The 142,264-nt window shown below is 50.0% G+C and overlaps 2 protein-coding genes across 6 annotated transcripts; one reads left to right on the plus strand and one right to left on the minus strand.

The window, feature by feature from the left end:
- The first annotated feature begins 28,321 nt into the window (after positions 1–28,321).
- Positions 28,322–112,852, plus strand: ABCG1 (ATP binding cassette subfamily G member 1). Of its 5 annotated transcripts, none has more exons than XM_082461118.1 (15): positions 28,322–29,929; positions 52,430–52,673; positions 92,982–93,099; positions 94,972–95,104; positions 97,410–97,460; positions 100,300–100,445; positions 100,606–100,729; positions 101,437–101,551; positions 103,452–103,636; positions 103,773–103,874; positions 104,753–104,921; positions 105,765–105,865; positions 105,979–106,137; positions 107,331–107,449; positions 108,600–112,852. In XM_082461118.1, the coding sequence occupies exons 1-15, from the start codon at positions 29,780–29,782 to the stop codon at positions 108,826–108,828; spliced, it is 2,145 nt and encodes a 714-aa protein (XP_082317244.1). In that variant the 5' UTR covers positions 28,322–29,779; the 3' UTR covers positions 108,829–112,852. The 5 variants fall into 5 exon arrangements, with proteins under 5 accessions (XP_082317244.1, XP_082317245.1, XP_082317246.1 ...); XM_082461119.1 differs by having other exon boundaries at positions 103,452–103,600; XM_082461120.1 differs by lacking the exon at positions 28,322–29,929 and adding an exon at positions 45,342–45,523 and having other exon boundaries at positions 94,903–95,104.
- Positions 112,853–122,976: 10,124 nt separating this feature from the next.
- Positions 122,977–125,892, minus strand: TFF3 (trefoil factor 3). The gene is made up of 3 exons (XM_082458376.1): positions 125,718–125,892; positions 124,200–124,346; positions 122,977–123,133 (listed from the first exon to the last, which is right to left on the minus strand). The coding sequence occupies exons 1-3, from the start codon at positions 125,863–125,865 to the stop codon at positions 123,120–123,122; spliced, it is 309 nt and encodes a 102-aa protein (XP_082314502.1). The 5' UTR covers positions 125,866–125,892; the 3' UTR covers positions 122,977–123,119.
- Between the last annotated feature and the right edge of the window lie 16,372 nt (positions 125,893–142,264).

A 142,264-nucleotide genomic window follows, 5' to 3' on the forward strand; every position in this document is an offset into this window, starting at 1 on the left:
CTGTCCTTAGCCCTCTTTCAGAAGCTAAGTCCCACCCAAGGCCCTGGTGGGTCAGCCCAGACCCCCACCTGTTGCCCCACCAGGCCGTTCACAGAGGTCATGGAACAGGAGCTAGAAATACGGAAGGTTGTGCGCTAGTCTCCTGTGGCTGTAACAAATCAGCACAAACTTAGCAGTTTAAAACTACACAAATCGATCATCTTACATGTCTGGGCATTGAAAGTCTGACACGAGTCTCACTGGGCTCAAATCAAGGTGTCGGCAGGGCTGGTCCCTCCTGCAGGCTCCAGGGGGGGACCCCGTCTCCTGCCTATTCCAGCTGGAGGGGCGCCGTCGGTTCTTGTCTCGGCGTGGCTCTTACTCTGTCTGCGAGGGCAGAAGGGCAGGTCACGTCTTCCTCACATCGCATTGCTCTGAGCCCCTCTGCTACCTTCCTCTGCCACGTTTAAGGATGCTGGTGATTACTCTGGGCCCACCCCGATAATCCAGAATAATCTCCTTATTTTAAGGCCAGCTGATTACCGACTTCATTTCCATCTGCTACCTTTAATCTCTTTTGCCATGTAAGATAATACATTTACGGGTTCCAGGATCAGGACCTGGAGAGGCTTCAGAGGGAGGGTGGCACATTCAGATCTGTGCCCTCCACGGCCACATTCCACTCCGTTGCTTGGACTGGCCGTCCCTCCAAGGTCAGTCTCTACCTGCAGGGGGTGCTGGGCTGGCTTATACTGGCTTTTGAGAACTGAGTGTTAAACAGTTGTTATTAATAATGTAGATAAACGTGCATGAAATACATTAAAACAGAGGTAACAAATGCTCAAAACTCATCACTTCCTAATTCTATTACTGTATGTTACTATCATCTCTGCTTTTTCAGTTATTTGCCTCTATTGCATCTGAGGGGCGGAAATCCTAGCCAACACCTCCACTACACAATTCTTCCCAACTTTGCGTGGCAGCAGCTTGAAATCAGCCGTTTACACCACAGGATTCAGGAAATGCTACAAATCAGAGCTCGAGATATTTTTGTTGATGGTTTAGTCTTTAGAAAGTGGTGGAGAAAATATCAGTAATGCAGACTGACCTAAAAGTGTGTGGTGTTTGTAACTGTTACGTCATGCATAGCACAAAAAATTGTCCCATCAGGATTGAAATGCAACTCTAGGTTGGCTACAAATGCAAGAGTTTGGCAAAAAGATCAACCAAAGCATTCCGTGTGAATCAACTGGCCGTGGGGACTTCACAATAAAAAGTACTGTCTGTTTTATTATTATGCGTAAACTGCAAGCTGTACTTCCTTTATCTCAATAAAATGGAGAATAAACTGATACGCGTATGCCTCTCTTTGCAGGCAGCTGGTTATTCATCACTTGTCAGCACATCACCACCTACCCCTCCCTCCCCGAGCCCCACCTGCCAGCCCCTGTGCTCTGTGCCCTCGCCCTCTGAACCGCTTACATTTTCCAGAATCCTCCCTGCTGTACACATGCTGTTTGCACAGGGTGGCATGACCCCTGCCCACTCCACCCGCCCCATCGCCCGGCTGATCCTGCTGGCCCTTCAGGCACCATGCAGGAGCCACCTTGCCCAGGAGGCTGTCCTGGCCCTGGGCTGGGTGGAGTGCCCATCCTGTGGGCTCATATCACACCCCCCCCATCCCCACACCCAGAACCGGGCTCGCTTCTCTGTCTCTGCCACTGGCCCTGGCTGTGCAGAGCCCAGCACCATCCCTATGTAGTAGGTGCTCCACAGACATCCATGGAAGGAGCTGGGGTTGTTCTTGGCGTGGTAAGGCCTTTGAGTTTCTCCCGGGACACAGGAGGAAGCCCTGATGTAGACACAGTTGTGGAGGGAGCCGGTCCCTAGGGGCTGGGGTCTCCTGGGCACACTGGGGGAATGAGAGAACGGAGCCCCACCCCGTCCGTCCCCTTGTGTCTGGAGGGAGCCTCACCTTCTGCTTCCATGCCTGCCACCCCCGACAAAGGGCTTCCTTATGCGAATCCACAGGGGTTGGGGATCCCGGGGCTTAGGGCAGATGAGTGGCCTCCCCAGGGGATCCTGGGACCTGAGATCCTGGGCCAGGTGTGCTCAGGAGCAAAGGGAGGCAGTTAATGGGGAGACAGCTCCTGGGAGCCCCCAGCGCAGACGGGGAGGCCATCTGTCCGGGTGGGCCCTTTCCCCTCCCCACCTCCCCTCCCCTCCCCTCCCCTCCTTCCCCTCCCCTCCCCTCCCCAACCGGGGCAGCTGGTGGGAAGCGCTGATGAAAGCAGCAGGGCCTCACCTGCTTCACGAGGTTGTGTAGTTCCTGGTGGGCGGGGTGATGGGTGGAGGTGAAGGAGGGACCAGATGGGATCCCAGGAGAGACGCCAAGTCGTCAGGTGGCGGTGACTCGGCTGCAGTGGCTGGCACCCTGCCATGCCAGGCGCTGGGCCGGGCCCTTCCTTGTACACAAGCCCGCGTGGGCGACCCTCAGGATCACTCACGTTACAGATGGGAGCCTGAGGTTTGTCTCTGGTGAATGTCAGCACCAGGACAGCCTCGTAGACCCCGCCTCTGAGACCACCGCAAAATACTTCCTGACCATGGTGCCGTTTGCAAGTTACTGGCCTGGCTTGAGGCTGCAGAGCTCCTAAGGGACGCCTGTAACCTCCTCTGTCCTTGTTGTTCACTGGGGGCTCCTCTACTGTCCCTGCCCGACCCCCAGGCGGAGGCACCCACCTGGAAAGGGCAGGGCGGGGGGCAGGACCACTGGGTCCCTGAGGACCCACTTCCCAGCTGTGGGCCTCCCTGCTGTCTGTGCATCCTCCCATCAGGACGGACCCATGAAATGCCAGCCCAGCAGTGAGGCAGGTGGTAATTTAGGTAACTGATGAGGAGCCGCTCCCTCGGCTTCTTCCTGGACTTGGGAAGTGGCGGGAAAGCTGTTCTCCTTAGGCCAGGAAACTTGCTGAGCCGGGGGAGTCAGGAAGGAGAGATGGGGAGAACACAGATGGGGAGACAGCAGAGGGACAGGCCTGCAGCCTCAGCACCAGCGCTCTGCGTGGCTGCAGGATTCTCCCAGACGCCCTCACGCGGCTCCGGGGTGTGACCAGATTCCTGTGGCCACAAGAGCTACTTTCTCTTACAATCCAAAGAAATTCAGGGCGGTGAGTAGGGGCAAGAAGTATTCTTGGAGCAGCTCTGGCTGGGAACAGCGCCAGATTTTTCCATGACTGCAAATGTAATTCGAATTGCTTCCCATCAGAGACGTGATGGGCTTGAGGTAGCACCAACTCACGGGCAGAGGTTACCCGGGTTGTTCGTTTATTCAGCAGGGTACCTCTCACACACGCAGACACACACAGGCACACACGCCGCCCCCAGTGGCCATGACGGGTGAACTGCCACCCTGCTCACAAGCCTGCTCCGATTTGCATAAACGCTACCAAACATAAGCCCTTTGAGTTTTCAAAATACTCGCGGTTATAATCTCCTCACTCCAACGGTCTCTGGAGGAAGCCTCTATTATTCCCATTTGTTTTTCATATGAAAAAATAAAGACTCAGGACACCCCTGAGAGGAGGGGACAGGGTAGGAAGAAGAGATGGAGGGAGGGGCAGGGAGGGGCTCAGAGAGGAGGGGGAGAGGAGGGGAGGGGGAGAGGAGGGAGGGGAGGGGAGGGAGGGGAGGAGGGGAGAGGAGGGAGGGGAGGGAGGGGAGGGGAGGAGGGGAGAGGAGGGAGGGGAGGGAGGGGAGGAGGGAGAGGAGGGAGGGGAGGGAGGGAGGGGAGGAGGGGAGAGGAGGGAGGGGAGGGAGGGGAGGAGGGGAGAGGAGGGAGGGGAGGGAGGGGAGGGGAGGAGGGGAGAGGAGGGAGGGGAGGAGGGGAGGGAGGAAGGGGAGGGAGAGAGTGGGGAGGCTGCCCTGCCGGTGGGACAGAGGAGCAGCTGGGATTTGCAAGCGGCCTTGAGCTGAGGGGGCGGGTTCAGGTGGCTGGGTTAGATGGAGGGTCAAGGCAGGGGGATTGCTTCTTAGGGAGTCTGGCCTTGAAAGACAAAGGAAAAACCAGCTGCTAGATATGTTCCTAGTTTAAAGGAAGGTTTTGTTTCAGCCTGTGGGGCAAGGAGCAGGTTTGCCGGCCGGAAGGGGGGAGAGGGGAGGGGCGCTGAGGGGGTAACGGGGGCAACTCCTGGGCAGTGGCCAGAACAAGGGGGCACTGCCAGCTGCTGAACTGAGAAGGGGGGCGGGGAGGGGGAAGGGAGGAAGAGGCAGCGGAGAGAGACATGTGGCTTCAGGGAAGTGTGGCCGGAAGCTGGGCTTGCAGCCCGAGCCCCCGGCCCCCTGCCCAGCGCAGTAGAGGTGAGGCCACAGCTCAGAGTGGGGCTGGGCAGCATGCTGGGCAGTTAGTGATGGAGGGCGATGACCTTCTGTCATTTGAAATATTTTTCGTTTGAGATAACTGTAGATGCACTTGCAGTTATGAGAAGTAACTCAGAAAGATCTCACCCATGCCCACCCATTTCCCCTAAGGCTAGCATCTAGTATTCTCTGCCAGCCCCCTTCTCGCCCCACCCTCCTGTCCGTGGCTTCTAAGCCATCTTTAACCCAACAGGAAACCCAGCCACCATCTGCAGACTCGCCCAGGAGGACACCTAATGGCCGGCCCTGGTGTTTGTTGTGGGCCTCTGGGAACAAGAACGGAGCTAGTGATCAGCCAGGCTGGTCAGGTTACAGAGACTCGCAGAACTGGTGGAACAGCCAAAGAATAAAGTTTAGAAAGGGCAGTTTCCAGGCGGCCCCAGGGGTCCAGGCCACTGCCCCTGGGAGGAACTGTGCCCACCCCTCCATCACCCTGGTCAGGGTCCCAGGCTTGAGAGTTCCACTGGCCAGCTTGTGTCCAAGCCCCACCCTGGCCAGGGGCCAGCGCTCTTTGATGGATGGCCCTTTATTCCTGCCCACAGCGGTCAGTGGTCAAGGGCATCCCTCCAAAGTCAAGGAGCTGTGACCAGAGGAAGGGGAAAGAAACTGACTAGTTTGACTCCCCAGACCTTGGTTTAGTGTGGGCAGAACTACAGGTGAAACCAGAGGCCACAGGTCACAACACTGATGAGAACCTTGGGAGAAGAGGTGGTGGACATATGTGTTTTCGAGAATGTCCTGGATGGACACCATCTGGTGTTGGGTAGACAAGCAGGAAACATGTACAAATTGTGAACAAAAAGAACTGTAGCTCTCTGAGGTCGTACTTAAAACTAAATCTACTTTTAGTCTGTGTCTTGATGTCGTAAAACTGAGTCACTATGAGCAAGAAGCTTCCTTGTGAAATGCTATTTAAACTACGATGGTTTATTTTATCTCACTCTTAACTCAGAGACTATGATGTTTGTTTTACTTATTCGTGCTGAGAAATTATATTTACTCATATTTTGTTCATTATCAAAAATTGGATTGACTCACTAACCTTATCATATTTAACCTACAGACCATCCTGTTTTAATAACCCAAGCAGCAATACGAAAAAGTGGTTTTAGATGTTCTCAGAATAAGGAAACACTGTCTTTCTTCTTAGCTAAAAAAAAATTAAAAACGCAGTCAAAATGTAAATGGTGATTAGAGCTCATATACTTTCGAAATGCACCGCCAAACTTCTGGCTTAAAAAAGGTGGCCTGAGGGACTTCCCTGGTGCCGCAGTGGTTAAGAATCCGCCTGCCAATGCAGGGGACACAGGTTCGAGCCCTGGTCCGGGAAGATCCCACATGCCACAGAGCAACTAAGCCCGTGCACCGCAACTACTGAGCCTGTGCTCTAGAGCCTGTGCGCTGCAACTACTGAGCCCACGCGCCACAACTACTGAGTCCGCGCGCTGCAACTACTGAAGCCAGCATGCCTAGACCCTGTGCTCTGGAGCAAGAGAAGCCACCACAATGAGAAGGCCGCGCACGGCAACCAAGAGTAGCCCCACTCGCCGCATCTAGAGAGAGACCGTGCACAGCAACGAAGACCCAAAGCAGCCAAAAATAAATAAATAAATAAATTTACAAAAAAAAAAAAAAAGGTGGCCCAAGTCAGCAACCCCCCACACCCTGCCTTGCTGTCCAGGGAGAGCCACAAAGGACAAGAGAAGAGAGGGCAAAAGTACAAACTCCATCTCTAAGGAGATGAGGCTGCACACGAGGCCTCAGGCCATGACAGGTGGAAGGGATGTTGAAAGCAATGGTGCAGGAGAAACAAGAGAGGCTCCAGTAGCTGCAAGTCTTCGAAAAGGCTGGGGAAGCCCACGTGGCAGAGGCAAGGCCTCTCGCAGGGGCAGGGAAAGGAGGTCCACCTGCTGGCGGGGGAGCTTCCCCAAACCCGCTTGGGTTCCGAGAAGCAGAGCGAGTGGGGCTGAGTGAGGAATTACCTGGCAACCCACACTGTGAGGAATGTCTGTCCCTGTGTGTAGGTTACGTAGAAAGCATAACCTACACAAATACGAGAGAACTAGGAGCGAACGCATGTCGGGTCATTAAATATAAACGGAATAAACTTAACCATTAAGAACCCAATTCTGTGCCTTATCCAGGAGACTCTCCTAAACCCAGAGGATGGGTGTGAAGGGAAAGGTAGGTTACGCCAGGCCAGGCTGAGTTTAGGTAGAAAAGCATTAGGTAAGACCAAGAAGGGCTCTAGAATAATAAAGAATGCAATTCACAACCAACATGTCCCAGGCAAGAAAACATATGACAGGTTTCAACGTGTACAGAGTAAGAATTACAGGAGATACGGTGACATATATACAGGATTTCACTGCTAACACTCTTAAGAAAATACATGTTGTGGTTTAGTTTTTACCTTTTTTTTTGTATTTTCCCCAACATTTTACTATGGAAAAGTTCCAAATATTCAGAAAAGTTGAAAGAATTATACAATGAACACTCATATACCCACCCCTTAGATCAGGGGTCAGCCACCTACCGTCTGGGGGCCCAACCTCACCACTACCTGTTTTTGTGGGACCTGCAAGCTAAGAATAGCTTTATGTTCTTAAAAGCCTGAAAAGCGATCAAAAGAAGAAAAATATCAATTATCCTGTGACACGTGAAAATTATGTGAAATTCAAATTTCAGCATCTCAATAAAATTGTATGGAAACACAAGCTCATGCATTCATTTACGTATAGTCTATGGCGGGTTTCTTGCACCAATGAACGAGTTGAGTGGATGGATCAGATACTGTATGGCCCATAAAGTCTAAAATATTTACTATCTGGCCCTTTACAGAAAAAGTTTACCGACCCTTGCCCTAGATTCTAAAATTAACATTTTTCTATAATTGCTTTATCACACATCTGTCCATCCCTCTATCCATCTATTAATCCAGACTGTTTTGTGATCATTTTAAAGTGGTAGATATCAGTACATTTCATTCGTTAAGTGCTTCAGTGTGCATATCGTTAATTAGAGTTCATTGTTAGTTTATGGGTTTTTTAAGATAAAATTTATAAACAGCAAAATGTATCAAATTTAAGCCTAATCCAAACCTCTATCAAAATAAAGTTCCAGTCTTGTGGTTGCCAATGGGGAGGGGGGTGGGGAAGGGATGGGCTGGGAGTTTGGGGTTAATAGATGTAAACTATTACGTATAGGATGGATAAACGGCCAGGTCCTACTGTACAGCACAGGGAACTCTGTTCAATATCCTGTGATAAACCATAATGGAAAAGAATATGAAAAAGAATGTATATAGAGGTATAACTGAATCACTTTGCTCTACAGTAGAAAATAACACAACATTGTAAATCAACTATACTTGAATAAAATAAAATTTTAAAAAGTCCCTACATCTAAAAAAATAAATAGAGAACATTTCCTCATGGTCTTTCCCAGGCCCATCCCCCCAACTGAGGCAACCCAGTTCTGACTTTTTCCACTATAGATTTGCCAGTTCTAGACCATCATGTAAACAGAACCGCATGGTGTGTGCTCTTGTGTGTAAGGGTTCTTTCCTCCTACATCATATTCTGAGAGCCACTCTGTTGTATGTACTAGTGATGCAGACCTTTTTCCTGAAGAGCATTATTCCATTGTACGAAGGTACCACCATTTGTTTGTGCATGGGCCTGATGATGGGCTCCCAAGATGATTCCAGCATTAGGACAAACCCACTGTTTCTTACATAATCCTTTTGATGCCTTTGCTTCTTATGGGTAAATATCTAAGAGTGGGAGTTTGGCTCATGGGGTGGATGTACATTTAATTTTACAAGACACTGTTGGGCATCTTCCCAAAGTGGTTATACTGATTCACCTCCCAATGTATGAGAGCTCCAGTGGTCCCACATCTTTACCGACAACTGGTGTTGCCATCCTTTTAAATTTTAGCCGTTCTGGTGGGCGTGCAGTGATCTCTTGTGATTTATTTGGATTTTCCCAATGACTCATGCTAATGACTAATGACATTTTTTCATGTGCATTTTAGACCTTCATATATCTTCCTATATCAACTAAAAAAATAAGATGGATTTTTTTGCCAGGTAAATTTTTGTGTATCAACATTTATTTGTTTAGTCCATAAGACTAAGGATTCAGTAGGGTGGATATTTTTTAATTCTGACACAATCAGTTACAAATAAACAGCTCTTTAAACACAACTTTACTGAGGTATAATTTACACAGCCAACAGTACACCTGATAAAGGTGATTCAAGGTAAGGATTGAGGTTCATTTTTTTCCCTCATACGGACATCCTATTGTCCCATCATCACTTGCTGGAAAGACTATCCCATCCCCCATTTAATTTCCTTGGCATCTTTGTTGAAAATTCATCAACTGAATATGTGAGGGTACATTATAGGCTCTGCATTCTGCTCCGTGAGTCTATGCCTGTCCTCATATCAACACAACTACAGTGTCCTGGTCACAGTGGCTTTTTAGTGAGTCTTACAATCAAGTAGTCTAAGTCCTCTGCTTTCATTCATTTAAAAAAAATTTTTTTTGGCTGTTCTAGGTGCTTTGCATTTCCTTATGACATTTTATAATCAGCTTGCCAATTTCTTCAAAAAAGACTGCTAGGAATTTTTGAAAGAGTTTATACAGAATTAATATTATTTCTTCCTAAAATGTTTAGTAGATTTCACTAATGAAGCCATCTGGGATTAGAGTTTTCTTTAAGGAAAGTTTTTTCACTACAAATTCAAGTTCTTTAATAGATATGAGGCCATTCAGGTTATTTATTTACTTTGATAATTTGTATTTTTCAAGAAATCTGTTAAAGTAACTTATCAGTTGTGTTGGCATAAGTTGTTCATAACATTCCTATATTATTGTTTTAGCGTTTGTAGTATTTATACTGATGTTCTCTTTATAATTCCTCATATTGGTGATTTATGTCTTTTCTCCTTTTTTATTTCTGATTTTTCTGGCTAGAGATTTATCAATTATACTGATGTCTTCAAAAAACTTACTTTTGCTCTCATTGAATTTTCTATTCTTTTTCTATTTGTGTTTCATTGATTTCCACCTATTATTTCCTTTCTTCTTAATTTGGGTTTAATTCACTGTTGTCTTTCTAGTGTCTTGACTTGCAAACTTAGATCAATTATTTGAGGACTTTATTCTTTTCTTATAAAAGCCTTGAAAACTATAAACTTCCGTTTAGGCACTAATTAGGCTGCATCCTACAAATTTTGATATGCTATAATTTTATTTTCCTTCTATTTAAAATATTTTCTAATTTTCTATGTGAGGTTTTCTTTGGCCCATGGGCTGTTTAGGAATGCATTATTAATTTCCAGATGTCTAGGAGAGTTTCTTTTTTTATTAGGAGAGTTTCTACATAGTGTTCTGTTATCGATTTCTAGTTTAATTCTTTTATGGTCAAAGAATGGACATTACCTAATTTGAACTACTACATTTATTATGACTTATGGCCTGGCACATGGTCTCTCTGGGTAAATGTTCCATGTGTACTTGAAAAGAATGTATATTGCAGTTGTTGGGTGGAGTGTCTGAAACTGTAAATTAGGGAAGTGCATTGTTACTGTGTTCTGGAGCAAAGGTGATATTGTTGCGAATTTTCTCTCTACTTGTTCTATCAATTATTGAGAGAGAAACATTTAAATGTCCAACTATAATTGTTGGTTTGTCTGTGTTTCCTTTTAGGTCTGTCAGCTTTTCCTTTATGTATTTTTGAAGCTCTGTAATGAGGTATGTACACATCTAGAATTGTTATATCCTCATGATGAACTTATTCCATTATCGTTCTGAAATTTACCCTTCATGTCTGGTGATAGTCTTTGTTCTGAAGTCTAGTTTGTTTATATGAATATGGCTAGTTCAGCTAATCTCATGTATAGCGTATGCATGGTATATCTTTTTCTATTCCTTTACATTTAATCTATCTATGTTGTTATATTTAAAACGGGTTTCTTGTAGAAACGTATATTCAGGTTCTGCTTTTTGGTTCACTTTGACAATATCTGCCTTTTTAAGTGGGAATGTTTTGCCCACTTATAGCTGAGATAATTTAGGATATGGTTGGGTTTAAATCTATCATCTTTTTCCTTTTTCTTTTTTCTTTTTCCTACCTTATTTGATCAGCTGAGCATTGGGTATTTTTTAAAAATTGTGGTAAATTATACATAACATTTTAAACTGAGTACTATTTAGAATTCCATTTGCTCTCCACTACTGGCTTTTTAGTTGTGTCCCCCTGTTTGTTCACGCTACTGTTTTTAGTGTTACAGTCTCTTGTATCTCTAATCTGTCACTGTCTAACCTTCAGATAACATTACACCACTTTGCCCAGAGTGTGAGAACCTACAACTGTGTGTTTTCCTTTCCACGTCCCTTCCTCTGTAATAATACGGTTTTCATACCTTTAACTTGTATACATATTAGGAATCCCACAATAAGTGGTCATCATTTTTTAAAGCAGATCTTTTAAACTCACAATTTAAAGAAGAAAATACATTTCAAATAAAAATATCATTCGTGCAAAACGTCAAAATAACACAAGTGCATTGCTTCTTTTCTTGCTTCCAGAATGTACAGTTTGTGCTGTGATTGCAGTGTTTTTACACTGTTATTATTTATTTGTCCTTCTCCCACCTTAGGCAATAAAGTCCTTGAGAGCCAAAACAGTATCTATTCATCTGGTAACCTTAGCACAGTGCCTGAGGCTCGGAGGACTTCAACAAATGTTCTACCACTCGCTAATTTCCCAGCTGACTTGCTGGATGAAGGAACGACAAGACGGCTGACATACAGATACTGAACAGAGATGGAACACACTTTAGCAAGCAGACAGGTGTGCACACCACCTTCTAACTACTTATACACATACCTTCTCCCCTCTATCCTCACTCTCACCATCAGCCTCCCATTCAAAATTTGACAGGTGGGAAGAGGAAAACATGGATTTCCGAAGCTCGCTTCAAAAAGACATGACCTCCCAAACTCCCAGTCTAGGAGTTTGTGATTGACATGTACACACTGCTATATTTAAAATAGATAACCAGCAAGGACCTACTGTATAGCACAGGGAACACTGCTCAATATTCTGTAATAACCTAAATGGGAAAAGAATTTGAAAAAGAATAGATACATGTATATGTATAACTGGAAAAAAAAATCAAACGACAAAGAAAGTGTTCCCCCCACTTTTACTGTTTGGAAGAGATTATGGAGAGTTAGCATTCTTTCTTCCTTAAATATTTTGTAGAATTCACCAATAAAACCATTTGGGCTTGGTTAAAAAAAAACAAAAAACAAAAACGACAAAAAACAAAGAGACATGACCTTAACAGGTCTCAGGTCAGGGCTCAGGGTGGAATCAGGCTTTGGCTACCTTCCAGGACCCCCTTGGATACGTCATTGTGTCTGGAGGCCTCAGATGTGTTTGTGTTGTGAGCAAAGGTGCCTGTGGGTGGGTATGGGAAGGCAGAGTGGGTCACTTTGTGATGGGCTCTAGTCGGCCTGGGAAGTGGCCGGGAGGCCATGCCTGCTGCTCAAGTCTCTGTGGCCCTGAATGCTCCCAACTTCATTGGGGAAACTGAGGCCCAGAGCAGCTACATCAATGCAGAGAGTTCTCCGCAGCTGAGCTAGAGCAGAGGCTGCTTAACAGTGCGGATCGTCTAGTGGTCTGGGATGTGGAATCATGCCTGCAGATTTGAAGTTGTATCCTGAGCGCTTGCCGAAGCGGCTGGGTGACCCAGGAACGGACAAAGCTGGCTCACAGGGAGTTCTTCCAAAACTGAGGGTGTGGAAGTATTTCTCTGCTCACATTTTGAATTTCGAACAATCAGAGCATTATGGATTTTACCCTGTTTGCTGACCTTTCTGTAATTTTCTAATTCTTAAAATGTTGGGAGAATTATACAAATGTTAACAATGTGCTTAAAAAAATTTCCACGTAAATAAATAAAACCCCTGAAATAATATTTCCCCCTTCCAGCTAGTTTTAACCTTCTAGGAAAAAAACTTATCTCCAAGAGGGATTTTTAATGCATACATGAAATTTTTTATAAAGCTAAAGAATTCTCTTTCAAATGTGAAATTAAGTTCAACAAGCTTCCTAAAACAAAACAAAACAGAAAAAACAGGCTTCCTGTTTCGTATTTTATTTAGCACATATGTACGAAGCACTCATGGATGGGGTGATGACATTACTGTGGAATCAGGCGGTCGTGTTTCAGGCCCAAAGATAGGCAGGGGCCAACGCCCCCCAGCTGATCACCGACTCTCTCTGGATTGATTCTGTCTTCCGGTGCACTGACGGTTAAGCCGTCAGTTTCCCCACTCGCTGCATCACAGCCTGGAAAGGCCTTTGAGAATAATGTACTGTGAGGGATTGCAAACTGCTTTTAGCCCAGGAGCCCACCGTCCAGCGATTCTGGTGGAAGGGGAGCCGCCTGGTTGCGGAGCGGGGAGGAGACTTGCGGCTCTGCCCCCTGCCCTCCAGCCCGGTCACCCGGCCCCAGCCTTGGGCAGTGACTGTTTGAAAAGCGCTGACCTAGTCCAATTCCTTCACTTCTCCATGGGGAAGTTGTGGCCCAGAGAGGCTCAGTGACTTGTCCAAGGCTGCACAGCCCCCTGTGGCACAGCTGGTCTGGATGTGGGGTCTGGTGACTCCTGCGCCACTCTTGCCTTGTTCTCAGAGCTTTCCGCCTGCTCCGAGAAAATGAGCCAGGTGTTGTTCTAGAAGTTCCATCAACTCTTCCAAAGTGAGAAGGTACCATTTAGTAAATTACTACTCGCTAGTACTTAATGACATCCTAGCACCTGGGAAGATTGATTTCATCTCATAACAATCTCTAAGTGTGTGTGAGAGAGAGAGAGAGAGAGAGAGAAGGAGAGAGTGTTTGGGGAAATAATGTAGAGCGCAAAGGTTTATTTGTACATCTAAAATGTAGAACATTCCTCTCTCGATGGCCTGAATTAACAGCCAGTTCTGATTCTATTTTGGGCCATTATTAGCTGTAATTTCCTTAAAATGCCATTTCAAAAGCTATGATCATAAAAGGCTGTATTACTCAGGGCTCTCTCTGAGCTGCGACCACCTCACACTAGCCTAAGCAAAACAGGGTGCTTCCTGGCTCCGTAAGTGGCAAGTCCAGGTGCACGCAGGGCCCGGGAGGGCTCTAATGATGTCCTCTCTCAAGGCCAGGCTGGGGCGAAGGCTGGCAGAGCCCGGGCTCATCATTAGGGCACACACAGCTTTCCCACTGGCTCCAGTGGCAGAGGCCCAGGAGGGGCTCTGATTGGCTGGGCTGAGTCACATGAGCACGTTCCAACCAATCACCGTGGCCGAGAGGTAGGAGCTCTGATTGCTCAGAGGTCCAGCTCTGATTGCTGGACCACACGCTTGCAAGAAGTCAGATGGAGGGACTCCTTTCAGGACAGGGGCTGGTAACCTGAAGGGAGGCAGGAAGGGTGCTGGACGCACAAAGTCTGCCAGAGTTAGAGCCTGGTTTTCAGCCCCTGGTTTGTCTCTGAAATTACCTTAAGAGGCCCACAAATCGCACCGTTCACTTTCTGGAGCAAGTCTGGGTACCCATACACATGTGTGTAAATATACATTGTGTTTCCGGTAGGAACCTTGTTGCCTGCTGTCTTTGCTGCCGGTGCTTTAATCCTATTTCACTTTCAGTCTGGTTGCAGGTAGAGCCCACTTGTTCTGGCCACACACTCTCAACCTTGATTTCGAGAATTCAGGGAGATGTAGCAACACCTCCAAGGAGGGAGCTTTAGCTCTGGAATGTCTTTGCAACTTATACGTTTCCCCCTGCTACCCCTGGCTACCTGAATTCCCTGACACACCAACCTTCATCCTGCCAGGAAGGCCTTCTGCAGGAGAAGCTACCTGGGTATTCCTGCTCTTCGCGGTGTTGATGAAATTTCAATCAGCTAACAAGTTAAGAAGAAAGAAAAGGGAATTTTATTCGAGCCAGCCTGAGGATATAAGTACAATCTCTGAGGACTGTTCTGTCTCTTAGAAGTCAAGGCACAGCCATAAACATTTTCGAGTCAAAGGATCGTCCATCAAAATGACATGTTGATATTTTACATCAAGTTTACCAAGGATACATAGCCCAGGTAAACTCGTACCAAGAAAAAAGCAGGTCACCATGACCCCCTATGGCGTTGAGAAAGAACTCTATTCTTTCAAGAAGGTACATTGCTGGTGTCAGAAGAAAGGAAAAAAACTGGATCTTTACAGTGGAGCAGACCTTCCTTGAGGAGGTCGGTCAATGCGTAATGCAGAGGAATCCTGCACCTTAGGGAGGGAGGGAGGACCCCCAAACAAACACAGAGAGAGAATTGTATGTTTAATTTTTCTCGTCCTGCTTTAAAATATAAATGTTATTTAATCACTGGCAATGTTCTTAAAAAGTCTATGTTTTTCTCAAAGCTGTCAAGCCCTTGCGTGCACCCCTTCATCCTGGGCCGTCTGCATGCTGCAGAGACCTTGTGATCACCTCCCCATCACAACTTCTCAGAGCTTCTTAGCTCCTTGTGCCTTCTCTTAGCTGCCATTTAGATATTTTAATCTGATGTGTTTTTATAAGCAATAACCTCAGTGGCAGTTTTTTTTAACATCTTTATTGGAGTATAATTGCTTTACAATGGTGTGTTAGTTTCTGCTGTATAACAAAGTGAATCAGCTATACATATACATACATCCCCATATCTCTTCCCTCTTGCTCTCCCTCCCTCCCACCCTCCGTATGCCACCCCTCTAGGTGGTCACAAAGCACCGAGCTGATCTCCCTGTGCTGTGCGTAAAATAGATGGCTAGTGGGAAGCAGCCGCATAGCTCAGTGGCAGTCGTGAAGTTGGCTTTGTAAAGCAGGGGTGAGCTACTCTAGATCCTCAAAGCCAGGGACCCTACCCTGTGTTGTTTGGTGACTCCGCCCAGAGCCTGCTTCCCTGCACACAATGGTTGTCTAACTCCTGCGAATTGAACTCCGATACACACCTGACACACTCCCACTTCTTTCTGGAAGCCATCCTGCAGCTCCACCTCACAGCAAGTACTTTCTTCTTTGGGCCTCTACGAAACATTGATGCTTGAGCAAAGGCGGGTTAAAGATTTGTTATGTTTTGGATGCATGGGGGCACGTGTGCATGTGTTTTCATATCTGTCACGTGTTTGGAGACAGTGAGCTTGTAAAACTCCAGGCTGGGGACCAAGCATCCCCCAGCTCAGTATCCTCACGGTGCCTGCCTTGGAAGACAACTTACATCAGAGCCGGTGCTTGAGAAGTGCTTTTAAATGAACTCAAGACCTATTTCAGCATTTACTAATGCGTCTTTTCCTTCCCGTGTTCTGTTTGCCCGCTCTGCACGTCCCCATGACAGATCAGAGCCCACATTCCCCGTCCGTCAGGCTGCTCTCGTGTCCTCTCAGCCCCCAGAGCCGCACAGACACAGAGGGGCAACGATGGAACTGCTTTCGTGATTCTTTCTAGAACCTTGATGTGGCGCTGGCTTTAAGGTCCAACATCTGAACGTACAAAACCCAAGGGCAGTGAGGTATCCATGCTCTGGAAGAGCTCAGGGTTACTGGTGCCTTTCCTCCCAGGGACACTATGCTCCCCCAAAGTAGAGAAAGATGACCAGGTAGCTGGGGAGACTCTCCAAAGTCTCCCCCGGAACTCACGGTGAAGCAGGAGAAATACCTCAGTCATGTTCCTTATCTGTAAGATAAAGAGCCCGGGCCAGAGGCTCCCCACGTTCCTTCCAGCTAAAAAGCCTGACTCTCACAAGCACAGTCTATGGGTGCAGGATCTGGGAAGATAACTCCTAAAAGCCGTCCCTTAGGTGACGCCCTTCACCCAAATCCAATTCGGCTTCTTAGAAACATGGATCTCCTCCAGCAAAACAGCCTTGGTTTCCTTTTAGAAAACAGGCCATTTATTTAAGAGGTTAAAATGTTCTTGGAAACATTTTCACATGATTGCACTGGATGCTTCCTGTCAGCATTAAAGCTAAAACTACACCCACTGTTTTTTTTTTTCTCCAGTTGCAATTTTGACATCCTTTATATTGACACACTATGGCATTTGATGGTTAGATCTTCTATTTGGATTAAACACTTTGGAAGTGGTTTTTTTTGTTTGTTTGTTTTCTTCTTAAGTTATGCGACATGGTTAGAGTGAGCAAAAACCTTACCTTATTAAAATGTCCAAGTGCCATTAGACACTGATCACCACACAGGATGAACCCCTTGATTTGAGAGGCAGATGGTCTGATGGACAGAGCCTGGACCTGCCCTGAGCTGACCATGTACCTGGACCTTTAGCTTTAAAAGAGCCATGTTGTAGAGGACAGGCGTCTTCAAATTCACCAAATGCTGCCAATTCGCCCTGCAAAGTGGTCGTACCATTTTATACCCCCATGAAAATGTGCTAGAAACCCTGTTTCTCCACATGCTTAGGGACACGTGTTATCTAAAGACTTAAAACATTTGTCAATCTGATGAGTGTGAAATGGTATTTCACTGTTTTACTTTCTAGTTCCATGTCGGCTGACAAATTTGAGCATCTTTTCGTATGTTTATCTGATGCTTGAGTTTCTTCTGTGAATTTCTTGTTCGTCTACTTTGCACATTTTAAATATTAGATTGGATTTTTTTTTGCTATTAGTTTGTAGGATTTCTTTATCTAGTCCATGTACTCTTTGTGGTTGAGTTGTATACGTATGTATTTTCCTAGTCTGATTTTATCAAACTTGTATCAGCATCTTAAAATGAACTGTATAGCACTCCCTCTTTTTCTATTGTTTGAAACAATTTGTATAAGGTGAAGATGATCTAGTTCTTGAATATTTGATAAACTTCACCTGAAAATCTGTCTGGGACACCTGGGAAGGTGGGAAAATTTAACTACTGCCTCAATCTATGTAAGGGTTTATAGGTTTATTCAGGCTTTTGTTTTCTTCTTGATTCAATTTTGGTGATTTTTTGCTTTTCTAAAGATTATCCATTTTATTGCTCTTTTCAGATTCATTGGATAAAGTTATTCATAGTATTTCTTAAATGTGTTTTTAATTTGCACTGCAATTAAATCCCACTTTTAATTCTTATGAGTCATAATTGGTTCTCCTCCCCCTTCTCTCCCTCCTCCCCCCTCCCTGGCTCGCCTCCTCTTCTATAGCATTCGGGCTATAGGTTTCTCTGTTTTCTTAGTTTTTACAAAGAACTCACTTTTAAGTTTGTTGATTTGTTGTTGTTGCTTCTAGGGTTATTTGACTGTTATTGTAATAGGGAAGAACAAATCTGACTCCATACTGGATCTGTTTCTTTTACTTTAACCTTTGTATTCTATTGCTTTTGCTACAAGTTAAGAATGTTGCCTAGAGCCTGAAATATACAGGGTAGACCATTCTAAAGGATCTGACCTTTAAGAGTATAACACTTTTCTATTCACATAGGGATAAAAAGTTGCAGAGCAGAGAATAACATTTGTCTCCTTGGAGGTTTATAGAAACATCACAACCAGACCTACCTGAACAACTGCAAGAACAGAGGATTCTGCCGCCAAGAAGTCTGCAACAATTAACCACACTCCCTCCTATTTTAGGATAAAAGAGGCCTGAATTCTAACTCCACTCTGGTAAGGTGGCTCTTTGGGACGCGAGTCCACCGTCTTCTCGGTCTGCTGGCTTTGCAAATAAAGTCACTATTCCTGCCCCAACACCTCGTGTCTAGATTTATTGGTTAGCAGTATGAGCTTGGACTGGATGACACGATGAAATCTTGTGTTCTTGCTAGCCATCCATTCCGGTGGAGCCAGCGTCTTACAATTTCTATTATAATTTCCTTACTCAAGAGTCATTTAGGAGAACACTGAAATTTTCTAAACATTTTTGAAGTGTTTGTATTGTTGATTTGTAATTTAATTGCATTGAGGTCTAAGAATGTGCTCTGGATGATGGCAATTTTAAAAACCTGTTGAAACTTAAAAAAAAAAAAAAACACTTCACTTATTGTTAATTAACCTAGTTCCATGTGCACTTGAAGGAAGGAACATTTTCTGCTGGCCACTGCTATGGGCAACTGGGGCTTGGCCCATCTGGGACCTATTGAGATGGGTGTAGAATTCTCCCAGACTTTCTGAGACAGGCTGGGATCCGGGACTCTTTGCTGCAGTGCTTGTACCTGGATAAACTGTCTCCTCCAGCAACAAAATACAAAGAAACATTATGGGACTAAAAATAACTGTGTAATGTGCAGTTGGGGGCAAATTCTGGATAAAAGATACAAAAAGACCAAAGAACCCCCAAAGATACAAAAAGACCAAAAAACCCCAACTGCCACTTCTGAAGAGTCGGAAGCAAAAACAGGGTACTGGGCATGGCCCCTGCACTCAACACCACCAAAGGGGTGGGCAAATCACCTAAGCCACCCCTCCGGCCGACCCCTGGACACACCCCTACCCTCAACCCAGCTCACCTCCCCTTAGGGATGGAGCGGGCGAGGGAACCTGTTACTTGTTTTCAGTGCCATCATTTTCTGCCCAAGAAATGAAGGACTGGGACTCCTGTTTCCCACAGGGGAAATTACTCCACAGGGCGGTAGCCTCCTGTACTTCCAAGTTGAGTGCTGAGTGGGATCCTGATGGCATCAGAGAAGACACAAGAGGTGTAGGTCTGGGAAGGGATGAGGTGAGGGCCATCAACAGGAAGCTGAGGCCACAGCTGGCATCAGACGGCGTCCAGGCTGAACTGAGCTGTGCATAAGGCATCTGATGCAATTTGTCTAATGATTTATTAATGTCTGCTCTGCATTTATTAGTTCCTTCCTTCTGTGTTCCTTGGGTTTATTTGCTTGTTCTTTTTCTAATCTCTTATGTTGGAAACATTTTATTATTATTTTAGCCTCTCCTTTTTTTTCTAACATAAGCTTTGAGGAGATATCTATATATTGCCATGGAATACTTTCATGTGAGGAAAAATGTAATGTGTCTAGTATAGTTCCATATCTATTTAAAAGCAAACAAATACTTTACATAAATCATATACACAGGTGCACACAGACAATTGCTTATTTTATGACTAAAGAGAAAGTTATGGAAGGATATTGTCTTGGTCTGCTCAGGCTGCTGTAACAAAATACCATAGACTGAGTGGCTTTTAAAGAACAGAAATTTCTTTCTCACAGTTCTAGAGGCTGGAAGCCCAGGACCAGGGTGCTGGCATGGCCGGGTTCTGAGGACAGCCCTCTTCTGGTTTGCAGATGGCATCTTCTCACTGTGTCCGCCCAAGGGAGAGGGAGAGAGACAGAGAGACTGAGAGGCAGAGAGAAAGGAGAAAGCTCTCTGGAGTATTTTCTTAGAAGGGCACTAATGTCACTATGAGCACCCCGCCCCCATGACCTAATTCCCTCCCAAAGCCTCACCTCCAAAACCATCACATGGGGGTTAGGGCTTCAACATATGAATGTTGGGGGGACACAATTCAGCCTATAGCTGATATACACCAACCTTTTTACACTGGTGTGTCGTGTGTGTGATGGAGGTAAAGAGGGGATAAGTATTTGTTCATCTATCTCTATTTTGTTATAATAAGTATGTATACTTTGTCTTAGTTTTAAAAGCGGGTCTTCCTCTTCCTTTCCCCTCCTGAAAAATTCTGCCCTAAAGTCCTCCAGTGGGCTGAGCAGGGCAGGCCCCTTGGAGTGGGGACAGTGCCAGGGTTCAGAAGGAGGGGTTGGGGCCTGAGCAGGACAAGGGCCATCCCCCGGGATGGGAGGCATGGGGTGGGGCGTGGGGGCCAGAGCAAGGTGTGGGAGTGTCCTCGGGGTGGGAGGCTGCACGTGCAGCTTCGGTCCATGCAGGTCCATCCCACTTTCTGCTCCTGTGTCTTCAGGATTAATTTAAGGCTTGGAAACAGACATTCTCAGCCCACTCTGAGTCTGAATCGTTAGGAAAGATGTTTTGATGGTTCTGTGTAAATAAGAACATGCCTGTGGTGGGTGGCCAGGAGCACAGGCCGTGGCCTTGGGACCAACAGGATGAGGATCCCGCTGCCCCACACGCTGTGTGCCCTGGACAAGCCATGGGCTCCTCTGAGCCTCAGTTGCCCCATCCATAAAATGGGGCTAATATAGGGTGATCAATTCATGCTGGTTTTAGCACTGAAAATCCCACATCCCAGGAACTCCTCTCCCGTCCTCCCCCAGTCCTGGAAAAACCTGACAGCTGCTCACCCTGAATAATACCCCACCTCTAGGTTGTCCTAAAGAGTGAAGTGCAGGAAACATGGAACCAGCCCAAGAAGTGCCAGGCATGCGTCAGACACCTGGGAAAAAGAAATTATTATTTTCATAATAATGGGAACTGCAAACATCTTCTACTTGAGAGAAAGTGTGAAATATTAAAATCTAGTGTACCAAACAGATTAGGGATTATAAACAAGCCAGCTGATCAGAAGTGCATGTTTATATGTTTAAGTTTTACTTTACTCTGCGGGCCAGTGTCAAGCCGGCGACCAGGGCACACTCCTCCCCCGCCTCCGGGGTGAGTACCGCCAAGTCCGTTTTACACGCAACAGCTGTAACGGGGATCAATGCAGCAGTGACAGTACTCCAGGAGGGCAACCTGCCCAGTCGTCTGCAGTCTGACACCACCAGGCTGCTGGAGGGCTCGGGGGCCTGACTGCCCACATCCTTCTCCCCCAGGTAGAGAGGCGCTGCAGGAGCCTTAGCAACAAGACCAAAAAGAGAAACCAGGGTATTTACTGTGATCAACCCTCTCAGCTGAGGCCCTAACAACCAGGCAGCGAGGAGGAGCAGGGCAGCCAGTCCTTAATCAGTTGGCTCCAGAATATGCAGAACAGATCTGTGACCACAAGAGCTTTTGTCTTCAGCCCAGAATTCAGACCTCAGAGCAGAAGTCAAATAAAGATTGGCAAAAGGGACTGAGCTGTGTGTTTACTCATTTAAAAATTTGTCTTACCTTCCAACTATCATATTTACCTCTGTGCAACTAAGTATCTATCTGTCTATCATCTATCTATCTATCTATCTATCTATCTATCTATCTATCTATCTATCTATCATCTCTGCCTTTATCATCGATCCATATCTATATCTATCTATCTTTCATTCATTCATTCAGAAAGGTGTCCTGAATGTGATTGCTTCATATGGGTTGAACTCACTTACATTAATAAAAAGGTATCTTTTTAATTTAAAAAGCATGAAAGATTTGCAGAGGATTTCAGTGGAGAGCTGACCTCTGCAAGGGTCAGGGAACTAGCCAGTGCTTCCCACCGGAAGCTCTGGGCCCAGCATGTGCAACTCTGCTGGAGGGCCTGGTCATGGACCATATGATTGCCCATAGGTCAGCAGTCCCTGGGCTGTGCTGGAGCAAACTCTCTCAGGGAGCATCATGAACGTTGAAATCTCCCAAGGAGCCTCTGCTATCCCAGGATTGATGCCATGCTCCCCTTGAGGCCTGTAATCACCTACATAGTGTAAACACTACATCGGCAGAAGGTCCTGAGCCTACACGGAAACCTACCGTATGAGGGGTGATTGCAGGTGAAAAACATTTTAAAGCCACAATAATAGAATTTTAGCATTTTAGAGATAAAGCATCATTTACATTATGTTGCAGAACAATCAATAAAATAGTATTTTGCTTCCCCCAATATATTAATATACACATTTGAAGGAGCATAAAGTATGTGAAATAAAATTACAGTAAAAATTCAGGTACAATACACAGTGGCCACAAATGCACTACGTAACTAAGTTTTTCTGGATACTGAAGAAAGACACATACAATTTTCAACAGTACGGATATCAGTTATCCAGGTTACACTTAATTTTGTGTACCCAAAAGCAACACCTTTCCCCCAGAACGTGACCACTTTCTTTACGTTGCATAGACATCATTTGGTATAGAACATTTTTAGATTTCTGTGCCCAAGTAATGCTTCTATTATGGACTTCTGAAAAAGATCCAAGGGTCTGCTTGTATGTAAGAGCAAATCTTTCCAGGGGGAGTTCTAGAAATATGGCAGGTACTGACTTTCCCAGGGTGAGGGTAGCCTTCGCGGCAGACTGTCCCTGCCCCTTGCCTTGGCAGACATCACTAATCGATCAAGGCACCAGGCTTGCTGAACCTGGACATGGTATGACACGGATTAAGGTAATGACAACTTTACTGATTGATCCAACTCAGCCTGTGACATAAGCCCTAACTGCCCTTCTCCAGGTTAAACCCTTTGTCCTGATGGGGAGGTCTGGCTGGATTCACTTCATCCGCCCTTGCTTGTGTGGGGTATCAGAAAATTTAGCAGGACGTGTAAGGCTCCCCCTGCAGAAATTGCTGGACCAGCTGATATCCTTAACGTAGGAAAGGTTGCCTCAGTCTGGGGCTCAGCTCTTCCCATCTTTTCCTTCCCCAGTTCTCCTCCCTGGCCCTGGGGTTGACGCCATAGCCTTGGACCACCTTCTGGGTAATGCTGGCCACAGTGCCCATGCGCTGACCCCCACCTGGACCAGGTGGGTGCCCCAGGACCTGCATCACCGAACCACACCTCCTGGAGGCCGAGGCTGAATTGGGGACATTTTCTGACGCAGCGTTGTAGAGCTCTCTATACTGAGAGTTCCACATTTCAGTACCGTGAAGAATTGCAGTAATGCAACTGATATACAAATGAAACAAAAACGGGCTTTTATGGACGGGCCTGGGAACCTAACCCCCGCGTCTATGGGAAAATGCATTTGCAATGCTCAACAATAAGCCGGAGGAAGCCCTGGCACGCCCTGCCTGGGGCTGCCAACACTCCGGATGCAGCGTGTCCCCCGTGGACCGCAGCTCAGCGCCGAGGACCTGAGGGAGGGAGCTGGGCTTAGAAAACCTTTCTCCAGGGCCGCAGCAGGACTTTGTGAGGAGAGTCTAAGATTCAAAATCTTTAAGTGGGGATTTCTATGATTCCAAAAGGCAAAAAGCCTTTGGAAGTTGATGTCCTGATAATGAGGGCACATTTTCGTTCTGGGTCCAGGGTGACAGAAAGAGCACGCCCGGGGCACAGGGAGGCTGACATCGAATCACACTGTTACACCGCGACTGCCCTTTCAGCTCTGTTGGAAGAGGACTGCTTACTGCTTGATAGAATTTTCTCATCTGTTCAGTGGTCAAGGCCAGTTCTCACGGGACATTGCACGATGCTTCTATGGCCCTGTCCACAAGTTGTCCTGTGCTCTAGGTCACCTTGCACACCCTGCTTCACCCGGCCCAGCTGTCCATACCCAGACTCCATCGTCATCGCCCAGAGACCTGACTGTGGCAAGCCCCACCCACACTTGATGGTGACCGCGTGGGGATTTGCAGCACATTAGGTGAAGAGCACCTGCGCAGACCCCAGCCACCCGACCTTCCTGCCCTCAAAGTCCTCTGGCCCGGGGGAGGTACTTGCTAGCTTTGTTTTTGTCTTTCCTCTTGGCTCCAGGGTCACAGACAGCCTTCCCCAGGGCCACTGGGATTGTCCCGGCCAAGTGGGCAGGACCCAGGCTGTCCTGGTGAGCGGATTTGAGGTTTGACCAACATGCTTGTGATTTATATCAACTCACAGCCCTCAACCTGTGCATGCATGTGTGTATGTATGTATGTATGTTTGTACCTATCTGGCTATCTATCATCTATCTATTTTTCAATCCCAACTGTGTGAGAGATTCTTATGTGGTTTTCCAGTTTCCACGTTCAGAGCGATTCCATGGATAGAGGCGGCTACAAGAGCCTGCTGCTCGGCCCTGGGAGCACCTTAGGATCCCTCCTTCCAGGTTGGGAGTAAAAGGCCCTGCCCCCAGCTTTCTTTGTCTTCTTGCTGTGGTGCCAGGAGTTCTTAAGCCATTTCACCTTTGACACATAGAGAACATACTCCGGACATTTTTTTTGGAATTGCAAGTGAGGCAGTTGACTGGGGTTCATGCTTTACTTCTCATTTCTTACCCTGTGGTTCATCTGGAAAAAAACCACCCTCATCCTCACGTCCTCATGGGCCTGAGTCCATACGCCACAATCCTGCCCTGGAGTGAGTGACCTCAGACCACACGGCCACGTGGGACAGGCAGCTGGACAGACTTAGGCCAACAGGCCAGGTTAGGGAAGGAGGAGAGCCACCTCCAGCAGGGGTGCAAAGCTACCAGGGGTGTGAGTGGGAAACTGGCGAAGAGCTGTGAGAAAGATGGGGTGTCAGGGGGCCTCCAGGCCTCCGTCTGCCTGGGCTGCTCGCATGGCTCAGGACGGGCCCTGAGGTGTGGCCATCAGAGTTCCCTTTCCTGAATCCCAGCCAGAGGTCCTGATTCATGAGTCTGGGGCGACCTGGAGGCATTACTGTTTTTTAGCAGCCCCTCCTCCAGGAGATTCTTCTGGGCAGCCTGTTTTGGGCACGACTCACTACATTGTGTGTGGTCACCAGGGCAAGGGACAGGAGGCCTGGTCATTCTGGGTATGAGTAGTGGGGAGGCTGGGGGTTTACGTACCAACGACACAACAGGGAAAGGAGTCGGCAAGCTCACCTCCAGGGCAGAATTCACGACGACGCTATATTCGCAGGGAGCGCAATGTGGGCACAGCTTCTTACAAGAGGCCTTGGAACCCAAGCACATCTGGAGCCCATATCGGGTGAGGGACAGATGTTCAGGCTGGAGACGTGAAGGGCAGCGTGAGGATGTTGGGATGCTGGTGCCTGACCAGCAGGGGGCCAGCCTGGTGGGGATGAGGTTGACTGAGTAAGATGGGGCCAGAAAGGCCCCAGGGACAGTGGATATCACAGAGCAAACCGCAGGCAGTCCCCGGGTCCACGGGGCCCTCAGCACAGCGCTCATGGCCTCGGTTCCAGGTCTGAATCCTTGCCTGGCATGGTTTCCCCCTTTACTCCCTACCAAGCACTGCTGGCTGACAGCCCAAATAGCGCTTCTAACCTCTTGTGTGGTTAAGAGTTGAAAACTTGGTACAACTGAAATAATAAAGTATCTGCATTGTGTCAAACTCTAAACTGTGCAGCAACTGAGACATAAAAACAGAAACACCCTCAAGTTTTCCACGTGAGATATTTATCACACAAATCTCAGTGCCCACGTGGGTGCTTGTCTCTAACTAATCACAAACCTTTAGAGAATCCCTCAAAATCCTCCATCAACAGAAGCAGACCAAACCCCAGTGAACCAGTTATGGGAACCATGAGGTAACTTTGTTTTTAAGAGAACAGGGTTTGTAACGTGCACAGCATGCTATTTTAACTAAATTGCCATGAGCGTCAATTTTAGGACTTTTTGAAAAATAAAGAACATTTTACTCAAATAGTGGGTTGTAACTGGGAGCGTTGACAATCCTCAGTGTGGATGGGCCAGTTCAAGGAAAATGGTGAAAATGGTTTTAATCTCTAGACCCTGTGTTGCCCAAGACAGCTTCCCCAATAGTTTCAGGGAGGGAAAAATGCCTCCTGATGTCTGGTGACTCAAAACGATTTGGGTTATTGCATTAGTGTTGTTACTACAACATGCACCTCCTGGCCTGGTTCCTGGGGATGCGGTCATAGACTCTACGGCAAACCAACCCAGACATCCAAACTGGTAGGTGAAAGGTGACGAACGCAACAGCCAGTGCACAGAAGTCAGGAGACGTGTTTCATTTCTTGTCTGTGGAAACGGCTGGTATGTTTAGAGGCCAAACTTCACAGAATGACCAGAGAAGAGAGTTAGCAGTCAAGGACTTCAAAATAACTCTGACAAATATGTTAAAAAATAGAGTAAAACATAGAGAAGTTTGGATGCAAAAAGTGAGCGTTTCATTGGAGAATTAGAATCTACAAAAATCATCAAATGGACTTTTTGGAAGTGCAAATAAATATCAGAAATGAAGGTATTTCAGATGGCTTTGACAGCAGACTGAATACAGCTGGACACAAGATTAGTATGTTTGAACACAGATCAAGAGAAAATATACAAAATGAATCACAGAGAGGAAAAAAACACCCATGAGAATAGCCACATTTTTAAAAAAACCTGAAAATGCAAAGTGATGGCAAGGATGTGGACCAGCTGGAGCTCTCACATTGCTGGTGGGAATAGAAATTGGTATAAATTTGGAAAACTGGTTGGTAATATCTACGCAGGTTAACCGTGTTCTTGTCCCCTAACCTGCTACGTATACTCTCCAGAGAAATGAATATTTATGTCCACCAAGGTACATTTACAAAAATGTTGATAGCATCTTTATTTATAATAGCCCCAAACTGGAAACAACACAAGTGTCCATCAATAGGAATATGGAAAAGTAAACTGTGGCATAAAGGAATGAACTATGTGTACGTACAACATAGGTGAGTTTCAAAAACATAATGTTGAGTGAAAGAAGGAGTACACCTAGTAGTACGTACTATATTCCAATTATAACGAAGATCAAGAATAAACAAAACTAATCTATGGTGATCGAAGCCAGAATACTGTTTACCTCCAAAGACAGGAATTGATTGGGAAAGGGCACAAGAAACATTTTCATAGGTTGGAAATGTTCTATTTCGTGGTTGGTAAGTATACAGGTGTATAGATATGTGAATACAAGTGAATAGATATGTAAAATTCACCAAGGTTTACATTGAAATTTGTGTCCTTTACTTAAAAAAAGAAAAGAAAAAAATCCTTCTCATAGGAAAAAAAAATTTGCAATTTCTGGAACCAGACCTGACTATTTTGGATCTGAGATTGGCACTTTTTTGCTGTGTGACCCCAGGCAAGTTACATAAGCTCTCTGTGCCTTATTTCCCCATTGTGAATAAAAATAGTGTCTGGCTTATGGAGTTGTGATGAGGATTAAGTGAATTAATGGCTCTAAATTTCAAAGCACGGTGCTAGGCACCTAGTACGGCCTCCAAGGCTGGTAGTCCTTGTTACCAGGTGACGGCTAAGCTCTTTTCAAGCTCATAGGTCTCAGATACTTCCCCAGCTCACTTTTTCTCCACTTTGCAGAGATAATCATTGGCTAGAACTACCATGATATGATACTATATAAGTTATTCTAGAACTTCTACTAGGAAATACTTCGTTTACTTTTTTTTTTTAACATCTTTATTGGAGTATAATTGCTTTACAATGGTGTGTTAGTTTCTGCTTTATAACAAAGTGAATCCGCTATACATATACATATATCCCCATATCTCCTCCCTCTTGCGTCTCCCTCCCACCCTTCCTATCCCATCCCTCTAGGTGGTCACAAAGCACCGAGCTGATCTCCCTGTGCTATGCGGCTGCTTCCCACTAGCTATCTATTTCACATTTGGTAGTGTATATATGTCCATGCCACTCTCTCAGTTCATCCCAGCTTACCCTTCCCCTTCCCCGTGTCCTCGTCTGTTCTGTACGTCTGTGTCTTTACTCCTGTCCTGCCGCTAGGTTCATCAGAACCACTTTTTTTTTTTAGATTCCATATATATGTGTTAGCATACGGTATTTGTTTTTCTCTTTCTGACTTACTTCACTCTGTATGACAGACTCTAGGTCCATCCACCTCACTACAAATAACTCAATTTCATTTCTTTTTATGGCTGAGTAATATTCCATTGTATTCATGTGCCACATCTTCTTTATCCATTCATCTGCCGATAGACAGTTTGTATTTTTTACAGATTTTTTTCCCCTGTAATTGATATGTAGTCTCATAGCGTTGTGGTCGGAAAAGATACTTGATATGATTTCAATTTTCTTAAATTTACCAAGGCTTGATTTGTGACCCCAGATATGATCTATCTTGGAGAATGTTCCATGAACACTTGAGAAGAAAGTGTATTCTGTTGTTTTTGAATGGAACATCCTATAAATATCAATTAAGTCCATCTTGTTTAATGTGTCATTTAAAGCTTGTTTTTCCTTACTTATTTTCATTTTGGGCGATCTGTCCATTGGTGAAAGTGGGGTGTTAAAGTCCCCTACTATGATTGTGTTCCTGTCTATTTCCCCTTTTATGGCTGTTAGCATTTGCCTTATGTATTGAGGTGCTCCTATGTTAGGTGCATAAATATTTACAATTGTTATATCTTCTTGGATTGATCCCTTGATCACTATGTAGTGTCCTTCTTTGTCTCTTGTAATAGTCTCTATTTTAAAGTCTATTTTGTCTGGTATGAGAATTGCTACTCCAGGTTTCTTTACTCTGTTTACTTTTATTATTATCCTGTAGACCTTGATGAATTACAGTTTTTGCTGTAATTGTGTTCAATGTGTATTATGAAAAATTCCACCATGTTCACAAATGCAAAATCTATCATCTGACTAAACGTGGGAAATACCTAGATTTTACACTTGGTCAATCTGTAGACAGACAGGTAGTGGGTGCTTTTTTATGCCAGTAACCTGGGAGGGAGCAAAACTGCCCTTTAGTAACCTCACTCGCTTCCTGTTTTCTACAGTAACAATTACACTGGGCAATATTATTACACATATAATTGCATCATGCCTATTGTATAATAATTCTCCTTGTAGTATGAAACAGAAACTGAATCATGGTTTGGGGTTTGGGGTTTTTCACATGTCTACAGTGGTGACAGCTCAAACCTGCCCTACATAAGGCAGGGGCTTCTTCCCTTTATTAGTTGCAAGATAAATATACTTCACCTCAGAGGGGTCTGTTTTGCAGCAGAAGGGCTCCTTGGGAAGTGTTTATATCTAAGCTGTGGGTAAGTCGCTGACAAAATGCATTTTATGAAAAAATGTTTAATATAAATTCATGGAGTAAATGTAACTAACTAGATGTGTATCAGGGAAAATATGTCATGTCTCCTAGTACACGCAGCCAACAGGAATTTGGAATTTAAACTTTGATGTAAAGTGTCTGAGACTTAAGTCAGCCAGTCAACAAATATTGGAGAGCCTCCTAGGAGGCAGGTACCTGCTAGATGTTGGGGACCAGTGAGAAACAGTCAGAGTGACTCCATCCTCTGGATCCAGAGACCAGTGGGGGACAGAACAAATGTGTAAATTCAGATGAGTTAAGAGTCAGCAAAAATATTTTTTTCCAGGTGTATTGAGAAATCATTGATATATAACATTATATTAGTTTAAGGTGAACAAGATAATGCTTTGATATAGGCATAGACTGCAATATGATCACCACAATAAGTTTAGTTAACGTCAGTCACCTCACATAGTTACAGATGCTTTTTCTTGTGATGAGACCTTTTAAGATTTATTCTCTTATCAATTTTCAAATATACAATACAGTATTATTAACTCTAGCCACCATGCTGTACATTAGATCCCCAGGACTTATTTATCTTACAACTGGAAGTTTTTACCTTTGTCCACCATATTGATGTCTTCATATTTAATACTGAAATGTGTCATTCTGAGGTTGGTGACAATGTTCCTTTGTACATTTATCCACATACTTTTTCTTTGCAGGATATCCCACACAGCAGTTCATCATAGGAGGCAAAGAAGAATAAAGCCACTTGGCCAGATGGTGAGCAGTGAAAGCAATGGAGGAGGGAGGAGGGGGGGGGAGATGGAGGGTCAGGGTCTCAAGATGTGGAAAATGTTAGATGCATACGAAACACCCTCTCTTCTTGGCTCCCAGGCACCTTAACTACCCTATCTTATTCAACCACCTCAGTGGTACTCTTTTTATTCCCGTTTTACCGATGAAGATGAAGACTTTGAGAGGTTAGGTACCAGCTCAGCACCACAGATGACCAGTGATGGGGCTGCCATCCCACCCATGGCTGTCTGCCTGCAGATGCCTGGGCGTGGGTGCGCGTGTGTGCGTGCACACACACACACACACACACACACACACTCAGAGTTCTAGGGAGGGGGAAGAGCATCATCCCTGGTCTTCACCTTCTCAAGCTGACAGTTGACAAAGAATGGTCACAAACAGGCCCTTGCCCTGCAGCCCAGTTGTCTGGTTCTGGGTGAGCTGAAGCCCTCTCATTCTGGGTCCTCTCCCTGTTCGTCTCCAAAGCTCCTCTACACACTTTCTTGCTCCTCCACACTCCCCCCACTGCCAGAGTGGCCTCACTCAGGACTGTCCTGCGACTTGAAAAAATTAATGTTTGTACTTTGAGACAGTTGTAGTTGTAAGAAAGAACACAGAGAGATCCCACGTAGCCTTTACCTTGTTTCCCCCAGTGGTAACACTTGTAACACTGTAGCACAGTTTTATCACAACTGGGATGCTGACCTTGATACAGCCCAGACACAGAACATTCCACGCCCACAGAGATGCCTCCTATGGCCCCCTTATAGTCACATCATCTGTGCTTCCACTCCAGCCCCTCCTTAACCTCTGACAGTCAATAACTTCTTCCCCATTTGTATAATTTTGTCATTTCAAGAATCTTACATCAGTGGAACCACACAGTGTATAACCTCTTGGGATTGGCTTTTCCATGAGAATTCTCTGGTGATCCATCCAGGTGGTTGCATGTATCAATAGTTGATTCCTTTTTATGGCTGAGTAATGTTCCATGGTGTGGATGGACCACACTTGGTTTAACCATTCACCTGTTGAAGGACATCTGGGTCGTTGGCAGGTTTTGGTTATTACACATAAAACTGCTGTAAACATCTGTGTACAGATTTTTGTGTGAATGTAAGTTTTTGTGTCTCTGGGATAAATGTCCAGTAGTGCAATGGCTGGGTCGAATGGTAGTTGAATGCTCAGTTTTTGAAGAAACTACCAGACTGCTTTCCAGAGTGGCTGTATATTTTACGTTCCCACCACCATAAGGTACTGGTGATCCAGCTTATCTACATACTCCAATTTGGTGGTGTTGCACCATTTTTTATCCTAGCCATTCCTATAGGCGTGTAGTGTCATTTAATTGTGATTTTAACTTGCATTTCTTTAATGGTTAATGATGCTGAACTTCTGTTCATGTGCGTATTTGCTGTATGTATATCTTTTTGGGTGAAAAGTCTATTCATGTCTTTTGCCCATTTTCTAATTGGATTGTTTGGGTTTTTTCACTGTTGAGTGTTGAGAGTGCTTTATACATTCTAGATACTAGTTCTTTGTTGGATATGAGGTTTAGACCTATTTTCTCCCAGGCTGTAGCTTGTCTTTTCATCTTTCTAACAGCGTCGTTGTCCAAATCAAGGTTTTTCATATTGATGTAGTTCAATTTACTAATATTTTATTCCATGGATCATGCTTTTGATATGTAAAACCTCCTTGCTTTGCCCTAGATCCCAGATTTTCTCCTACTTTTTTCTGAAAAGGTTTATTGTTTTACATTTAAATCTGTGATCCATTTTGAGTTAATTTTTACGTAAGGCATGAGACTTAGACCCAGTTTCTTTTTCTTTCTGCCTATGGATGTCCAGTTGCTTCAGCACTATTTATTGAAAAAGCTGTCCTTCTTCCACTGAAGTGCTTTGAACCTATGTCAAAATCAGCTGGGCATGTCTGTGTGGGCACAGTTCCAGATTTCCTATTCTGCTCCATTGATCTTTGTGTCTCTCCCTTTGCCAATACCAAACAGTCTTGATTCCTGTAGCTATAATTAGTCTTGAAATCAGGTAGAACAATTTCCCCTACTTTATTCTTCTTCCATAAAAAATGTTTTAACTATTCTAATTCTAAGGCAAAGTCTTTTCCAAAAATTTTAGACTACTCATGTTTATGTCTACAAAAAAAATGTTGGGATTTTGATAGGAATTGTATCAAACCTATATATCAATCTGGGAATAATTGACATCTTTACTATGTTAAGTCTTCCAACCCATGAACATGATCTGTCTCTCCATTTTAAAAGATTTTCTTTGATTTCTTCCATTACCATTTTGTAGTTTTTAGTACACAAGCCCTCTACATGTTTTCATTAAGTTTATTCCTAAGTATTTACTTTTGTTTGAACAATTGTAAGTGACACACTATTGTTAATATCAGTGTCCATAAGTTCATTGCTAGGATATAGAAATAAAATTTATTTTTGTACATTTATCTTATATCCTGCAAGCTTGCTGGTCTCACTTATTGTTCTAGGGGTGTTTTTGTTGATTCTTTAGAATTTCCTATGAAGACAAGGATGTCATTTGCAGATGGAGACAGTTTTATATTCTCCTTTCCAATCTGTATGCCTTTTACTTCTTTTTTCCTTACCACAGTGGCTAGAACTTCCAGTGCTATGTTGAATAAGAGTGGTGATTGCATTATTCTTGATCTTAAGGGGAAAGCATTCAGTCTTTCACCATTCATTAGAATGTTAGCTGTAGGTTTCTTATAAATGTCCTTTATCAAGTTAAGGAAGTTGCCCTCTATTCCTCTTTTCCTGATAGACTTTTTTAAAAATATAATAAATGGGTGTTGAATTTTGCCAAGTGGTTTTTCTGCATCAAATGGCAAGATCATGTGATTTTTCTTCTTTACTCTGTTAATACAATGTACTACATTAAGTGACTTTCAAAAATTGAAGCAGCCTGGTGTGCCTAGAATAAACCCCACTTGAGCATATACTTAAGTTTTAAAATATATTGTTGAATTCTACTTTCTAATATTTTGTTAAGAATTTTTGCATCTACATTTATAAGGGATATTGGTCTGTAGTTTTCTTTTTTTCATACTATAATTGTCTGGTGCCAGAGTAATACTAGCCAAATTAAATGAATTGGGAAATATTCCTTCCTAAGCCATCTGGGCCTGGAGAGTTCTTTATTTGGTGTTTTAAAATTATTAATTTAATTTCCTTAATAGTTATAGGGTTATTCAAATAACCTATTTTATGTTCAGTGAACTGTAGTTTTTTGAGGAATTGGTTCATTTCATCTAAGTTGTCAAAACTATGTGTGTAGAGTTATTGGTACTCTTCCCTTATTACCCTTTGGATGTCTGTGGGATATGTAATGATATGCCCTGTTCCATCTTTAATATTGGTAATTTGTGTCCTCTCTCTCTCTTTTTTTTTTGTCAGTCTTGATAAAGTTTTGTCAATTATATTGATCACTTCTAAGAACCAGCTTTGTGTTTCATTGACTTTCTTTAATGTTCTTCTATTTTTAATTTCATTGATTTCTGCTCTTATCTTTATTATTTTCTTTTGGCTTATTTAGCTCTTTTTTTTTCTACATTTCTGAGGTGGGAGTTTAGATTATTGATTTGAAACTTTCAGATTATTGATTTGACACTTTTAGATTATTGATTTGAAAAAGTTTCGTTTGGATCAGAGAACACACTCTGTATAATTTCAGTTCTTTTATGTTTGTTGCGGTTTGTCTTATGGCCCAGGATAGAGTCTGTCTTGCTATATGTTCTAGGAACATTTGAAAAGAATGTGTATTCTCCTGTTGTTGGGTGGAGTGTTCTATATATGTTACTGGATCCTCTTGTCCAGTGGTGTTGTTGAGTACTTCTATATACTTGCTGATTTTCTGTCTAGTTGTTCTAGCAATTATTGAGAGAGAGGTGTTGAAATGTCCAACTGTAATTGTCGGTTTATCTATTTCTCTTTTCAGTTCTATCAGTTTTTGCTTCACATATTTTATAGTTGTTTGGTTCATGCATATTTAGAATTGCTATATTTTCATGGTGGATTGGTCATTTTATAATTATATAATGTCCCTTTCTATCTCTGGTAATTTTCTTTGCCTGAAGTCTACTTTATCTGGTATTAATATAGCCATCCCTGATTTCTTTTGATTAATATTTGCACGATACACCATTTCCATCTTTTTACTTTCAAGCTGCTTATAATATTATATTTGAAGTGAATTTCTTATAGATAGTATGTAGTTGGGACATGTTTTTAACACACTCTGCCAATCATTCTGTTTTTTTTTTTTTTTTTTAAAAGCAAGCAAATTTTTTTTTATTAAGTATAGTTGGTTTACATAAAGGGAACAATTTTTTTTTTTTTGATGGATATAGTGGTTCTTTTTTATTTATTTATTTATTTTTGGCTGTGTTGGGTCTTCGTTTCTGTGTGAGGGCTTTCTCTAGTTGTGGCAAGCGGGGGCCACTCTTCATCGCGGTGCGGGGGCCTTTCACTATCGCGGCCTCTCTTGTTGCGGAGCGCAGGCTCCAGATGCGCAGGCTCAGTAGTTGTGGCTCACGGGCCCAGCTGCTCCGCGGCATGTGGGATCTTCCCAGACCAGGGCTCGAACCCGTGTCCCCTGCATTGGCAGGCAGATTCTCAACCACTGCGCCACCAGGGAAGCCCCATTCTGTTTTTTTGATTGATGTAGTCTATTTACATTTAATGTAAGTACTAACATGGTACGCTTAGGTATGCATTTAAATTTTTGTTTTCCCTGTGTTCTCCCTTTTTCAATGCCCTGCTTTCTTTTTTATGCTCTCATGTTTATTGTTATCTATATAACTCCTTCTTGGGACTTGAACATTTTTAAAAATTCCATTTTGATTTATCTATAGTGTTTTTGAGTGTACCTCTTTGTATAGCTCTTTTACTGGTTTCTTGGTATTTTATTACATATACATGACTTATCAGTCTACTGGTGTTATAGTTTTATAAGTTTGAGTGCTGTGTAGAAATCTTACCTCCCTTTATATGTATTTACTCTCCTTTGTTTATAATATAATTGTCTTAACTATTTACACACATTTAGAAGCACATCGGAGAGTATTACAATTTTTGCTTTAACCAGCAAACAAAATTTGGAAAATTCAATAGCAGAAGGAAAATCCACCTTACTTACTCATTTTCATTTATAGTGTTCTCTCTTCCTCCTTGATGTGCAAAGTTTCCTTATTTTATCATTTTATTTATGTTTAAAGAACTTCCTTTAACTTTTCTTTTATGGTATGTCTACTGGTGACAAATTCTCTTAGTTTTCCTTCATATGAGAATGTCTTGATTTCCCCTTCATTCCTGGATATTTTTCCTGGATATAGGAATCTGAGCTGGCAGGTTTTTTTCTTTCAACAAGTGAAAAGTGTTGCGCTAATTCCTTCTGACCTCTATTATTTTTAATGAGAAATCTGCTGTCATTGGAGTGGCTTTTCCCCTCCGGGTAACATACCATGTCTCTCTCACTGCCTTCAAGACTACTTCTTTGTCTTTAGTTCTCAGAAGTTTGACTATAGTGTGTCTTGTTGTAGATTGCTTTAGGTTATCATGTTTGGAGTTCACCCAACTTCTTGAATCTGTAGGTTTCTGTCTTCTGCCAAATTTAGGAAGTTTTTTGCCATTATTTCTTTGAGTACATTTTCAGCCTCCCAACCCCCTTCTGGGACTGTCAGATCTTCTGTTAGATCTTCTGTTATGGTCCCACAGGTCCCTCAGACTCTGCTCAATTTTTGTACAGCCTATTTTCCCTATGTTGTTCAGACTGGGTAATTTATATTGTTCTACTTTCCAATTCATCGATTCTTTCCTTTCTCCCCTCCATTCTGCTGTTGAGCCCATCCACTGAGTTTTTCATTTTGGTTATTGTATTTTTCAGTTCTAAAATTTCCATTTTATTCTTCTTTACATCTTCTATTTCTCTGCTGAGACTTTCTATTTTTTCATTTGTTTCAAGTGTGTTCCCAATTGCTCACTAAAGCATTTTTATGATGGCTGCTTTTAAATCTTTGTTGGGTAATTGTGACATTTTTTTCATCTTGGTGTTGGTGTCTATTGATTGGCTTTTATTTTTTTTCATTTAAATTGTGATTCTCTCTCTCTCTCTTTTTTTTTTAATGTTTCTGAAAAGATCTTTATTCCAACAGGGCTCTTTATAGCAGTTAATTTTTTTTTAACATCTTTATTGGAGTATAATTGCTTTACAATGGTGTGTTAGTTTCTGCTTTACAACAAAGTGAATCAGCTATACATATACATATATCCCCATATCTCCTCCCTCTTGCATCTCCCTCCCATCCTCCAAATCCCACCCCTCTAGGTGGTCACAAAGCACCGAGCTGATCTCCCTGTGCTATGCGGCTGCTTCCCACTAGCTACCTATTTTACATTTGGTAGTGTATATATGTCCATGCCACTCTCTCACTTCGTCCCAGCTTACCCTTCCCCCTCCCCGTGTCCTCAAGTCCATTTTCTACATCTGTCTTTATACCTGTCCTGCCCCGAGGTTCTACAGAACCATTTTTTTTTTTTTTTTTTTTAGATTCCATATATATGTGTTAGCATACGGTATTTGCATTTCTCTTTCTGACTTACTTCACTCTGTATGACAGACTCTAGGTCCATCCACCTCACTACAACTAACTCAATTTTGTTTCTTTTTATGGCTGAGTAATATTCCATTGTATATATGTTCCACATCTTCTTTATCCATTCATCTGTCGATGGACACTTAGGTTGCTTCCATGTCCTGGCTATTGTAAATAGAGCTGCAATGAACATTTTGGTACATGACTCTTTTTGACCTATGGTTTTCTCAGGGTATATGCCCAGTAGTGGGATTTCTGGGTCATATGGTAGTTCTAGTTTTAGTTTTATAAGGAACCTCCATACTGTTCTCCATAGTGGCTGTATCAATTTACATTCCCACCAACAGTGCAAGAGGGTTCCCTCTTCTCCACACCCTCTCCAGCATTTATTGTTTGTAGATTTTTTGATGATGGCCATTTTGACTGGTGTGAGGTGATACCTCATTGTAGTTTTGATTTGCATTTCTCTAATAATTTGTGATGTTGAGCATCCTTTCATGTGTTTGTTGGCCATCTGTATATCTTCTTTGGAGAAATGTCTATTTAGGTCTTCTGCCCATTTTTGGATTGGGTTGTTTTTTTTTTGATATTGATATAGCAGTTAATTTTAGAATTAAAATGAGCAAAAATTCAAAGAGTCACGCTCCAATTATAAATCTCTGTTATCTAAATTGTGATTCCCTTGGGTTTTAGATGATGAATGATTTTTTATGGAAACCTAGTTATTTTTGGTATTATGTTACAAGACGCTAGATCTTATTTAAGCCTTCTGTTTTAGCTGGCTTCTTCTGACATCACTAGGGCAGGGGAGGGAGAAGGAGCACTGCCTCATTACTGACAGGTGAGGATAGAAGTCCAGGCTCCCTGTTCAGCCTTTTTTGACATCCAAGGGAGGGACTCCTCGTTACTGCTGGGAAGGGCTGGAGTCCTGGCTCTCTACCTGGTCACCACCCACACCTCCCTGGCTGCGAGAGGTGAACCTCATTACTGCTCCCCACATGCTATCCACTGGCATCATGGGCATGGGGGGTAGTATTGTGTTCTTGTTACCACTGAACGGTGGTGAGAGTCCTGAATCTGCTGGGTCTCCTCAGCCACCACCCCCGTGAGAAGGGGAGGGGCTCCTCATTCCTGCCAGTAGGGGTGTGGTCCAGACTCCCTGTTTGGCCTGCTCTGACACCATTTTAACTGGTGATGGGGCAGGTTTTGGTGCCTCATTACAGCTTGAGGAGGGTGGACATCTAGACTCCCCCTTCATCTTTGCTGGTGTGGGTGGTACGGGGAGCTTATTGCATGGTATTTGGCTGGAATAGAGCAGTAATTGGCTACCAATTTTCTATAGTGCTAGGCTGCTCCTTTTCTATTCCCGTGGTGAGAGAGGACAGTCTTTTGTGGGGGCTTTTGTTGTTCGTGTCCATTGGCACTTCCAGGTTATTGCTTTCTTCAGCCGTAAGTCTGAAGACTATGTGGCAAAAAGAAAACCCGGGACCTCACCATCGTGTGCTTCCTTGGGTCCCAGGGTCCTGACCACCCTGCCTTCTCCTCTCCACCTTTCAGAGTCTCCTTGTGTTTGTTTGGCATAATGTCCAGAGTTTTTAGTTGTGTTGGGGGGAAGAAGAGAGAAAAGCATGTCTACTCCATCTCCCTACTAGCTTGCCTGTGACTTTTAAAAGATTGAACTTGGACTTCTTGTAGCTGTCTCCCTATTTGAAATAGGTTTGGGTTATTCTCAACAAACGTTTGGCAGCTGTAAAAAAGTGGAAAAGGTGCTCAGCAGGAGTCGGGAGAGCTGGGTCCTTGCCTGGGCATCATGGCCCTGGGCATCAGGGCCCTGGGCAGGTTTCAAAGCTCATGCTCCATCTCCTTATTTTCTGTGGCAGGAAATAATTTGCTGAAATAATCTCTGACACTGATTTCCCTGCTCCAGCTATTTTCCCTTCCCCTCCCTTAAAAAGTAGCCAAGACTTTTTTTTTTAATTAAATTGATTCTCTCTCACCCTGGGGACTTTTGAGTTGCAGGGCTCTGCCCAGAAGTTTCCAAACATGCAGAAGATAACCTCCCTAACCAGACTTTTGCTTTCAAAAGCCAGGGCTCAGCAAAGTGACAGCCAGGTCTTCCTGGAGGGGAGGGGATGGGATGGAGCTGGGGCTCTGGAGGGGAGAGGCAGGAGGTAGAGGAAGCATTTTCCAGGCCTGGAGAGGGGAGAGGTGGGTGGGCAGACGCCAGGAGAGCTCAGTTGTCTTGTGGAGGCAAGAGGGCTTCTGCCCGTGGCCAGGATGCTGAGCACACTGGACTTGAGCTGTGGTCTTTGGAGGCGTGGAGAGTCTCTTTGTGTCCCGGGCGGCATGGCCTGTCCTGCATCTGCGGCTTGGGAATCAAATTCACACGTGTTCCGGTGATGGCATCTGCCCTCCGATCCCGCAGGGGTAATGCATGTTACAGCGTTTTTCAAACCATTAGATGGCATCATCGAATGGATCTGGGTAGGGGTTGCTTTGTAGGATTGAGCACATGGAGTCTGGGAGGGCAGCTTCCCAGAGAACAAGTGGGTGCCCAGTGGCCTGGGGGTTCCAGCTATGTCCCAGCTGGGACCTTTTGTGGGGGATGGGAGGCCTCTGGTAATTTTCCAGGGTCCACCTCTGAGACTTCTCTCCTAATCTTCAGCTTTGAAGGTCATCTCATTGCCAGATGCTATTCCCTCTTCATTTGTCTCCTGCGTCTTTCCCACCACTCTGTGTTTCATGCTAACAGAAGAAAGCAGAAATAATCTGTTTGCAATGGTAAACTTGCCGCTTGCTAACCTAGTTTATGAAATACTTACTTGCCTTGTCCTCTCCCTCATTCATCTCAACCTTGCTTCTTACCTTCTGGGCTCTTCCCTCTCTCTCCTTCCACTCTGCAATGCACTCTCAGCCGATGGCCCCTCCTCTGCCCCCACCTCCTGGCAGGCTGGGGAGGGAGGGGCCCCTCTCTGGAGCTGGGCTAGCGCCCACACGTGATGGAAGCAACTGGGTGGAGACAGAAGCTGGAGGAGTCAGGAGGGCCAGCAAACTAGGGATCAAGCAAACCACAGAGAGGGAAATAACGTTGCTTTAAAATACGCCAATTTACAGAGTCCCCATTTAGTGTGTGACTTGACCTCAGGCTGTCACCCTCCCTGACGGACTGTCTCTGCGTCTGTCTGCTCAGCTGCTCCCCTTTCTACCCTTTCCCCGTCAAGGGCTAAGGCACCTATTCTTACCACTTAAGGGTCTTTTTTCTCTCCCTCCCCTCTCTTCCTTCTTTCCTGTGTTCCTCCCTCCCTCCCTCCCTCCCACCTCCTCTCTCTGTCTTTCTCATTCTCTCTCTCTCTTCCTTTTTAAAAGTGGAGGCAATGGCTTCTTTGTGAACAGAGCTAGAAAGGGCCTGATGGCCACTAATTCTCTGCTAACACAAGTAGAAGTATCAGAGAAGCCGAGAAGGCAGGGGCCATGACCCGAAGGCAGGTCTCCAGCCCAGACAAGGGCAAGTGTCCCCCAGCAACGCCTCCGGTACCTGCTGTGTTGTCCTGAGCCTGGGGATATAATAGGGCAGGGTTCCTCCCCACCCCCCTGCCTCCCAGGAATCCCCACCATGTCTCCCAGCACCGCCAGCCTGGGGAAGGGACTAGCCCCTCTTTATTACTGGCTGTGGCGGCACCAGATTTTGCTTTCATTTGACTGAAAACATTTACTTTCAGTGTCAGAGCTTTGGGTTGTAAAAAGCAAGCAAGCAAACAAACACTTCCCTACACCATGCCTCCAGAATCAAGTTTGGTGAGGCTTTGGGGAAAGAAATCCCATAAACCCTCATATTGCTGCAGTGCAGGGGTCGACGTGGTGAGAGGAGCTGGGGATGGGGAAGGGGGACCAGGCTTCTGTGGGTTTTTATTTTCCTCTGGGAAATGGTGGGGTACCAGAGAAGTTCCCCTGATGGAACATTGCAGGGCAGGCACTTTCCACACAGGGGGCTTCATGCACACTGGAAACAGCCAGGCTAGGGGGCCCAGAGGGATGGGGGTGGGAGGTATCGACCAAATAGCTGATGAGCCGGGACAAAATCCCTTACCAGGCACCGTTCTTGGGGCTGGAGATCCATCAGTGGATGGACATTCCTGCCGGTGTGGAGCTTACATTCTCAAGGGGTATGGTGGGCAGTAAGCACCATCAATAGTAAATTAATTATGTGATACGTGATGCCCAGATTACAAGGGGGCATAGCATTGGGGATGAGGCAGTTTGGGGGGATGCAACTGCAGATATCAAGTCTCTAGGGTGGGACACCTGAAAGGCTGACTCCAAAAGGGCTGGACTGCGGTAAACCAAGAGGCCCCTGTGGCACCAGTTTACCTCTGGCAGGGTCTCCCTTAAACTACACAGCGAGAGTTCCTCTAATGATTTACAAAATACATTGAGCTCATGGAACAAGTTAAAAACATACCCAATTTAGATAAGAATGTCAGCTTTCCAATCTCTCCCCGTTACTGTCTGACCACACCTGAGGCCTGGTTTCCCCCATCTCATCCACCCTGGGTTCCCAGCATTGAGGCCGGATCCCAGTGAAGCAGGTACTTCTGTCTGCTGAAAGGCATGGCTGAAATCGTAGGTCTTGGAAGGAAAACAAAGCTCACGTTGGTGGAGCTCTGCAGTAGAACAGAAGAAAGTCGGCCGAGCAGGGTCCACTTAGGTTAATCACTTAGGTTAATTCAGAGCTGGCCACCCTGTAATCAAAGAAGGCTCAAGGTCAAATTATCGAAAGCCAGATCACCCAGATGTGAAGAAGACTGTGTTCATTAGATTCCTTCCTAGCCAGCTGGGAGCGGGGAGGCCGGGAAGTCATGGGATGTGCCCAAAGGTTCCTCTGGAGGGATCAGAGACCTTTTGTTCTGGACCTCCAGTGTTGGGGCCATCCAAGATGCCAAGCCATGCTCACCCCCTGTGGCCAGCTCCCTGCAGAAGTACACCTGGGTCAATCCACAGGCCTGCCGCAAGGCCACCTGGACATCTGATTTACCTGAACCTGCGCCCCTTCCCCAGGCACCAAGAGCGGAATCCTTGCACCAGAGACGAAGTCCTAAGGGTGTTCCCTCCATTTCCCAGCCTCGGGGGCTGTATGTCTGGCATAGATAAATTGGACACTCCTTAACATGGAATTTGGGGGATAAAGTGCACACCAGGCAACTGAAACTACACGATTACAAGGAAAGTGAATTGAGTCGGCTGCTGATTGAGTCCACTGACCTGCTTGCTCCCAGGACATCAGGCAGTTGGTTCTGCAGCACGGAAGCAGGTCCTTACCAACAATTTGAGGGAGCAAATGCTCATTAGAGAGCGGAGGAGTTACCTGGAGTAGGTGTTCGGTTGTGGACCCCAAGTTTCACAGGGGACACTGAGAAAACGGAACTCACAGAGAGAAAGATGAGCAGGAAGAAGGGGCATCTTTTACAGAACAATGTCGGAGGGACCAGGCATGTTTTGTCCAGGGAAGCTAAGGCCTGGAGAGGAATATGGCGCCATGACTGAAGAGCTCAAGGCCTGTTGTGTGGAGGCGGGGCTCACTGACACGGTGGAACACAGAGCCTTCGGGGCGACAGGGAGTCCCATTAGGCACAGGGACAGCTCCTGGCAATGACAACTACTTCAAACTGGTACGGGCTGCCCTTTGAGGCAGAAAGTGCTTTCCCACTGGACATTCTCAAGCCCAGCCTGGTCCACCTGCCTGTGATGTCCTGTCGAAATTCCTGTTGGGGTTGGGGTCTGGACTGGGCAGTCCTGTGATGAGGCCCTCTTATGTTTGCCTGCTTGGCACCCACATTGGGCTCTGAGCTCCCCAAAATGGCCTTGAGGAAGCACCCATGTCCCAATCTTTCTGCATGTTTCCATTAGGGCCGGCATTCCCTTTGGCCTGTTTGGTTCCCTGGGATTCAAGCCGGGCCAGTCAGTGTTTAGTTCCCCCCTCACTGGGCATCGTGGCTGGTTGCCAACTGATGAAACCCAGTCCCTTAAAACCAAGTTCCTTTACCAAGTTTAGGATTCATCTCTCTATCCAACACTTTATCTCCTTTCTGTCCCCTCTGACCTCAATCTTGTGCTAACAACACTAATCACCAGAATCAGATGCTTAAGGTTGCTGTTGCCCATAACATCGTTAACGTACTAAACTTGCTATTATAGATTCATCATTAACGTACAAACTCGGGTTGTTTCTCCAGGGCAAGGTAAGCTCACAGACCCCTGAGCTGGGGACCACCTGCGACACCCTGACTCCCGAAACCATGATTCAGAAATGTCACAAGAAGAGGATTCACCTCAGCTTCTTTTTTCTTCCCCTTAAACACATCCCCCAACCCAAATACCAGGTGGGAGTGGCTCTGAGGCTTGTCTCCCCTTCCTTCGCTTGATGCCCTGCAATTAATGCTGTACTTTCCTTCACCACAACCCAGTGTCAGTAGATTGGCTTTGCTGTGTGGCAGGCGAGTGGACTCGAATTTGGTTTGGTAACACTGATGGGATGCAGGCTTGGAGCTGCCAGGAGGGCCATGGTGACAGCCTCGCGGACCAAAAAGCCAGCAGATGGAAGGCAGAACCATGGAGAGAGCTAGGGATCAAGGGACGAAAACCCAGAATGGGTGCTTGGTCCTGGCAGGCCTGAAACCAGTGTACCCTGAGCCTTCCCTTTAGCCATTTGGAGCAGAGTTTTGGTCACTTACAACCAAAAGTCCCAATAGCAATGTCACAGATCCGACCTACTTTATCATTTGCTTATTCTCAGCTTTGGCGCAAGGGGGATAACATTGGTAAGGATTGGAACTGGAGGGCTAGCTATGTGCCATGCACAGCAGAGAGCACTTGACAGGCACTATTTCCCATGTGGCTGAGATGATTATTACCCCAACGTATAGATGTGTAAGTGGGACTCTTTCCATGCCTGTAAGTGGAAAACCAGCAGCTCAAGCCACGGCAATAAGGACCCACTTTATCACTGTCTGCCCTCTCTGGCTTCATCCTAGGCTCTACGTATTGTCCCCCTGGCCATTCCCAGGAGCCCGGCGAGCATCGCCTTACACTTCTGGTTCCTGACCAACCACTGACCAGATCACATGGTGTAGAACTGGGGGCAAGGGGAGTTCCAGAAGGAAATTCTGAACACATTCCTAGCAGCATGGAGAATGGATATTGGGCAGAGAATAGATGCCAGTGCAAAAGGACCACACTGCCACTTGTCCCAGCCACACAGCTGGGCAGTGACCAGCCGGGTTCTCATAGAGAATCTCTCCCCGGCCGCGTTCTGTGTCTTTCTCCCCTGCTTTATGTCCCATCTGCCCCTGGAGCAAGTGGTGGGCTTCAGTGTTGGCCACCAATCCTGGGTCCCAGAGATGAGGCACCTCTGTCTCTGCCTTTTGGCCTAAACTCTCCCAGGGAGGTTTGTGGATTTGAATCCTCTTTCCAGGGCATTCAGAGTTTGTTGGCCTCCCTGTTCAGCACATTTAAGGCACCACACAGCCCCGTGGGCCCGGCATGTAGAGGGTGGCACCTGGAAATGCAGCAGTCAGATTTCCTAACAATAGAATAGAGGTAATGCGTGGACTCTTCAAGTGAACTATGCAGACAAAAGCAGGGTCCTCTCTCTCTTGAAATCATACATTATACTGCCTTAGCCTCCTTTGATTTGAGGGGAGAATTTGCCTGTGGTCATCAGGCTGTGGTGTGAAGCCCTCCTGCCTGGCATGAAAAGCCGTGCTCTCTTCCTAGGTGAGGAGAAGGACAGGGGCTTTGCTCATCTGAGGAGTAGTGGGGAGGGGTGATCCAGGTGTGCTGGAGGGGAGAAGACATGCATTCCTACCTGCGGTTCCCACATGCAAACCACTGAATAAAAGCATTAGCCTCTGAGATTGGGAGTAAGGAATGTCTTATCACCATGGTTACCGGGAAATGGTCCCACTTATATATAATAAAGGCTTTAGCAGAGGCCAGGCCATCTGATGCTCCCATCTGAGGCCACATGACAGGGTGCCTGAAGTGTCACTCCTTATGAAGTTACATGAACACAGCTCTGGGCCAGGTGCTGGGCCACGTACTGGGAACATCGTGTCTGAAATTAAAAAAAAAAGGCTTTTCTCTTTTTGTTGGGGTCGGGGGATGGGAGCCAGGGGAGGACAGAGGCCTGGGCATCTTCACCTAGTCACCCCTTTGCTACCCAGCACTTGGCTCTGCGTCTGGCACACAGCAATGCTGCATTAATGAGTGAGTGTGCTGCCTCAGTATGGGAGTGCCACCCCAGATATGGAGCTGAAGTGGCGGGGGAGGGGGCGTTGGAGCGGCCATCTCTCCTTTAGTTCTCACGCTCCTACGTGGCAGAGAGATGCCCAACAAGGAAAAATGTGCCCCTCCACCCTCCCCCGCCAGACGCCTCCCCTGGCCCCCCCTGGCCCAGCACTGCAGGCTTTGAGGTGGCAGTCCTGGAGGGGGACCCCCGCTGACTGACCGCAGGGGGCCCGGGGTCGCTGGCCCAGGCCCCGCGAGTTTCCGAACTCGGCGCCTCCGGGGCCGGGGCGGACCCTCGGCACCTGCCAGGCCAGGGGCGCGGGCAGCGGGAGGAGCCGGACTGCCTGGAACTGGGGCAGCCGCGCCGCACGGGAGCAAAACAAGAGCACGCGCACCTGCCGGCTCCGCCCCGCCCCTGCGCGCCGGCCAATCGCCGGTCGTGGGCGGGTCCGACGCGGGCGGGTCGTGGGCGGGGCCGGGGCCCCAGCTGCGACCGGTGCCGGAGCCGGAGCCGGAGCCCGCGTCGGGCGCAGCCACCGAGCCTGGGGCGAGTGCAGCCTCTTGCCCGCCGCCCGTCCCCGCCGCCCGCAGCCTCGTCCCCGCAGCCGCCGCCCCCGGGGCATGGCCTGTCTGACGGCCGCTCTCTCGGTCGGCACCGCCATGGTGAGTGAGCGCATCCTTCGGCCCCGGGGCTTGGTTCTGTTCTCTAGAAGAATAAGAAACGCACAAAGACCCGCACCCGCACCCTGACACCTGTCCCCCGAGCCCCGGGAAAGGCGCCCGACTCCCATCGCCCCCCGCCCTGGCTACCTGGCTCCTCGGGATGCCCCTTGCAGCCGAGGATGCGGGGAAGGCGGAGGGGCCAGGAGAGGCAGGGAGGAAGGAGGCCAGCAGCCCCACAAGTGTACTGATGGCCTTGACCTCGTCTGCCTCCGGGTGAGGGGCCTGGGGACCCGGAGTGTACTGGCGCGGGGCGGCAGCCTGGGCCAGAGGGAAAGGGGGCCCCATCCCTGTGCCGGCGCGAGGGGCCAGAGCCTGGGGAGCGGGCGCCTCTCGCGCTACTCTCCGGAGCACCGGCACTGTCTGGGGGAACAAAAGAGAGAGGCGGTGGAGAGCCGGAGCCCGCGCTGCCCCTTCGCCCTCGGGGACAGCCTCTCCCGGACCTGCTCAGGAGGGGGCGGCGGAGTCACGGGGAGGCACATGAGGGGCGAGCCTGGGTACCTCTGGCCACATGTCTGCACCCTGTAGAGAGAATAGGGTGGGGACAGAGGCACGCATCTCACTTCTCCCAAGGGTGCCAGCTCCGTAGGGGGACCACCGGCTGCAGGCGCATTCTTTGCTAGACACTATTACAGTAAGTGCTCTTCCTCTGAGTGGTCAAGAGTCTCCTCTTGCCCCTTTAAAATAGCTCCATAAAGTCACATTAGAAAAAAAAAAAAAAACAAACTAACCATCCTCTCACCCATCCTAGGGCCTTTCATTTCTATGCCTAGCGCGCCGACAGTGCAGTTAGGCACCTCTGGACCGATTTCAGGTCATCTAAAGTACAGATAGAAAGCATTCCGTATTCCAAGCCCTCTCGCCCTCCCTATCCATCCCCCTTCTATCCTTTGTCTATGTATTTACTATCCTGCTAGTCACTTCCCATGAGCTGTAACCCCACCGTGCACATCGGGTTTTCACCTCCACCCCTCGCCTTTATTTCATTTTTAGCATCCTGTATTTGAAGTCAGCAGGGCTCAGCAGGATTTGACCGACAGTTACCTCTTGCCTTGAGCTCAAGAAAAAAAAAAAAGTAGCCGGGTTTCTGCGCATGCTCTGCTCTGACAACTGCATCCTATGATTCCAAACAGGTTACTGTAGAACATACCGAGCCTCGGCAGCTCATTATATAATGATTTTGTGTAAACCGATAGAATGGGGCCTCGGACACATTAAGCAGGTTGGTAGAGCAGGAAAAAGCCAGGGGCAGGGGGACCCACAGGCCGGGTCCCATCTCTGGGCATGTTCTGCCTTTATGACAGCTTCTTCCATATAAGAGGGATCAAAAAATAAAAGAGGCAGTCCCCTCCTCATGACATTTGCTTTTATCTGGTTGCATGTTTGGGTAACACTTGGCCATTCTTCATTTTACCCGTGTTCATTTCTTTGGGATTCCTAAATGATGGTGGTAATGGAAAATGAAGGAGGTTAGTATTGTTAGTTGTGGGTAAAGAAAGTTTCAGGTCTTGGAGGTACTGGGTAACTAACTCTTGAAGCCCTTTCAAAGCTGCAAAAGTAGCTCATAGATGTGGGACAATAATGAAGCAGAATGTTTTAAGGTACAGGTGTTTCTATGTCAAGATATTTTGGATGTTACGTTATGGTTTGAGACAGCCCCAGAACTCAGGTGTTTCGTTTGTATGGAGGTGCTAATGGCTGAGCTCATTTTTTCAGAGAATGTTGTTTTGTGTGAAAACCATTCTCCCTGAAAACCTTGTGCTGTTGTTTTTTTTTTTTTTTTTTGAACAGAAAGCCTTATTTTTTTTAAAAAATTTATTTATTTATTTATTTTTGGCTGTGTTGGGTCTTCGTTTCTGTGCGAGGGCTTTCTCTAGTTGCGGCAAGCGGGGGCCACTCTTCATCGCGGTGCGCGGGCCTCTCACTATCGCGGCCTCTCTTGTTGCGGAGCACAGGCTCCAGACGCGCAGGCTCAGTAGTTGTGGCTCACGGGCCCAGTTGCTCCGCGGCATGTGGGATCTTCCCAGACCAGGGCTCGAACCCATGTTCCCTGCATTGGCAGGCAGACTCTCAACCACTGCGCCACCAGGGAAGCCCTGCTTTTTTGTTTTTAATTTAAAAAATTCTACCTAAGTCATAAACAGAGCCCTTGGGAGATACCCAGGATCCTAAACTTTGCTCTGCGGTCCAGCCCGGGGCTGGCTGCCAGGTGTGAGTCTGGAGAAGGCGCCTTGGAGGATGGAAGAAGCACCCACATGGTGTTTCGGAATCCCTGAGCTGGGCCGGGCAGGGCAGGCAGGGGCTCCCAATGGGACTGGTATTTGGAGCTGTTAGAAGCCAGATTTTGGAGACAATGAGGTTGGCATTCTGAGTGACCATGCCAGTGACACCTATCCTTTGCTTAGTTAAGGGCGTGACGTTTGGGTTCTTTTCCCTTAGGCGGTGGCCTTGAGGATTCTGGAGCAGTACGTTTTCCTCTTGTGTGCCCAGGGTCCCAGGGAGGGATCTGCCCTTCAACTGCAGGGTCCGCTGGTCTAGGTGGGCACCATAGCTGGCAGCAGTGAGAGAAGTGAGAGAGAGTGCATGCCTGGAGCCTGTGAGTTCCCCTTGGCTTTCCTCCCTTCCCCAAGATGCTGTGGGGAAAGTTTCTATCTCCAACTGGACTTCCTGGGTAAAGGAGAGTGAAGCAACCTCACAATGGCTCAGGGGCTCTCTGACCATTAGAGACCCTCCCCAGCTAAACAAGCATCTCAATATATTAGCATTCAAATGGAAGTTAGTGCCCAAGAAAATATTCTTACCAACAGCAGGGAGAAACAGTCCAAATAGGGTCTCCTCTGCATTCAACACCTATGAATGGACTCACTAGTATTTACCACTTATTATGCAGCACAAATTGTGTGTGGAAGGGGAGGTCAAAGAGAATGCTTCAGCAAGATAGGGAAGCAAACAAAGAAAGGGAACGAATGGGGAGGGAGGGTGTATTTGTTTCATCTTTAATGAGCTCAGGAGGCTGAGGACAAGCTAGCTGTAACCTGCATCGCCAGCGGCTCTCATCTGAGGATGTGCTTCCAGAGAGCTGGTCTATTTTGGGGTGGCAGCCACTGCCACCCATCAGACAGGATTTCAGGATTTTATTAATTGGACACCCATGGCGGAAAGGTGGGTGATGGCATGCACCGCTTTGGTGTCGGTTGCTTTGCGGGTATAGGGTTGTGTGGTTTCCCCATTCTCTTGTGGATTTCCCTGTAAGGGCTGGGGGCTGGGGTGACCCAGGGTCCACCACAGCTTGCCTACAGAAAGCCAAGCAACGTCCCGGCGCTGCTGGGGACTGTTTGGGAGGACCAGTGCCGGCAGGGAAGCCGCACAGAGCTGGACCCCAGCTTGGCTGCTCCTTAACGGTGGGGTCTCAGGCAGGCGAGGTGGTCTCCTTGTGAAATGGAGCGGAAGAGGGTCATACCCCACCCGGCCCCCGCCCACGGAGAGCTGTGGAGACAGAGGAGGAGTAACCTGTGCAGTCTGGAGTTTAAGGAGCGCATTGTAATTGTGCGTTGCTGAATGAATAGTCGCTACTGTTCATAATTGCTTACCTACTACGCGGGAGGTATTATAATGCAAAACTGTAAATATAAGTACGGGCCTCTGGCTTCACTCTCTCGCTCGCAAATCAGTTTACTCCCCCAGCTTTGTCCCACTGGCCCGTCCACTTGTCTCCCTCCCCACTGCCCCCCGCCCCCCCCCCCGTGAAGGCCACGCACCCTCCCCACTGCAAGCTGCTGCAGGAGTCGGTTCTCACCGGCCCGCTGGTCTGCTACTTCCGCCTTGAGATGCCTGCGCGGCCCCGCAGAGACCTCGGGATAAAGTGCACATCCCCTAACAAGCTTTGCAAGCCCTCCACCGTGCGGACCCCGTGTGCCTCGCTAGTCCCACCTTGTTCCAAAAGCCCCTCCCCCCCCGCCCCAGATCAGAGCTCCAGCCCCTGAATTTCACATCTCCAGATGTTCCGCTCTCTTGCTGCCGAGCCTTTGCACATGCTGTTCCCTCGCGGGGAATGTCGGTCGTGAACGAGCACCCCTTCCCCACCCCACCTCGCTAAGCTCAGCTTACAGTTTATTTCCGCAGAAACACCGTGTATCCCCACCCAGGGCCCCCACTGCATTGCGTGACCCTCGTGGGTCCCTGCATCGTCTTGTTCTAGCTCTTGCCCCTTGGTATTGAAATTGCTTGCGGCCCAGTCTTGGACTTGAGCTTGCTGAGGCCACAGGCCAGGTCTGTCTGGCTGACTACTGATCCCCAGGGCTTTATCTGGGCTGTGAGTGAGTGAGTGAGAGGATAGATAGGCTTGGAGTCTAGACGGGCAAGTCAGACCCTCTTCATAATCCAGGTCTGGCACCTGCTCCAGCTGGCAGGTGGGTGGAGTCATGGCTGTGCATCCCTGTATTCGTGTAGGTTTCTTTAAAGAGGGAAGACCCGACCTGTCCCTGGGCTTCCTCGGGGTGACGCGAGTGGTGGGTGCTGGGGGAGGGTGTGGATGGTCCAAGGTGGTTGGAGGTGGAGGGGGCCACGCCCTGGGGAGGGGCTGCTGGAAGCTCCCGCCCCCAACTGAACACAGGGCAATTGGCTCTCCCGGCGTTAGAGCCAGTGCCCCGGCAGGACGTGGGTCCGGAAGCAGACGTCTCACCTTTCCAGGTGGGGGTGAGGATGGACTTTGGGGACCAGGCCTAGAGCTAACTGTCTCACCCATTGCTCTGTCCACTACCCACCCCGCCCCCAGCAAAGCCAGGATTTGGTGCTTCCGGGGGCCCTGTGGAGTCAAACGGGGTTATAACCCTGGGACGGCAGCTCGTGTTCCCCAAGAGCAAGACAGGTGGGCCCAGGGATGGCATTTGGTGCTGCTCTGGGTGCTGGAGCTGCAGGTGCACGTTCTTACCCGCAGGTCAAAGCCAAGAGCGTGCTGAGCTGGGGCAGGGTCTCCGGTTGCTCCTTCAAGGGGCCCTGACGCAGAAGGCACCAGACGAGCCCGGATGCAGAGGCCGCGCCCTGCAGCGCCCTCCGGGGAGCAGGAGAGGCTCGTTCTCAGCCCAGGCTCTGAGAAGGCCCGTTGTCAGGCTAAGACAAACCTCCCCAATTATGCGGAGGGTGCACGAACCTACTCCTGCTTGTGTTTGAAGCATTTCTCATGCTCGGTGCCAGCGGCAAACCAAGACTAATTTTGTCAGAGTTTTACTCCGCACTTGAATTTTTAGCCACAGAATGTTAGAGTCAGTGAGCTAAGACTTGATGCGGTGAAGCTTTCCAGAGGTAGGAGATGCCTGGGAGGTGTGTGTCTTTTTCTTAAACAGCAAAAAGCAACATTTTCAAACAGCACAAGAACCGGAAACCCCTGTGCCCACAGCTCCCCATCCCCCTATTTGTGTTTTAAAGATTCAAAACCTCCAAATCGTCCAAGGTTTCCACGATGGAAATAATGTGGAATAATAATAATGGAAATCCTCTTCAAGGATGCAGTCACGTACCCTCAAGAGGCCACTCTAACGCGGGGGAGGGCTTGTTCAGGTCACTAGAGTTGCTGGAGTTTATAAGGATGCTTACGAATGATCCAGTCTCTGGTTTTGTTTTAGCTTTTTGTTGGAAACAATAACGATCAAAAAACCATCAACTTTAAAGAAGTACCTCACAACCTGTGGAAAAATAACAGTATGATGTTATTTAGAACAAATAGCAGTATGGCAGTGTCTCCCCAGTCCTACGGCCATCAGAAGGGCCTGACTTATCAAAGGTGGTTGTCCACGGGCTCTCCGGATCAGGCTGACTGCCTTCAACAGTATGGAGGAGTGTCGCCAGAGGCCCACGCTTTTGGCACTGTGGAATGTTCTGTCTTGATTCAAGAGGCAGCTGGAAAAAGCACAGCACATTATTCATCCACCCCAGGGTTCTTCTGTGTTTTGGAGGTGCCTGAAGCATATTGACTTGTCCAGCGTTGCCAAGCCATTAGAAAGAATATTCCTTTCTTTGCTTAAATACCTTTGGTTCTTGGCTTATCTGTAACAGTTCAGTGGGCTCCCATGGAAGCTTGAAAAGCCAATGTAGCTACGTATTAGATATCCAGGTGATGCAGTGGAAGAGGCACCCGTTTTTTAAGGTGACTCATACCCTGGGATCACTTCTGCCCCTCACTTGATCGTAGAGCTCAGAGCAAGTTCCTTAAAATAGTCTGTGCCTCAGTTTCCTTGTCTGTATCCCAGAGAAAAACAGATCAACCTTTCCAACACTTCAGTGCTATTATGAAGATACAGTGAGAGAGGAGAGCTGTAAGAGATTTGGAAAATTTACAAGGAGAACACAAAGGCCATCTCCTACAAGCCCCATCGGTCCAAGTGGTATCATTGCTCTTGAGAAATGTTTATGAGGTTACGCCAGGAAGGGACTAAAAGAGCTCATTGTAAAGCTTTTTTAGTTGTGCATTTCTTAGCAGCCTCATGCATTTTCATGGGATTTTTTTAATGAGTGGACTGTAGGTAGATCATTTTTAGGGTGGCTGGTGTTTCATTCTTTGAGACAGGTGATGTGTTTATCAGTTTTATGATCAGATGTTATGATTCCTAAATAAGACGGTAGATCATAGTTTATCTTTAGCACGTTTTTAGTAGAAGAATAAGTGAGGGCTGGGGAGGAGGATTTCCTCTAGGTGAGCATTCTTCCTGTGATGCTGAGGGCACCGTGGAGGGTGAGAAGCATTGATCGATGACTCTGACTGATCGATGGCCCTGAGCCTAATGGTGAGTACCTGTGGTCCTTCCCGTGATGTAACTTATACCTGCCCTTGGTGCTTCCTCCCCATCTTTCTAGAATGGCACCAGTTACTCTGCAGCAATGACAGAGCCCAAGTCAGTGTGCGTCTCTGTGGACGAGGTGGTCTCCAGCAACAGGGAGGTCACGGAGACGGAGCTGCTGAACGGACATCTGAAGAAAGAGGACAACAATCTCACAGAGGCCCAGCGCCTCTCCTCCCTGCCGCGGAGGGCGGCTGTGAACATCGAATTCAAGGACCTTTCCTACTCGGTCCCAGAAGGCCCCTGGTGGAGGAAGAAAGGTAGGGCGGGGGCTACTGTGTGCATCCAGAGGCGCAGGGCACCTCGGAGGAAGGAACAGGTTGTTTGGGAAGATCTGGGTCTGGAAGCTGGGGGGCTGATTTCTCTTTCCAGACTCTGGCTCTGCTGTGGCCAATGTATGTAATTGCTTTATGCCCGATTTTTCCTCACTTATGATATGAACAGATCAGATTAGATGACTCAAGATTCACAGCGTTTGTTTTTTTTTGACTGAAGTATAGTTGATTTACAATGTTGTGTTAGTTTCAGGCGTATAGAAAAGTGACCAGTTATACGTATATATATATATGCACTTTTCCAGATTCTTTTCCATTATAGGTTATTACAAGATATTGAATATAGTTCCCTGTGCTATACAGTAGGTCCTTGTTGTTTATCCATTTTATATATAGTAGTGTGTATCTGTTAACCCCAAACTCCTAATTTATCCCCCCACCCCGTTTCCCCTTTGGTAACCATAAGATTGTTTTCTATGTCTGTGAGTCACACACTGGTTCTTAAACTCTGATATGATCACAGACTTTGACCAGGGTCCATGTGTGCTGGTTTCCTGTCTGCACTCGGAGGGTCCTCTTTACTGGATGCTGTTAATGTTAGTCTTTCGAGATAGGACTCTTTTTTTAATGTTTCAGAGCAAAGTGGAAGCCAGGTGTTTCCTCCCAAGCTTGAAGTGTTGAAAAGTAACCAGTGACCTATAGTAACCTCTCTGGAAACCAGTCACGTATGTTTACAGATCTTGAAAGGACTGTCTCATGGGGGGCGTTGGTGGGCTGTCCATAAAAACAGAAGAGATGATGGAGCAGGTGGGACTCGGAGGTCTCGGGAGAGCCGCACACACAGGAGTTTGCTGCCAGCCTGTTGCATGTTAATGGGAATTGATGACTGGTGGTATTTTGAGTTTTCTTAGCAACGTGGATGCTCCTTTGCCAGCTCTAGATTTTCAAAGTGTGTAGAGTTAATGCCTCCCTGGGTTGGTATTTCTTTCTCGAGCCTGACCGACTTCTTCCCGTGGAACTCACCCCTCATCCCCCCCTGCTCCGTGCACCCTCCATCTGTCCATCTTTGGGGGGGGGGTGACTGGGAGAGGACGTGTTACACATCACCCAGAAACAGTGGTCCTCAGTTTCTAATGAATCATTTAAAACAACTTGAAAATCTATGAGGAATTTGGAACAGTGACTCAGGTACCCCCGGAATATCCTGGAATATTGGGGTTTAGAGCTCTCAACTTAAATCTAGATTCAATCCTTCCTTTTTGAAGAAGACCCACCAAGACTCACTTGTTTACTTTTCATCTTTCTGCCCCTTTTTGCCTTCATTTTGCTTCCTACTCTCTTGACGTGAAGCAGTTGAGACGGTTGGCGTGGGCACCCTGGAATTCCTTGGAGCCATGATTTTAGAACCTTGATTGACTGGTCCCTGGGACCTTCGAGCCAAGCTGGTTGTGGGATGATTTTGTGTCTGTTTGCACAAATGGGAACAGATCCCAAACCTTCTCAGCGGCTGATACTACAGCATTGTTATCTGAGACTCAACATTTTCAGAGTGTGCCGGCCTGTTTTGTTAACAAAGAAATTCTGTGAGAGGCTCAGGGTTGGGCCCATTTGTTTGAGCCTCTTGAAATTTCAACATAAGATTCCAGCCTTTTCCTTCTCCACTTGAACAAAGATCTTACCGAAAAAAATGCACTGAGTGACCAGGAGGGTGTTGTGAGGTTTTGGCCTGATGTGTCTCTGTAGATAAACTGAGGCAGACATGTGGGCCACGTGGGCAGGTTTCTGTCCACGTGTTACGTGTGGCCTTAGAAACGTGGTCCTGATGCTGAAAACGCTTGGATGGGTATCCTCTCAGGTGAAGGCTTGAAAGGCAGAAATGCACATGTTTGAAAACCATGGCAAAATCTTGGTCTGAAATCCAACCCAGCAGGTGTTCACCTGGGGCTGGCAGGTGAAGAATATCATTTCCTGGTCAGGTGTGCAGCTTGCCCACCCTATGTTCTCTACATGTTAGAACTGGTCACACTGATTGTCAACGGCGAAGGCCTCTTAATTAATGAGGGAGGGGCCACTACTGTCCATGGCCGGTCGCCTCCTAGGAAGCCCCGCCCAGATGGCTGCCGGATAGACACTTGCCCTGCAGTAACCTCTGTGGGCTCAAGCAGGGAGGAGTAGAAAGTGGGCCCCAGGGACCTGCCTGTGAGTCAGAGATGGCTACGGCTGGAGAGGAAGTCGGGCACCATCAGTCTGGTGTGTCCAGGTTTTTGGTTTCTCAACCAACGGGGCCTGACTTCTCTGTCTGGCTTCCTCCTGGCCTCTTTCTCCGCCCCAGCGCCTGTGTCCACTTCCCTCTCTGTGCCCCTCCTCCCGTGCCGCCCATCGTTTCCTTTGTTCTTGGTACCCTCGCAGTTCATAATTTAGATGGTTTATCACTCCCGCATACCTTGAGGGTGTGGGATACTCATCCACCTTCGCGCTGAATAGAAAGGAGGCCACGTGTGAAGGGCTTGCCCCGAGCCTGCGCTGGGGGGTCGGCCGGGGGCTGGGTGGTGGTTTCCGACTCTGTGATCCAGCTTGGGCCCCTGGGCAGCGCCTGGTGCAGGGCCTCAGGGTGCCAGGGTCCCCACGACCATGGGGAAGCTGTGCTCCTTCTCCAGGCTTGGTGCCCACAAATGCTTGCCGAGCTGGCAAGCATTTCCCTTTTCTCTTGGTGGCAGTTTTATATTTCGTGTCGCCTCTGTGTGATGCCCAGCGTGATGCCAAGTGTGACCAAACTTTGGGGCAGGAGCTTTTGTTCTTACTTCTCTGACCATATTCTGTTTTTCTGTCTGTATCAAGTCATTAGTGTTTTTTTTTTGTTTTTTTTAATTCAACTTTATGTGCTGAGCTCATTGTAATGACCACAGTGAAGTGTGTAGTGAAGGACAAAGGAGCCTGAGGGCTGGAGTGATTCGCTCAAGGTCGGAGCCAGCAAGGTCCGCCACCCAGCCGTCGGATTCCTAGTCCAGGCGTCTTTCCATCACGAAGACACTGGGCCACTCCAGTAAACTCTAGGAAAGCCTTTTTCTCCCAGAACATGGTGCTACAACACAAACTCAACACAGAATGCTGTAGCAAAGCCTGGCACTGGGATTAGAATAATATTAAAAACTCCTACACAATTATTTTAAAGAAAGAAGACGGAAAAAGAGAGCTTCATAATCCTCAGTAGAAAGGTCATAAGTGACTCCATAGCAGTATTTTTAAGAAGGCAGTGTCAGGCACTGATTCTTTATAATTCTTGAGCTTGACAATTGCCAGGCATTGACTTCAGCGTCTAAGAAAACATCTTGTATTTTCAATTGTAGCTCCATTTTCACCATATGATTAATGATGTCTTGAGAGGAAAAACTGGATCGTATAATAGATTCCTAGTAGACAACATAATTGTGAAAGGAACTGTTCTCAGGAGGAAAAAAGTACACCCCAAGGATCATTTCCCTGGCTTCTGATACAGTAATGACTTTCCCTCAAGGAATTCACTCACGTAGCCTAAGTTGATGGGACAGATGATTTGGAACAATGTGGAGTCTGGTGCCGTTACACAAACTATTGTGTCGAGGGACGTAGGGGAACAATCTGGTTTGATTGTCCTCACTCACCACAGTGTGACTTATTTTTGAAAGCAGCTGTTGCTGCCTGGATGGTAGACACTGCGTTGGTGTTGGTAACATTTAGGACCCCTTGTGAAGAAGAGAATCCACGTTGTGAAATGCTGAGGTGGAGCGGAGAAAATTCTACACTCAGACAGCACTCTCTGTCTTTCAGAGCTCGCCCACACAGTGGAGTTAAGGGGGTACTCTGTCCCCCAAGGAGACTGGAGCCATTTCCATTTATACAATTCAAGCAGTCCTTTGGTCCAGTTGGCTCAGGGGCCAATTCTGTCCTTCCAGTGTGTGGAGTACACGAGGCTCAGAGATATATCCCGGGTCACAGGAGCAGGGGAGGTGGGACGTGAAGGCAGGTCTGGGGGGCTTGAGGCTAGGACCTGACAACACACCTAGTAAACATCCGGCCCTGACGTGGGCACACAATGGGACCATGATGGCACGGATGTGCCTCACCCCATTTTACAAAACCACTGGGGGTGGCCTTGACTGTTACCTCTGACTCATTTCCCCTTTAATCGGCCTGCTTGGATGTCAGTCACCTCTGCCTTTCACAAGGACCCATATAGAGGTTTCCTAATCCCATGGAGACGCTTGGCTGTCCTGTCTCCTCCCCAGGGAGGTGAGGCTGGCATGTATGGCATGCTTTGCACAAACAGGTGACATGATTCTTAGAAATGAAATAACACCTCCCAAGATTACCTTGTGGGTTGAGAACAAAAGTAATCATATCTGAGGGTTTGGAGAGTTTTCTTTACTCTTCCCCAGCCCGGCTGGGGCCTCAACACAGTAACACTCCAATGGAATGGGACAGTACCTCCTACTTTGAAACCGGACCCTCCAGCCTCATCCTTGCCAAATGCCAGGGTGGAGTTAAATATTCTGGGCAGCCCCACATCAGATTATCTGTATTGGTTTGCTTTGAGCTATAAAAATGCATTGGAACACCCTTCTCAAATTGAAGTTTGCTTTCCCTTAATTTCCATGGCAATTTCACAAGGCCTGCACTGACAGCCTGGCTAAAATGAGTAGAATGTGCCATTAAAATCCCTTGCAGTGATTCCATTAAGGGAAGACTGGATTCCAACCCAGCGCTGGGTGACTTGATCCAAGCGGCTGGGACAGGGGTGGAGAGGGAAGGCCAGAGAAAGGGGGACTATAGAAATCCCAGAGCAGAGAGGGGGCTCCAGAGGGTAGGCTGCTCAAGTGCAAAGGTGGGTTTATGCTCCCCTAGCATGAATGAATTACTTTTGTACTTCTTGGAAACCATCATGCTAGGGTGGGCTTTCTTTGGGGTGCAAAGGAAATGGCTTTTGATACTGTGCCTTTGTCTCTATTTGAGGCTGTGACTGGTCTTATAGTGCAGTGTGGCAAACCTAAACCTTGCTTGCCAGGGCTCCCTGCTTGAGGCTGGGGCTTTACAGAGCCCAATGACCCCAGGTCACCTTGGTGAACGCAGATGGCTGGCGAGCTCCTCCCATCCCCTCCGGGGCCAGTTCTCAGGCTCTCAGTGGCTTCCTCTTAGGCCCATTTGGTGATGAGGTCTTCTGGAATAGTTCTGTACCTCCATCTTATATGCTCTGAAAGAGGCTTTGAAAAACTGTGGAGGATGGGCTCTCAGGACAGATGTATGTAGTGTGACCATCTACAAAACCACAAGGGTTTGCTAGTTTACAGGCAGAACTTGAACATCCAAGGGATCTAGGCGCCCCTTCTCCAGCCAGCCCCCTCTCTCCCTTGGAGCACGCTGCATGGAAGCCAGGCCGTCACCAGTTGGGACCTGGAATCAGGGGTGCGTGACTCAAGTGTGGCTCGATCAGGCTCAACAGCCCCCGTAGACACGGCACAAGTGGCCCTGCCGACACTCGCTCTCCTCCTTTGCTTCACTGTCAGGCCACCCCCGTCACCTTCTGATTGACAAGGCACAGTAACACGTTGCTATTTTTCCAGAGAGTGTGCCTGGTCTGGGGACATCTGGTCTCTTCAGTGTGACTTTGCAGGACTGTGTTCTGCTCAGTGGGGGGTTGGTGTCACTGTATCACTTTTCAAGGACATTCTCGGACACTCATTTTCACCTGCTGGGGGGGGGTGCCCTCCTGCCTTCCTTTAACACCCCAAATATGCTGACATCTTGAAAACTTCACATGCCGGAACTAACGTCCTCTCTTATAAACCAGAACCGAATCCATCAAGGCCAAGAAATAACACAGGGTGACATTCTGCTGAACACGAAACCATTTCTTTTGTCTATCAATTGGCAGAAGAAAATGTTTAGTAACCATACACCTGCTCTATTTGAGTTTAGTTCTAGAGTCAACAGATTTGCTTATTTAAGGAACACAGGTAACCACGTGGGTCAGATTAAAAAACATTTGGAAAGACTGAACCGTACAAACCAGGGGTTTGTAGAATGGAGGTACATGCTCTATAAAACCCTTGCTGATGGAGTTCCAAAACCTCTATAGGAAAGCTTACGTTCAAGTAAAATATCTCTGATACTGAGTGTTTTTGCCCCTAATTTGAGAAGAGGCATCAAGAGGAGTTTTCAGAGTGAAGGATGGAGGCTGATGAACCTGCAGGGACCCTGCCTGACCCACAGCCCTTAGTTTTACTTCACACTTTGTCAGCTGTGTTGTCGTTAGTCACCTTTGTGCTTGTGGGGTAAATGGCGTTCGGTGTCAAAATTAAGACATGCCAGAGTGATTTCAAGACTGTGATTATGTCCAGCTGAGACATATATTTAGAGCCTGAATCTTGGAGCCCAAAGGGGCCTGGGAGCTCCCTCATCTGACCTCTCACCCGTGGAGCAGTCCCTCTCGCCCCATGACAATGGGCGGCCAGCCTCTGTCTGGGCAGCAGCCAGAGCCTGACATCTCCCTGCGTGGCCAGGTCCATGTTTGCACAACTCTCATTCTTAGAATTCTGTCTGTTGAGCTGAAATCTCAATTCGAGTCATGTTCATTTGTTGATCCAAGTTCTGCTTTTTGGAATTCTGCAGAACGCATACAATCTTGGTCTTGAAATGAGCTCACGAATTGGGAGGAGAAAAGCCTAACCATGTACAAAACAGGTACATCACGATCCAGGGCTACCTGGAAAGGAGGAAATAAGAAGCCTGTGGTTCGTGGAGGAGATGAGGCTGGAGTCCTGCTTTGGGAGTAGGTACCACAGTGGCATCCCTGGGGGCAGGGCAGTGAGCAGGGGCCCCTGCTGGAATGTTCTTGGTCTTGGTTGTGAACTGGTAAGGGTGGAGATCAACGGAAAAACAGAACCTGAGTGACTCTTTCTGTTTCTTTTACTGTCATAAGGTGAGCTGATGGGCCCCGACAAAAAAGTCCCTCGCCTTGATAGCTCCACTGCCTATCTTGAAAGCGAACCTTTTAGCAGGAATTTTATGGGATTTCTCAGTTTTTATTTCTTCCCTCCCACTTTTTTGGCGGGAGAAGTGTCTATTTATTTCTTAATTAAAAATAACTGTTTACTAAGCAAATGCTGTTTGCTTTAGCACATTGTCTCATTAAGTGTTCCCCGGAAAGCCACGGGGCATTATCAGTGTGGACATTACCCAGGAGGAAAGGAGGCTTAGAAGGAGACAGATCTCAGGTTCAGGCTTAGACCGCGAGTCCTAACGACCTGCCTCTCAACAAGCTCTGCTGAGAACCCTTCTCCCTTTTGTCATTTCGCAGGTCCACGTAAGAGGAAATGTTTTTCTCACCTTTTCTTTGCGGATGACAGACACAACCCCAGACCCCGGCGGCAGCTGGGGTGCCACAAAAGCCCTCATCTGCTGGGGAAGGGGACCCCCAGATTTCCTTCATGAGCTGGGCTGGGGGCAGTTTTGGCTTCCATCGTGAATCAGAACTCCGTCCAGCTGGCTGGGGTCTGTGCGGGGCGCCTCTGCTCGCCCTGCCTCTCCAGGACGGGGTTATCGGGCCCCCTGTCGTCCACCCCTACGTTCCTTCCAAGGGCGACCTGACCGGCTTGTCTCGAAGGAGCGAATTCATTCTGGCCAGTCCCCACCCCCCACCCCCCGCCCGCCAAGAGGGCTCTTCCGCCGGCTTTAAAAATGGAGTAAAAACCCATCTCTTTTCTTGGCCGGGGCGGACGCTGACTCTGCAGGCATGGGGCCCAGGGCGACGTTTGCGCTGTCCCAGCCAAGCGGCAGGGACACACCTGCTTTCAGATATAGATCTGGCTGAGGGTCCGGCAGAGGCTCCCTGGAGGTTTTCGTGCTCCTCGGGAATCCTAAATTTTCAATGGTTGAAAGAGAAGAGCACGGCCGGCCTAGCTGCGGGCCGGGCAGGTGCGCCCCGCTGCGCGTGCGCAGTGGCCGCCGGCGCAGCCACCGCCGCCGCCGCCCGCGCCGGGGTTACTACCGGTCAACGCTCGCGGGTAACCTCGGCGGCGCCGCGCAATTGGCTGCGTGCCGGGCGCTGTTGCTAAGCGCGAGCAGAGGATGCCGAGCTCCTAGATCCGGATGCTGTGGCCCCTCCGAGCCGGCCGGGGTCTCCGCCTACCCCCGACTGGGGCTGCCCTGTGCACAGCGGACCCCCGGGCATGCACTCCCCACTGCTCCAGCCCAGATCCGACGAACACCTGGGCCCGGAAAGTGGGAGAACCTTTCCGGTAGCCTAATTTTGCCCTGGAGGCATCACTAAAATGCATCTGAGGAATGGAGATATTTCGTACCCAGTGATTGTTATTTTGATGTCTTTAAGCATAATTGGGAAACTTCACTGGAATAGAAATAGCACATAGATATTTAGAAAGGCTGTCCTCAGGAAAGTGGCTGGCGTCCTGTGCAGTGAGTGTCTCAGTCCTTATCGCTTTCATCAGAATGGGGAGGCTTCAGGAATTTTCCAGACTTCTATTTAAAGTGGCAAGTGGGGCCATTAGGTCAGGTGCATGCCATTTCCTGTGAGACAACCGATACCTGAATCCTCATGAAATATTCTTGTTTTGCTTTGTTTTAGGTTCTCCCCGTGGGTGAAGTAATGAGAGGCAGGGCCTTCTGGTTTGGGCCAAGCAGATGAAGCAGTCAGCGTTTACAAATGACCAGGGTGGATTTTGGAATCCTGGAATTCCCTTAGGAATCTGAGTGGCAGGTCCAGTAAGTGGGCTGGAATCCAGAGTGTCACACTGCAAGGCTGCCGCTTCCCTGATCCCTGCTGACTCACTTCCATCCTGGGCGTGTTAGCGAGGCTTAAAGAAATAGCAGCTGAACTTTAGGTGTGCTTCCCGTAGCATCCAGTACACATCGTGTGTGTGTGTGTGTGTGTGTGTGTGTGTGAGAATCCACACATGCGATCATGAATATAAACGTGATTTCTACAAGTTGGGCTCCGTTCCAGCGCCTCAAAGGCCTGGGATGCCTTGATGGAACTGGAGGTGCCATGCTTTGCCTCTCCCTGGGAACCAGGGTCTTCCCTAGACACCCAGCAGGTCGGGTTCCTATGGGCTGAGTTTAGGTGAGTTATGAAACGTTCAATGCCATCATTCATATGGCTCCTGACCAAACACAAGGAGACCGGGAGCTAATGATTGTTCTTATGAGAATAGTCTTGGGTTTTACTTGGTTGCTTATTTGATTTTGTGATTGTACAGTTGACATTTTTATAAACCTACCTAGAAAGTATGGTTCTCAAATCTCTGAGACTAACTGATCTGAAGGTAGGATACAGGAATCAGAGATGGTGGTGGGTAACTTTTACACATAAATTCCCTCTTGTGTTTTCCTGAGGTGCTGCTGGTGAGTTGGGTGAAAAACCTTTGGAATAAAGAAGGAAGTGCACATTTATGAAGCTGAGACGTTCCATTGCTATAAAGAATAGCAGTGCTTATTGCCAACACAAGAACAGACTATATCCAAAAGCTGGTTGAAAAGTGGGGAGCTCTTAGATTTAATTTCACATTTCATGAGAGTCCCCATTGAGACTTGGAAAGGAAGCTTGTGGGTTTCCTGTTTCTAAGACCTGCATGTCGGCCTGTCCAGAAAATGGCTATGTCCTAAATGGTATGAGAGGGCGCTGTCTAATCATGGGCTTCTGGTCTACCCTGTAAGTTGTCACAAATGTGCTGCATGCCGTGGTTCAAACCCCACACCCTTTCCTCATCTCTGATTTTTGTCTGGCTTAGAGAGGAGGATGACAACTGTCATCTTGTCACTTTGTCTCTTCTTAAGAGTGTTCTTAGTTTCAGGATTGGATGAGTCTCTATAAGTCTCAAAGTGCTTAGCCTGGCCGAAAGTCTCTCTGTGGGCCCTTCGTGCTTGTCTCTTTTCTCCGCAGCCACTCTGCATGTGCCAGCCAGCTGGACCGCCTGCTGCAGAAGGGGCTGCTTACCCAGTATCTGTGTGTTCTCTGCCTGGGCCACACCCTCTGCCAGGAACCCTCCCTGCCTCCCCAAGCTGGCGGAAAGCCTGCCTTTATCCATCCTTACCTCCGGGGCCAGGGTCCTTCCTGGGCACCTCCCTACTCCTCTGCCCTACGATCATAGAACTCAGTGCATGATTTTATGTGTTTCTTCTTCTGAGCTTCCAAGCAGGGGCTGTGTCAGTCACCCCTCATCTCTGCCACCTACCCCAGGCTTCACTCAGAGTCGGCACCCTCTAGGTGTCTGCCAAATGAATGAATGAAATAACAAAAATCTGAATCACAGTAGAAGAGCATATGCTTTTACCCCAGAAGAGGTCTTAGGAGAAGTGGGGAGGAAAAGCGAGAGCCCCGAGGAGATGGAGTGTTTTGATCTTCCCTTGCTGTGTCAAGCCCGTCAGCCATCTCTGACTAGCCATGTAGGAAGTGGTTTCTAGGTGCTGCTTCCTTGGGGCAGCTCAACTGCTGGCCTCAGCTACAGCATCGTGGACGGGCAGGCGGGGTGCCGGGCAGTGCGGAGAGCCTGGATTCTGGGTCAGGCAGCCTGCTGTTGAAGCCTGGCTCCACATGGTTTGGGGGCCTCGGTTTCTCATCTGCAGAATGGGGCTGATAAGAGTGCCGGTCTCAGAGGGTCGGAGTGGGGAGTGACTGTGACCCACGTGCACACAGTGGGGCTCAATGCTTTTTAGTGTGTGGGTCAAAGGTCTCTGAAGGGTTGGGTTCTTGGCTTCATTAAAGATTTGGTATAATAAAAAAAATAAATAAATAATAATAACACAGCTCATGCACAGTAACTTACCCCGTCTTCCCAGCAACCGCGTGGGAAGGTTTGCTTACCCTTGCCCGGTGGTTCAGAGCAGTTAATTCCCTTACGCACTTGCCCAGCAGCACAAAAGTGCCGTCTCTTGCACAGCATCCGGGATCTCTCATCCAAATGCCTGGAGCTTCCTGCCCTCCCAGAGGGAGACAGCTGACAAGCTTCCCCAGAGTTGTTCTCCGAGAGAATTTCTATACTGTTCCTTCTCTACCATGCCCCTGGGTTTCCTGCTCATGGCAACAATTAGGACTAAATCAACCGAGCGTTTCAGAGATGTGAACAAATGCCTCTTGTTAAGATGCATGTGCTTTCGTGGACCAGCTAGGTAGAGTTTATTCTATCCGGGAGGTCTTCCAAGAGCCTTAGGTTACCACCCGAGGAGGGTTGCGTGGTCCAGATATTTACATGGAAGCATCTACACTTGTCGTTACTGGATGGAAATTTCCACCGTTGGAACGAAGCTCCCCACAACCTTACACTTTAGAGCTTGGCCTCAGGAGTGAGGTTTGTGTAGGTTACCTTAGGAGGATGTGAGATTTTATCAGGTGCCGTGCATTTTAGTCTGGTGGCTAGACTTTGACGACTGAACATTAAGGATGTTGTACCCACTGCTCCAACTGGCAGCCGCGGGGGTGTCGGTGGTGAGCGAGGTCTCAGCGTGGCAGCGGCATGGCCGGCACGTGAAGGCTGTTCTTGGATTTGCAGATATTTAACGTGAAATCCCACTGGCTGTAGTTTTGTAGAAAATGTATTTTCCTTCCTTTACAGTAATTCTGAATTAATGTGTACCAAGAAGGAGACTAAGATGAATTGAATTGTATGTGGGGATTAGTTAACATTTTCCTTCTTTCTCTCTCTGTTTATTTTAATAAAATGATTCCCCGTCTAGCGCCTTTTAGCAACATGCACTCAGCAGAGAAGGGGGTGGGGCTGGAAACGTGGCCTCCAGACTAAAAGAGTCAGGGTTCAAAACCCGGCTCTACCGCTTACTAGCTGGGCAACTGACTGAGTCACGTATCCTCCCTGTAGAAAGGGAGGTTATTATTAATAATAATAATACCCATCTTATTGGACCAAATATCTTGATACAGGTGAAGCTCTGTGCCCAACATGTAACATTTAATAAACAGTAGCTGCAGTCCTTATGAATGGTATTATATGGGATATAATAAAATAATAATAGCCTAGAGTCAACAGGATGTTATCATTCTAAAAGTAAGTTGAGGGTAAAATCTGAGGCTTTAGAAATAAAAGGAGTGAAGCTGCTGCACAGTTACGGTGAATGTTGACTTAGATGAGCGTTTCCTGGGCGCAAGGGAGGAGGGGGAGGTGTTCGGGACCTCCCGAGGTCTCAGGGCTGTAAGTCTTGTGTTAGAGGGAGGGTCCAGCCCTGTGTACCTGCCTTGGGCTGCGAGGCCCCCCAGTGGGCAGAGGAGGATGGCAGTGGTGTGACCAGCCTTGCCGGTGTCCCCACCGCCTTGTCATTGACGAGGGAACCGCTGCTGGAGAAGCGTGAACGACACGTTCAGAGTTCCTACGAGGGCCACTAGGACCCCAGGCTCCTCCTCTCTGTCCTGCATCCTGTCAAAAGATCCTTTGACCTCCCAGGTCCATGGGCATTTTTAATGAACTTGAAACGTTAAAATATTTCCTTCTTTCACGCATGTGCCCTGCAGCGTTGTCTTCATCGAGAACGAGGTAGTGTCATCAGAGAGAAATCTGATGAGCTTGGAGGCTGTGGTGTGGGGATCTTGCAACCAGGGCTCACATCCGGCCCAGATTAAGCCTGCTAGGCGTCTCTGGGGACAGCAGACGGCCGTGACAAGTGGACACCACACTCGCACACGCAGGGCAGTGCGGGGTGAATCTGCTGCTCTGGGACTTTGTCAGCATCGCGGGGGTGGGGTGGCCACGTGGGCAGACTTCCCAGCGGGAATCGGGGGCCCGGGGGCCTGCAATGGCCAGGAAGGGGCACGTGGATCTCTGAGAGCCCTGCCCACGTCCAGAAGTGACTGGACGCGGAATGTGAGCCGGACGACCCGGCTGGGCCACCAGGTTTCATGAAAACCTGTGCAAAGTGGGCCTTCTTGGTTCACATGACGTCAGTGAGCTTGCTGTAGACTGAAGGGGGACACATCAGAGCTGTGTTTCTGGGGGGAGTTTGAAAATCCGTAGGGTTTGGTAACGTTATACTGTTTGGTAAATGATTCCGTTGTATGGAGAAGGCCCCAGGGTGCTGTGGTCACTTGTTTTACAAACGTGCCTGCCATGGACAGTACAGCGGGGCCAGATACATCCCTAAGGAACGTGGGGCAGTGAGGTTTCATTTTATTTTGTGCAAAATTATCAAAGCATGTGCTATTCTTACTACTATATTTGGACTTTCTGCGTTCCCATGAGGGATTAGTGGCTTTTCAAAAACTGTATTGTGAGAGGGGAGGAGGGTGCTGGAGCAATTAAGGGCAGCAATGCCTGGTACCCAGAACCGGATGGTCAATCTGGGGATGGAGAGAAGTGCCGAGAGGTAAGGGGTGAGTTTGCTGCTGGGAGAAGGCCGACCTCTCGGGGGGCTGTTTCACACCTCACACGTCCACAGCTGCTCTCAGAGCTGGTGAGGGTGCGACGGCCCAGGAGGTGGCACTTTGGCTGTTTCATGCCCCCAGAAGCTGACGTGGCAGGAGTCCATCACAGTGAGCAGCGGTCCCAAACCGAGTGAGCACCAAAAAGTGGCCCGGAGGGTGACCGGTCCCCTGCCCTTCCCCGAAGCTCTTCTTTGGGGGTCTGAGGTGGCAAGCCTCGGTGTGTCCTGCAAGTGCCGAGTGACACTGATGCCGGCCCGGGGACCCTGCTCTGAGAGCCGCTGGGGTAGAGCAGAGAAGCTGGCGGCCACTTGAGAACAACACTTGACCTTTTAAAAGCCGGAGCCAGAAACGGCCCTGCCCACACAGTCGGCTTCCCTGGGGATGAGGGTGGTGGGACAAGGAGGCAGACCTCACTTCGTGGGAGATGCAGGGCCAGGCATAGCTTCTGAGCCCCCCACTCTTTGGACTCGGGGAGCCTGCAGGCCCCTCCCCTCCACTGCGACCTGTAGAAGTTCACTGTCCCTCAGGGCGTCTCTGTGCTTCCAGATGCTGGATAACAGGGCAGGAATGCCTGGATTCAGCAATTTGTTTATTTATTCATTTTTGGCCACGCCGTGCGGCTTGTGGGATCTTAGTTCCCTGACCAGGGATTGAACCCGGGACCTCGGCAGTGAAAGCACAGAGCCCTAACCACTGGACCACCAAGGAATTCCCAGGATTTAGCAATTTATACCATTATTTAAGAGAGCACAGATTGTATTTTTATCTTCATCTGATCCAGAGAACCGTGTTCTAGGTACCCGTCCCTGTGTGTGTATGTGTGAGTGTGTGTGTGTGTGTGTGTGTGTGTGTGTGTTTATTCATGCTCCCTGGTTCGCAGTATCATCTGTGCGGGATAAAGAAGATAAAGTTTCCTTCTGCTTATTGCAAAACCTGGTCAAGCCCCCAAGTAAAGCTGTTTTGATCTCTGTCACTGTCTGACTTATCCCCTGGCCAGTTCCTCTGTGAAATCTGGGGAGAGGGCTGGTGGGAAGGGCTTCGCAGCACTGCCCAGACGGACGGTGGGAGCGTGGTCGGCGGGAGCCAGACGCGCGCACTCCTACCCTGGCTGTCCTCTCTCCTTGTCTGTAAACCTCCTTATCTTTGACTGAAAGAAGAATTGTCCTCTTCTGGCTAAAACCGCACAGCAAGTAGCAAAATCTTTTGCAGAGGCTGGAGCCTGCGGTCAGTCTGGGGTGGGGAGAGCACGGCAGGAGCAGCTGCAGGGCTCGTGGGTGATTAGGATGGGACACTGGACCTGAGCCTCTCCGTCCCCTCCCGGTGCTGTGTTCTGACATGAGCCTGTCTGAGCCCTTCTCTCGGTATTTTGTATGTAGTGATACCGGTCACTGCAGAATGAGGTCGGCATGTCCACAGTCCTCTGCAGCAGCTCCAGGGACCAGATAGGAAACACGGGCAGCTGATGCTGTCACTGATTTGCCAATCAATCGGCACATCCGAGAGGCCTCAAAAGTCTGTTCTCTCGCGCACCGGGTACGCACAGTCTAACGGCCGGCATTGTCTTACTTTGTGATCCCCACTCTCTTTCTGGCAAAGAACTGGAGCCTCTTCCGCGTCTCCCAGATGGCAGATTCTGAATTGCAGGGATAGTAATTCATGAATTTTAAAAATTCTACTTGGAGCACAGAGGTGTCCTAGTGGTTAGAGCATGAGCTGGGTGATTGGAAGCCTTCTTGCCTCTGTGCTGAAGGGAGGGCCTGTTTCCAGGAAGTCCGTTCCCCCGACACAAAAATAATTCTACAAAAGGCTTGGAAAACACCTGCTGAGAGCTGACTGTGACCTGCACCCCTGGGGAAGCACCTTCCCTTTGGGGGGGGGGTGAACTTAGGCAGAGAAAACGCCAAACTTGCTGGAGGAGCTTCAGGTTCAGAGAGAGTCATTCCGGGAGGGGGAGGAGAAACCAGAAATGTGGGCGCCATCATTTCCCGACTCACTTGTGGAGGGTGACCTCCAAGAGAGACTACCCCGTGCCTGGCAGGTCCTGAATCCCCCAGTCACCGGCCCAGCTCTGCCCTTCAGGTGCCTCCTGAAATTCAGCCCCATCCTAGGAGCTGACTTTCTGGAGTGTGTCCCCTGGGGCTGCCTCTGGGCCTCCTCCAGTGAATTCTAGACACCCTGTGCTTTGTACCGGAGGGTGTAGGATGAAGCCAACTTTAGGATCAGAAGACTTTTTTTTTTTTTTCTGGCTGCATTGGGTCTTCGTTGCTGTGTGTGGGCTTTCTCTAGTTGCAGCGAGCGGGGGCTACTCTTCGTTGTGGTGCGCGTGCTTCTCATTGCAGTGGCTTCTCTTGTTGCATAGCACAGGCTCTAGGCTTGCAGGCTTCAGTAGTTGTGGCACGTGGGCTCAGTAGTTGTGGCTCGAGGGTTCTAGAGCGCAGGCCTAGTAGTCGTGGCACACGGGCTTAGTTGCTCTGCGGCATGTGGGATCTTCCCAGGTCAGGGCTCGAACCTGTGTCCCCTGAATTGGCAGGAGGATTCTTAACCACTGTGCCACCAGGGAAGCCCCAGGATCAGAAGACTTTTGAAAGTCCATAGATGGAAGAACCAAAGAAAAAGGGGTTTATGTAAAAGCTTGAGCCTTTCCGTTGGTTTGTGTATAAGCCTGATTCATAAGGGAGACGTTGGTCTGGGGTTTTTGTAGTCATAAAAATTATAAAGACACCGGAAATTGCATTTTTCTCCAGTTGACTTTAGGCATTCGGGCCAGATAAAGGGATTACCCAATGAGGGAAGCAGGACACCTTCATCCTGATTTGCTTCACGACAGTGACATTGCCTGGGCGAGGCGCTCTCGTGAACACTGGGGTCCCCTCATTTGTAAGCTGGGCCACACATTCTGCAATCCGGCACAGATGAGATGGCCAGCCAGGGAACAGGACAGATGGCAAAGCAGAAGCAAAGACAAGCCGAGTCCCCTCGTGGGAGGGAGGCATGGAGAGATCCGGGGAGAGGGAGTGGGCTGGACAGGTGGGCGGATGTCCCGTCAGGGCAGGGACGAGAGTGGCTCAGTGGTTCCCCGTTGGGTGGGAACTAAGCTCACTGGCCAAACTCTGGGGGAAGCCAGGCGATCCAGCATTTCCCGTCTGTTTCTGAGCACCCCCTTTCTCGAAGGCACTTCCACATCTGAGCGTCTTGTTGGAGCTCTGACTACTGGCAGACGGGGCTCAAGGCGGGGAAAGTGCTGGTGAGGCAGCATGAGGCACCTTGCCTGCGTCTCGTCCACAAAATGTCCCGGAATAAGATCAGGGACAGCATCCCTGGGCAGGAGCATCCCAGAGAGGCCAGGGCAGTGGGACACCTGTCACCGGAGGAGGTAGCAGCTCTGGGAGGGGGGACAGGAGCCGATGGCCAGGGGGCAGGAGGTCGCTGTCTCACCAAGTAGCTCCCACCTCTGGGCAGCTCACTGGCTCACCTGTCAGCTTCCAGACTTGGGAGGTGGCAGGGACTGAATTTGCCATCCAAGCACTTCCGAGGAATTAATATGGGGATTTTTAGAGGCTGTTGCTCGAGGGGGAACATAGTCATCAAGGGATGTAAGATAGCTTTTAAAAGGAATTATTACTATCGAGACATTTTTCACCTAAGATACTGGCAAAGACAATAAAGCTGTTCTAATAATTTGCCTGTGAATGAATATTTTCATAACTGAAGCTCAGTCCAGTGCAAAAAGAGTAAACAGAGCTGCTTTGGCGAAGAGAAAAGTCATCAGGCACGGCTTTTCCTCACTGACATAAAGGGATGAAATACAACTCCATGAGCTTTTTAGTTTCTTTTTCATAAATTTGCCTTGCAGAAAGGAAGAAATGTAACTTCAGGATACAAGAGCATGTGCATATATTTGTGCTTGTATTTATGAATACATTCATGTGTGATTATATTTATATATGAGTATTTTTTTAAGTTAGGAAAAGCCGTTAAAGATTCCTGTAGTTCAGTCTTCTCATTTTATAGATTAGAAAACCAAGTCGCAGGTTGAGAGATTTTTGGTTTAAAATAAACCAGCTTTTGAGATCAAGTCCTATTACTGCCACATCTAAATTTGTGTCATATACATGTATTTATTTTGTTCTGAGTGAGAAAGTGAAATATTGATGATTCTCCTGTCAATACTAAAGCCTCATGTAACCAGATTAGGATAAGTCAAAAAAAATCAAACACCTAGAATTACAACAGAGCCACAAAGCTGTAACCTTGACCCTGATTTTACAATGACACTGGGGAAACCTTGTACTTCAGATTAGTCATGAATGTCTAAGGTAAGAAAGTGAGGGATTATAAACTCTCAAGAAGCAATTTCTAGCTGAGCCTTTTCCTACTTCTTGTTGAGTTTGCTTCTTTCTCAATCTGAGTAATTTTCAAGGTAGAAAATATTTGAATTTTTTTTCCATTTTCATTCTGTGGGATAAAGAATCTGTTTGTCATTCAACACGTTTTTATTTTAATTATCTGTTATAAGCTAAGTACTTTTGCTAAGTGTTGGGGTGGAAAACGTGGATGAACATGGCCCTCAATGAGTTTCTCTTTGGCACGGAGAAGGTCTCTGGGCATTGGGAGGGGGGACTTGGATGACCTGGGAAGACAGGGCACAGATGCAGTTGGTGAGGAAGAGAGTGCTGGGGACCGAATGTCCAGGGGGAGCAGAGGCCGGCAGCCTCTTTAGAACAGAAGGCGGGTGGGAGCCACAAGGAAGGACCCTGCTGAGGGCTTGGCTGTGGAGTTGAGATTTGGTGCTGGGAGAGGTCAGTGGTACCTGGTGATGGAAATGGGCTTTCCGGAGGCTGCCTGATCAGGGTGCAGGGTGCCTGGGAGGAGAGAGACTGGAGGCCCATTAAGGGTGTCTCACTACAATTCGGGTGAAGATCTTGGACTCGAGTGTGATGTTGACTGAAAAAAAATGCACGACCTAAAGGTTGAGAGCTGATTATTTGGTGAACTTTCTGAGGACTCATGCCCGCCTAGGAGGCAGCCCCCCAGATGGCTCCAAAGAGGTCAGGGGGGAGCCAGGATATAGAGGAGTTTTTGCAACAAAACCAGGTAGTTGGACCATCAAAAGATTACTGATAATTAAAGAAAACCAGATATCTCAAGTTAATACATTTAGCGCTTTTCTATGTATGGGAAGATGCTAGAGTCTGGGCTCATGGAAATCGTTCCTTGCATAGGCACCTTAGCTATCTGGGGCCAGCATCCCGTTCTTTCCCATCCTGAGTCCCCTCAGGATGCAAGGTTGGGGTCGCCTGCAGGGGTTGCTGGCTTCATGGCCACAACATCCTTTGTTTACTCATGTGGCAGGTGACATTCTTCATCCACAGTGACAACGGGGTAGTGGGTTGAATGGTGACCCTGAAAAATGATGACTCTATGTTCTAACCCTGGACCCTGTAAATGGGACCTTACTGGGAATAAGGGTGTTGGCAGATTTATTAAGTTAAGGATCTGGAGGTGAGATCATTCTGGATTAGGGTGGACTTGAAATCCAAAGACAAGGTGTTAGGAGAGAAAGGGACACTCTGAGCTCAAAGACACAGGGACACAGGGCAGAAGGCTGGTGAAGACAGAGGCAGAAATTGAAGATGCGGCCACCAGCCGGGGGTGCATGGAGCCACCGGAGCTGGAAGAGGCAGGAAGGACCCTCCCCTCGAGCCTTTGGAGGGAGCGCGGCCCTGCTCACAGCTTGATTTCAGACTTCTGGCCTCCAGACTGTGAGAGAATACATTTCTGTTGTTTTAAGCAGCAAACTTCGGGGTAACTTATTGAGGCAACTCCAGGAAACGACTACAAAAGAAAAGAAGAGATCAACATTTTGACAAAGAACCTTACTGCGGAGCGTTGGTGAGGATGTAGAAGGAGCATGCTCTTCCAGACCGACCCCTCTCTTCCGGGGGCGTGGAGGGGTGCAGCCCCGGAGAACATATCTGGCTCTATGAAGCCAAGTCGAAGACGCATATGCTTGGTGACCCAGCACTTTCCCTCCTAGGTGTGTGCAATATAGATATGTTTTTCGTAATAGCAGAAAGACTGGAGACAGCCCAAACGCTCATCGAAGGAAGAGTGGGTAACAAACGGTGGTTAACTCCACGGTGGAACATTGTAGAAGCATGAAAGAAAATGAGCACAGTCATAGCATCAACAAGAATGAATCTTACGGACAAAATAAAGTGGAGAGGAGAAAAAAGCAATTCTTGGAAGACACACATTATGACACCATTTATATAAGTCCCCCAAACATGCAAAACTTACCAACATTATTTAAGGATAAATACAAATGTGATACAATAGAGACAAAAATAAGGGAATAATACAATTCAAGACAATGGTGACATTTGGAGTGAGGCAGGGGACTGAGGTCAGGAGGGGCACAGCGTGTGTCTTCATTTATTTTTCTTCTTTAAACCTCCCAAACATGCAATCTGCGTTAGAGAATTAGTATAGTGTCAAGTATGGGCTTAGAGCCCGACTGCTTGGTGTTAAGTTCTGGCCCTCCACCTGTTAGCCATGGTACCTTAAGAAAGTTATTTTAGCTCTCTGTGCCTCAATTTTCTCACCTATAAAATGGGGATGTTAAGGTCTGTACCACATAGGGCTGTGGTGAGAAAGTTAATACGCGTGAGAGCTCAGAATAGTGCAGGGTATATATAGTGCGTCTGGATACGCATCGGCTGTCGTAGTTGTCATCACATCATCATCGTCATCTTGTAAATGTAAAGTACACTGAAATTAAGAAAAGGAAGGGATGGGACCGTGCAGAAATGAGGTGAGTGCACACAGGGACGGGGCGGTGGGGATCCTGTCAGCCTGGGTGACCGGGAACCACAGGAGGCAGTGACACAAAATGAAGACAGAGGGGTGAGGCCTGGCAGGAGCTGGTGATCCTATTTGGGTGGTGGGCGCTCTCCTGGGGCGAATCCCGCCACTCTGCTGGCCGGTGCTGTAGGGGCCCTGTTGAAGGCGTGTTCCCAGGGGAAAGCAGGGGCTGGAGCTGAGTCGGGACTTGGTGGGGTTTGGCCCTTCTGGTCACATTTTGAAAGCATTTAAATGGACAGAAGGCAGCTTGAAACCCAGTTCGCCCTGCCCGTGCTGCTGGGCGCTGCATCGTCCTCTGGTCTCCTCGGGGCTCCTGTGGATGTCCTGCACCGGGAGGGTGGCTCTGGGCTCCCCAGGGACAGGCAGCTGCCTGCAGTGGCGCTCAGACGTTGAGAAGCCACACTCAAGCTCGCTCCTTGGAAGGGGCGCCTGAAGATGGGCACTGGGGCGTCCGTGGGAATGAGTCAAGGCCATTCAGGAGAAACGCCTCCTCCTGGCCTGCTCGTGGGTTCCCCCTGTGGCTGTTCTTGGTCCTCTGGGGTCACTCATGGTGTCAGCAGAGGGCACGCTTGTCTGCATCGGGGTCTCTCACATGGTACCGTGGGCCCAGGCCGGTTCTATGCCTCGTGTTCACCGAACTGAGGATGACACAAGCTTTTTTGTCTCTCTTGCAATTGTACCTTTCCTCCTATCATGCCTGATTGCTGGCTTGGGAATTTGTTCAGGAGTCAGACCAAGGAACAGACAGCGTGTGTGGAAGGCCTGCTCCCGGTACCTGGGAGGGTCGGGCTTCCAGGGGGAGACTCGCCAGCCACCTGGGAAGGGGAACCACGGCAGAGCTAATAAGTACACTGCTGCCAGCGATAGATGTGGTCGCAACACAACGTCGATAATAGTAACTAGCGTGATGAGCGCCCACTCGGTGCCAGGCTCTGTCCCCGCCTGGCACCTGCTGCCTTATTTACCCACCTACAGCGGATGGAGCTGTACCGCCCTCCCCTTGAAGGTGAGGAGCCTGGGGCCCAGGGGACTCTGTCATTGGCCCAGGAGGGAGCCGGGCATGGGATCAGCTGGCTTGCCTCCAGGCCTCCCATTTTGACTCTCAAGGTGGTGAAGTGATGAATGGGCAAATTGAACACATGGATGAAAATGGCCCAGTTGCTTGGAGGAAGAAGCCATTGCTTTAGGTTTGTGGGGGGGCGGTCTCTGAGACCCAACCACGGCTGGAATGCTTCCCGGTCCTCATGTCATTTCATCTTCCAGCAGCACCCAGTGGTAGGAGGTATGTGTATCCCCAATTTATGGATGAGAAAACAGAGGCTCACAGAGCTACATCAAGTTGCCCCAAGTCCTGTGATATGCGAGGGGTGGGTTTAAGATTTGAGCTGTTGTCACCCTATAAAGGTCATTCTCTTCCTCGGGGGCCAGGAAACTGGTTTGAAGAACAGGTAGGCAAGGTTGAGAGAGGACGGTGTGCATATTCTCAGTGGAGGAAGTGCACCAGCACGGGCGGGTTGCGGAGACCCCCAAGCAGACCAGCCCGGCGTGCAGGGAAATTGAGGCAGTGGGTAAAGGGGGGTAAAGGGAGATGGGCCTAGAAGGGCTCACCTGTACTGTGGAAGGAAGGCCGTGAACCCCAGGCTGGGGCACGTAGAGTCGGTCCTGGAGGGAGATGGGGGGCCCCATCCAGAGGGAGCCTTGAGAGGCCCAGCATCCCACCCGGGAGCCCCACTGGTCCAGGGTGTGTCCCCGGAGCCCGTCGAAGACACATAACGGACACACAGCCAGCCCTGTGTGCAGCGTTCTCTCCACAGGACACAGGGCAAGCTCACGAAGCAGGCGGCAGCCGCCTCGGCCAGGTCACTGAGCTCTTGAAAATCCCCGTTGTGGAAATACAGCAGCTCTCTGAGCTGCTGCGTCTAAAACTGCCCCCAAAATGCTCCCGCACAGCAGCCAGTGGCTGAGCCGAGCATCTCCAGCTCTGCCTGGCTACTTGGAGGCGCATCAGCTGGGGGCTGCCGGTCTCTGAAAGATGTCATTAACGTAAACATTCGGGGACGCGCCAAAGCCCAGTGGTGGTAGCCAAGCCCTGCTTCCAACGTGCTCTGCACCTGCCTTGGTGTGCGTGCTGATTTTTGCTCTGTTTTCTCTTTCCCTTTCACAGTATGAATTTGGGGCCAGGAGTACAGCCGTTGGCTGTATCAGAGCAGTGATCCCGGCTCTCGTGAAATAGAGACCCCCTACTGCGAATCGGCCAGCGGGGCTGGGAAGCCGAGCTCAGAGGCACAGAGCTTGGGTGGCTGTTGGGTGCGGGGCATTTTGGCTCACCTTCTGGGCTGTCCTGTTCGAGAGCCTTACCTGTGCCTTTCTTGAGAGTCTGTGGCTTCTGGTTGGGGTTGCACTGTGATCTTCCTTTAATGGAAGGTGGCTCCGATGTCATTCAGCTTTGAAATGCGTCCCAAGAGAAAGCTTTATTCACAGATGAGTTGCTTGGGGACCTAGAGCATCTCCCCGGCTGGGTGACTGCGGGTTGGAGGTGACCTTTCCTCCCTCCTCCCGGCAACCTTGGATTTCAAGGTTCACCACTTGGATTTTAACCCGCTTTGGGGACGGGGTTTGGGAAGTCATTGGAGGGAAGGCCACCTCTCGATGTCGTCCCAGGCCAGGTGGTGGCGGCAGTGAGCGAGGTTCAGGGGCAGCTGCTGCTTGGGCACAGCAGTGGAAGGGACTTTTGTGCTGGGGCTGCCACCTGTGTGCTCTGCCTTCCAGAGTTCCCGCATGCCCGCATGTGAGAGTGACACGTGGGGACGGGTGTGGCCAGGGCTTTAGGAAGCAGCAGACGAGACATCTAAATCCAGATCCCAGCCTGGGGGCAGCTGGTCCCCAGGGAGTACGCCTGCTCTGCCCTGAATCGAGGGCTGGTCACTGCTCCAGCGGGAGACGCCAGGGTCGGCGTGGGCATGTCAGCCGGGAGCACAGGCGAGGGGCAGACACCACAGCACCTGTCAGGGCAGGTGCCCAGAGCAGGTCGCAGGATCAGACCAGGGGTGCGCAGGTGCCCCCTCGGTGGGTGGGGAGTGGGCCAGAACCGTGCCGGGCTCAGCTCAGCAAGGCCTGGGATGCAGCCCACTGCATCGTTTGCTCACAGAGCCCCTTGGATCCTGGTAGGGAGAGAGGCCCCCATCTGATGGGACCCCCGGGCAGTTGCAGCCAGCATCCCACTGCCCCCAGGCCAGGAGCCCGCCTGGGAGGAGCTGGACGCCACCCTCAGTGCTATGACTTTTTTCTGGGAAACACGAAAGGGAAATTGCATTTCAGCGACTCTGCTGAGTGGCCCCTGACGTGCCACTGTCCTCCAGGTCTGCAGAGTAGTGGGCTTTGAAGGACAGGCAAGCAGCTCTGTGTTGCAGGCGCGCATTTTAAGGTGGTGGGTTTCCCAGCAGTGTTGTGGGATGAGAGGCGAGAGGAGGTCGTGTGCGCCCCCTTGGCGGTGCTGTGGACACAGCATCGTTGTGCACGATACCTACTGACATGATAATGGCCAGCGAAATTCAGAGTACTTAGACCCCCTCAGCAGAAGGATGAGAGGCTGTTTCTGCTCGGGGTTGGGGCAGAAGTGGAACCTGGGGGGGCACTGGGTTTGTGGGGGGCGGGGGCAGGCAGACAGACTGACAGGGACCCCGAAACGTGAGGGAGATTGGGGTGGTGAAGCGGGGAGAGGCTCTCAGGAAAAAAGGATGGAAAGCATCCCTGAGCTATGGTCAGGGGACCATCTTTTTTTTTAAAGCGTGGGGACCCACTGTGATTGGGTGTCCCTGGAGGTTTTGTGTGTTTTTTAAAAATATTTATTTATTTAGTCTGTGCCAGGTCTTAGTTGCGGCATTCGGGATCTAGTTCCCTGACCAGGGATTGAACCCAGGCCCCCTGCATTGGGGGCGCGGGGTCTTAACCGCTGGACGGCCAGGGAAGTCCCCAGGGGGCCATTTTACGTCCATTAAAGTCGCGCCTCGGGGGAACCATCCAGAAAGCTTGCCGCCGTGTCTGTTGCCCTGTCGACTTCCAGAGCGTGAGTGCCTGCTAAAAATCCAGGGGTCCGTGTTCACAGCCCGACAGATTGAGCAGCTGTTCCGAAGGCAGAGTGGACTTCCTGCTGTAACATCCCCTGGGGGTTGTCAGCGGGTGACGTGCTCTCTGTGCGGTTTGGGGACAAATGACGGTGTCCTCATTTCACGAGTGGTGTTCCCTCCCCGTGACTCAGAAGCCTCCACATGTTATGGTCGGGTCCATGTTGATATTTTTAAGTCCACCTTCCCAGACCTGGTTCTTGTTGTTATTGTCAGTGAAAAAGCCCCCTTTCAATTTCAGAAGGTGCGAAAAACAAGAAGAGGTCTGAGCTGTGGGTGTGGCCTTGCCCCTTAATAAGGAGAAGTGAGGCACTGATGAGCCGCCCCTTGGGCATTAGGGGGAAGAAGCAGGCGGGGGAGAAGGAAATGTCACCGGTGTTTGGAGTATGGACCTTTGTCTTTTTTGCCTTGAGCTTTCTCTTGGAGAAGGAGGAAGAGGGCTCTGGAGAATAAGGCTGTCTGTTCTCACCAAGAGCCCCTTTCAGCTCCAAGGGGAGACTGATGGGGAGGGGGAAGGGGGAGCGGGTAGGGGTGGGGAGTGCAGCTGGGCTTATCTGGTCAATGTTGGCATCTAGAGGAAAAGCACGACTTTGGGTGCAGAAATGGACCTGCTGTGTTGATTTCAGATTGAAGTTGACGTGATACTGGGAGATTATTTGGCAACCTTATTGGTGCTTTTGGCATAATTTAAGTAATCAGAAGGATGTTTTTTTCTTCATCGTTCTAGCAGGTTTAGAAACTTGTGAAAAAGACCAGTTCTTCTTTTAGAAGGATAAAAATACTGCAGTGATAGAAAACTGCTTCATGCCTGACAAGCAGATGTGAATAACTCCCGTCTATATTTTAGTATCTGCACTGGGGCAGGGGCTCCACTGCCAGTGTGCTGATGAACTAGCTGCCTGTGGGGCATGGGTGTGTGTGTACATGGTGTGTGTGTGTACACAGTGTATGTACATGGGGTGTATGTGTACATGGTGTGTGTGTGTATATACAGTGTGTGTACAAGGTGTGTGTATGTACAGTGTGTGTATGTACACAGTATGTGCATGTACAAGGTGTGTGTATGTACACAGTGTGTGTATGTACATGGTATGTATGGGTACGTGGTGTGTGTGTACACAGTATGTGTGTACACAGTGTGTGTACAAGGTGTGCATATGTACACAGTATATGTATGTATGCAGTATGTGTGTGTGCATGATGTGTATGTGTGTACACAGTGTATGTAGTGTGTGTACATGGTATGTGTGTGTACATGGTATGTGTGTACACAGTGTGTGGGTACATGGTGTGTGTATACACAGTATGTGTGTGTACACAGTGTGTGGACAAGGTGTGTGTATGTACACAGTGTGTGTGTGTACACGATATGTGTGTGTGCATGGTGTGTATGTGTGTACACAGTGTATGTAGTGCGTGTACATGGTGTGTGTGTACACGGTATGTGTGTACATGGTTGTGTATACATGGTGTGTGTGTACACGGTATGTGTGTACACGGTGGTGTGTATACACGGTGTGTGTGTACACGGTGTGTGTGTACACGGTATGTGTGTACACGGTGTGTGTGTGCACAGTGTATGTACACAGTGTGTGTATATACATGGTATGTGTGTGTACAAGGTGTGTGTATGTACACTGTGTATGTACACAGTATGTGTGTGTACAAGGTGTGTGTATGTACACAGTGTGTATATGTACATGGTATGTGTGGGTACATGGTGTGTGTGTACACAGTATGTGTGTGTACACAGTGTGTGTACAAGGTGTGCATATGTACACAGTGTATGTATGTACGCAGTATGTGTGTGCATGGTGTGTATGTGTGTACACAGTGTATGTAGTGTGTGTACACGGTGTGTGTGTACACGGTATGTGTGTTCATGGTGTGTGTGTGCACGTAGCGGTGCACAGCCTGTTGTCTTGGCATTAGCATCAGAGCTGCTCTGAGCACCCAACCCAGGAGTGCTGGCTTGAGGGGGCTGTGATTCCAGGTGACCTGTGTAGCCTGGGTGACAGGAAATGATTTCCCAGCAATGTCCCATCAGTGTTCTCTGGGACCCTGAGCCACTGAGAGACAGCGGTTCTCATGGTGTAAACAGATGCAAGTCCTCTCCTGGGGAGGCTGGGGTCAAGGTTCCCAGGCAGCCCTGTCCCTCCTCACAGAGGCTGACCGGCCTCTTTGCACCCAGCAGCATTTGGAGGCACTCTGGAGCCTTCCAGAAATGGGCTCTGGCTCATTGAAAATGATCACAAGCCTGAGCAGCCAAATCCAGGATGTTAACCCTGAGGTGGGCGCTGTTGGTGGGCGCCCCTTCCCTGCAGATGCGCCAGGACACATGTGGCATCCTCAGTCCACGTGAATAAGGATGGTGGTCCAGCTGCTCCTCCTCAGGTGAAGAGGCACTGATGTCACATGGCTTGCGGTTCCCGGGATGCGTTTTGTCCCAGTTGCATCTCTAGCGACCACTGCTTATTGCATCATCTACCTGCAGCTCCTTGTGACATTCTTCAAACACGTGATCTCGTTCTATCTTCACAAACACCCTTAAGGTCAAGTACTCTTTCCTGCCCATCACCAGGTGAGGAAGGTGAGTCTAGGAAGCTGACGGAACTGGCCCCAGTCACACAGCAAACTAGAGGCACAGCTGTAGGGCGATGGAGGGGCCCCTGGGGCCAGACCGACTCCATCAGAATTGTTTCCAAAGCTCCAGGAAGACTCCACATGCAGGCGATATTGGGGACCACGGGGCTGGCGGCTCTGCAGAATTATTTCCCATTCAGTGTCTGGGCTGAATTATCCCTCGTTGTTTACGGAGTTACTATTAAGGAGGCACAGGGCTGGTGAAGAGAGACGCAGCTTCAGGAGGACACGTGCTGGAGTTTGCTTGGTGCTGGGGATAGATGAGCTGAGACCCACTGTCCGTCGCCCCTCCTCTAAGCAGCCTCGTCCCAAAGCTTGTTGCTGGGCCAGTGTGAGGGCATAGACACCGACCGCGGGAAGGCACGATGCTGGGACATCCAGACTCTGGCCGACCCCTCCCTCAGGCCACCCACCCGCTGTGCTCATCCCCCCACAGTGGATACAACACTCCAGAAATTGGAATGTGTTTAAATTCGTGGTCAAGAAGAATTTCACACACATTAGAATGTGATGGAACTGGCCACCGAAACGCCTGCAGTCCAGAGGTGCTTCCCTGCATGGCGAGAGTGAAACCAGCTATCACACCAGCAAAGGAGTTCTCAAAAATGACGCTTCATGAGGATGGGGCATGTGCATGTGGGCTGAATTGCTCCATGCCAGTTGGGTACAATGGACAACACTGGCGAGCACAGGAGACATTTACACTTCCTCCCAGAGGCGAATGGACAACCAGAACACGACTTGTCCTCTCTTGAGCCGCCGAGGCAGCCTCTTCTGTGTCCTGCAGCCCCACTTTCCTCTCCCAGCATTCAGCTGATGTTCCCTTCGCGGTTTCCAAACATTGAGAAGGATCCGGAGTGATTCGTGCTCACCACATCAGACAATCCTTTGATTGCTGTAATTTTCGCATCCCATGACATCGACGTTAATTTTCATCAGCCAGGTAGGAATGTCTGCCTCATTTCTACCTCTCATCAGAGAAAATACACAGTCAATGAGCACAGTTCCGGGTAGTGGAGAGCCAGTGATGTGTGTGGTATGAGGGCAGTGCATTGTTGGGCAAGTCTTCTTTGGCAGAGCTAGCAAATGTCTCACTCTAGAATCCTGTGAGTCTGCTGTGCAAAAATTTACCGTTAAAAAAAAAAAAATTAAAGACACACATCCATTTGAAAATAGTCAGTGATCTCGGTTTATTGCCTGGCTCTTTGTAATTCGCTTGGGCTCCCTTGTTTCTTTTTAGTTGTCATTGTTTAGAACCAACTGAAAAACATCTCTGTGAAATGAAAGACCTGCTTCATATTGAGGAAGGGTTCTGGGCCAGGCTCTGCACGCTGGTAAACTTGGGTTCAGCCTCAATAGCAACGTTTGCCGTGAGCGTTGAGTCTGCAGATGGAATTCCGTGTCTCCGGCCCTTAGGTTGGGACTCTTGGCCGTTTCAATAAAAGCCCACACCTGAACCTCAGCTGACATTTGGTTGTCCAGGGAAGAAAGCCCCACGTGACGCACACCTGGTGAATTCTGGGTCTTTGGAGGGTAGACCTCTTCTTTCATCAGGGGAAACTGAGGCCAGGATGGTGGACGGCCTGTGCGTGGCCACTGTCCAGCCATGAGCACGGCTGGGAATGAGGCCCGGGCTGCCACCCACCCCCGTGCTGCCCCCTCTCCTGAGGTCCCCACTGGAAACTCCAAGGTCGATCATCTTTCCTTTCACATTTAATTGGACAGAGCTTAATCGGCTCCTTTAACCTCATTATGAAAAGCCTGCACTGGCTTCGTGCCCACGTGGGCTGCACAGGAAAGTCTGAGAATGACCCTGGATTGGAGAAGGACCCCTGGAAAAGCTGCAAGATGGCAGCTCTCATTGCTTCTAGAACATTTCTTCTCAGGACACTGCCCCTTGTGAAGGCTTGCTGGCTAAAAAGTGCAACTTTTACATAATGTTCATGTAGGAAGCAGGAAGTTATCTTCAGAGGGAAGTGGTCCCCCAGGGAGGACCCAGGAAGCCTGGTGGGGGCGTGGCTGGTGTGGGCAGTGGGAGGCTGGGCGTGTTCGTTTCGTGTGGCTGCTATAACAAATTGCTGAAAACTACGTGGCTTAAAAACACACACAAGTTTACTACCTGAAAGTTTCGAAGTTCAGAAATCTAAAATCAAAGTGTTAGCAGGGCTGTGTTCCTTCTGCAGGCTTTGGGGAAGAATCCCTTCCCTTCCTCTTCTCCCTCTGGAGGCACCTGCATTCCTGGTCCAGTGGCCTCCTCCTCCACCTTCAAAGCTAACAGAGTTGCATCTTCCAATTTCTCTCTCTTGTTCTCTGCATCTATCATCATATCTCCTACTGCTGCCTCTGATTCTCCTGCTACTTCTTTCCCTTGTAAAGACCCTTGTGATGATTTTGGAACCCCCAGGATAATGCAGAATAATCTCTCCATCTCAAGATTCTTCATTTAATCCCATCTGCAAAGTCTCTTTTGCCATGTAAGACAACGTATTCACAGATGCCAAGGGTTAGGATGTGGCCATCCTTGGGGACTATTATTCTGCCCCACCCCCAGTGAGGCAGAGCATGAATCCCACCCCCCCCTCCCTCTGTCTATCCACCCACCCATCCATCCTTCCCTCCCTCCCTCCCTCCACCCAGAGTTCTCCTCACCCTGAGTCTCCAACAATCTGGGCCTGTAAACAACCCTGGGGGTTGCAGTTGGAGATTGCTCTGAACGTGTTCCTGCTGTTGACGGGGGAAAAAAAAACGCAATGTAAGAATTGTGAGTTAAGTTTTATTTGGGGCAAAATGAGGACAGCATCTCAGATAGCTCTGAGAAGCTGCTCCAGAGAGGTAGGGGGAAGGTCAGTACATATGTGGTTTTGGTGAAGGGAGAGTCCATGCAATCAAGCACATATTTTTTGCAGAAGATTCTACTAGTCTTGTGAAGGTTACTGCTAGTCACGAGGAGCAGATGTCAGCATGAAGGATTTTAGTGCTTTTCTAGATAACGAGGAGATGCCAGAATTGGGCTCATAAAATCTTCTCCCGAAAATATCTAACTATCTGAAGGCCTGTTCTGCCAGTTTTTCCCAGAGCACAGAGTGCCTCATTCCTGATCTCCACCCTGAACTCCTTTCAGGTGGTGTTGAAGGTCAGTGGCTGCAGTGGCTTATAATTTAATCCTTGTAGAGGTAGATGGCAAGTGACAATTTGTAGGTGACACTGCTGTTCCTGGTGAGCTTTGGAGACACGGTCTAGAACATTCTATCAGAGGAGGGGCCACTGGAGCAGGACAGCTGCAGCACCTGCTCTCAGGACGTCTGATGAGGGCTGCCCCACAGGTGGCCCTCGAGGCCGTGGCTCCGGTGGTGCCCCTGGCAGCGGCTTCGTGTCCCAACTGGGGCGGCACAGTGGGGAGTCTGGGAGGGATGGGAGAGCAGAGCAGCCAGCCCAAAGCTTTCCTAGCGGCTGGTACACCCGCAGGCCGTCCCCTCTCTCTCGTGCTGGCCGAGCTGGCGTCATTCACTCCGGAATGCTGGAGAACGTGCCGTCCAGAGCTCCTTGAGGCCCAGGTGACTGCTCGTCCTTGTTTCTGGGTGTAAAGTGGGCACCTTGCTCTCAGACCCGCCTCAGCGCTCCTGTTCTGCCCCGAGAACCGGTGCCCCCTCCTTAACTGGAGGGATAACGTGATAGGAAGCGGCTGTAGCTGGTGCTGGGCCTCACCCCGCCGCAGGGTCCTAGGGCAGGGCCGGCAAACAATGGCCTGGGGACCAAACTGACCCACCGCTTGGTTCTCTGAGTAAAATTTTATGGGAATATAGTTAACGTCTGTTCGTTACATCTGGCTGCTTTTGTGGCAAAACCACAGAGTTGAGTGGTTCCGACAGGCTGTGCATCCTGCCGAGCCTAAAATATTGATGATCCAGCCCCCTACAGAAAAGCGTCACCAACGCCTGGTCTGCAGGGTTTGAACCTTGTCATTGCTGCCACCTGACCGGTCATTCAAGGAGCGCTTCCTGGAGGCCTCCCTGGTAGGGGTGCCGTGCTGGCCTGGGGACTATGGAGGTGACCGGAGCCAGTGTGGCTTTTGAGGAGCTGGCCATTGTCTGGCTTACCTAACTGTCACTCATCTTGTGAAATTGGCAGGATTGCTGGAAGCACGTCTTTGCGCCTGTCAGGCAGTTGTACATGCGTTTATTTACTTATTTGTTTTATTTCTTTATTTTTGGCTGCGTTGGGTCTTCGTTGCTGTGCGCGGGCTTTCTCTAGTTGCGGCGAGGGGCGGCTACTCTTCGTTACGGTGCACAGGCTTCTCATTGCGGTGGCTTCTCATGTTGCGGAGCACGGGCTCTAGGTGCGTGGGCTTCAGTAGTTGTAGCACTGGGGCTCAGGAGTTGCGGCTTGCATGCCCTAGCACGCGGGCTTCAGTAGTTGCAGTGCATGGGCTCAGTAGTTGTGGCACGCGAGCTCAATTGCTGTGGCACACGGGTTTAGTTGCTCCGTGGCATGTGGGATCTTCCCGGACCAGGGCTCGAACCCGTGTCCCCTGCATTGGCAGGCGGATTCTTAACCACTGCGCCACCAGGGAAGTCCCTCTGTGTGCATTTACTGCACAAGGTCATGGCCTCTGGAGGCACTGCTTCCACGCTGTCAGTCCCCCTGCAGTGAGGGTCACTGTATCCCGGACGTGTTGTTCTGTCAACACCAGTCATGCCAGGGCTCACAGGGCAGGAAGGGCAAAGGATTGCGGTTTCCTGGACCAACCCGTGGAGGAAGGTGAGGACCGTGTGCCACCTCTCGGGTAAAGCCGGTGACACGGGCCGCATGTTTAGAGCGGACGCTTACCTCTACCCTGAGGTGAGATCTGGAGATGGGGCAGCGATTATTTCTGGGAACTGGCCCGAGTCCCATAGCTCGGTGGTGGCCGAGCTGGGACCAGACTCCTCCCGAAGGGCCTGAGATGTGAGTTGTCAGCACTTGACCAGCCAGGGTCTTGTCCCTCCATGACACATGAACTGTGCTGAAACCGGGAAGTGACTGAAAGGCACATATTCTCCCCTCCCCCTGTTCCCTCTGAATGATTTTGCTGTGGTCCTTTCAGAGTTGAGACATTTAAAAAGAGCTTGCTTGCTCAAATATCTAAAAGCTCGCTATTTGCAAGGAGGCGGGAGTGTGGATATGCGTGCGTGGAATCCTGGACAATTAGAGACCTGGATCTGAACCCACCCACCCCCCTGACGGGTGACACCAGAGGTGGCAGCAGAAGGCAGGACGGGGGTCTCCTGTGCCCACCCCTCCCCCTCCCCAGCCCCGCTTCTGCCAGGGAGCCAAGGAGCTGATGGCAGGAAAATATCCATCAGCAGAAAGAAGAAACGGAAAGACATCCCAGGAACGGGGAAAGCACCTGGAGGCCGGCGTCCCTCGATTCGACGTGGGCTGCTGGCCCCTCACCAGTGTCCTCCTGCCCCCTCCCCGTCCAACACGGAGTCCCCGAGCACCGTCTTCAGACGGCGCGGGGCACCCCCAGCCCGCCCCGGTAGCTTAGGGGCCTCCTTGTAGCTGCAGGGGGTCTCGACAAGGAGGCATCCGTAGGGGTTTCGGGTGTCCCCGGTGGTCAGGTGGTCAGTGCTGACAGTGATCTGTCTTTTTACTTGGAAAACTGACCTCCTGGATGTGCAGAGATGGGGGTGGGGTTAGAGGGGGCGGTTCGGTGTGTGCTTTATCCTCTCCTGTGTGAGAGGGGGTCTCCCAGTGAGGGTACGAACCAGCGGGATCTGAAACTCTGTCTCGGAGCCCGGCTGATGGGTGTGGAGACCCTGGGGGTGGATGAGAGGGGACCAGGTGGGGGATGGGAGGGGAATCTGGGAGGCTCCCTCCCCGTCTCCCCTGCAGGCCGGCTTCTCTGCCCACTGGGGACCCTCCTCTGTGATGAAACTCACCTCTTTGCCACGAGGCTCAGAGGAGGAAGGTTCTGTGTGGCCCAGTCACCTCTGTGAGCTGTACGCACACGCTGGCTGTGGTCCCTGTGGTTTACGTCCAATATTTTTGTGGCACGCTTATCCCCCCCGACGCCGCCGAGGGTCCCAAGGGCAGAGCTGCCGCTGTGGCACTGGACCTTCAGATAGCCTGCCTGGGAGGGTGCCCACAGGCCGGCCCGGCCCCGCTGCACGGTCAGACCACAGGCCTCTGTGCAGTGCGGCTCGGAAACAGACTGACCAACCCTGGCATCTCCCTAGAAGAGCTGCCCCTTGTTACAAAGACCGCAGCTTGTTAAAATGAAACCTGAGTGAGCAGGCCACTGGCTGGAGTCTGACGGACAAGCCGCTTATTATTTTCTGCAGGTAATGGGGTTGGGGGCCTAACGGTTCCCGAGGGGTTCAGGCAACAGGCCCCAGGTTGCCGGCGACACTGCTGCTCTGCCCCTTCTTCACGAATCTGTATGTGGCCCCCGCCAACCCCGCTCCTGACCGTGAAAGCGAGAGGGGTTCATGAGAAGCAACCACAGGGAGCGTGCACGTGGGCTGGAGACTGGACATGCAGTGAGGGTCCTTAATAGAAGCGGGGCTTGAGTCCCCCGCTCCGGCAAAAGAAGCTTCCCACATCCTGGCAAGAAGCGTTTGGTTTTCTTTCTTTCCTTTTTTTTTTTTTTTTAAATTTGAGCGCATTTCATAAAAATGAAAAAGAAATTGAAAGATGAGGGACGATTGGACGAGTCAGGAGCCCTTTGGATGCACAGAAGGATCTGGGGAGCTTGGCTTTCAGAACATCTTGCCACTGGGAGAGGCTGCTGGCACCCAGGTGGCAACCACGGCCTTCGGTGACCAAGGGCATCTCATGTTTTGGGGAAGGAAGGTGTGTGGTTTCTTCCCATCCTCTGTTAAATATTTCATGCAACAGCAGACTAAATGCGCATTCCCGAATTGAGCTGACCTTCGGGATTCACTGGGAGCAGGCCTGCACATGGAAGGAGGGATGGGTGAGGCTGCCTGGACCCCCCCGGCTGTGCTCCCCGGGCTGGCAGAGGCTCCTGGCCGTTCTGGAGTCGGGCAGAAGTGGTTGGAATGTTGGCTCTGCTGAGCCGCTGTGTGGCCTCAGGCAGGTCACGAACCCTCTCTGAGCCCTTGTTTCTCCTCTGCGCAATATGGAGAGGCACCCGGGACTCAGCCTGCTGTGGGGCGTGGAGGGGAAGATGTCTCAAAGCTGGCCTGTGCTGACCTTGAGTGAGGGCGCCCAGGGCTGGCGCTTCCCGAGGGTGGGGCTGCTCCCCGGCCCCTCCTTCAAGGGCGCGTGTCTACAGTGAGAAAATCCATCCCCCTACCCGACCAACCTTACAGAACCTCGGAGGTGTTGACAAGGACCGTTTTTCTTTAAAGCGCCGTTAGCTGACATAGGCAATGTAACAGTCACTCTGTTTCTCCCTGGTTTCCTGACGTACATTCTGGGCAAGAATCAGCTCATCCCAGGAACTGCTGTCTGGCCGGAGGAGGGCAGGGGCCACACGCCCGCAAACAGGCACTCACCGACGGATACTGGGAAGTGGTTTCCCATCTAAGGGGTTATCCTTGACTCATCCGTAGCAAAGGAGGGGTGTCTTCATTTCCAAGGGAGAAAATTATCTTTTTTTTTTCTCTGTTTGGGAAAGATGTGTTCCTCTGATAAAAAATCAATGCCCTAGGGGTTCTATTTAAGATTCAAAAGCAGTTACGCACTGAACGGATGGGACCTGAGGGGCCTCCAGAGGCTCTGTGCCTCCTGCTTCTTGATCTGGGGGCTGGTTCCGTGGGTGGTTCTATCTGGGGGCATATATTGAGCCGTGTGTACACTTAAGACATGTGCACTTTTCTCTGTGTATTCTATACTTCAATAAAATTTGCATCAAAAGTGATTACTCAGAAATGATGGAATGTGCACATTTTGATTGCTGTTACGTAAGAGTTTACTGGCGACTGGGCGTGGGTTTATACTTACAGGATGTGAGACACAGGGACACCACGGCCCCTCCATAAGGCAGTGCCCGCCCTGTGAGTTGATCTCAGAGACCATCCAGACAGCTGGTCCTCCGGGAGCTCCTGGCCGTTTCCTGCTGGCCCAGCATTCGCCAGAGGGGTCTGGTCCTGTTGGGGGTGGCTTGGAGAGAAGTGGCAACCAAACGGCAATGCCCGAGGCAGTGTCTGTCACTCTGAATTCACTTGTGCAAAGAGTTCACCTTCTCATTATTAACGTCATAGACGCTTTTTCAGTGACCACTACGTGCCAAGCACCGCTCCACACACAGGACACGGTGCTTCAGAAGGCTGTTCTGGTCATGTCTTCGTGGAGCTGGTGTTCACGGCCTCTAGGGGCAATGCTAGGGCCGGGGCGCAAAAGGAGGTGTGCGTTGGGGGCAGGTATCAGGCGCTGGGCTCCTGTTGGGCACTCGGTTTGGCGCTAGCATGCGGGCGTCGCCTTTAGAAGAAGTAGCCTGCTCAGATGTCTCCTTCATTCTCGAAACTCAGGATGTCTGGACAGGTTTTTTCCAAACTGGTAACATTCTAAAAGTAAGTCACTGCAGGCATTACTAAGAAATCCCTTCAGTTTCACTTAACGCTAGCTGTTAATAAGCATCTTTATCTCCATGTCTTAATAGACAGTTACAGCCCCACCAGGTGGGTGCTGAATGGACGTGTGGATTTTCTCTACATGTCACAACTCCCCTTGAAAAGGATTAGATCATGGACAAGTCACTTCCAGTTGGCTTCATTTTCGTGTCACTAGCGGGGTTTATGGAGAAAGCCTTTACCGGTTTTACCATCGTGGTTTTCCTTCCTGATGCCCACTGGGCAAGGCACAAGGCCGGCCCGTCCACCAGCTCCAAGTTTAGTGGATCCGTGGGATAGTTTGAAATGCTGTGGCATGTCTGTCACTCCCCTTACATAACACACCGTGCCTAGCAAGGGCATTTGTAAAGCAGAACTCTGGAAAGCGAATCTTGCTTCTCACAGACTATTCTTGAACACCAAAGACGAACCAGGCGAGGTGGTCCTTGGGCTGCCCTTAGGGCCAGTGGGGCTGCGAGGATTCTCAGGCACGTCTGCTCCTCTGCATCGGGCCTCTCTTCGCCCTCAGACGCATGGTCCTCCCGTGTGCTGGGTACCTGCTCTAGCCACCCTTCCAACAATAGTATTTCCTCCAAACGTCCGGGTGCGACTGGTCTTTCAGCCAGACCCAAACATCACACTTTACTTCTGTCCTCTTCCCCAGGAAGACCCCTGTCAACATCCCCTAGATGTAAAGCGTCGGGGGCTGTGAGACAAACTGGCCCCGGCTGGCCCTGGCTTTGTGCCGGGAGCCCTGGGTTTCCATCTGTGGCCCCCGCGGCACCTCTTTCCGGCCCAGCGACACATCTGCCCCAACGCTGCTGCCGCTGGGGGCTCGGGGGGCACTCCTGCCATTGGCCCCCGTCTTCTCCCTGCAGATGGTGCCCTCCCCATCTGAGAGGATGCTAGCAAAACTCCTACCGGACCCAGTGTCTGACCAGAGTTCCCTCCCCTGGGGTGGGTGGGCCCGGGGCACTGTCATCTCACTGTCTGTCTGTCTGTCTCTCTCCATCTTTCCCCTCCTCCCTGGTCTGGGTTTGGATCTGCCTTCTGGTCTGGCCTTTTAAGGGCAGAACACCCGCACCCTGCGTGGAGCTGATGGGCATTCGTGGCCGTGCCTCTCAGGCGGTTTCCGTGCTTTAGATCCCGAGGGCTCGCTGTCCCGACCAGGAGCAGCCCAGCACCAGCACCCGTGTGAACAAGCGCCCGCGGCTCACAGAGGAGGCAGCTTATCCATTACGCCAAGAACTGGGCTGAGCAGAGCTTATGGCGGGAAAGTAGGGCTGGGGGGGGCGGAGCATCTCCATTTCCTATTTCTATGAGGGGACAAGCCGCGAGGCTCTGCAGTGAAGGACGATCTCCTTGCATGAACACAGGGATGCCCCCGTGTTCACAAGCTCAGCTCCAACGAGAGAGCCCCTGACCAGCTCCCGGGCCCTCAGCCTGCTTCAGAGCGCGCACTGTCTCCTCGTCCCATCTCTGCACGTCCGGGAGGACACAGGTGGACGGACGCCTTCTGGACTTCTGAGTCCAGTGCCACTTGAGAGATTCTTCAATCCCAAATGCAAGTCTGTCGTTTTAAAAGAAAAGCAGGTTTGTGATATTAGAGAAGCACCGCCCGAGAGGGTGGGCTGCACGTGAGGACGCTTCTCAGCTGGCCGGCCTTGCATCACGTCACACATACTCCCTGCCCCTCGCTCCGCGTCCCCCTGGGAGCCCACGCCCCTCCAGAGCAAGAGCTGGGGGGCCGGTAACTCGCTTGGCTCCACGTGTATCACTTTAGCTCTGAGGTCCACAGCCAGACCCTCGACTCCAGTTTGCTGGCTGTAAATGACAAAACCATGGTCTATAACCCCGGTCTGCCTGCCTTTTCCCCTGAAAGGCCTGACGCTCCCCCCTCCCAGACCCATGTCTGTTCCTGGCGTCCTGGCCGTGGGTGTCACGGCCTGTGGGAGCTCCCTGGCAGTGTTACTATCTGGTGCCCCCGTGTGGACCCCAACACCACGGGTCACGGTGAGAGCAGCAACCATGGGCCCCGCTGGAAGGAAGGGACCCCTCAGATCCCCAAGGTGAGGCTGTCCTCAGGCGTCATGACCCAGGGGCAGGCTGCACATGGCCTCTAAGTGGCCAGTGGTCACCTCAGCCATCCGTTTCCCTAACTGGGCGGCTCCCGGTTGCCAGGGGACCAGCCGGGGATCGGCTCTGAACTAGGGGAAGAACAGCCTAAAGGAAGGTTTGCTCTGGAGTAACCCCGATGCCGCCTGAACCCCCAGGAGGCCAGTAATGAGCAGATGCCCGGCATTACTGCTCCCTCAGCGATGTCACACAGGTCCCCTGGGCCCGGGGCCCGGAGCACCTGGCCCCCCTCCGCAGAGCTCCATCCCATGAGGAGCCCACGCTGGGGCTTGGCCCTGCAGAGGAGGGGGCCCTGCTGTCCCCCAGCTCTTCCCTCCATCTGTCCACCACGTGGCAGACATGATCTTTCAGGGTCCCCGACCCCCAACCCTGGTCTCCTTTGGCTCCCCTGCCGTGTGTTTGCTCACCTGCCATCACCCACGTCCCGGGGGTAGGAGTGTGACTCACGTGTGGTCCTGAGCTGCTCCCCCAGGCCCCCCTGCCCCCGTCCGTCTGCTCCGTGGCCCCTTCCCCCCCAAGCCGGGGGTGACCGCCGCTCCCCCCGTAACGAGTCAGCTCGCAGGGCCGCGTGCTTCCTGCCTTTTGCTTCCGCTTCTCTCTGCCTGATTAAGAGGTCCTCAGGGACTTGCCATCCAGATCAAGGAGGCAGCTGGTGACAGGCTGGGTGTTTAGGGTGTCCCATCTGTGAAAGACGAGAGGCGGCTGGGACTCGAGTAGACACACAGGTTTGGGGGTCCAGGGAGCGACTAGGTGCAGAGCCCAAGACCAGGGTTCAGTCAAGGGCTCCACAGGCCCTTTCCTCATCAGGCCCCTTTCAGCTCTGCGTGGGAAGCCAAAGTACCGCTTTTGCCCGATTCTGATCATTTAAGGGCAGGTATGTCCTTGGAACATTTCTCAGGGACTGAGAACTGTTTCTTCTTTTTTTAATTTAATTTTTATTTTATTTTATTGACTGCGCCGCACAGCATGCGGGATCTTAGTTCCCCAACCAGGCATCGAACCTGTGCCCCCTGCAGTGGAAGTGCAGAGTCTTAACCACTGGACCGCCAGGGAAGTCCCTGAAAAATGTTTCTGAATTAGCAGTCTTTAGATGAATCCAGTTGCTTCTATTTGATTCTTTGTAGCTCGTTTGAGCAGTCTGCTTGAGAAAAAGTAATGTGACTCCATCTGGCATGTGTAGTTTTTTTTTGCTTTCACAAATCTCTCGGATGGAGATTTGGCAGAAAGTCCAAAGCAATGTGATGCAACTGAAAAATGATAAACTTTGAATTATTAATGAATTATTAATATATGAGTCATTTAATTATAAAGTAATGATTTGTGAATAAATTCTCTACAAATAATTTATACCGGTAGAGATGAGAAATAGAACATTCATACATGAAATAATAAATTAATCACTTAATTGATAAAGGCATGAGTTGACCATTGTGGGGGGTGGTGCAGCCCTGGGTTAGGATCTCTTCACACTGGCTCTGGGGTCCTGGACAAGTCGCCCAGGCCCACTGGACATCCAGTTCCTCAATCCGAAATGAGAATGGTGGAGTCCTCGTACCCTAGACGATGTTCAAGAAAGGGCTTTGTAAACTCTAAAGCGTTGTACGTGCACTGGTACTTATCACTGATGCACCCATGACATGCAAATGAGGAAGTAGGCAGAGGCATCCAAAAGACCTGAGGTCCATTTTCTTGCCCAGAACTCAGCATTTTCATAAATACTATGGCAGGGGTCCCCAACCCCGCCCCCCAGCCAGGCCGCAGAGCAGGAGGTGAGCAGCGGGGGAGCGAGCGAAGCTTCACCTGTATTTACAGCTGCTCCCCATGGCTCGCGTTACTGCCTGAGCTCCGCCTCCTGTCAGACCAGCTGCGGCATTAGATTCTCATAGGAGTGCGAACCTTACTGTGAACTGTGCATTCGAGGGACCTAGGTTGCGTGCTCCTTATGAGAATCTAACGCCTGATGATCTGAGGTGGAGCTGAGGCGGTGATGCTAGCGCTGGGGAGCAGCTGCAAATACAGATTATCATTAGCAGAGAGGTTTGACCACACAGAGACCATAATAAATCAGTTGATTGCAGACTCATATCAAAAGCCTATCAGTGAGCGGCAAGTGACAATTAAGCTGCATTTTATGGAGTAGACTGAACATAGCAACACACTTCGAGTGTCACTGTCTCCCATCACCCCCAGATGGGACCCTCTAGTTGCAAGAAAACAAGCTCAGGCCACCCACTGATTCTGCGTTATGGTGAGTTGTATAATTATTTCGCTATATATTACACTGTAATAATAATAGAAATAAAGTGCACAATAAATGTAATGTGCTTGAATCATCCCGAAACCATCCCCCCTCCACCATCCGTGGAAAAATTGTCTTCCATGAAACCAGTCTCTGGTGCCAAAAAGGTTGGGGACCACTGTACCATGGTGTGAAAAACCTTGCCTTTGGCCTTGGTTCTGCAGCCAAGTGTACTGTGTGTTTGCCTCTGCGGTACTGGGAGCAAAACCAGTGAGTCCTGGTTTGAAAATGAATGTGATCCGCTTTTCACAGGATACAAGACCCTTCTGAAAGGAATTTCTGGGAAGTTCAACAGTGGAGAGCTGGTGGCCATCATGGGCCCTTCCGGGGCTGGGAAGTCCACGTTCATGAACATCCTGGCCGGATACAGGTGAGCAGACCCTCGCCCAGCGGTCAGCCAGGGGCCAGCAGTATGAATGGTCCATCCCGTCACTTCTGAAGGCTCTGGGCAGGCTCCCGGGAAGCCTGAGGGGTGTCTCACATTAAGAGGCTTTGGAATCTGGGAAGGGAACAGAGCTCCGGCCTTGGGGGCGTCAGAAGGCAGCACCTGCTGGTTGTCACCTGGTGGACGCTGTGCTCAGGAGAGGGAGGTCCTGGGGCAGAAGGGCCGGGCCTTACGGGACAGGCAGTAATGGAGAGGTCCGGGCTGGGGAGGGGGACGGCAGGAGAACGCTGAGACAAGTACGAATGAAGGTCAAAGGTAAGATGAGCCATTTTCAGAAGAAAAGCAGCAGCGTCAGGCTGGGGCCCAGAGCTCATGCGACTCTTGCTTGTGGCCATGTTAGCTGCTCCGACGTTTGGAAACCACAGCTCTCGACATCCTGTCCGGTGACATTCATGTAAGAATGATTTGAAAACTGAATCTTCAGAAGTGTTAACAAAACGCTCTCTGAAAGCCAGTTCTCTTCAGATCTCATGGCTTCCATTTGCTACTTCAGCAAATACATTTTAAAAATAACTTCATTTCCTGGCAAAGAAAGATAAATTCCGCACCCCCCCCCCCTTCCTTAGGACTTCTGAATTAGTCTTTAAAGATGAAAATTAGGATTTTTAAAAGTCTCACTTATGGCAGATTCCTGTCTGTTGTATTCACTTCTAAAGGTGAGAGCCAAACTTCCAACACCCAGTGTCATGCTGGGGACACGGGAGGGGAGAGTAGCTTCTGTTTGGTGGGAGCAGCCGTTTCTCAGCTCATCCCACACCCTCAGCTGCTGTCCAACCTGCGTGGCACGTGGCCGTCCTGGAGCCACAGATGGCAACCTGGAGACAACTGAGCTCCCAGCCTGGTTCCCTGGAACGCCAGTTGATCCCACCCATTCCCTGGAGGAAAGAAGGGACCCACCACAGGGCCCACGGTCACAGCAGTGGGCTGGAGGAAGTTGGAGACCAGATATAACTGCACTGGTCTCCACAGACCCGCTGTGTTTCTGTTCTTCATGGCATGGAGGAGGCAGGGCTGGAGAAAGGGTATCCTTAGTAGGATGCCCATGGCTCCCACTGTGTCCCCAGGCTGAGATGATGCACCCAGACGAGCATCGGGCCACAGAGATGCCCAGTGGGTCTGTGGGTGAGGGAGTGAGCGTGGCTGGCGGGGCCGTGCCCTTCCGTCTCCACAGTACACATAGGATGCCCCGCCTCCACTGTGGTCAGAGAGAACCACTTCCCATCGCTTGGCCGAGGAGGCTCAGGGTGCCGACCTCCTCCTCTTTGAGCCGCCTGAGCCCACGGGGCCTGCAGTGGTCCTCCCAATCAGCGCTATGGTCGTGCAACCCCCAGGAACTGGCTCTGATGTAGTGGCCACACCCCAGGCTGAAGATTCTTGGCCTCTGGGGCCTTTGGGGCGGTTGGTGTAGCCTCGGCTACACACAGGATTGTTCATACGCCCACCTTATAAAACCCTGCAAAGCCAGAGGTGTGCGTGAGACCTCGTGGCTGCGTGTAGGAGCGTCCATGTGTATCTCCATTGGTTTGGTCCACCGGCGCCTGTTACGAATGTGCTAACCCAGAGAGGCCCCACGCTTGCCTCTCCCTTTCCACGCTGAGTGTTTTCTTTGTGCAGTTCCCTCCTCTGAGTTCTGGTGCTGTTCTGGGCCTCCTGTCCCTGCCTGGCTTGGTGTCCCTACTGGTCCAGTCAGAAGATGCTGGGGGGGGCCGTCCTCTCTCCCCTCCCCAGGCCCTGGAAGAGGAGGAGGAAGAGGTGCAGGAGGGATCGGGCTGACACGTGCTCTTGCTGGCCTTGCAGGGAGACTGGCATGAAGGGCGAGGTCCTCATCAACGGCCTCCCGCGGGACCTACGCTGCTTTCGGAAGGTGTCCTGTTACATCATGCAGGACGACATGCTGCTGCCACACCTGACCGTGCAGGAGGCCATGATGGTGAGCATCCTGGGGCCTGCAGTCCCTCACCTGGCCGCCCCCCTCTCTCCTCGCATGAGACAGCGCGGCGCCCAGCACCCCTCCCTCACACGGAGTCCTGGCACCGGGTGTGCTATTTGGACAGCTTTGCCCAAGGCAACCCCTCAAGGCCCTGGGTTCTGTAGACCCTTGGTGACGAAATCGAAGTCAGGTTTCTGAGAAGGTTATTAACCTGGCTGATGTGAGGGACCGCTTGCAAGGTGACCACAGTCCTGTGTCCCAGCTGAGGCTCTTCCCTTCTCATCAGTGTTCTGTGGCTTTCGGCCCAAGTTCCAGGCAGTCTGGTGCCTGGGTTAGGGCCCCGAGGGTCTCGTCCTCTGACTTACCTGCCCGCCAGGTGGGGGTGAAACCAGAGTTTGCTGCACACCGGTTGGGTACCAGGCCTTCACCTTCACAGCCCGGCACAGTCATCAGACGTGTAATCCTGCAAAAGCACATGAGCAAGGGCGCATCCGAGAGTTTAGCAGTTAGTCCAGGCGTCCTGTACAGTGTGGTCCAGGATGGCCTGGCCCAGCTGTGCTCTTTGGACAGACCGTGACCCAGCCAAGTGCCAGGGGGACAGGGGCCACACTGACCCACCGTGGGCCACGGGAGCCACTAGAGAGCCTCCCAGCCAGAGGAGATGGGAAGGTCAGGGGGCCGCCCTTGTCCGTCACGGAGCGTGTGCGCCCGGGGCTGCCTGCTGTTCTGCTGCCTCGTCCACGGCACGAGGTGCTGCCTGACTTCCGGGCCTCTCCTGGCACGTTTGGGACCTTCCCAGCTGGTCTGCCTTGTACTTGGGCAGTAGATGGGCATTCCTCTTGGGCTACTACGGGCAAAGTGTTGCCCTGCGCTCTTGACTCGGATGGGGCAAGGCTTCCTCTCTGTGGGGTCACATCTTGTCCGAAGGGCAATTCCAGGAGATCCTTAGCTGAGCAAAGAGAAGCAGGGAAGGTGTCGGGTACGTGATCTGCCCTCTAACGGGCTCCCCCAGCAGCCATGAGCGCCGGGCACCCCGACCACGTAGCTTCTCTGGCCTCCAAGTGGGCATACTGATGGGGGCACAGGGAGCTCAGGAGGCATTTGAAAATAGGGTGGTAAAGTTAGGAAATACAAGATTTCTACCGACCCTGTGGATTCCTTAATCGCTACTTCACCTTCATCTGGGGTGACCAGAGTTTGGCTTGTCAGAGTTACTGCATGAAGTCCTTGGTTACTTGTTTGAGAAACTTCACTTTGATTTCCAGCTCAATCACTGCTTTCTTTTGCAAACAAGATTGGTGACTCCTGCTGTCACCTCCATCCTCCCCCAACCTGTTACCAGGCTCTGCTGTGAAATCTATTTATTTTTCAGAGTTAAAATCAATTAGATTTTGATTTTGAGAATTTCACGATTCCTTTGATAAATACAGTTAACCTGAGTTAATGAGAAAGGGTACCTTTCACTCTGCAGCGTCCCGTCCCACGTGTAGGGATATTGGCCACCAGCCATTGGGGGTACATTTCCATGTGCTGCTTCTGACCCGCCACCACCAGGCAAGCCAAGATGTGACACTTGGTGTCACATGGCCGGCGGCTGGCCCTGTCTGACTCTGGGACCATGGCCCTTTGGCCCCTCGCCCCTGCATCTTAGTCTCTCATGGAGCCTCGGGACAACCTTACTAGCTCACTGGGTGGGCAGGTTCTAACCTCACCACTGTGCTGATGAGGAAGCCAGGGTCCTTGCTTCCCAAGGTCACAGGCGTTGGCAGAGAAGAACCAAGGCTGATGCTGGGCATGGTGATGGTTACTCAGGGTTTCACCAAGCAGGGTCAGGGGCCCCATGGTGTGCTAGCAGGCAGGATCTCAAACAAAACAGAACAACAGCAACAACAAAACTGGGGTTCTTATATGTACCACTTGCCAATTTCTGTGGCATAAATACTCCGCTATGGATAATTATAAGCTATCAGTGGTTTAGCAGGTGGCTTCTGAAATTCCTGAATATGGACCAGTCGGCTTCAAGCCCTCGATGCCTGGGGATTCCTCATCTCTCAATTGCCCACATCTAACTTCCCTCGGGGCACAGCACAGAATCCCCTGAGGTAACAGGGTGCATCCCAGGTATCACTGCTCTCCTGGACCTACCTTAGTTAACCAAGGAAGCTTGGAAGCCCAGGCCTCAGAGGATTTCCTCCGTAATCTGGCGGCTCAGCCCCTGGGGCACTGGGCCTGTGGTCGCTGAGTGAGTTTGTCCTGTTGCCGGCCACCTGTTCTGATTCCACACTGTTGCCTTCATCCCCTGCAGGTGTCTGCACATCTGAAACTCCAGGAGAAGGACAAAGGCAGAAGGGAGATGGTAAGTGTGTTTGCTTAGGCCACAGGTGGTCCAGAATTGCATGAAATCCACTCAGCGCACACGCGTGGAGGGGCCTTTGGGGGCTGGTTGACTTTGTGGCTTGGCCCCGGCTGTCCTCGTGTGGGTGACGGTGGCATCGCGGTGTGCGCCTGGGCTGGCACACACCCGGAGTGACCACGCCGCCAGAGGCTCTCAGACGCAGACACACGGACGCAGCGAGGATGTTCAGGACACCGGCCTGAGGACCCAGCCTCAGGGTTAGACCCAGCGCTCGGCCCTTTCAGTGTTTAATACACGTTATGCTCCATTGTTTTTTTGGTTTTTTTTTTATACTACACCAACAATGAAGATGCTTAATCATTCATTTAAAAATAACCAGAGTCCCCCCCGACACATTTGCAAGAAGAAATTGGGTTCTTACGTGTTATTAACCAGCCTTTTAAAAATAACACAGACAAGTTTCTGGGATGATGGAGATCTCCTAATCCTTTTCATTGCTTGTTTCTGCTTCCCTAAAACCCCAGGGAGCACGAGGGGGGTTGGGTAAGCAGACCCCGGCAGGGAGAGCCAGAAGCCCCGACTTAGTGGGGAGGCCTGGTTTATATTTACACATCCCTTGACGTTTACGCGTCGTCTAAGGGAAACTCAACTCAACCCTAACCCTGTACTTCTCTGCAGAGGGCTCTGCCGCTGGACTGAACGAGGCCAGGAGCATCCCGGCAGGGCACCTGCGCACGCTTCCCACCGGAAGCTCCCAGCTCGGCTGGGCTGACCCCTCCTCCCGGTCCTCAGCGGGGCCTGCTCCCCCCAGAGCCCATCAGCGGGACTGTGTGACTGTCTAAGCAGAGGTCTGCTGCTGAGGGCTTGCCCTGACTCATTTCCCTCCAGCCCCTGTGTGTGCCTAGGTCCTGGTTGTTTACTTCTCGAGGAAACACAGTAGAATGGAATGTTCCAGCAGGTGGTAGAACGTTGCCGCACCTCCCTCATTTCCCAGAAAAGCAGCCTCAACCCTCGAGAACACCCAGCGAGGAGCCTTCCTCAGTTCTCCCAAGGCCGGAACATTGTTCTTTCTGATTAATTTTAAAACAAAACCAGCCTTCAGGGCGTCACTCTTGAGAACCCGGGACCAGAGGCCGGCACAGGGCGGAAACGGGAGGAGCTTACCTTGACCTCCACCTCCAGCATCCTTCCGGTGGGGCTGAGGGCAGGTGGGGATGTGGTCTTCGTTCTGCACCTTCCGCCTGGGTTCCCGGGGACCGCTGGAGCCGTGTTGTCCTGGGAAGGCCAGCGGACGGTCCACGCGAGGGAAAGTGTGCCTGAAAGATGGCCCTTTCTGGGCGACCGTGCTGACCTGCCTTCTGGGGAAGAGGCAGTGGAGCTGGGATAGGGAGAGGCCAAGCAGGATTCAAACCCAGATCTGTCTGACCCGCCTGCTTCCCGGCCCGTGGAACCGCTATCCCCTAACTCTTCCCGTCACCAAAGCCACATTTTGTCCTGACCGTGCAAGTAATTCAAGAGCTGGGGTGGAAATTTTCTTCCTTGTGAGTTTCTTCTCCTTTTGGATGACCTCATCTCCCCAGAGAAGCCGCCGGACTGGGGTCCCCCTGCTGCCGCCAGGAGCTGGGACGATGGCCCAGTGAATGCTGGCAGGGCCTCCGTGGCAGGCTGTCCCCCGAGAGGTGAACCTGGAGTTGGAGGCAGGGAGGGCCGCTGCCTCGGGGAGATGCCGGGATGGACCCTGAACACCAAACACTGCGGCGGAAACCCATGCCCCAGCCTGCACCGAAGTCCGCTGACCTTCCTGCTCCCTGCGTCGATACCGCATCGATGACCGGGAGCAGCCGGGGAGGGCTCAGTGCGCAGCGGGCTGTTTATATCTTGGTGCCCAGGCTGCTTCCAGGGTGGCATCGGCAGGGCCGCTGAGGGAGGTGGGGGCAGCTTTAAGCAGTTTCCTCGGCTTGCTGCTGAATCAGAGACCTTCTTTGCCTGTTTACAAGTGTGAAAGGGGCTTCACCCCTTCTTTCCGAGAGGCCCGGCCTGCGTGATTGTGCCTACAGGAGCTGTGTACACTAGTAACAGTGTCACTAATAGCTGCCTTCGAGTAAATGCTTACTGTGTGCCAAGCATCTTATCCGCTGCAGTGAGTCCCCTACTTACGAACGAGTTCCGTTCCGAGAGCACGTTCGTAAGTCCAGTCTGTTCATAAGCCAGACAAAGTTAGCCTAGGGACCCAACGAACACAATCGGCTCTATGGTACTGTACTGTAATAGGTTTATAGTACTTTTCACACAAATAATACATAAAAAACAAACACACACAAAAAATAAAACATTTTAGATATCACAGTACAGTACCTTGAAAAGTACCGTAGTACAGTATAACAGCTGGCACACAGGGGCACGATCACATCTTTGAAAGTTCGCGACTTGAAGGTTCATATGTAGGGAACTTACTGTATTGCATCAAACCATCAGGGAGGCCCTCCCCTTTGTGCTGGTCAGACACCTGGTCACTCGTCCACCTATGTGTTCACTGATCCACACTTTCTGCAGTGTTTATCCAACATCTTCCCTGACCTGGGCCCTGAGCGGGGCTTACAAGTGAAGGGACTTGACAGGTGACCGGCAGGGTGCAGGACCAGGACTCCAGCCCGGGACGGCCTGGCCCCAGCACTGCCTCTCAGCCTCCTGGGCTCACGCTTGCCGAGCGTCTGCCGCCTTGGCCAAGGGCAGGCGTGCGAGTGGGCTTGGGGAGGCAGCTGGGGGTTCCACGTGGTCCCTGTAGGCGGCTAGGGGGGCAGGTGATCCCTGATGCCACTCTGGCTCCACTGTCCCCCAGGTCAAGGAGATCCTGACGGCCCTGGGCCTGCTGTCTTGCACCAACACGCGGACCGGAAGCCTCTCAGGCGGCCAGAGGAAGCGCCTGGCCATCGCGCTGGAGCTGGTGAACAACCCTCCGGTCATGTTCTTCGATGAGCCCACCAGGTAAGCAGGAGCCATGGAGGCAGGACCCCTGCCCTCCCTGCCGGCAGGAGGGGATACCTCCTGAATCCCCTCCCCTCCCTGCGCAGACCCAGCCGGGACACTCTGAACGCGGGGTCTGGTTGGGGACCGCAGGCGTCTCACGGTGCCCCTTGCCTTGCAGCGGCCTGGACAGCACCTCCTGCTTCCAGGTGGTCTCCCTGATGAAGGGGCTGGCCCAGGGCGGGCGGTCCATCATCTGCACCATCCACCAGCCTAGCGCCAAGCTCTTTGAGCTGTTCGACCAGGTACGTAGGCCTTGCTGTGATCCGCCCAGGTGAAGCCAAATCCCGGTACTCACGGCTTCCCCTTAGTTCATTGGGGTGTCTTCATTTCTGAGTGGCTTTAAGTGTTATGCTTCTTAAGATTTTGGCTCCATAAGCAGCTCAGGTGGCAGGACCAGAGTGGGTAGGAAGAGTTGGCCAGTATCCTCTCTGGGGCTGGTGTCCAGCTACGGGGTCTTGGGTGAGTCACTGACATTACTGAGGCTCCCTTCCCCACCCCCTGGTGACAGTGGGGGAGTACTTGCCACACAGAATTAGATAGCAGGTTGTGATATTTGGACAATATCATCTCTTTTATAAATCTTAGGTTTTGATATTATCATGAGCAAAAGAAATGTCCCAAGGAATGAAATGTGTATAGCTCCAAAATCTTTCCTAAGGAGGTGGTTAGCATGAAGGGAAAAAAGCAACATAATAATAATTCCTGGTCATATGATATCTTCTGTCTTCCCTGATTTATCATGGATTTCCCTTTGAACTTTGAGTCCTTGGGAGGTAACATAAAGCTCTCCTGAGAGAGAAATTGATGGATTGATGGATGGGTGGATGAATGGCTGGATGAATGTATGGGTGGTTGGGTGGATGGATGGATGGATGGATGGATTGAGAGTTTCTATTGCTTTACAGAGGAAGGCGGAGTTGATGTTTCCCTTCTCCTTACTCTTTTCCAGCTTTATGTCCTCAGTCAAGGACAGTGTGTGTACCGGGGAAAAGTCTCAAATCTTGTACCGTATTTGAGGGATTTAGGTCTGAATTGCCCAACCTACCACAACCCGGCCGATTTTGGTAAGTAGAGCCTTGACCAGCCGGAAAGAAAAGAAAGGGGGTCTTTTTTATTCTTGGTGGGTTTCCGCTTTTACCTGAAGCCTCCAAATCAAGAATTACTTGAATACTTGAACATTCCACAGATAGCTCAAGTGCCATCCTGAGGTAGAACTTTTAAGACCAAGTCGAAAGAGGTTTTGTTTCCTCCAGATAAAATACCTGAGAACTACAACAAGGGATCTATTGTTAGGAGAAATATTTCCTCATACTTTACTCTGTGATGTTTCTAGTCTAAAGGAAGTTATTTCTGAAAAGAAATAACCTTAGAGAAAAACCCTTAACGGAGATGTTAAAATGCTGATTCGAATTTTGACCAAACCCAACAAAAAATGTTACCGTGGGAGGCCAGAGACCAGGCTAGTGGTCCGAGTTACTCCTCCTGACTCGGAGGTCCTGAGGCTGGCGCTTCTGTGCTTTGCAGCTTGTGATTTATGGTTTCCACCTCCTTGGTCTCCTGGTCACCAGCCTTTCTCACTCAGTTGTTTTACGCTCAAGCATCCAGACCCCGCATTCTCTACATGTCATCTCCCAAATTGTGTTCCACAAGACGCTGTTGCTGGGAAATGCTTCTCTCTTAAAAGAAGGGGGCTCTGATGAAGCAGAACCAGAGTGCCGGGAGCTGGAAGGACATGAGGGCCCGGGAAGAGGGGGAGGAGGCTTGAGCATCTATAAAGGCGGGGATGGATCAGGTTGGTAGCTGCACAGTCGTTCAGGAGAGAGGACGGTCGGGGACAGGTGCCGCTGAACAGGGAAGGGCAGTGAGGTCCCTGCGAAGAGGTGAGAACCTGGAGAGAAGGATGACGGGAGAAGGAACAGGGCACGTGGGACTGCAAGGGGGGCCCGAGAAGGGGAAGGTGTGCCCTTCTGGTGGCTTCTAGCTCCTCAGTTATCACACCTGAGGAAAGGGGGAGAGATGAGGAGAGAGCGGCCCTTTGGAGGGTGGTGAGTGTGAGTGGCCAGCAGAGTGGTCAGTGCTGGCTCTTTTGGTGTCATCGATCGTGACGTTCTGGTGAGGACAGCCTCTCCTGGTGTGTGACCAGATGGAGGACGGCTTAGCCACCCTGGCTCAGGAAACAGACGGCTGGTTTTGCCAGAGGGGGGTCCCTGGGGGCTTTGCATTAGCAAGAATCTTACTCAGGTGAGGGGCTGGGACCCACACCAGGAGGGACAGGATGGGGGAGAGGAGAGGGCAGGTGGGAGGACAGCAGGAGCAGCGGTCGCCAGGGGGCGTGTGGACCCAGGAGAGAAGGAGCAGCGTGGGGCCTTGGACAGTTTGGGGTGCAGAGGTGTGACACCGGGGCCAAGGAGGGAAGGCGGAGGAGATGGTCCCTGGGGATCTGAGAGGCGGGGCCGGTGGTCCATGATCTCGACGTCCCCAGGAAGCCGAGCGCACCTCCCTCAGGACCCCCGGCACTTCTCCTTGGTCCCAGAGAGCTGCCACAGCGCCCATCACTCACCCCCGCCCTGGGAACTGCCTTCCCAGCAGGAATCCTGCTCCCTTCTTCTCTCCTCCCAGCTCCAACCCTGGTGCTTGAATGCCCGTGGCCGGCACTCAGTACATATTGGACAGATGAATAAGTTAACAGATGCAGGAGCTCATGACTTCCCGGGCTGTCCGACATCACAATCCAGATTTGCGTTTTCAGGCTCCTGACGTGATAAATGGCCTTGCTGGGCGTTTAGAGCCAAAAGAACATTGGTCACTAAATGATTTTTATCATATCATTAGCATCATCACACAGCATCTACATAATCAGTTAAAAATATTCCTGCTAGATGAATGATTTTGTTGCAAAGCAAAGAGGCCCACCGTTCACATGAGCGATGCCTAGGGTGACCTTGTCTGTGTCTCATGGTGCAGTCATGGAAGTCGCGTCCGGTGAATATGGCGATCAGAACGGCCGCCTGGTGAGAGCCGTCCGGGAGGGCATGTGTGACTCTGAGTACAGGAGAGAGCCCGGAGGTGATGGCGAGGTGAACCCTTTTCTTTGGCACCGGCCCTCTGAAGAGGTAAAGCAGGCAAAACGATTGAAGGGGTGGAGAAAGGTAATGCAAAGCCCCAGCCCCCAGCAGCGCTGCACGCCCCCTCGTGCGCCCGCCTCGTGAGAACTTTTCTTAGCCGAGAGGGGAGGTGTCCCAGGGCTGGGGTCTCACCCCTCCTCCCTCCTTGGTGTGTCCTCAGGACTCCACTTCCATGGAAGGCTGTCACAGCTTCTCTGCCAGCTGCCTCACCCAGTTCTGCATCCTCTTCAAAAGGACTTTCCTCAGCATCATGAGGGATTCGGTAAGGCGGTCTGCAGTACTCTCCGTGGCAAAGGAAGCTGTAGGGTCATTTTCAAACACTCCCCAGATGCCAGTGGCTGGGACAGTAAATACTTATGTCTGGTTCGTGTAACGTGTTGTGGGTCATGGCCTTGCCCCACGAGTCTTCTCGTCCTGGGATCCAGAATGGAGGACCGGCTCCTTTCTGGAACATGGCAGAGGGAAAGTGCAGGAGAAACCAAATGGCAGCCCTTACAGCTCTGGCTCCTGGAGGGAAACGGTCACTGGTGCTCACATGCCGTTGGCCAAGGCTGACATCGGGAGGTGTGTTCCTCCCTCCGGAAAGCTCCGCCCGACACAGGGCATGGCGGGTTGTGCAGACACTTACAGGAAGGAGTTGGTGAAGGACTGGGAACCATGACAATATCCACCCTTTCGAGTGGATGATCTGACAACCTGTGTAGGGGGCTGAGTGCCCAGGGCCCTCTGGAACCCAGTTCGAAAGACATAGGGGCTGGTAGCCACCAGGCGGAGCTCTGCAAGGGCGGGCCTGTCATGTATCCATTCTTTGCCCCCTTCACCACCATCGTTGTCCCTTGTCCTCCCCTCTGAAGGTACACTGCCCTCCCTGGTTTGCCACTTTTGAAGGGGATTTCACAAAGGATGGCAATTCCTTCTGTTTTAACAGCAGTAAAATGCTGCTATGCATGTGTGTGTGTGTGCGTGCGTGCGTGCACGCGAGCTGGTTTAGGGTCGGGGGCTTGTTTCGTGGGGGGAAGGGGCAGGACAGAGCTTGTGATCCTCCTTGGCCGCCGCCTCGGGGGGCCTTGGCCGCCTTGTTCTTTCACCGCCCACTTCCGAGCTTCCGCACACCTGAGTGTGAACCGCATCTGCCCCCAGGTCCTGACGCACCTGCGGATCACCTCCCACATTGGCATCGGCCTCCTCATTGGGCTGCTCTACTTGGGGATCGGGAACGAGGCCAAGAAGGTCCTGAGCAACTCCGGCTTCCTTTTCTTCTCCATGCTCTTCCTCATGTTCGCAGCCCTCATGCCCACCGTCCTCACGTGTGAGTGCCTGGCAGACCCCACGCCCACCTCTCCCTCCTTATCTGCCACTGAGGCCATGGCTTGCTTGGCCACGAACACATAGCATCTTATGTTTTTAACTACCGTTTTCTTTGCTGACAGGTGTAGGTATTATTGTATTTTCTGTTAGACAAGAAAATACATGCCATGTTTAAGCCAAAGAAATGAACCACTAGGAAGACTTCTAAGCCTGGTGGAAGGCTGATGAGATATTTCTAAAAGGTTTTCTAATCAGGATCCCCTTAAACACTACTGCGTGAGCATTACCTCGTTCAGTTAAGACAGCCCTGGTGCGGCCAAGTTTGTGAGTGGGTAAAGCTATTCTAGGTGGATTTCCATGCAATTCTAGACTATTTGCAAAGTACGCTGCCCTTGGCCACTTCAGGGAGACAGTGTAGAAAGCTGTTGCTTCACCAGCTCTCCAGCCTAAACACCCCCTCCTGGCAATGCCTCCTCCTTAAATTGCCCTGAATTTCCAAGAGCAGCTTGCGAGGTCTTGTCCAGGAAGGGAATCACGAGTTACAGTTGCTCAGTGAAAATAAGGGCAAAACCGTTGATATTTGCACCCATCACTACAGCGATGCTCCCCACTTGGATTCTCCCCTTCATGACGCTTCTGTTCTAGAAACGATGGGCAGTTTTTCCAGACAGGTAAATCATTCCACACCTTTGCATTCAAACTTCAGGTGCTTTTAGTACTGCATGGTCCACAGGGAGGTGTAGGACAGGTTGGGGCTACAGAGGGCTCGGCAGGAGACCACCTGTTTGAGGTGGTGATCCCACTGTGATGTCTGCCTGACCCTCTCCGTTTTCCCGCCCCCTAGTTCCCCTGGAGATGGGAGTGTTTCTTCGAGAACACCTGAATTACTGGTACAGCCTGAAGGCCTACTACCTGGCCAAGACCATGGCCGACGTGCCCTTCCAGGTACGCGAGTGGCAGTGGCAGGATGTGAAGAGGGGCGGGGGTTCTCCAGTACCCCCCGTGGGGGAGAGGGAGGTACGGCTTGCAGGAGAGGGTGACAGGCCCTGTGTTTCCAGATCATGTTCCCCGTGGCCTACTGCAGCATCGTGTACTGGATGACGTCCCAGCCGTCCGACGCCGTGCGCTTCGTCCTCTTTGCAGCACTGGGCACCATGACCTCGCTGGTGGCGCAGTCTCTGGGCCTGCTGATCGGAGCCGCCTCCACATCCCTACAGGTACCAGCCGAGGACGCACCACAGGACAGGCCTCGCTTCTCCACCCTGGCCCGTGCAACTGGGGCTGTGGCTCTGGTGGGGCTCAGCACCCGCTCCTTGTGACCCTCCTCCTGATTCTGCCCTAAGTTCCTAGACTGGCTTCAGTAGGTCGATTGACCCCCCAGGGAAGGGATCGAGTGTTCCTGGCTGCTCAGGATGGGCAGATTGACAGCAGCAGGTGCCCTTGTGTGGAGCCTGGGGCACACCCGGTGCTGGTCCCAGTGCTTTCTGAACGTCAGCTCATCGAGTCCAAGCACACCCGTGAGTTACGTGCAATGCTCCCCATTTCACAGATGGGGAGACTGAGGCCCAGAGGGGCAACGTGATTTTGTCAGAGTCGCACAGCCGGTGCAGAGGCCAAGCTCTCAATGCCTACGTTTTGTTGCCTCTGCGGGGTCCACTCAACTGTCCCCTGGACGCCCCCCTTTGCACCCCATGCTCCCACCCTCCTGAGCCCCTCCAGGTGTCCCTTCTGGATGCCTGGTACCACCCACCCACAACCTGCCAAACCCGCTGCATTTGCAGTTTCTGCACCTCTGGGGCTTCCTGGTGCTCAGGCCAGTCCGACCCTTAGAGAACAAAGCCAGAACCCTGGGGAGTCAGCACCACCGTGGCCTTCTGACGCCCCCCTCCCCAGCGTGTGATGGTCTCCTTCCTGTGTTCAGAGCCTCTGGGCGGTACCCTCATCTGTGGATGGGAATAGCGATGGCATCCACCCCACAGCCGACAGCCGTAGAAAGTGCTCGGCCCACGCCAGCTGCAGTCAGCACCCAGGGAATCGCGCTCCCGACCCTTCCTCCCTGGAACACGCTGACGTCAGGTCCTGGGATGCTGTGCCTCCCTCCCAACCATGTCCAGCGTCGTGCTACCCCTGGTCTGTGGGGTTTCTACTCTTTATTACCTTCTGTCCCCTCTGCTGGGCCCAGCTGGGCCTCTGGGCACAAACCCCAGCCCCTCCCTGTGCCAGAGACCAGCCAGCTCGCTCCCCAAACAGGGTGCTTCTCTGCGCTGTCCTGGCCCTGGTGTGACCCGTCCTGAAATCTCTGGCCCTTTCCCAGCTGCTGGTGACTGTCCAGAAACATGGGCTGTGGCCTCCGGGCCACCTGAGGAGGAGGAGGTGGATGGGAGTAAGTCCCCTTTGTGTCCCCTCTCAGGTGGCAACCTTCGTGGGCCCCGTCACAGCCATCCCCGTCCTCCTCTTCTCAGGATTCTTCGTCAGCTTCGACACAATCCCCACCTACCTGCAGTGGATGTCCTACATTTCCTATGTCAGGTAACGTGCGGGGGCCCCTTACGACTCAGGGACTTCAGGACAACAGAGGGAAGGGACTTGGGGACGTGCAGAGGCTCACAAAAGCCCCTTGTTAGCTGTCAGCTAGATGACGGCATGTTTCTTGGATCATGAACCCAAAGATATCGGTGCCTTTTGTTTTTTTCCTAGTTGTGCATGCCTCACACACATACACACTTGTGGCTCCGTGTCCTGCATGCTTTGGAGAGCTGCCTTGCATATTTCCACCTTTTAGGAACTTCATTCCTCTCTGGGATAAACACTGCTTATAACAAGGTTCTGAACTCGTAAAACCTTAAAAAGCAATCCAGTGGAAAACAGGTCACGTTTCAAGCATCCTAATATTCTTGAACAAGACGGTTCTGGTGCCTCAGCACTTAGGCGATCAGCTTTCACGCTCTCGGCTCAGAGGTGCTTCGGCACGTTGGCCCTTGGCAGGCGGGGCCGGTCGTTGGAGCTTTTCTCCCCAGCCGCAGCCATTCCACGTGACAGCCAGGGTCCCCAGTTGTGAACAAGCTTGTCTTTTCTAGAATGTCAATTCAGACCCAGGTATATTGTTCCGGAGAACAAAATCAAAACAAAGCACTTGTACAGAGTTTCAGCCATCGGTGCACTTTCCAAGACCAAGAAATCAGAAACCCGTGTCTTTCTTCTCAGAATTAGCGTTTTTGTTCTGATGGTGCAGGGCTGGAACAGAATGAAAGGTGATGCAGAAATGTTTTATTTAAATGCTCCCCAGTCCTTGGAAAGCTATCGGACCCTTTATTATATTTAACTGTTAAAAAAAAAGTATGATATCAGAAGTAATCAAAGCGCTTTTCCATTCGTAAAACCCTTGAACAATACCTACTCTTGGTTCAATTTGTTTTTTTGGTGTTTTTTTGTGTTTTTTTTTTTGTGGAGACTTTGGAGGAAACAAAATTGGAAAACACATCGTCAAGCCGTTGAATGGGTTTATCTTAGGAAGGTGTGGAGCAGTTAGGAAGTGCTCCAGGGAGAAAGATCTCCAGGGAGGGAGGGGTGCCAGGCTGAGGATGGGGGGATGGTGGTGGTACCTTATCCTCCGCAGACGTGGGCAGAGGCAGGGGTGAGGGTTCCTGAGCCCTCCTCACGCTGGCACTTCCCTCCTCAGGTATGGGTTTGAAGGGGTCATCCTTTCCATCTATGGCCTCGACCGGGAAGACCTACACTGTGACATCGATGATACGTGCCACTTCCAGAAGTCGGAGGCCATTCTCAGAGAGCTGGACGTGGAGAACGCCAAGCTCTACCTGGACTTCATCGTCCTGGGGATTTTCTTCATCTCCCTGCGTCTCATTGCCTACTTTGTGCTGAGATACAAAATCCGGGCAGAGAGGTAAAGCAGTGGAAAGCCAGAGAGAGGAAAATTGGACACAGTGGCCAAGGGCCACTTGCAGAACCTGTGGCAAGCCCGGGCCCGAGGACACAGACACTCCTGGGACCCAACCCCTGGGACCACGTTTGGTTGTTGGGCGTCCAGTGCTGGACATCGCCGCCCCGCTGGGTTGGGCCTTCTCTCCATTACCCTTTCTAGCTGTAACTAAGAAGAAGATGTAGAAAGGTTTTTTTCCCCACGTGCAGGATTTTAGAATACCACCCCTGAGGCAGAATTTAAAACTGCAACAAAGCTGGTGACGACCTCCTCGGCAAAATTCTTCCTTCTGACCAGGGAGCTCTGGTCCTGCACGGGGGATTCAGGCAGCTTCCTGGGGATCCCTGTGCAGTCAGACGTCCAGGGGCGGAAAGGCGAAGCCAGGAGCCGATTCCATTCTGTGACTGGTGTTTTCGTAGTTTCACCTTTCTACGGTTTGTCTCTTTTTCCAATGAGGTCATTTTTCCAAGCCAAAAGTCGATAAATTTCATTCATTTACAGAAACTGTACCTTTTTAGTACTTGGTGAAGAAAATTATTCAGGGTAAATATACTTTGTTTAGAGATGAGAGGGGTTTGACTTGATCGCTGAGCTGGTCTCATTTACAGACAGAACTTGGGAAAGACACAGAAGCCGGCCCCGGTTTGAAGGATGACCTTGGAACCGTATGCACTAAGCCGTGTGGAAATCTTTTAAAGTTACACAGAAAGTTGTAAGGTGAAATTGGCCATCTCTTTCAAAGTCTTTTATTTTCCCCATGCTTCTTATTTTAAGCAAAATATATTGTTTTTTTTTTCTTTGTAACTTTCCAAGCACCTTAATTTTGCCTAAAAAAAAATTCTGGATAATCAATCCTGTTGATTTTTACAAACATTTCTCTTCCCTGACATATCACATCAACTACCTCCACTGAACCTGGGGAAGCTGGGCTTAGAGAAACTCCAGGTGTGAACGTTGTGGTATCTGCAGGTGTAGCCCGCAAAAGATGCGCTAACTTCACAGGAGGGAAGATGGTGAGATTTCCTGAGAATCCAAGGCCTTTGCCAGAAACTGGCGAAGACTTAGTGTGGCCGAGGTGTCCGGAGCTCCATCAAATCATGCACTGAGAGCCGTGGGAGATTCCGTCTCCCACATCTGGTTTCCATGGCATCTCAGCGGCACCTTCACCTTCTCAGCGCCGGACTAGCATAGTCTTTCCAGACCAGAAACTCCTTTCCAGTGATGCAGTCACATAAGTAAAATCCCTCTAGCACAGGAGCAGTGGGCATATCTGCAGGGTAAACGGCCTTCGAATTCATGGTGGGTGCCCGTGTGCTTGTTGGCGGCAGTATGACCCCAGGGTGGAAGGGGACTCTGGCCAAAGAAGGTCCTCGGAAGGAAAAGGGAATCGCTTTCCCCTTCTAGAATGCCGTGAACCTGGAATCAGGGTCTCCTAATGAAAGACTGTATTTTTTGTGGACAGATTCATTCATCTCCCTGAGCCTCAGTTTCCCCACCTGTAAAGAACAGCACGAGATCGTCCTCAAGGTCATGTTCAGCTCTGAAAGGTTCTGAGGTTCCTAGGTTGTGTTCCAGAACTTTTATTTCCTATTTAGGAGAATGAGGAAGGTGCAAATTTTACTCACACGTGGATTTGATTTGCAAGTGCTTAGGGGCCTCTTTGTCACCCTTAGATCCCTTTTAGTAAACACAATTGAGGTATTTTAAATGTAATCTTACGTTTGCCTGTTTTACACCAATGTGGCGTTGCCTTCCAGATTAAGTTACTTAACCAGGGTCAAACTTAGCCTTTATAAAAAGTCTTTATTCAGTTTCAAGATAGACTTGCCTGTACGAATGTCACACGCAGGAAGATACACATGGGAACAGCCTGGTGAAATAGAGAGTTGGGAAGAGGAAAGGTCCTGGACCATGCCTCAGATTTACATCAGCTGAGGCCAGTGTTGAAAGATTTTTCCCTCCAGGTGAGTCCTTTCGGTCGTGGGTCTGTGAGCCCAGGAAGGACATGCACACGGGTATTTTTTAAAGGATGCCACCTGGAGTGCAGTGAGTACACTGAGGTCACCACCGCAGGACAACCTGATTAGGAGGACCTGAGGCCGGCTCCAGTGAGGATGTCGACCTAGGAAGCTGCCTTCATCACTCTTCAAGTGTTAGCGATGCCCCTCGCTCCAGCTTTCTCATCCTAAACCCTCGGCAGCATAGACCCAGACGCTGCAGTTTGGATCTCCAGATGCTTCCCCTCTGCTTTTTGCCGTAGGGAAGATTGATAAAACATCTTATTGCAATGGCCCAAGAAAACATGCAAGTACCTTGTTGATTTAATTTTTCTAAGTAGGTGTCATTAAGAAGTGGGGCCGGGGTGACGTGCTGTCTTTCATACACTGGAATTTAAACCAGGCCGACTTCCCAAATCTACTTCTTTTAAGTAATTTCTGAATGTAATGACTCGGATCTTCCTTTCGTCTCTGATTGCGCTTCTTCGTTTAGAAGGAAGGAGGAAACATTGGATGAACAACGTGCAGCCTTTCCAGTTGTTAGTAGAGATGAACGTGGAAGTCCAAAGAACATCACTGTTAATGGAACTGGGGAGAGGAAGGGCCTCCGCTGGGTTCTAGTGCCCGCTCTGCGGAGGCGTCAGGGCCTGGGTCTGCTGACCAGCCCTGTCTCGGGGGCTGTGCACCTCTGTCCACGTTCATAGCATTTTGTGCCTCGGTTTCTTCTACCCTTGCTGGGTATCAGCTCGAGAATTAAATGCTTCAAAAGCTCCTGTGTGGGTGACATGGGAAGGAAAGAAATCAGGTAAACATTTTACATAGAAGATGCTGGAATCATCAGCATCAGTCACCTTGTGGGGAGGGGCCTTCAGAACCAAGAAATAGGACTTAAGCTTTTAGGTAAAAACTCATCCTGGAGACCCACAAAAGGTCATTTTCCCACCTGAGAAAGGCACTGCCAGGAGGTCAGGGGCGGGCCGGATCCATGGGGTAGAAAGCCCTCCGGTGGGTTCACTGAGGAGAGAGCAGCTTGGGCCTCAGTGCCCCAAGCACCCTTCCTTGCCAGGTGGCCCGGGAGCTGGCTGGGTGCCTTACCAACGCCTCTGTTCAGGTACTCACTCAGCAGACGTGTGTTGACCCATCCCTGCGTGCTTGGTGTGGCCCAGACACAGGGGCTTGGAGCTCAGACCGGGCTCGCCCTGCAGTGCTGGCAGGCCGTAGGGGATCTTGTTCTGCAGACGCAGGGCGCCGAGGCTGGACAGGGTCCGTGAGACGCCGGGTCCAGGGCCGGGAAAGGGCCCAAGTCTGACCCCAAATTCTCTGGTTTTTGTTTTGCCGTATTGCCTCCTGTTCATAGTGTGCAAATGTACGTGAAAACGCTTTGCAAGGTCTGAAGTGCAATACTAGGTTGGCTCTGGACTTGCTGTCACCAAACGGACAGCTGAGATGGGGGGTAGCCTGTGCCCCTTTCCTCAATTGCCTGGCATAGGGGTGTCCCGAGCTGGCCTGGGGGTCTAGCTTCTTACCCCCGTGTCTCAGTGGAGAGGTGCCTTCCTCTGCCCTTGCTCAGCCTTGGCTTCTTAACTCAGTGTACCAGTGGGCTGGCTGGGGCCTGAGAGGGGCTGGTGTGTGTGTGTGTGTGCATGCGTGTGTGCCTATGAGCGTGTGCGTACACACACGTGTGCACACACACAAGGGCACGTGCCAGCTTGATCCGGGTATGTATCTCATAGTATTATCTGTGGTGTTTCTAAACCCTCCATCGTCCTTTACTGCAAGAAAGAAAGAGAAAATTCCCTCACTTCATGCCTGCCGAGCAGATAAAGTGTAGTCAGAACCCAGTAAGTCTTTCAGCAAATGCCAGCTCAATTAGAATGTGACAAAAACCAAAACAAAACAACCCAGCAGGGCGGAGGGTGGTGCAGCGTGTATGGCTATAAAGTTAGATGCTCTGAAGAAATAAGACTGCTAATAAAATATTTTATATAAAACTTTTTACTTGTGTTCAGTGTTAAATGCTTCAAATTCAAAATAACTGGCTTGAACTGTACCAGGTAAAGGGGATTTTTAGGTTGTATTTGGAATATCTTTGCTGTACGTCTAGCATGGGTTCTGGTTCATTCCTCAGTGTTCTGGTCTAACACCCCATTGTCAATAGTCACCTTTCTCTCTTGGTAACTTTCATGTTTTAGGTTGAACTGTCTTAAAGTTTTGTGTTTTTCCTCCGTTTTCCAGCCTCCTCACCCATCTCTTCCCTCTTGTTAATGTCGGCCGGGGCTTTAAGAATTGCCCAGAGCCCAGATGAACGGGCCCCACGTGTGCCTCCCTTGCGATGGTCCCCGGGAACACGGGGCCTGGGCAGGAGGACCTAGGAGCCGGGTGTAGGGTGTTGTCTTAGCTCAGCTCCCCAACTTCGGTGGGTAAAGTATACTGAGCTGCGCTTCTGAGAGCAGCGTGCTTAGGGCCAGGATGTCATCCCCGGCTTGCCTTCCTCCCCAGGGACACAGGGCAGAACGCGGTGCTGGGCCAAGTCCCAGAGTGGACGGCCCCTGCAATCCCGCCAAGTGACAGGGAGAGAGGGTGCGGGGAGCATCAGAGAGCGCCCTGGGGTGGGGCAAGCTCACGAGGCTTCCTTGGCCTCCGCTCTGCACCCCTCCTGCCCTGCGGACCCTGCCCTTCTTCTGTGCGGCTTCCATTAAGGTCATGGTCCTTCAGGTCCCTGCACTTGGCCTCCTCCTGCCTCAGGGAGATTCCCCGGAGACAGTCATCCTCTGCCAAAGCCAGATGTTCCTGACGTCCCTGTTGGCGCCTCCCTGGGACCAGAAGCAGGAAGAAGTCGGGGAGCCCCGCACCCCCATTGCACAGTCTAATTTTCACACCTGCAGGCTCCGCTCAGCCTGTGCTGAAACTCCAGCCTCCTGGGCAGGAAGTCGCCGTGAAGGTGATGCACTCACGCCCATCCTTCTGCGGGCCTAGCCTAGGTTTTCTGTTAACTATCGCGTATCCTTCCCTTCTTCTCCCCATTTTTAAGGAAACGAGGGTTTAGCATTAGCTTGATTTTTTATTACCTCTGAACAGTCCACTTGGAATCATTCCTCAAACTGACATTCTGTGACCTGGTCGAGCGGGCCCTGAGGCCAGCCAAGGAAGCCAGGTTTCTACAAATGACTAAAGTGAGCACAGGTCAGGCTCAGAGCCCCTGACCACCTCCCTGTTCTCAAAATAGTCCCTTGGTGTCGAAAAGGAGAACGTACCCCAGGCACACTGGCCGTCACGTTCTGTCCAGCCAAGGGGTCATCACTGGTGGAGGCATGGCTTCGGGGCTTTTCCACAATATAATGACCATTGTAAAGCTGAAGAGAAAGGGACAGGAGCACAAAAGTGCCCTTGTGTTGTCACAGGCCGGGTCTGAGCCCTGCTTTGGGAAGGAGGGTGGTGGGATGTGTGTACACAGCTGGAGGGCCCGGCCCACCGGTTCCCAGGGAGACACCCCAAGCCAGGGACGTGGCCACAGGCACGTGTGTTTCTCCCTGGGGTTCATGGTTTGACCCAGATGTTGGGAACGGCATGAGCCCAAGCCACACAAGCGAAAAATAGCAAAGCTGGAAATGATTACATTCAGCTGAAGTGTTCTCTCAGTGGCGTGGCCCCACCCTGTGCTTGGTGTGTCTGAATAAGCATGAAAGAGAGCCCTGTTGATCACCTGTGGGCGCCTTTGGCCTGTACTTTGCACGTGAATCTAACCGTGGCCCTGATGCTGTGTACAGTTATATGGTATCTCCTACGTTCACTGATGTTCGGACGTCTGATTCTGGGGAACTTGTAAGCCACCTGCTGGTACCTCTGCAGGACGGGCGTCATCCCTCACCTGCAGCGGGCACCTGAGCTGGGACGGAGATGCTGAGGCTTGGCTGGCAAGCGTCGGAGTGGTGAGGTGTGACCCTCCCTGCCGCCTGCTTGGGGCCCGGTTCTCAAGTCCCCCAGGGCATCTCCTGGAAGGAGGGTTCAGGGAGCCCTTGCTGCCAGCACTGGGCGTGGAGTGTTCCTTCATCTCCCCTGCCGTGAGGTGATTGTCCAGCGTCAGCCCCTTCCTTCCATCACAGCCCTGGATCGGCACGGTGGAGCTTTCTAGAAAACGGTGTTTACCCAACAGGGCTTTGCTGAAGCAGAGGAAACAGCAGGTTCATCCATTTCTGGGGGAGAAGTTACCAAACCGACCTCCGCTCTTGGGGCCCCAGCATGTGCTCTCTTGTGCTGGGTGGAATGGATCAGGCCTTGAAGGGAAAGGCTGAAAGTCATGGGTACCTGGGTCAAGGTTAAGGTTCCTATATTCATGGGTTCCTGGACATCCCAGGTGCAACCTGATCTGAAAGGTACCACGGTTGGTTTCGTTGAGAATATGTCAGTGGCAGTGGTAGATATTTTGTTTTTATATCTTTACATGTTTTCACAATTCTGTCATCATGTACCTTGGGGGTCTCTTTTCCACAACCTTTGGAACACGGGTTGCCCAAAAGCTTCATCATAAATGTCTCATTTCAAGTCCTCGGCCAGTGAAAAATGGTAGCCGAAGGTCCTATCATCCAAACTGCTAACAAAATGGACCACCCACCTCACACAAGGAGTTTTCTGTTTCTCTAGTCAAATGCTCCCTGGAGAAGGGGGTGACCAGAAATGAGTTTCTCCATAGAATGTGTATGTTTAAAAAGTTAGCGTGTGTGTAGCTGACCCCCTTACCCGGGTTTCTGTTTCCTTTGCAGACATAGTGGCTTAATACCTGCTCATAGCTGAATCTGAATCGCTGCCTTTTTCTTAATGGTTAGCTATTTAACATTTTTCCTTTGTTCTTCCTTCCAAAGCAAGAGTCAATGCAAATAACATTTTAAATCATAGTGTAAAGATGTGCATATATCTGTATATCTAATATGTAATTATGTAATGTCTGGTTTTTATAATGCTGTGTGGATAAACTTACATTGATTTAGCCATGTGACTTTAGGAAATACTGTGCTTGCACGCTGGGAGAGGTGTGCACTGTCCCAGATGAGAATGACATCTATACATACGTGCACATATATGTGTGTGTGTGTGTGTATGTGTGTATATATGTATATATATATAAAATAACAGCGGCTCCCTTGGGTACTTGTCTCCTTGGCTGTTTCCCTTGGGTCTATTGAAACATAGACCCAAGCAGACCCTAAGATGTGAGCTTTCTGACTCTACAGACTGTGGTCCTGCTTTGTATATTTCTGCAGAGATCTCCTTAGAAAATTTGTACGTGCATTTTTTGCAGACTTGAACTTTGTTTTCTGAAGTTAGATGCCATTTATGAAAATGTGACATAAATCAAAATAAAGCATCGTTCTTTTCAGATTTCTGTTTCTCTCTCCGTTTTGCTTTTAACAACAGCAGCCTGCAGACCAGCCAGGAGAATTGGACCTGGGGTCTGGCGGAGCCTGTGGGGAATTTTCTCCTTCTTGCTCTGCCCTCTCTTTTAATGAAAAACTTCCTCTGGTAGGTGTTACAATGGCTTTGGATGAAATTGGAAAGAAAAATAAGAGTGATGGTGGCGATGTGCAAGCCCCGCTTGTTAGGTGATGTGGTAGCACAGGGTCAGGTGCCTTTTTTTTTTATAAATTTATTTATTTATTTATTTATCTTTGGCTGTGTTGGGTCTTTGTTTCTGTGCGAGGGCTCTCTCCAGTTGCGGCGAGCGGGGGCCACTCTTCATCGAGGTGCGCGGGCCTCTCACTATCGCAGCCTCTCTTGTTGCGGAGCACAGGCTCCAGACGCGCAGGCTCAGTAGTTGTGGCTCACAGGCCTAGCCGCTCCGCGGCATGTGGGATCTTCCCGGACCGGGGCACGAACCCGTGTCCCCTGCATTGGCAGGCAGATTCCCAACCACTGTGCCACCAGGGAAGCCCCCAGGTGCCTTTTATATGTGGTCTCATTTCACTGCCATCCTTGGGGCCAGCGTGTCACGGCCAGCCCATTTCACAGGCCAGGGAACTGAGGCTCAGATTAGACAAGTGGCCCAAGGCAAGTGATGGAGGCAGAATCCAGACGGTGACAGTAGCGGGGGAACCGGCGCTCCGACCCCTGCTTCGCATTCTCTCGTTTGGAAGAAGACACTGAGGAACTGACAGCGAAGAATCCACCGGGTCACAGGAAGTGGCCTGGGGGAGTCCGTGCCGCACACCCAGGGGAAATTTCTCCCAGACGCTTTGCTTAGGGTAGGGTGATGGGCGAACATCCCCAGGAGTCAGCTTTGGGGGTCTTTGTGCCGTCAGGGCCCCATAAGGGTCAGCACTGGAGTTCAGGCGTCACTCTGAGATTAATCACCCGGTGTGGCCGTAATGGGGTTGGACTAGGTTACCTTTGCAGGTGTGGAGGAAGGTGTGCGTGCAGGGACAGGACAGAGAAACCACACTGAGGACCTGGCGCCCCCGTTCCTTCTCCCTGCCCAGGCTTCTCTGTCCCTGGATGCTGTCGTGTGCTCCTGAACCACCTGCCACCTTCCCCACCAAAATCCCCACTCCTTCCCAAATGAGCTTTATTAGAAATTTTAATTTGCAAATATTCTGCACACTTCTTTGAACAAATAATACAAAAGTTAGTAATCTCAGCCCCAAACCATCCTTCCCCAAGCCCACTCCCTTGAGGTAACCAGAGCTGAGGACCAGACGGCAGGTTCTCACCCAGCCCCTCATCCCACCCAGAAAGACACTCTTCACGCCACGCTTCCCGCCCCTTGCCCCAGATTGCCAACAGTGCCCTGGCCCAGAAGGTACAGCACTCATGCCTTCGTCAGAATGTTCCAGAATCCGTAGAGCCATGCCCCTTCTGAGCCCTGCTGTGGTTGTTTCTACCATAACAACCATGCTTCAGTAAGTCTGAAAATTTGGAAAACATCCTTATACTTATATCCTTACAACCTACCATTTAAACCACAGAAGCTTTTCTGGAAACTCAAGTGGAAGGAAATCCAAAATGCGAAACAGGCACGCAGAGAAGGTCTCCCACTGGAGGTGTAACTGTAGACCCCACAGGTGCCCCCCACTCTCATGGTTCTTTTAAGGCAGCCCCATCCAGCACCCACATGCTGCCTCCGGTCCCATGTCACCTACACCAGGACGCTTCCCCCTGGCCTCTCCCAACCAGGCCATTCCTGCCCCAAACGGGATTCCCCTACGGGGCACCTTGGTTTAGGGACCGTCCATCCACCTGTTGGAGACCTTGTCTAAGTTGGCTGTGGCCTGAGACCCTGCCCCCCCAGTCCTTCCTTCCCCACCCCATTCAGTGGTGTCAGATCAGCAGTGAGATCTGAGACCCCCTGCTGCACCCGTTTTCCTCCCTCACAGGGTCCCCCCACCATGAGTCTGCTGACCATCTGACCCTGTGCGGGTATCTGAGTTTGAAGCTAAATCCCTCCTCTCCATGCCACTGAATGTTCAAGAATTCTTGGAATAGCATGATAAATTCCAGTGAATTTTCGACATATTCTGGAACAGTGCAGAGGGAACCATTGCCAAATAAGAAATGCTGAAGCGACGCTCTTACAGACCAACCGTACTGACACAAGAGGGGGGAGAAGCATATAAACACCACAAGAAGTTATCAGTAGGTTTAGTGGACATGCTGTGTGCTGGGGGCTGGTGGGGGGGAAGCCTGGTGTTATCTTCCTTTTCCACCAGCAGCACTGGGGTTCTGGCTTCTCCTTGGCAAGTCAAAGCTCTCATTCCATGGTTTCTGGAAGGTTCTACAAATATGCACCATTAGGCAGTGAGGAAGGTCCTTGATATCAAAGTGATCCCTGGATCCCGTGAAACTCAACTGATCATTTGAATTCACCCTAAGCCACTTGTGGATTCAAATTTTAGGGACGCACTGACCAGGAGGTGCGGAGGTTTAAGGGCGGTGTAAAGGCCACGTGGGCTGCGGGCAGTCAGTGTCAGCTAAGTGCCTTCAGGTGGTCTGAAGTCCACCGATGATGATGATATTAGACGCAGCCCAGCAAAAGTGGCCAGCCCACCCCGGGTTTGAGTCTTAGCAAGGCCGTGTCCTTGAGCGAATTTGTCTCAGTGTCCTCATTGGTGAAGTAAGGTAAATATCAAGTTACTCACTGCACTCTGGATAAAAGAAAAAAAAGTTTCCGGTCCACACTGTAGTACTTCTTATCCCAGAATTTTAAAATCGGTTAGCACTCTCTGGGTACTTAATTGACATCCGCTGTCCAGAGCCAAGAAGGTTGTTTAAAATTCCCAAGGGAGACCACCCCCCCCCCCGAGAGACCCCCATCGAGTCACAGAGAACGCAAGGACAGAAGAGGGCTCAGTGGGATCATCTGCTGGCTCCTGGCAAGCCAGTAATTAGAATAATTATTCTAGTTTATCGGCATTTCAGTGTTTCCTTTCTAAACCTAGCCAGTAAGTATGGACCTTTACACAAAGTTGGAAACATATTAACTATTTAATTTCCTTATCCCAAATCTATTGTGACTTACAAACTGAATTAGATGGGAATGACCATTGGGAGGGGCTATGCTTCAGCCACAACCTTCTAGAAGGGCTCTGAACCCTCCCCGCCTCCTGCTGTTGGCCTGTCCTCACAGGCTGCCTCTGGGCGCCACTCCCTGACCAAGTTACTGTTGGGGTCCGTGGAGAGTTTCCTCTTCCGGAAATGAAAATGGGGATGGTGGTACCCCTCACCGCGTGGGCTTTCGAGGAGTTAGCAAATCTCAAGCACCTGATGGGTGTCTGACGCACGCCGAGTGCTTGATCATCTCATTAGCTTTGATTATCTTTACAGATTCCTCTGGGTGTCCGCCAGGGACTCCCGGCTGGCTGCACCGTGAGATGTCCGTACCTGGGGGAAGGATAAAGGCAGAAACCACCCTGCCCCCAACACAGAGCACCCCGGGAACCGCATCTCCCCAAGTTCCTTCCGCCCCCCAGATGTCACCCTGAGATGCTGGGCTTCACGCAGACCCTTCGTGTGTCTGCCCAAAGGGTGAAACGAGAGGCAACCACACCGTTAGGGCAGACACACAAAATGTGGTACACACGTGTTTCAGCTTCACCCCAAAATTCATTTGTGATGTGCACGTCAGTGACTTGAGTTTTCTCTACTGCTGAACTTAAAATCCCCACCCAGGCACTTTGGGGCAAATTCCATCCCGTTCCCTGCTGAGCGAGCTGGGGCTTGCTGGGGTCCGGGCTTCCACGCTGGGCAGGGTTGTGTGGACCTCCGCAAGCCCCCCGCCCCCGGGCTGGCGTGCACCGAGGTGGGGTCCCGATGGGACACTCTCCCAGACCTTTCTGGAACCTGCGGGTTCAGCGGGGCTGCTTCCAGCTCTCTTTGGCAGGACACACAGCAGACCGGGGTCCTCACTGACCTGAGGGCACTGGAGTCCCCCACCACCCCCACGCATCTTCCCCTCCCCCACACCCGGAGGCTGCCCCGTCAGGAATCCAGGCTGGGAAGGGAGAAAGAGCCCCCTCTACTGTGAGAGCTCAGAGCTGCTGGGGTGGGTGAGTGTCTTCGGATGCTGGAACCAGATCTCCCTGCACTGCGTGTGACCCTGGGGTCCTGACCTAACCTCTCTGTGCCTCTGCTTGTTCACCTGCAAAAATGGAGATGATCATCTGTACTTTGCTGTGGGAATTAAAGGAAGTCAAATGTGTAAAACCCCGCAGGGCTGCGGCAGCGGGCACTAAAGGAGGGTGAGCGGCTCTTTCAGTATTTTTAGGGGGAGACAGGGCGCTTCCCTGAGTCGCCCGCCTCTCTCTCTCCCCACCCACCGGGCCCAGAGGACATCTCCGGAGGCGGAAAATGAAGGGCACTGGGCCATGCCTTGGGTTAGACTTAACCACGAGAGAAAAGAGAATGAGAAAAAATTCAAAATTCTCTGCAAAGACGGAGTTTTCCCTTAATCGGTGGACACTGGGGGTCAGCTTTGCTCAGCCTTGCGCATGCTGTCAGCAGGCAAGGTAGCTGGGGGGTGGGGTATCGTAATAAATCTTATCTAGGAGGTGGATGGCTTGAAGCCAGGCTACCGCTGGGATTGCAGGAAGCCATCATCACCCAGGTCAGCCAGCACAGGGTGCTGATGGTCGCTGAGGTTTGGGCCAGGTCGGACGGGGAAGTAGGCTTGCTTGTGTCCGGCTCCGTCGTGGTCAGGGTGGTCCGGCCTGATGGTGGTCCGTGAGCACATTTATGAGACTACCACAGCCTCCCACACCGTGTGGCTGGGGCGAGGCCTGGGATCGAAGGGGGTTCCCATAACTCAGTAACGATATTTTAACGTAATTTTTTTAAAAGTGGCCTGGAGGGGTGCCCACATGTCTGTGGTCTTCATGGCTCAGGGGACAAGTGAGCCACCGGTTTTGCTTGTTTATTTCGCTTTTACCACAGGCTGGAGAGTGCAAGTCTCAGAGCCTGGGTCAGCGTCTGCCTGGTCAGGCCAGTCTCTGGAGACCTCGTCCTTCCCAATGTCACAGCCCCTCACAACTCACTTGACATCCATTGTCAGGTGTCTGCCCTGCACAGATGGGCGTGCCCGGCTTCTCTGCCCGGCTGGACATCACTGGGGCTGTGCTCCGCCCTAGACACCCTGACCTAATCACCAGACTCTGAGATTTTTGAAAACTCCTTGGGTGATTCTAACATCCACGTCCATTTCTTCAACCACTTGTGAAGCACTGGCTTTGGGGAGGGGCTGGTATGCCCGTTCACCGGGACCCCAGGGCACACGGGGCCCGGCTTGCACGACGACATCCCCTGCCCCGTGCACGAACAACAGAGCGAAGGTTGGGAAGAGAGGTGTGCGCCCCAGGACGGGAAGATTAAGGCCCACCTCCCCATCCTCCCACCTGTGGACGATTCTCCTGAGCAGGGATGAGGGTCGCTCCAGTGTCTGAGTCTGGCCTGGGGTCTTCCCAAGTCCCCGGGAAAGCACACTCGCAAGACGGGGCCCTGAACAGCCAGCAAGGGAACAGAAGCCGCCGTCTGGGGCCTGGGGGTGGGGGGTGAGGACCGTCTCCCATGATGGTGTCGGTGGCCTTGACACAGAAGCAGTGGCTCAGATCTGACCACGGGAGTGACGGGTGGGTGGTGGCAGCAGCGTCTGTGAGGGGAGATAGCAGCTCCCCTGGGCCTCGAGTTCCATCCCCTCAGCGGGGGCTTTGAGATGAGTTACTTATCCTACAACAAAGGTAATATCTCACTTCAAGGGTGTTCATAGGATCTCACTCGAGAGACCTGGCCCAAAGTGCAAGCTTAAAAACAAAGCCTTTTGTTTCGAAAAGGAGCCAGTGTCTCTTTTCCAGCGGGAAGGATGGCTCAGACCCAGAAACCCCACCTCCGGAGGCTGCGCTGCTTTCTGGCCCCCGTGCGGCCTAAACAAGCCCTGCGGTAGAATCAGTAGAATCGTCTGTGCAACCTTAACAGAGTCCTGTCAGCAGAAGGAGAGCAGGACACTCAGCGTGGATGGCTGGAAACCCTCCCGGTGTCCCTGGAGACCCTCCCGGTGTCCGTGGAAACACTCCCGGTGTCCCTGGAGACCCTCCCGGTGTCCGAGGAGAGCTGCGTGTCCCCAGGAGTGAGGGAGGGGACAAGTCTCCATCTCGGGGTTACTAAGACTTCATGAGCGTTCGTGGTGACACTTGCTCATTTATCCACAAAGCTGCATCCATTTTCAGAGGAAAGAAGCAAAAGGAGGCCACCCAAGCTGTCACAGATGGTAAACTCGACTTACAAAGAAATACCAAAAAGTGCCAATTGGTAAGATGGTTTTATTGGCTTTCTCTTCGCCAAGAAAGACATTAATAATCTTTTTTTTTTTTTGGAACTTACATTTGAAACGATGTTTCTCAAGTGACACTTAGAAGGTGGCTTGCCCTCCCCGTCAGGTCAGCACTAGATGTGAGGTTTGCTGCACCCTCACAGCTAGGGAGCTACTTTGGGGCCCTTCCCTCCTCCCCAGGCCTGGGGGAGACCCTCTGCTGGGAGATGCTAAGACACCCTCCGCTGCCCACGTCTGTGAAATGCTCAGAAGGGAGAGAGTGACTCGGCAGAAATAAAACACAACAGCAGGAAGTCTCAGCAAGACGTGTCCACATGCTGAGTACGGGAGCTTTATTCTTTAAGGCATCAGGCCTCGCACATTAGGGGCGGCGCTTGCCGGGAGCAGGTGATAGAACAGGAGTGGCTCTAGCACCAGGCAGAGTCCCCCTCTCACCCGTCCGGCAGCAGCATGGCCTCAGAAGGTGCATTCTGGAAACAAAGCACAGACACGCATTACCCTGAGCCGTCTCGTCCCTGCCCTCCCGCTGCCCTGCTTCTCCAGCTCCAGACAGGCTCCAAGGTCAGCACCGTTTGCTGCTTTCCACACCAAGTCCCTGGGGAAGGGTTGAGTTCCCCCCGACCCTCGTGGGACAATAGCCACATGCCCCACGGGGACCCAGGTTGTCGGGGCAGATGGCACTGGAGACGGGCCCAGGCAGGGCCACTGCCAGAGTTCAAGGAAGTGTCGTCGCAGGCCGAGGAGCCGGCAGAGCGGGGACGGCCAGCGCAGGGGTGACTCTCCCTCCTGGGCCCAGAGCCTTATCTGGACCTCTGCCCGGGTTTGCTGGGAAGGGGAGGAGCCCCTGGACAGTGGGCGGGGGCCCCGTGCTGATTAGGGAGCCGGGATCAGGCTGCGATGCGGCCTCCTTTGTCGTTACTCGAGGACGAAGGGCAAGAGTGGCCCCCCCGGGTGCTCATTCCAGGAAGGGGCCTTAGGTAGCTACGTTCATCTTAGACGGTGAGCTGGCACCGGGGCTGCCAGATGGCTCACGGCCACCTGCACGCCCCCCGTGTGATGGGTGAGGCATGGCGCCAAGACAGCAAATCCCCCGTGCACAGCCTGCTCCTGACACGCGGTTCCCCAGGGGCTGTCCTGCACCCCACCGCTCCAGCGATGGAGGGGTGAGCACCTCGTGCTGGGGGCGGGGGGGGGATGGCAGGGCGGGGAGAGGTGCCAGGACTCCAGCCCGGCCGAGAGCATGTCGCCAGTCGCAAAGGACAGAGACTCTGCAGGGGTCGTGTGCTGAAAATGACCTTGAAATCCGCCCAGCTTTCCAAACCTACGTATTGTCCATTTCTCTCCAGGGTAGTTTTTAAACTAGTTCCCTCTCCATAGGGCCTCGACTTTGAACACGTTTCTGGAATGATTAGAGTTTGCGCAGAACTCCTCGGCCAACTGACAGCCGTGGTGCAGGGGGTCCCACCCAGGGCCCAGGTGTGTGTGTGGCTTCCTGGGGGCCCGGAAAGGTCCCCCGTGCACGTGGGGCTGACTCACCTGTTTCCTGCAGGGGCTTGAAGCACCAGGGCACCCCGGAGATGCTGGAGTCGAAGCAGCAGCCCCGGTTGTTGCACTGCTCGGGGGTGACCTCGGGGTAGCCGCAGTCTACCCTCTCCTTGGCCGGGACCTTGCACTGGTTCGGCGCTGTCCCAAACAAAGCCCAGTCAGAGCACTTGCTGGCTTGGGGTTGGTCTACCGGCTGCACTTTGCAGGTCCGCACCCTCCCGCAGCTCCGGAGTTCAAAGGCTGTGATCTCACCCCTCCCATAACCTGTGCTTGTCTGCGTGTCGAGGACACTCTCCCCCAAATGTTTAAAGAGAAACGTCCGTAGGAGATCTGGCTGGCGGCCTGGTGGCTCTCACTTGGGAGCTCCTAGCACCCCGTCAGGAAGCCAACAGGGCTGGACTCCTTCCAGCTGGGAGGTACCCATGGGAATCCAGGGCCCCTGAACCCGGAAACAATGTTCCCCTTCACTGTCTTACCAAAAAAATCTCCCCCTTAAAACAAAAGAAGAAGGCGGGCATTCAAACGAGGAAATCACAATGCGTGTTATTTTCTGCTTCTTCTCTGCATCTCCCTACCCCCCCCCCCCCCCCCCGTCAAACCTTCCCTGTACATCCTTGGGCCTCTAATATTCATTTTCCAAGTAAGTCTTTATGTCTGAAGTTCAGCAAACGTCCACTTTGCCTCATTTCTTAAACTGGATTTTTCCTTAGGGAAATAGAAATCACGTGACATCTCAGAGCCTCTCCTACGGCTGCCAATTCATAATTCCTTATTCCACTGCTTCCCAAACTTTGCTCACATTGGGATCAGCCGGGGATCTTGAAAAACCACTGATACCTCCTCCCACCCGGAGACTCTCTGATATAGTTGGCATAGCCTGGGCTTTGAGAGTTTTAAAATCTTCCAGGTGATTCTGATGGGTGACAAGTTTGAGACCTCTCAGGAGATAACTGCCACACCCTGATTTCTTCACACCCTGGTTAACGGAGCAGCCACAGTCCATTGGAACTGCGGTGCGATGGCTAAATGAAAACTGCGTTTGTAGGTATCGAAAATGTTCTGGAAGTGATCGTTTTCATTTGTCTCTTCTTTTTGTTTTGCGAATGTGCCAGAATAATGCACAAAGACCTATATTGTAATTCGGAAATCTCCAGCAAGGAAGGCAGTGGGATAGTGGGCTTCGGTGTTGGCTGCCAGCCAGGTGGACCTGGGTTCCAATCCTGATTTCCACACTGCCCGAGAGGGTCAGTTATAAACTTTCTGAGCCTCAGTTTCCTTGTCTGTAAAATGGGGACAGCAAGACCCAATTTGTAGAGCTGTTGAGAGAAAATGTGTGCGTCTGGTAGGTGGCAATTATTAAATTATTAAGGGACCTGGTCACTCTCCTCAAGCCACAGGAAGCCCCCAGCCTGGCTCTTCCACGTCCCGTCCCCTCGTCATGTGCTCCCACCCCGCCACCCGGCCCCTCCTCCTTCCTGCTGAGTGGGAGGAGGTCAGAGCGGTACTCACACAGGCCCACGTACTGCCCAGTAGAGCTGGAGGACACCAAGGCCAGGACCATCACCAGCAGCCAGAACTTTCTGGCCTCCATGGTCACGGGCGGGCTCTGGGGACCCGTCGGCTCAGAGAACATGCCACGTCGGCCGAGAAGACTCATTTATACCCCTGTGTTTACACAGGCACTCCAGATTCTGTTTGTCTGGGGAGCCCTTCCCTCTAGGTCCGGCCCCACCTGCTTCTCCCCTGCACAAGATGGTACAACCCCCAGAGCGTCGTCCATTCCAAAGTGGAGAGGCTGCTTCCAACCCCACTTTTTTGGTAGCAAGCCAGCGGTGGTAGCAGATTCCAGTTGCCTGTGAATACCTCTCTGTCAGGGGGCAGGGCCATGTCAATGCCTGTGTTAGCCTGGCTGGGAGAAAAGGATAAAGGCTCAGCGTGGGGCTGGAGGGCAGGGTCAACAGGCCTGGGCATCAATCCTGCAACCCGCCCAGCAGCAGGCCACCAGGGTTCCTGCTCAGCGACAAGAGCTTAGCTTAATCGCAGACCAGCCTCGGGTACTTGAAAAGACAGGTGACGGCGCAAGTGCAGTATGTGGTGCGTGCAGATTTCACAACTCTTGAAAGGTAGAAGTTCCTTTTCTTTCTTTTTTGCTTTTCTGCAGCAAAAAAATTGTTTTTATCATCAGCTACACGTTAACAAATGTATTAAATAAACTTATTCAATACGTTTTCATAAAAATATAATACCTGCAGCTGGTTTTTATTTTTTTTAATATTTTCTTGCCGTGGACCTTTTTTTTTTTTTAAGTCTTTATTGAATTTGTTACCATATTGCCCGTGTTTTATGTTTTGGTTTCTTGGCCAGGAGCCATGTGGGATCTTAGCTCCCTGACCAGGGGTTGAACCCGCAACCCCTGTAATGGAAGGTGAAGTCCTAACCGCTGGACTGCCAGGGAAGTCCCTGCAGTAGGTTTTTAAAATCAGACAGTACAGAAGACTCTCCCCCTTTTGTATGGCGCTGTCCATGTTTAACACGTTCTTAGGTGTTTTCCAGAATGTTTTCTGTACATTTAAGCACATTTTTAACACAAAGGCAAATTTACACCTTGCCCAGCCGGCTTTTTTTTTTTTAAGTGAAGGCTGTATCTTGGAAATTATTTTATAACAGCATATCTAAATAAGACGGGTATAATTTTACCCATTTTCTGGAGGAACAAACCAAGGCTCAAAATGTTGTTACTGAATCCAAGCTCATACTGCTGGCCACACAACAGACCAATAAATCGAGAGACAGGTTGGGGCAGGAATAGTGGCTTTATTGGGAAAGCCCGCAGACACAGGAGAGGGTGGACTCGTGTCCCAGAGAAGCAACTTACCCGAGTTAGAATTCGGGCTTCTTTTATTCTAAAAGGGACGGGGTGTGGTTGTTTGCCTCAAACTTCTTAGTGCCGCCAGACCCAGACCTTTGTTCTTGCAGCTTTCCACGCAGGTCTAGTCACCGCGTTCCCGTAAACTTCCAACAAGACAAGTGTTATTCTCTATTGTGCAACTTTTTATCCCTATGTGAATGAAAAGGGTTTTACCTTTAAAGGTCAAGCCTGGGAGGCAGAGCCTTGAGAAAGGGCTGTTATGTATATTTCAGGCTATAGGTGACATTCCAGTGCCCAGGTGAAGAGGCAACATGGTTAAGCACAGAGCACAGAGGTTAGAGCTGAGGGCACAGACCCACATGGAGTCGGGTTTGTTCTTCTCTGTTACAGGATGGCTGTCAAAGGTTACCTAGGGGACCCGGCGGAGCTGGGATTCGACCTGCCTCTGTGGGACCCTGCGGTCTCCACTCTCCATTCAGGGTCCCCGCCCCGCCCTGCAGCTGGCTGACTGGGGAGAGAGGGAGCCCCTGGGGTCCAGTTATCTTGTGGTCTTCAGGCTTCCTTCCTGGATGGGCTGTTCTTCTCTCTGTTCAGCTCTGACCCAGGAACCGTGGGGTAGGTTTCGTACACCATGCCAGGGCGGACCCACTTGCTGGCCACACTTTAATCCCCAGGCGGGGGTACGGTGTTGGAGGGGGTCCCCAAACCACCCAGGGGTTCCTCCTCAGATCTGTCCTCCCCTGAGCGACCGATAGGGCCAGACTGTGCGCGCACTGGGAACGGGAACCCTGTCCCGCCGCGTGATTCCCCTGGCCCAGCCCTGCTACCCAGTGAGCCCTGGGGGAATCCACAGGCGGTGACACCCGCATCTGGTTTGCTCCCCGCTCCAAGACTTGGAGACAGAGCGGGTCCTGCATCGTTTTCACGCCATTTGCTCTGTTCCCAGAGGGAGAGAGTCGTCCCAGCCAACACATGGCATGATTGTTATGTCATCGTAGGGGAAATTCCTGGGAGCCTTTTCTGGCCAGACTGCTGCCACAACCCCCGCCCTCCCACTCCCCATAGTACCCCCAGGCCAGGCCAGGCTGGGGTTGGACCAGGTTTCAGGAAAGCACAGACCCCCAGAAACGGGCTTAGAAGGGACAGTTATTTGAAGGCCGCCCTGGCAGGGAGCCCGCCTGGCTGCCCTTGGAATCGCCTGGAGGGCCGGACCGGCGTGGACCCCCCGGGCCCTGCCTGCCCGAGCAGGTGACTGGGAGACCACTGAGTTCTCCCGGCAGCTGCGCCAGCCACCGCCTGATGCTCTGCTTCAGTTTCACTCGGTGAATGTGGATGGTGCCCCCGCTGCAGGAGCCTGGGGCTTGGGGCTGAGGAAGGAATAACAAGGGGGCAGATCCCCATCCTGAAAGACTCCCTCACAGGGAGACAGGGGTCATCGTTACAATGATGAAGCCGCGAGACCTGGTCCCAAGTCTGGGGCTGTGTGACCTTGGACGCTTCACTTCCCGCCGGTGCCCCAGCTTCCCTGCCTGTCACACAGAGCCTCATCTGCAGGTTTGCCTGGGCTGGTGAGCCCGAACCGGGTGCTGGGGTCACACTTGACCACTTGCCAGCTGCGGTGCAGCAGCTACAGCGGCAGAGGGTCCAGCCTCGCAGACTCCAGGTCTTGATAGAAGCGGCGGCTGTGGGAAGGGGGGTGGGGGGGATGGAGCACAGGCTTCTTAGAGGGAAGGGGGTGAGGCCGGCCTCGGAGCCTCGAGAACTGAGCGCATGTTGCTGGGGGAAGTTCAGCCGTGTGTGTTCTCTTTGTTCTGTTCTGGGGACCCTGGGCTGTCCACCAGGGGCAGAAGATGGGGGCAGAGAGCCCATCCTGCCCTCCAGAGAGCACAGGCCCATAGCCATCCGCGTTCCCCCGGGGGAGTTCAAGTTCCGGGAATGAAGTAACACCAGTGCCAGAGCGGCAGGCCCCAGGGTCACCTGTCTTGGCCCAGCCTTGACAGATGGCTTGCCCAGTGGTCCCAGAGACCAGGCTGAAGAGCTGCCTGGGCCGTCCTGGGAGCCTGCCCTGCTTCCCTCCCTCCCTGGGCTTTGTACACTGGTGGCCAGGGAAGGCGAGGACCAAGAAGCAGGCTGTCTGGCCCCAAGTGCTGGGGTTGCAACCTCCCACCTGCAGGATGCATGGCCCCTGGCACGTATACAACAAGCACGGACCGAGCGTGATCACAGGCCTGGTACTCGTCCTGTAATGTTGGGCCCTGAGGACACCAGGCAGAGTGCTGCCCTCGGAGCCCGCAGTCCTGTGAGGGCGAGCCAGCCTTGAAGTGTGAACTGTGGTATGATGCCACAAGACCTGGCAGAATGTTACCCAGCAGGCTTCTCATCTGGGGTGAAATCTGCACTGGGTCTTGAGGGATGAGTAGGAGTTCACAGATGGGTGAAGGTCAGAAGAGCGTTCCAGGCAGTCACTATGGACTCACCACCTCACAGAAAATACAGTCAGGGCTACATACTCCATGTCACCTCTCAGCTTTCTAATATTGTCCGTCTTGGTTACTCAAGCCGGCAGAGAGCCACACAGAGATAGAAGGTACAAAGTCACATTGATCGACACACCTAGGGTAGCCCTGGGGCCGCAGACCTCCCCAGGGAGCTTCCTGCTGCCCAGCTGTCGCATCGCTCTGCAGCTGCCTTGGGTGTGGCCCTGCCCTCTGTGATCTGTACAGAGTTCGCTCCAGCTGGCCCCTTCCTGGGGAGCCAGACCTGAGTGTGGATGCTTTGGGGACGCAACCACGGACCGATTCAGGGAGGCTCCTGGTTTACACTGAGGACACACAGGGCACTTAGAGTCGTGCACATGTATCGCGCACTAGCTGTGGGGGAGGGGTAGAGAACAGCGGGTCCTGAGTTGAGACAGAGATTATGGGCCCGAGTACACCCCTCATGGACCCTGGATCTCTTGCCCCCAGTCCTGGGCCAGCACCCATCATACCACATACAGGGGCATGTGACAGCCACTGCGGGTTTCAGGGAAAGCGGCGTCCAGCTCAAGGTACATATCCGGTGATGCTGCCACAGTGACCTCTACGTCCAGGGCTCTTTTGGGTTTGGAGCTATTGCGTCAGTCCCAGGTGCTGTGACACCAAGGAAAGGTTCCCAAGAACAAGTCAGCTGACGACCAGGGCACCCAAAGGAACAGAGATAAGTCAGAAATAAACAGAGCTGAGAGCCGGAAGCGGATGTGCCCGGCCGGGGGGCACCAGGCCTCTCATGGACAGCCCTGCCTTTTGGACCCAGACAGCCTTTCTCTGCAGCTGGACGGGCTCCAGCAGGAAGCTGAGGCCTGGCAGCCACTGAGGTGGCACCTGGGTGTGCCTCCACTTGAGCCTGACGAACGCCAGCCCCTGGCCCTGCGCTGTGTCCCAGGAGGACAGCCATGGAAGACAGAGGTGGTCCCTGAGAGGCCCCGGTACAGGCGGGGCAGGACGAAAGCCCAGCAGCAGCAGGAGACCCCGGGGAGCCCCATCCTACCGCCAACCAAGTTGGATAAGCCACCGTGCTCGTCTTCCCTGTGAATCAAACCACTTGTCGCTGACTGACTTGTGCTGGGTGCAAGAGTGTCCTCCCCAGATTCACATCCTTCCTGGAAACTCAGAGCGTGGCTTCATCTGGAACAGAGTTGTTGCAGGTGTAAGTGTTTCAGTTAAGACTAGGTCAGGCTGGAGTAGGGTGGGTCCCTGGTCCAATCTGACTGGTGTCCTTCTAAGAGGGGAGGAGATGCAGAGACAGACACACAGAAAGGAGACGACATGAACATGGACAGGCAAGGAGATGCCCTTGACTACAGGGACCGAGACCGGGAGATGCCGCTAAGATCCAAGGACCGCGGGCAGACCCGAGGAGACCGGGAGATGCCGCTAAGATCCAAGGACCGTGGGCAGACCCGAGGAGACCGGGAGATGCCGCTAAGATCCAAGGACCGCGGGCAGACCCGAGGAGCCCAGAGAGAGGGGAGAGCCCTCAGAGGGAGCCCAGCCCACCGACACTTCCAGCCTCCAGATTGTGGGAGAAGGGATTTCTGTGGTTTAAACGGCCCAGTTTGTGGTACTTTGTTATGGTTGCCCCAAGGGACACCCGGCTCTCAGGGTCTATTTTAACTTGCACTTTCTTGGGTGAGGGGCGGGGAGGGGAGGACACAGCTAGAGATCTCGACAGTCGTCTTGGAAAGACACCCTCTCCTTCCCCACCCTGACCCTCCCCTGGCGAACTGGATGAACTCTGCCCAGTGCCCAGTGCCCATTGCCCCGCCACCTGGGACCCTGGCCCTCCTGCTGTGCAGGCTGTGACTCCACCCCCGTCTCAGGCCCCTGCCTCTGTCCTCGCTGTGTGTATGTGATTGTTGGTCCCTATGAATCACGGACTATAATCAATCACCACGTGCTTGTTGAATCCCTTCCCACGCTTCCACACGTCACCCAAATAACCCCCACGGGTCCTTTATTCCAATTTCCTTGTCTTGGGGAGGCTGGACCACACTGACCAGCAGGGAAGTGCAGGAGTCTCACTTCCCAATCAGGGCCTCAAGGGCCAGGGCAGGGAGCAGCCCACGCCAGGGGAGGCCCAAAGGGAGGTGACCATGTCATGAGTCGTCCAAACTGGGACATGTTCAGAGAGTATGGGGTGCTATTAGCGATTACGCCAGGACAGCAGGTGTGGGGTCCCAGGCCACCCGCCAAGAGGGCACTCAACCAGCCCCTCACTGGTGGCAGTCACTTCTGAGTCTGATTTGAGCAGCGTGTGGCTTTGATGGGGCCCTGGCAAGGCGCTCTCTAAAGCTCTGGAAACAGACACAAAGCCAAGGGGTGCAAACATGAGCGCATCATGGTCCGTCACGCTCTGACGTGCATGCCTGTGCACTGGCGGGCAGTGTGCATGTGGGTATGAGTGTGAATATCCAGCCCTGTCTTAGTGTGTTCAGGCTGCTGTAACAGCACCACAGACTGAGCGGCTTATAAACAACACTTATTTCTCACAGCTCTGGAGGTTGGAAGCCCAGGATCATGGCACCAAGGCCTTCTGTGGAGGGCCATTGTCCTGGTTCATAGATGGGCCTTCTTGCTCAGAGACGTCTGCACTTTACATGGCGGGAGGGGCTGGGGATCTCCGGAGCCTCATTTATAAGGCCACTGATCCCATTCATGAGGGCTCCACCCTCATGACCTCATCACCCCCCAAAGGCCATCACATGGAGCATTAGGATTTCAACACAGGAGTTTGGGAGGGACACAAACATTCAGGCCATTGCAGGCCCTAATCAGTAGTCAGTGAGCGGAGTAACCACACAGGGCCCGTGGGATTGCATCATTAAGTGTCTTTGTTTTCATTTCCCATTCAGCGGGGACCGATTCTTTTCCTTTTGGGATGAAAACTCAGGTGATCCCATGATCCCTAAAGTCACAAAACTTAGTTGTCAGGAAGCCTAATACTCAAACCTGACAAATACATTATGAATTATGAAAGACCATTGTGAATATAGATTCAAAAATACCTAACAAAATATTAGTAAATTGAATCCAGCAAGATACAAAAATAATGATACATCAGGATTTAGGTGGATTTATCTAAGGAAAACAAGGTAGGTTTAACATCAGATAATTAATGCAATTTACCACATTAATAGAAAAATGAAAATAAAAACATGCAATCATTTTAATAAATGCATAAAAAGCATTCAACAAAATTCACACCCATGCATGATAGAAACTCTCAGCAACTAGGAATACAAGGGAACATTCTTAAGCTGATAAAGGGGATCGGCAAAAGAAGCCCCACAACTAACATCGTACCTTGAGGTGAAATAGTGGACATTCTCATTCTAAGATTGGGACCAAAGCAAGAACTCTCAATCTCACCACTTCTTTTAACATTATGATGGTGGCTCCAGAAAATGTAATAAGGCAAGTTAAAAAAATAGTAGAGATCACGAAGGAAGAAGTAAAATTGTCTTTATTCACAGAAGATAATCTTATCTCCAACTGCTTGTGGCTAATATATAAAACCACAATTGATTTTTTATATTAACTTTGTATCCTATAACTTTTTTGTTTCAAAGGTTTCTTAGGATTTTCTAAAACAGCACAAATTGTGAAGGCACAGTTGATAAATATGACTCAATTAAAATCAAGACTACATATTTATCAGTATGTGACAGATGAGTAAAGAGTCAAGTCTTGAACTCGGAGAAGATATTTGGAGCCCACATAATTGACAAAGGATTGCTATCAAGGATACACAAAGAGCTCCTACAAACTAAGGCCACAAAGGACAAACATGGTTTTTAGAATACACAAATAGGAAGTGTAAGGTAAGGGAAACCTAAGTAGTCAATAAGGATGTGGAAAGAAGCTCCACCTCACTCACAATTGATAATTACAAAATAAACTAACATTAGAATGACATATCACCAAATGTTGATAAGGGTGTGGAGAATTAGGAACTCTTAAAGTTGGTAGGGCATAATTGACACATCCACCCTGGCAAGCATTTGGGCAATACCTAGGAAACTGAACAAGTCCATATCGTTTCGAAAGGAAGAAACTGGGAATAATATACCTAATTGCCTATCAGTAGGGGAATGCATTCTATGTTAAATTAAATGAATCAGACTTATGTATCAATAGAAATAAATTTCAAAATTTAACTGTAAAATATAAGATGAAAAGCCTGCATATTATGGTACCATTTCTGATTTTTTTTTTTTTTTTTTTTTTGGCCACGCTGTGCGACATGTGAGATCCTAGTTCCCTGACCAGGGATCGAACCCATGCTCCCTGCAGTGGAAGCACGGAGTCTTAACCACTGGACTGCCGGGTAAGTCCCTACCATTTCTGATTATTTTTAAAACAACAACAAATACTATAGATTGCTTATGGATATGATGGGAATAATGTACACTGACTTTAGAATGACAGTTGACTCTGGGGAGGGAGGGGAAAAGGATGGGTTAAGGGGGCATTTTTATTGTTTTATTTCTTTTTATAAAATGAGAGGTATCTAGGCAAATAGAACCAAAGTCCAAGGTGGATAAATCTGGGTAGCACGTATATAGATGCCCATAACATTATATACTGTTAATCTGAGGAAAAGGGCTTAAAATATGGCAGCTAAAAATTTTCATTAAAAATATCCAAATAAATAGGGTGGTCCGGGAAGCAAGGAGAGGAAGGGCTGAGAGTGAGCAGGCCTGGAAGAGGGTCAGAACCCTGGGGACCCGGTTTGGGAGCCATTTGAACATCCCATCCTGGATGCCCGGTCAATACCAAAGAGATTTATCTGCCCAGGGATGAGGGAGGGAACCACTGAAATCCCACCCAGCATCCAGCTTAAGAGTAAATAAAAGTCTCAAGTCATTTCAAGTTTTCTTATTTTAATTCCTAGGTCCTTGGGCATCTGCAGTGCAATCCCAACTTTCTCTGTGTATTAGTAGATTTGCCAAATTCACCAGGTATGAAGACCCAGCTACACCCCTGGGTGAGGATGGACAACATTCGTGAGAATGGCTTGGCATCCCACCAGGGAAGCGTCCAGTAAGTGACCATGTTTTATACGATGAATCCCTGGATCAAATGTGCTCTCATTGTGACCCTCACACCATGCACCAGCTTATCCTTCACCTCAAAGTACGTCAGAGAAAATAAACTGGAGGTTGTGGTTCTGACTTCTTAGGGATGACCACTAAGTCGTTCAAAAAGCAAGTGGTCCAGCAGAGGTGAACAAATGGCCCATTCGATTTTTCACTACAATGCAGGATAAGAATGATCAGAATTGAAGGCACCTTACATCTCATAAACTGCAGCCATGTCTCACCCCTGGCTCTTTCCACCGCATCCCCGACCATTGTTGGCTCAGCTGCGTAGAAAGTAGTTTGTAGGGAATTCAGAAGATGCGGAGAGCAGATCCGTCCAGTGAGAAACGTGTCGCCAAAAGCAAAGCCATACTGGACCATCAAAACTGCAAAGAGAATGTATCCGCCACCCAGACTGGAATCTCCGACTGATCCCTCGAAGCTGTCTACACAGCGGAAAGGAGCTTTCTCTGCATGGAGGAGAATTCCTCACGGTTGCCACCTCTCCAGGGCTGCTGCTCACAGGGATTCTGGCTGGCTTGTGCTAAGGTGCCACATGGGTTTGAAGCAAGCATATCTCTCAGGTTGACCCTTCATACTCACCATCATTTCAATGTTTCAGAGAATGCATTTCCCCGGCTGTAATATATTCCCCTCATTAAGAATTCAGTCCACCAGGGAATTGAAAGCAAAGTGTGAGACCATCAAGAATGGCAACATCAACAGGCCAGAGCCTACTTCAACCGCCGAAGCCTCCCTACATGTAGCTCTTAGTTATAAAGGGGCTCACATGTTCTCAGGACTCAGAATAGCCCTGTTTCGCATATTAAATGTAAAGAAGCTAAAACCAAGGCTCATTAATAGATGATTCATATCCGCAGCACTCACATGATAGCTTGTGTTTGACTGTCTTGAGGGGTTTTACCAAAGCGTTCATATTTGTTCAACTCCCACAGACCGATACATTATTGAGCAAAGAAAAATCAGTCAATATTTACTAAACATCCATTGTGTGCACAGTCTTTGGCCCAGATACCCTGGGAGGTTCCAAAGGGAGAAGATGATGTGGTCATAGTTGATAGGGAAGCTGTGGTCATGAAGGGAGCATCGTGAACTCAAACTCAGATGCCTCATTACGGAATCCATGCAGCATTCCTTCTGCTGCAGCTACTTCCCTCCAGTGGCTCCAAACGTTAGGAATATTATTTTTAGATTTTTGGGGGGTATTTTACTAAGTAAATGGTTAACATGACATGAAAGACTCCATTGTACTCCAAATAGCTTATATCTTTAAAAGTACACACAATACAACAACTTATTTATTTTTCTATAATCCATATTTCTCTATGTTTACATGGTCGTATGTGTATTGAAATGGTATAACATTGTCTCAAAGTTTAATTTCACCTTAGAATTCTTTCCTCCTGAAATTAATTGAAAAACTTCTATAGTCAACTTTGTGCTTTGTTTTCTATTATATATATACCTTTTAATTCTATCTGAATAGAGGTGAGTAACACATAGCCTTTCATGAATAATTAAATTAATCTGACATCAATTTGCATAAGAGGAAGCTGTTATCATTCCCCAAACTTACTCACTTTTTAAAAATTTATTTTATTGAAGTACAGTTGATTTACTCTGCTGTGTTAATTTCTACTGCACAGCACAGTGATTCAGTTATACACACACACACACACACACACACACACACACATATATATACATTCTTTTTCATATTCGTTATATTAGGAAGGACTGAGTGGGTGAATATGCTGATTTCAAAAATAAATTCAAAACACACAGGCAGTCGTGTGGGAGGAAAAGATGTGTGAGCGTTGGGTCCCTGAGGTCTGCACATCACACTTCCTAACAGAGGATATATCAATATGAAAGATACAGGAGACCCTGAATCGGGCTCTGCCAGGCAGGGGGCCATGGAGGTGTGTTGTCCGAAATGTGAGGAAGAGGAAGATGAAGATGTAGCGAGAACACGCCTCTTTCCAGGGCATCAGGGCAGAGTGAGACAGCCCTGACACTGGAGCATACGTGGTGAGAGAGACCCTGGAGAGCCCTGGGCAGAAGGGTTCCCAGCACTTGGTGTCCATGTGGCAGAAGCTCCAGGACCAAGCACAGTGGTCGTGACCTGGACCCTCCATGATGTCATCTTTGCTGTCGTGCAGGAACGTTGAGAGAGGATGGTCCTGTGGGATCTAGAGACGGAAAACTGGATTCAAGCTTTCGTGGGTGTCCCCTGGGGGGCATGATGGGCAACTAGGACGCCTTCCGAGGTGGGTATGAGGCTGGAGCAGTGATGTCAGGATAATCTAATGGGTGAAGCGTCATTCCCATGCTGGTTGTGGGTGGTGTTGCCATCATTACAGGAATCCTATACAAGGCGACTGCTTTAGTGCAGTTGTGACAATCTGGAGGTGCAAACCCTATAAAACCCTACCCTTTTTTTTTATTTTTATTTTTTTATTTGGCAAGGCTTTTATTTACATCTGTATTCATCTCTGTTTCCTTCTTCCCTAACTCCATCCCTTAAGACTCAGTTCAGCTTGACTTGGCCTCAGGGACTGGGTCCCACTCTAGGTTTCGTGCCCAGAGCAGCTGTCCAGTCCTGGACCAGACCCTTGGCACCCCCTGCCCTGCCAGCTCTTCTCCCTGAGCTGGAAGCTGCTGTCTGCTCAATTCCTTGGCACCCCAGCTGCGGGGGATGGGAGTCCTCCCAGTAGGTGAGTGTGGAAGTGGGATGGGTAACGGAGGAGAAGGGAGGAGGTGACCTGGCCTGGAGCTCATGGATGAGGAGCCCTGTAACCGAGGGCTGTACCCTGAGGCCGGCAGTTAGCAGTCCAGCAGATTGCACAGCTCCGGGCGAGTGCCCAAAGGCTATTAAATGATTGGAGAACCATCAGCTGGGCCCTTGCTTATCATCCCACTTTTATAGACTCTAATAAAGCGAACTGAGAGCAGGCAGGCAGGATCTGTGTGCTGGGTTTATCTGCCTTAATGAGGGTCATTTGGACCATAATTCAATACACTCACTGCGCCAAGGTACATTTTGCAGAATGATGTAGCCGTAAAGCAGAAAAATTCAGAGATTCTGTAGCCAATGAATAACTGGTGGGGTGATTCTGAGGTTCAGAGTGGTAAGGAATTGTGGAGGCAGGCACAGGAGCCGGACTTCCCAGCCCTTTCCACTGTGCCCTTTTCACAGTAAAAAATAAAAACCCTCAAACGCTTTCCTAGGAATTACAAAAAAATAAGTCGTAGTAACTTTGTATGGTGTAGGATAAAGTGAATTGATATAAAAATATTTTCTTTTAGGTGTTTCCTTAAAACCGCAGTCATTTCTATTACAGTTGTGTTTATTTCTTAACATTTTTACTTTCTGGAGAAATTTGATGTTCTCTGTAAGATTTTTAAATCAATTCATCAGATAACTTCTCTGCTGAAGATCTGAAGATGAATTTTCAGTATTATTACTTTTATGATTTTTCTCCTCATTAGCTTCTTGTATTTCTTGACCAGTATTCTCTTGCTTCTTGCTTTTAACTAGTAGTCATTATGATTAAAAATTAGTCAATGAAAAAAAAAAATTAGTCAATGTATTGCTAATAAATGTAAACTTGAAAACACTAAGGATCAAAAGTGATTTAACTGATGGGACATTAAGCAGGGGATGTGTCTTGACCTCAGTTGAAATAGAATTCAGGACAAAGCACTTACACATGACGAAGAGGGACATTTATAAGCCACAATTCACAATGAAGGTATACCAGTTACAAATATCTTTGTACCAATAAGGGGCTGGGCAAAGGTATTCTACTTTACTAACCAGAAAGCATAGGTGATGCAGAAAGAGAGAAAAACACAGCTGATGTTGAGTTGGGAACACCATGCTGTGTTGATGGGGACACCATTCTGGGTATGTCATGTGAACAAAAATATAAGTAAGAAAAGATAGACAAACAATATAATCAATAAGGTAGATCTTATGGACATACATATGTCGAACTTAAGGCCTGATAATACAACTGGAACCGAGCAGAACCCTGAAGCCCCTGCCCCCTCCAAGTACAAAACCGAGTAGTTAATAATTAGGTCAATAGAGTCACAGACTCATTGTCTGATGCACATTCCTGAATTGCTTTTACAGATACTGTAACTGCCACTGGAGGGGAAAAGCTAACTGCATGATGACCAGACTGCAGCCATGACATAAGCTGCTCCATCTTGAGCAGTGCTGAGTCTGTGGCTAGCACAATTCCAAGAACAGGTCTCAAGAGAATGGGATTAACATGATTGCTCATAGTAATCTATATTTTTGTGGGCATCAAAATAATTGTAGTTTGCTCTGCCTGTGTCTGTAAGCAGGCAACTAAAATTGTCAGCCAAGAGATGCTACAGACCTATGTTGACATCTTCCACTCTGAGAATATGGCATCCTATGTTAGCATGAAGAAGTGACAGGAGATGGACTTTTGCTTGTAAGTTACAGAAGGCGGACTTTTGCCCATAACCCTTTAGAACTGGAGTGATGTCTGACAAGTGGGGATCTGTTAAGCAGCTCTTTTGCCCCTTTCCTGTTTCCCCTTTTCTGTTCCCCTCTAACCTTACAAAGAACCTAATTATAGGAATGAGATCACTAAGCAATTGAAACTAACTCCTGACGTGTGCTCTCCCCGATGCCCGCCATGCTGTGTCTGACCTGTTGATTCTTTCCCTAGATAAGAATAAGTAAGGATGAAGAAGTAAGCAGTCAAAGGGTGACCAGCTCTCTGCCCCAACAGCCCCTCAGCAATCCTGCAGACCACTTGGGCAAGATGACATCTGAAGTGTCGTCCAGTCTGCGCGCAATGGAGAAGGATGCAGAACCCAACCTCCTGACTCCATAATTCACTGAGATTCCGCCCCTCCTCCCACCCCGGTTTTTTTTTTTTCCATTAAAAACTGCCATGGCTGAGCAGAATCTCTGGAGTTGGTCTCTGGACACGAGTCCACCTTCTCCCCAGATTGCTGGCTTTTCTGATTAAAGCACCTTTCCTTTCTACTGGCACTTTCCTCTCGAATTATTGGCTTAGGAGCAGCGAGCAGCCGAACGTGGGTTCCATAACACAACTTCCTAAGTGCATGTGAAATATTCACAAAATTTAGTCATATGTTTGTTCACAAAGAAAGCGTTGTATTCCATACGGTGGACATGTGACAATCACTCTACGGTCAAACATAAAAAAAGCTAGAAAATAATGACAACATTTCTGCAGGTTCTTGCATAAGGAAATTTAAATATCTCTACTAAACACTTGTGGCTAAAAGATTAACTACAAACCAAAATTACAGACTTTCTTAAAAATCATGGTAATAAAAACACGACATTTCTGTATCTATGAAGAGTATTTAAAATAGTGATCAAAAGAAAATGTATAGCTTTAAACACATATCAGTAATAATGGAACTAAATTCCCAACTCAGAAAGCTAGGAAAAGAATAGGAATGCAAGCCAAAATAACACAAAGATGAAGAAATTAATGAAGTAGCTAAGAGAAAAAGAATAAAGTAATAAATCAAAATCTTGGTTCTTTTGAAAAATAAACAAAACATGCAAACCACTAGCCAACTTAATAAAGAAAATGGAAAAAAAAAAAGAGAGAGAGAGAGAGAGAAACCCAAATAAAAATAAGAATTCTTTGGGAAACACCTATTACAATAGAGGAAACTTCAAAAATTATAAGAGGCTGCTCTGAATAACTTTATGCAGCTAATTTTGAAAATCTAGATGAAATAGACAAGTTCCTAGGAAAATCACACTTTACCCAAAGTGATCTGGTAGAGGCATGAAGCTCAAATCAACCATAGAGGAAAGAAAGAACGTTATCAAGTTTTACAGATTTGTTCTGTAAAACTCTCCATGCCCAGATGGTCTCACAGATAAATTCTAACAAAGCTGCAAATACCAAATAGTCCCAATGCAACATATATTGTTCCAGAGAATTAAAAAAAAAGCAAAGGAAAATGCCAAAATTCACACTGAAAAAATTACCTCAAAATGTGTCATAAACCCAAAATATAGGATCTAAGGCTATAAAACTCCTAGAAGAAAACATACTAGAAAATCTTTGTGGTCTTGGATTAGGCAAATAATTTTTTCAGCTAGGGCACATAAAGTGTGAATCATGAAAGAAAAATTGAAAACATTGGACTTCTACAAAATTAAAAACATCTGTTCTTTGAAAGATACTTAAGGAAATGAAAAGGCAAGTCTCAGACTTGGAGGAAATATCTGCACAACATAAATCTGATAAAGGATTTGTATGCAGAATGGATAAAGAGCTCTTACACCTCAATATAAAGAAGACAAAACACCTTATGAAAACCGTAGGATTGACATATACACACTACCATATATAAAATAGATAACTAATAAGAACCTACTGTATAGCACAGGGAACTCTACTCAGTACTCTGTAATGACCTATATGGGAAAAGAATCTTAAAAAAGAGTAGATATATGTATGTGTATAACTGACTCACTTTGCTGTACAGCAGAAGCGAAGACAACATTGTAAATCAACTCTACCCCAATAAAAATCAATTTAAAATAAAAAGACTTGAACAGATGTTTAACCAGAGAAAAAGTAAAAAAAAAAGGATAAGCCCATGAAAAGATACTCCATATCATTAGCTACTAGGGAAATGTAAATTAAAGTGGAAATGAGATGCGCATCACATAGCAGCACGACTCAAAGTAAAAGCTAAGAACATCGTGCTGGAGAGGGTGTAGGAAACCTCCGGATTCTCATGCTTTGTTGATGGGAAGGCAAAATGGCACAACCATTTTGCAAGAAGAATTTGTTAGATTCTTATCAAGTCCAACAGAACAGTTGCCATATGACCCAGCGATCCTACTTAGAAGATATTTTCCAAGAGAAAAGGTATTTACACAGCCAACTCCAGACTCGTACACACTTGTCCCCAGCAGGTCTGTCCCTAACAGTGAAGCCCTGGAAACAACCCAAATGCCCATCGACTGGGGGCTGGTAAACACACAGTGAAATGCCCCCCTGCAGAATCCTACTCAGCAAGCAACAGGCATGGACAACCCAGATAAATCTCATAAAGAAAGATGCAAAGGATCATGCGCAACGTGACTAAACTTACAGGAAATTCTAGAAGAGGCAAAACTATAGTGAAAGGAAGCAGATTCATTGGTTACTTGGGGCTGGAAGTGGGAGGAGGGCATTGACTACAAACGGGCATGAGGGAATTGAGGGGGGGAATGAAGATCTTCTATATCTTCCTTGTGGTAGTGTTTACACAACTGCAAACATTTTCCAAAACTCACTGATTCAGTTAAAATAGACAAATTTTATTGCCTTGAATTATACCTCAATAAGGCTAATTAAAAAAAAAACAAACCATGTCAAGGTATAACAATTATCAGTATTACTGGTGTAAAGACAGTGAGCTGAATGAAAGGTCAATGCTATGACAAAATTGTGTCCCCAAATTCACCTGTTGAAGCCCTAACCTCAATGTGACTGTATTTGGAGATGGAGCCTT

Source organism: Balaenoptera physalus, assembly GCF_965194825.1.
Source record: "Balaenoptera physalus genome assembly, chromosome: 4".
NCBI classification, from domain to species: domain Eukaryota; kingdom Metazoa; phylum Chordata; class Mammalia; order Artiodactyla; family Balaenopteridae; genus Balaenoptera; species Balaenoptera physalus.

What these genes read in the sequence shown, in the direction of transcription:
- ABCG1 (XM_082461118.1), top strand. Translation starts at nt 29,780, where the DNA reads ATGTCTTCATATTTAATACTGAAATGTGTCATTCTGAGGTTGGTGACA. An exon ending in TAAAGCCACTTGGCCAGATG is followed by an intron (nt 29,930 to 52,429) that starts GTGAGCAGTGAA and finishes CCATCTTTCTAG; the next exon opens with AATGGCACCAGTTACTCTGC. An exon ending in AACATCCTGGCCGGATACAG is followed by an intron (nt 93,100 to 94,971) that starts GTGAGCAGACCC and finishes CTGGCCTTGCAG; the next exon opens with GGAGACTGGCATGAAGGGCG.
- TFF3 (XM_082458376.1), bottom strand. Translation starts at nt 125,865, where the DNA reads ATGAGTCTTCTCGGCCGACGTGGCATGTTCTCTGAGCCGACGGGTCCC. An exon ending in TGGGCAGTACGTGGGCCTGT is followed by an intron (nt 124,347 to 125,717) that starts GTGAGTACCGCT and finishes TGTTTGGGACAG; the next exon opens with CGCCGAACCAGTGCAAGGTC.